This window comes from Canis lupus, chromosome 3, assembly GCF_003254725.2.
Source record: "Canis lupus dingo isolate Sandy chromosome 3, ASM325472v2, whole genome shotgun sequence".
NCBI lineage: Eukaryota > Metazoa > Chordata > Mammalia > Carnivora > Canidae > Canis > Canis lupus.
Genome location: NC_064245.1, coordinates 11,137,921 through 11,282,099, shown reverse-complemented (window position 1 = coordinate 11,282,099; position 144,179 = coordinate 11,137,921). Strand labels below are relative to the sequence as shown.

General features: G+C 36.9%; 1 protein-coding gene across 3 annotated transcripts; it reads right to left on the bottom strand.

The window, feature by feature from the left end:
* Positions 1-37,459: 37,459 nt before the first annotated feature.
* CHD1 (chromodomain helicase DNA binding protein 1) lies at positions 37,460-110,939 on the bottom strand. Of its 3 annotated transcripts, XM_025437063.3 has the most exons (37): positions 110,493-110,939; positions 108,354-108,544; positions 84,263-84,464; positions 83,166-83,273; positions 82,103-82,167; positions 80,028-80,180; positions 79,617-79,888; positions 77,826-78,051; positions 77,347-77,447; positions 76,928-77,106; positions 75,949-76,076; positions 75,288-75,504; positions 74,526-74,615; positions 73,323-73,513; positions 72,222-72,410; positions 70,711-70,873; positions 69,705-69,857; positions 67,226-67,297; positions 66,623-66,772; positions 63,503-63,651; positions 62,815-62,911; positions 62,607-62,702; positions 60,629-60,805; positions 57,839-57,999; positions 56,506-56,547; positions 55,143-55,273; positions 54,270-54,408; positions 53,892-54,042; positions 52,593-52,715; positions 51,629-51,757; positions 50,924-51,187; positions 50,430-50,570; positions 45,231-45,409; positions 42,539-42,635; positions 41,551-41,602; positions 40,814-41,024; positions 37,460-39,019 (listed from the first exon to the last, which is right to left on the bottom strand). In XM_025437063.3, the coding sequence occupies exons 2-37, from the start codon at positions 108,404-108,406 to the stop codon at positions 38,674-38,676; spliced, it is 5,397 nt and encodes a 1,798-aa protein (XP_025292848.1). In that variant the 5' UTR covers positions 108,407-108,544; positions 110,493-110,939; the 3' UTR covers positions 37,460-38,673. The 3 variants fall into 3 exon arrangements, with proteins under 3 accessions (XP_025292848.1, XP_048964115.1, XP_025292850.1); XM_049108158.1 differs by lacking the exon at positions 84,263-84,464 and having other exon boundaries at positions 110,493-110,938; XM_025437065.3 differs by lacking the exon at positions 50,924-51,187 and having other exon boundaries at positions 110,493-110,937.
* Positions 110,940-144,179: the final 33,240 nt, after the last annotated feature.

Here is a 144,179-nt window from a genome sequence, read left to right as displayed (position 1 = left end):
GAAGGTGAACAATCCATTGCTAACAAAAAATATAAAAATAAAAAAAGCAAAGAATCTCATTTATAATGGCATCAAAACAACAACAACCTAGGACCAAATTTAACCATGAAGGTGAAAAACCTCTATGCTTCAAAAACTCTAAGACACTGACAAAAGAAATTGAACAATGACCCGAATATATGGAAAGATAGTCTGTGCTCATGGATTGGAAGGATATTGCTAAACGTTCATCATATCCAAAGCCATCTACAGATTCAATGCAATTGAATGGCAATATATCGATGGTATTTTTCACTGAACTAGAATAATCTGAAAATTCATGTGGAACCACAAAACACCCCAACTAGCCAAAGCAATACTATGGAAGAACAAAGTTGGAGGTACCACAGTCCCTGATTTCAAACTATAGTACAGAGCTACAGTGATCAAAACAGTATGGCTCTGGCATGAAAACAGACTAACAGGGCAGCCCCGGTGGCTCGGTGGTTCGGAGCCGCCTTCAGCCCTGATCCTGGAGACCCGGGATCGTGTCCCACATTGGGCTTCCTGCATGGAGCCTCCTTCTCCCTCTACCTGTGTCTCTGCCTCTCTCTCTCGGTGTGTCTCTCATGAATAAATAAAAGTCTTTAAAAAAAAAAAAAAGGAAAATAAAAAAAGAAAACAGATACACAGATCAACGGAACAAAATAGCCCAAAAACAAACCCATGCATTACATGGTCAATTTATCTATGACAAAAGCAGCAAGAATATACAATGGGGGAAAACGTCTCTCCATTAAATAGTGTTGGGAAAACTGGACAGCTACATGCAAAACAATGAATTGGGACCACTATCTTAAAGCATATAGAAACATAATTTCAAAATAGATTAAAGATTTCAATATAAGACCTGAAATCATAACATTCCTAAAGAAAATAGACAATAAACTCTTTGACACCAGTCTTAGCAGTGTTTTATTTTTTTGGACCAGTATCCTCAGGCCAGGGCCACCAAAGCTAAAATAAACAAATGGACGTACATCAAACTAAAAAGCTTTTGCACAGCAAAGGAAACCACGAACAAAAAGGCAACTCCCTAAGTGGGAAAATGTATTTGCAAACCAAACACATGATAAGGAGTCAGTATCCAAAATACACAAAGAACACACTCAACTCAATATGGAACAAAAAAAGATCTTATAATGGGCAGAGAACTTTTCCACAGCAGACATGCAGAGGACCAACAGGTACATGAAAAGTACTCAACTTCATCGAGCATCAGGAAAATGTAAATCAAAACCACAGGGAGAGGACACCTGGGTGGCTCAGTGGTTGAGCATCTGCCTTTGGCCCAGAGTGTGATCCTGGAGTCCCAGGATCGAGTCCCACATCGGTCTCCCTCCATGGAGCCTCCTTCCCCCTCTGGCTATGTCTCTGTGTCTCTCATGAATAAATAAACTTCAAAAAAAAATTAAAAAAAAAAAAAACACAGGGAGGTACAGCATCACAACTATCAAAGTGGCTATTACCAAAAAGACAAAAGCGTTGACAAGGATGTGCAGAAAAGGGAACCTCATCCTCTGTTGGTGGGAATGTAAGCTGGTGCAACCACTCTGGAAAACAATGTGAAAGGTTCCTCCCAAAAATTAAAAACAGAACCACTGTAAGATTCAGAAATCCCACTTCTGGGTGTTTATCTGGGAAAAAAAAAAAAAAAAAAAAACACAAATTCGAGGACACATATGCATGCCTGTATTCACTGCACTATTGTTTACAATAGCCAAGATGTGGAAGTGGAAGCAACCCAAGTGCTGCTCAAGAGATGAGGGGATAAGGGATCCCTGGGTGGCTCAGCGGTTTAACACCTGCCTTCGGCCCAGGGCATGATCCTGGAGACCTGGGATCGAGTCCCACGTCGGGCTCCCTGCATGGAGCCTGCTTCTCCCTCTGCCTGTGGATCTGCCTCTCTCTCTCTCTCTCTCATGAATAAATAAAATCTTAAAAAAAAAAAAAAGAGAGAGAGAGAGAGAGAGAGATAAGGGGATAGAGGACAGTGGGGTGCATACATACCAAGGGGGATTATTCAGTCATACCAAGAATGAGGGCCTGTCACTTGGAACACCAGCTACAGACCTAGTACACAGCTGGTGGGTATTATGCTAAAGGAAACAAGTCAGAGAAAGACAAATACCATGAGATTTCTCTCCTATATAGAATCTCAAAAACAAAGCAAAGATGGACTTACAGATACAGGAAACTGTTGGTTACCAGAGAGGGGAAGGGACTGGGAGTCCGGCAAAGCAGGTGAGGGCAGTCGAGAAGCGCAAAGCCCCCGTCACCAAGTAAAGGGGTCACAGAGCAGAGGGAACAAAGTCAATAATATTGTAATAGGTTTGTATGGCTGGTATGAGGCGGTAGGTAGACGTGTCCCAGGGATCATTTCATCATGTGAAACTATCAGATCACGCTCACGAATACCTGAAACTAGTACGATATCCAATGTCAATTATATAAGCAATAAAAATAAAGTATTTGGCACTGCCAAGGGCAATAGTGCTACTTGATGGCACAAAGGGCTTTCAAAGCCTTCACACAGGATAAAGTTAGGTGGTGATCCCTGAACAGGACAACAAATTTATTTTCTAGCAAGATCTTTGTCCGAGCTGCCCAAGAGCAGTGCCGTTAATATATTGTTGGTCATGGGTGCAGTGAGGACTGTGGAGCGAGCCCTTCGTTTGCTCACTCTAAGGGCAAGGGATAAATTCTGAGCCAGAGTCACCATCATCCTTCTTGGGAAGGAGGAAGAAAAGGGAGTCAAGTAACTGAGGATGGCACGAAATAAAGACTGTGTTCTGTCGGATTGGGAATTTGATTGTCATGTAGAGGTTGGTAAAGAAGTAAAAGTTTGGGAGCCCAGGTGCCTCAGTGGTTGAGTGTCTGCCTTTGGCTCAGGGCGTGATCCTGGAGACCTGGGATCAAGTCCTGCATCGGGCTCCCCACCTGGAGCCTGCTTCTCCCTCTGCCTGTGTCTCTGCTTCTCTGTGTCTCTCATGAATAAAAAAATAAAATCTTTAAAAAAAAAAAAAGAAAAAATTTATTTGGGGAGCTGGGAAGTACATGAAGAGCTCACAAACCAGGGGATCCCTGGGTGGCGCAGCGGTTTGGCGCCTGCCTTTGGCCCAGGGCGCGATCCTGGAGACCCAGGATCGAATCCCACGTCGGGCTCCCGGTGCATGGAGCCTGCTTCTCCCTCTGCCTGTGTCTCTGCCTCTCTCTCTCTCTCTCTGTGACTATCATAAATAAATAAAAATTAAAAAAAAAAAAAAAAAAAAAAAACAAGAGCTCACAAACCAGAATGATAAATTTGGCAAGTATACTAATTACATTTTAGGCTGCAGGCCTGTTATTAAGGGCTCATTTGTGTGGAAATATTTATTTTATACACCCAACATAAAGGTAGAGTTAAAGCAGGCAGCACAGCATAGCAGTCAAGATTATAGGCTGTGGTTCTGAGTTCAAATCCACCAACTTCCCTGGATACACGGCTTTAGATAATGCCAAACTATATCCTTCTCCTTAAAATGGAGATCCTATCAGAACTTTGCACCTCAAACATTCATTTATGAGGCTTAAAGTGTTACCACATCTAAATTTCTTAGCACATTACCTAGCACAGATCTGGCACGTTACTCAAAAACATACCTGAGATGAAGAAATGGGTGTTCACTTTTGGGAACTGCAAACCCTTGAGTTCTTCCTAGATTTAAGTTGGCATTTATGCCCCTGGGAACATTCCAGAATCCCATAAGGGAGGCCAGCTCTGCACCAGGCCTCCTAGAGGAAGGAGTGAGACCAAATGCAAAGGGTGGAGACACCAGGGGCCTTGGCCTTGCCTCCTCACCGTGCTGCCCCAGGAATCTCAAGGCCCCGATTGAGAGAGTAATCCTGACTTGCAAGCAACCATTTGCCCCAGACAGAACTGCAGGGCTTAAGAAAGGCCTAGAAGGCCCCAATGGGACAGGACAACTCTCAAGAGAAGCTGCTACCAGTGAAATTCCTGCTACAGATTTCCGGTCATATGTCCTACCCCTCAGCGAACAAGAGTCCCAGGGGGGTACCCAACTTGGGGGAAGGACCCTCTAAAAGGTCTTCATCGACGGGGCTGCACGTAGAAGGTTTGGAGACGGGGCCCCCGATGTTGGCATCACAGCCTTAGCTCTTGGCCATAGATCTCTTCCAGTTGCTCCCCCTCGGCCAGTTGGAGCATTCTTGACTTTCCAGAATGCCTCGTGGTAGAGCGGAGCCCAAGGGGAGAGGCCCACCAGTGTCAGCACGTCCTTCTGCTCCCTCATCTTAGATTTTTTTCAAATGTAGCCAGTGAGACGAGAGAGGCATTGTAGCCGCTGTGTGTAGACTCGGTGAGGAGACAACACAGAAAGTTAAGGGAAACATGCTGACAAGAACTAAAAGGTAATAGGACCAGGGAGGAGAAGTGGTGAAGGGGGGACAACTGAAAAGACTGTCCCACTGCTAGTGGGAGCACGGAATGAAGACCCAAAATGCAGACAAAGCCAGAGGTATTTATGAAGAAAAGCAGTGGCGTGGAGTCATCAGAGATCCTCCCTTATCAGCCAGGGTTCTTCCTGAAATAGAACCGATGGCGTATTTATAGACCCACAGGTACGTATGGAAATACAGAGATTTGGCCGTCCTGTATGCATGACCATGTGTGTGCGTATGTATCTACCTAAATGCATACAGTTGACCCTCGAACAACACAGCTCTAAACGGCAGGAGTCCATTTGGGACTTTCATTCTCTCTAAGCTTAAGAAAACGTCTGACGTACAAAAGACCTGTTCACCCACAGCTTATGTTATCAGTGAAGCTTTCAGTCAACAAACAGTAGGCTGTTAGTAGTTGACTTGTGGGGCAAAGTTATATGTGGATTTTTCACTGTGTGGGGAGTTGGGCCCCTCAGGCCCTGTGTTGTTCAAATGTCGCAGTGGGGTGAGGTGGGATGCAGGGAATCTGTTATAGAAATTGGTTCATGTGAGGGGATCCCTGGGTGGCTCAGAGGTTTGGTGCCCGCCTTCGGCCCAGGGTGTGACCCTGGAGACCTGGGATCGAGGCCCACGTTGGACTCCCTGCATGGAGCCTGCTTCTCCCTCTGCCTGTGTCTCTGCCTCTCTCTCCCTCTCTTTCTTCCTCTCTCTCTCTCATAAATACATAAATAAAATCTTAAAAAAATAATTAACTCAAGTGGTTATGGAGGTTGAAAGGTCCTGCCATCTACAGGCTAGAACACTGGGAAAACCAGTGATGGAATTTAGTCTGAGCCCAAATGCCTGAGAACCAGGGAACAGCTGGTGTTAAGTCCCAGACCCTGAGGGCCTAAGAACCAGCAGCTCCAGTATCCAAGGGCAGGAGATGATGGATGCCCCAGCTCGTGAAGAGAGAGAGAGAACTCACCCTCCCTCCCTATTTTTGTTTTATTCAGATCCCCAATGGATCCCATGATGCCTACCCACATTGGTGAGGACGGCTCTCTTCACCATTTCTACTGAATCAAACACTATCTCTTCCAAATATACTCACACAGGCACATCCAGAAATAGTGTTATACAACTCTCTGGACATCTTTTGGTCCACTCAAGGTGACATATGAAGTTCAATGTCATATCCTCCTTTTACTTACTTACTTTTAAAACTTATTATACATTGCCTCATGCATTGGAAGGGGGGATAAGCGGTCAGGATTCCACTGATTTCCTCAACAAAATCCAGCTGGAGCTACTCTGAGCACAAAGGGAGGAGGGTGGGATTTATTTAAAGGCTTCAGAGATATCTTATGGAACCCCAAAGGCAGGAATGGAGTCAGGCTCCCAAGGCTGGAAAGTTCCTGGAAAGCCATTTGGGTCTCATCTCTGCTTTTGATTCTGCAAGTCCTTTTTTCCCCTCTCCTTCCTCTGCAAGCCACTTTCTCTACTTCATAGGAACTCTTAGTGGAACATGGCCACCTCACCAAGTTGTAGTTCCAACTACCTGCAGAGAGTTTACATTCCTAGAAGCCATCTCTTTGGCCCAGCCTAGGACAGATGGGTAAACAGAACACATAATGGGCAGTGGGCCTCTCCCTCACTTCACCACAGACCTCCATTTGGTACTTTAAAGCCCTAGGACATTCGTGTTGCCCATTTTATTCAGGCTCTGAAAGGGAAGGAGGAAGGCAGAAAAGGAAAGGAGGGAGGAAAAAAATGGAGAGAGGAAGACAAGGTAAAAGTCAACTTCATGGTGCCACAAGAGTAGACCTAGGATTGAAATTAGAAGAAACAAAGAAGGAAGGAGTGAAGAATAAGCTGACAGATGTAACTGGTATCATCATGAAAACTCCAGGCTCATGGTAACCACTTTTGCTGACACTCACCTATCAGGAATACCAAGATGGAGGCTGTGGCAAAGAGCCGAAGTTAATACTAGAACTGGACTGATCCTGCACCCAAAATAGGGGAAGCAAAGGGATTTGTCGATCATTTATTACGTCAGTGTGGGCACCTTGCAAACTAGGTGGTTTGAGGAAAACGAGCAGAGAGACTGACTAGAGTGTGATCACCACGCAGTGGGGGGTGGAGCTCACATTAGCATCCAGGCTCACCGAGATGGCACAGCCCATGCCGGCCATGGGAAACCATGCTCCAGTCCAATTATGTTTTACTGTTGCTATATGATTTAAACTATAGCACCTACTTGAAAGAAAGTGCTAAGTCTAGATAAATAGCCTATTGAAAATCATTCCTTTATGAATAAATACTACAAATTAACATTTTGTAATACTACAAATTAATACTACAAATTAACATAACACATCTAAAATATTTGAGGATGTCGTCCTAAGAAGGTAAATCACATATCTATAATCCTAAGTACTTGGTTTAGGGACTATAAAAATGAACTTTACCATCCCTGTTTGAATCAGCAGGGTCAAAATTTAAAAATATTTAGGCTATTCTCCTTGTTATTTCTCTAGATATAAACATGTCTACGTGTAGAACATCAATAAAAACTTATTAAAGCAGCACCAGGGTGGCTCAGTCAGTTAAGCAACTGCCTTCGGCTCAGGTCATGATCTTGGGGTCTTGGGATTGAGCCGCAACTTGGTCTCCATGCTCAGCTGGGAGTCTGTCCCTCTCCCTCTGCCCCTCCCCCATTAGTTCATTTTCTCTAATAAAATCTTTACAAGTAAATAAAATCTTATATGAATATCAATATGACTAATCACAAAAACAGGCTGAACCTTGTCAACTCATCAGAACCACTATTCTTTGGCAATCATGGGATAGGACTATAAATTCACTTCATAAAATAACTCCCAGCAGTTGAAGAGGGATCTTAATGAGTAGAGGAATTGGGTGGAGTGGAATATTAAAGGAGAGTTACTCAATTAACAAATGTTTCTTGAGTACCTACTAACTATAAAACACTGTTGAGTGCTACAGAGTGAAAGCTAAATAGTCTTATTCCCCTACCTATAGAGAAAGTCTAGCAAACCTCAGTGCTCAGTTTTAGAAAGAAAAGGTTTTTAAATTGGCTAACATGGTTTTCATATAGCAACATTTCATTTCTATACTGCCTATCCACAGTTTCAATAAAATACTTTCTCTTGTGGTCATATCAGTTAGCTGGGCTGCAGGGGAAGTGGGGGGCTGGGTTTCTTCCTTGGGCTCTCTCATGCAGTGGGGGTTAGAGGTCACCTGGGGATACAGTAATCTAAATGCCCACTTGGGCTGGACATCCAAGATGGCACACTCAAATGGCTGACCGTCAGTGGTGACTGTTCACTAGGGGATCAGCTGGAGCTGTGAACTAGAGTACCTGCATGTGCTTTTCCATGTGACTTTGCCTTGGGCTTCCCTACATAGCATGGCAGCCCTAAGAGGGAGATTAAGAGTGAGCAGAGAACAAAAGCAGTTTCCTAATGCCCAGAGAGGATCAAACAGAGTTAAGGTCTATACCAGAAACTAGCAGTGTCCCTTATTTCCACTATATTCTGTAAGTCAGAGCCATCACAGGTCTTATCCAAAGACAAGAAAATAGAGAAATAGAGACACCTGGGTGACTCAGTGGTTGGGTGTCTGCCTCCGGCTCAGGGTGTGATCCCTGAGTCCTGGGATCGAGTCACACAACAGGCTCCCTGCAGGGAGCAGGGAGCCTGCTTCTCCCTCTGCCTATGTCTCTGCCTCTCTCTGTGTCTCTCATGAATAAATACATAAAATTAAGAAAAAGAAAATCGAGAAATAAATCATCTCTTGATAAAGTAGCATCAAAGTCATATGTAGAAGACAATGTGGGATTAGTGTTATCTTTGGAAAACACCATCTGACACATATATAAAAGCATTGTTTTGACCAATATTGTACTTCAGATTATTTTAACTATTAAAACTTTAAATGCAATAAATTATCATCTATCCAGCAAATAAAGTTATCCTATCTAGACTTTCCTAAGGGAAAGAAAGAAATGCCTCATTTGGGGAAAGAACTCCCTTCAAATAGTAAGATAAGTACTAGTTTATGCCTAATATGTACATCACACACACCCACGCTACACATAGAACAGACAGAAGTCTTTAATATGAAAGGCAAGATCATAAATCCAAACACAAACCTCATTGATAATAAATCTAAATGCTTATCTTAGAGTGTCGTATCTTCTCAGCTCTTTATCAACTCAAACTGAGATTAATTCACTTAAATCATCTATATGATACTGTTAAGTGTTTCAGACTATATAATCGTGTCTTCTTGGATTTTACGACCTATATCAAGGGGGAGAAAAATATTACCTCCTCTTCATGATGAGTCTTAACAATGGTTGATGTGTCCCTTATTACTGTTTGTTCTTGGGCTTTTTCTTCCCCAAATGGCTACCAAAATAAATTGCACAAAATATAGAGTTGACTGGACTGCCTTTTAACCTGTGCTAATTTACTAACCGTTTCAAGCATTTGTTGTTGCTCATCAGTAGAGACAAGATTACTGTAAAAGTCTCAACACTTTTTAGTGCTCTGTATAAAATGGAAATGTAAATTCCTTTTATAGTAACTAACACAGATTAACTTTGATGAAACTGATATCAACTCTTCATTTTTTAATAGGGTCATCAGGTAGACTTGGAAAAGCCCAAAATACTCTCCTGATGCTTAAAAATTTCTAGGTCTCGTATATGTTAGTCTTCTTACAAAGACTACTTTCTTAAGTGGGGACTTAGAAAATTCCAGATGGTAAAAATGTAGGCTCTTCCAAGGCCAGAAAAGAGAAAAGCATTTTAGAAGACTGCAGTTTTTCCTGAGAACTTCCTCCTGCCTCGCCTTTTGGTGCAATGGAGAGGAGTCCTTTCACCTCTTGTTCTCCATGAGCAAAGATTCAGTCCTCTTTCCTAGCTCCCATCCCCAGTGTAAGCCTTGCTGCCATTTACCAGTATAGACAGTCCTGAGAGCTCCCAAGCTCTCTGAATGATGAGGTTAGGGAAAAAGTAGCAGGAGGCTGGTTCACTGGAGGGCACTTTGAATCGATTGTTAACATGTGTTGGGAATGCAGGTCAATGCATTCTGGGATTGGGCTCAGGTGGCTCACTGAAGGAGGTTACTTCCTTGGGCTACCTTTGACCTCAATTTAAGCAATGTATTTATAGTTGGGATAATGTAGTGATAGCATGACCTTATAGTAAATTGAACGAGCCCATTAACGATGCAATGATCACCCATTATGAAGCCCTTTTTTACAGGAATGATGCATTTAGGTCTTGGATAGAACTTGATAGGGACCAAGGTGGTAGAAGCGTGGGAAGAAACTTCAGAAACAAAGATAAACGGTTTGTTTTCTGGTGAATAAATAGGTCACTGTTCCCAACACTCCATTTCATTAATCAAGTTGGCAGGATAATCAACAAGCTTAATTGCTAGCAAATGATTAAAATGGGAAAAAATAACATGTCCAAATAGCTGGAAAGTATGGTCAAAATTTTATAAGATTTTAATATAGTCTTGTCATCCAACATATCACTGGCACAGTCAGAAGAGAATCTATTAAGAATTTTTTTGGCCAGAAAAAAAAAAAACCCTCAAGGATTTACTTCTCCATTACAGGCTATGTATCCCTTATTTTCTTGAGAATCTTATTCCAATTCTCAAGTTTACTGGAACTACCTTGATGCACTTATAAAACTAAGCGGATCTCCATTATTCTTGTTCATGATGCTAAAAACAAATTCCTTAAGGTCGTTATTGTATTCTGTTATCTACACATTTTGTTGTGCCATTACCAAAAACCTCTAGGAAATTGAAAATGATGATGGTAAACAATGAAATCGCTACATGAAAATCAGATGTAATATACCAAAAATGTAGAGAATAAAGGAGTGTTCTTTTAACTGTCCTCATAGGTTATGAAAATGATAAAGAGAGGCAATGACTAACGCCAAACTCTTGTTCCAAAGACAGACAAGCGATATTTCAGATGGGTACAGATGGGTATCTAGAACATTCAATTTCCAAGCCCTGAGCCTTCAACACCTCTGTCTCCTACATTGGATGACTCAGTGCTACAGTCTGGTTTATCTAGTCCCCACACACCTGGAGCTCTTGCTTAACTAATCTATTATGTCTGTCTGACAAGAGGACTTTCCCAGAAATACTTCTGAACCTCCTTCTCATGAATTATTTTACAAGCAAGCTCTCCCTTTGACACCTTACTCAGCATAATACTGTATCCTGTGTAGATGGATCTTTGAAGAGATAAACAAAACTGATATACCTCTAGCCAGACTCCTTAAGAAAAAAAAAAAAAAGTCAAAATAATTAAATAGGAAATAAAAGAAGTTGCAAACATACAACGGATATACGGAAGACCATACAAGAATGCTACAAACAATCCTATGCCAATAAATGGGACAATCTAGAAGAAATGGATAAATTGCTAGAAACATACAGTATTCCAACATTGAGTCAGGAAGAAATGCAAAATCTAAACAAATTGATTACTGAGTTGAATCAGTAATCAAAAAATTCCCCCCCCCAAAAAAAAACCAACAAACAAAAGTCAATGCCCAAACGGATTCAACGGTCAATTCTACTGAACATTTAAAGAGGAGTTAGTATCTATTCTTCTCAAACTCTTCCAAAAAAATAGAAGAGGAAGGAAAGTTTCCAAAGTCATTCTATGAAACCAGCATTATCTCTGTACCAAAACCAGAAAAAGATATCACATAAAAGAAAATTACAAGCCAATATCCTTGATGAACAATAATATAAATATCTGTAACAAGATGTAAACTGAATTTAACAATACATTTAAAGGATCATACACCATGACTAAGTGCTATTTATTCTAGATATGCTAGGATATTTCAATACCCACAAATTAATCAAATCACATTAGCAAAAAGGATAAAAATTCCATGGGGGATCCAACACGGGAGAAATCAACAGAATCCCAAAACGAAATGAAGGAAGATCCTAGGTCCACGTCTGTGCTGCAAGCTAGAGGCACACCCATTCCAAACAGGAAACACCAGTAGGCTTGGAAGAGACTTCCAAAAGAAGTTAAATTAGGGCAGCCCAGGGGGCTCAGCAGTTTAGAGCCACTTTAGCCCAGAGTGTGGTCCTGGAGATCCAGGATTGAGTCCCACGTTGGGCTCCCTGCATGGAGCCTGCTTCTCCCTCTGCCTGTGTCTCTCCTTCTCTGTCTCTCTCATGAAAAAATTTTAAAAAAAAATTTTTTTAAAGAAATAAAATTAGCAGAGTACCGAATGTGTTTGAATATATTAAGGATTTATATAATTCGGAGGGAGTTTTCAACTGAATTGAGTACGTAAAGCCATGTAAATGATGGACAAGATGCTTAACAATCCCAAGGAAAACAAAATGTGTAGATGAAACAGAGAAATCACGACATACTGCAGGAATCAGCAGCAGATGGGGTTTACTCCGGCAGCATAACATCTGAAAACCAAACATAGTTTCTATTACACATATCTGTACAGGAAAGATCAGCATGGGAACTCAGATGGAGGTAAAAAATCAAACTAAACCCTCTTCTTTCAAAATAAAAAGGTCCTAGTTAGTGCCTGAAACTGTAAGATTGAGAAGTAGCCATACACTCGCTGTCTTTAGGTATATGTTCATTACATATACATAAAATCAGGCTGGAGAGTTAAAAAAATAAAAATAAAAAAAAGAGCCAAACAATGGCTCAGAGGGCTACTCTTTTCCATAAGAGGTTTGTGGAGGTATCTAAGGTCTTTGTAGTATGTGTATCTTTAATCCCAATAAAAGTTAAAAAGTGTATTTCAATTAGTTGAAGTACAGAATACAAAATCTTACCTATTGTAACATAAGCAAGAATTAAAAGAAGGTACGAGCTGGCAAAGACATTGATATGGAGAAAGAAAGGTCTTCCTTGGGTTTTAAATGATATACTTTCATAAAAATGAAATTTGGGGTTTGCATACTTTTCAGTGTTTATCACAGATTTCAAAGGTCCAGAGATGAGAAAAGCCCCATATGTTTCTATTAGGTTGTTAGGACAATGATATCACAACTGGTTGACATGAAGGCTTTCCACAGGGCACACGATTTCCAGGTTCTTAGTTCATATGTGGTATTTCCTAAAATAGTTGTCCCTGAAGACATTCTTGGGGCTGAAGACGATGCTGGTTTCCCTTGCCCACGTCCTCTACATAATCGCCTTTCTCCCAATTTTCAAATGAAATGCAGATCCCTCCCTCATCCCTAGTCTTAGCGTGGGACAAAGCCACGACTCCAAAAACCTCTGGAGCATCAAGCCAGGAGACAAGTCAAAAATGAATGACTGGCGTAAGCAAATGAATGACTTTGATGAAGGGGTGATACTCATTTTACAAATTGCGTAGTTTTTTATTCTTTCTTCCCACAATACAGGAGTATCTAAGCCAATTTGTCAACTACTAGGCCATTAAAATATTTCTGATGATCACTGTGACTGTCAGCATGTGACAGGGCAGGAGTTGAAGGAATTTTGCTACTCCCTCAACAAAACACTCTCCGTTTCTATATACAAATGTGGTTGTTAGAGCAGAAGAAATAAAATCGATGCTGAATCCTGTATCACTCTAAAATGTATCCTGGTCCATCTCATCAATATCCACATTTTGAGTACCATTTTACTTTTTAGGTTTAATAATTATCAACACTTGTATTTATGCTATGATTATATATTAGTAATAACTAATAATTATGGTCACTTGAAGTTTTTTTTTTTTTACAACTCTTCCAATTCATATTTTTGCAGGAAAAGCTTGAGAAGGCAATCTAGAAAACCCTACAAATATGTATGTTGTGACAGAAGTGGAATTTATGTATGAGAAGAATGAAAAGCAAATTTTCCAATTTCTAAAGCAAGGCTTTCCTCATAATCCCTTTAGGGATTACGAAGGGGTTTTGTTTTTTTACTTAGTTAACGACAAGGATGAGGGGCACCCGGGTGACTCAGTGGGTTAAGCATCTGCCTTGGCCCTGGGTCATGATCTCTGGGTCCTTGTTCAGGTCCTGTGTCAGGTTCCCTGCTCAGTGGGTAGTCTGCTTTTCCCTCTCCTCTCCCTCTGCCCCTGCTCATTTTCTCTCTCTCTCTCCTCTCTCTCTTGCCCCGCCCCCCTCAAAAAAATAAATAAAATCTTCAAAAAAAAAAAAATACAAGGATGAGGCCAGGCAGGGCAGTAGAGACATACCACCCATAGAAAGCCCAAGTTCCTTGGGCCCTCCCTCCTCTGTTCCCCACCATCTACGTTTTAAATGGATGGTGATGACTACCAAATTGTCATGTATTTATATTTCTTTGACTATATGGAAAAGGTGACAGTTTTTTTCATTTGAAAATTTTTCTTTATTTTCAAGTGTCAATATTTAAAATATGCCAGAGATCATCTTTTGTTACATAACAATCATGCCTTTCTCTTGAAATAATTTAGGTACCAACTTCAGTGAAGATATTTAATTTTTAATACCTTAAACTTAGTTACCAATTCTACAAAGGGATGCATAATTTTTGAAATTATTTTTACAAGTCTGAGAGCAAAAATTTTGCAGTACACCTGCCCAGTTTAACGGGTGGGTTCACATCGCCCTCTTGTGGTGGTTATGATGGAAGGACACATAATTTAGACATGGTTTTTTTTTTCCCCTCAAATTACATTCTTCCTTGTTGCAATGAATAAATAGCAACTTGTTGTAGAGATGAGTACATCTCACATCTTCTTACTAGTTTTATAAAATTTGGATACAGTAAAAGGATCTTGAAAGTTAGAATATGACAACGCTTGGGGCATCTGAGGGGCTCAGTTCCTGATCCCAGGGTCCTGGATGGAGCCCAAGTCGGGCTTCCTGCTCAGCGGGGAGCCTGCTTCTCTCTACCCTTCCCCCGCTTGTGCTCTTGGTCTCTTGGTCTCATTCTCTGAAATAAATTAAAAAAAAAAAAAAAAAGAATAGGACAACCCAATAGATAAAAAAAAAAAAAAAATCAGCTTATTTGCCTTCAATAATTGGGATTCGGCATTGACCAAATAAGACTTTTGCTCTCCACATATGTCCAGACCGTGCACAGAGTCCAGAGACACAACGGAGGCACTCCATCAGCTGAATGAAAAACTCATCCTATCGTTTCAGGTTGTTCTCAGGGTAACTGTGGAGCTTTGCCTAGGAAGGCAAAGCCTCTGCACAGTTTTCTCCCTACTTCCCCCTTCCTCCTACCCTGCCCCACGGAACTCCATGCCCTGGTGCTGTCAGCAATGAGGATATCCATTGTGGACAAAGGGTGGCACAGTAGACACCAGGCGATAATGAAATATCAAACAACAGGATGTGAATTTTGCACACACACACTCCCCTCCCCCGCCAAGCTCCTTGCTAGCTGTGACCTTGGTTGACATAACAGAATTCTCATGGTCAGTTTCTACAACAGTGCAATGCAGGCCTCACAGATGCCACGTGCAACTGCCAAAACACATTGGAAAGGTGCTCAATAATGGCAGCCAACAGCAACGATGGCTCTTTTACACATGCGAAGGATGAGCGGGTCTGCGCACATGGAGGATACAGTCCCAGCGAGACACTTCAGGTAGCTTTAGTCACTTTCATTTGTTCAGTCACAGCAGTGCCATCACATACATCTTCCGAAGTGTTTTCTTTCCTGTTCTGAGACAAAAATTTCACCCTTATTACACTTGCTCGCTCTTCTCGCTTCCTCAGGTGACTGAAGTTGGTTTATGATGAGCACAGATGCCGGCCCCACAAATATGATCCTGTCAGCGACCCCAGCCTGACAGCAATGCCCCACTCGCTTCCTTCACTACGGAGAAGGCCAGCTTCTCCCTGTGTGCTCAAACCCTACCCGTCTCACCTTCGCAGAGGCTTGACCGTTGCTTGATCATGTTTTCCTTTTTAGTGAGAAATATCCTCAAGTATTTGCTTCTCTTTCAACCAACCTTACCTCCACCTCCTAAATAAAAATTGTCTTTGTATGCCACGTGATCCTGTAGATGACGATTTATTGCTCTGTCCCCCTTCATCATTAAACATCTTGAAAGAGTGGTCTATAGTCAGAGTTCTGTTTCCTCACCTCATGCTTTTTTCACTCTACTCCATGTGGAATGATGAATGTTCTTCCCCTTGACTGAAACTGGTCAAGGTCAAAAATTTAATTCTGATACCAATTCCAATAAAATGGGTTCTGCTCTTAACAGATTCCTTAGCAGCTTCTGACGGTTGACCACTCAAATGAGAAAAAATATATATATGGTATGTGTCGATGGTGTCTTAGGGATGACTTGGTGGTAAAGAATATAAATTCACAGGAACTTAAATAGACAAACAAACATTCATTTGGGGGAAAAAAGTCTCTATTATCTCAGGAAATCTCAGCAGGAAATTCAGCCAAGTGCTGTAAGATCATTCACTGGGTCACTCTGGGTATGCACTCTGGGAACTCTTGTTCCTCCTCCTCCTCTCCACATGTCGGCTTCATACCCATGTTTCTTTGAAGATTTCCAATATATAACTTTCTAGGTCAAGGGATCAGCAAAGACCTCTAAGAGTAACTAAGTCTCTCACAATAAATTTCCACGAGAGAAACCTGATTAGTCCAAGCTTGAAGTATGAATCTTTTCCCAATTAGCTACGGTCCGTGACGGTTAATTTTTACATCAACTTGCCTAGGCTACGGTGCCCAGTTACTTGATCAAATGTTAATTAAATGTTCGTATGGTATCAATGTTGCTGTGAATTTTTAGATGTGATTAATATTTAAATGAGTAGACTTTGAATAATGTGGATTAACTCCCTCCCTCTAAATTTGAGTGAGCCTCATTCAATTAGTTATTAACCTTGAGAGCAAAGACAGATTTCCCAAAGAGAAGAAACTTTGCCTCAAGTCTGCAAAATAGAAACCCTAACTTTCCAGCCTTCTGACTTGTCAAAAGGATTTTGGACTCCCCAGCCACTACAATCATGTGATCCAGGGCCTTAAAATTAATCTTTCCCTCTCTTCCCTCTTCTTCTATCTCCTCCCCTTCTCTCTGTATCAATACAGATAAGTAGATAGGGAGGGAGAGAGGAGGGAGAGAGGTATAGATAGACCAGAAACAGGTATTGTTTCTCTAGAAAACCATAATAATACAGTCACAAAGAACAAGCTTAATCACAGCAGTCTCTCCTGTTATTGAAAAGCAGGTTTAGGGTACTGGATATGAGCAGAGTGGCCCCAGCTCTATTATGCATATGATTCCAGAGAATCTCAAACTTAATTATATTTATAGTTCATTGTGCTTGCTCAAGAAAAATTCGCCAATATATTAACATCTGTTCATTACTATTTAATCTAATATCAATTCAAATATTATTAGCTACCTAATTAAAATTTCAATCTTTTCTTTAAAGCATGCCTATTCATGTTGACATTTTATACCTTCAAAGTCTAGAATTAAAATAGAGAAGACTCTTTGGAACCCTCTGCATTCTTGGAGGGAGAGACAAGTTATGGTTGACAAAAATATCCTGTACATAATATGGGTTCCTGTGATGGGGGAAAGAGGTGGGAAGACCAAGGACAAGAGTGGGAAGGAACCCGATTCTCTTTATGACACCAGTAAACCTTCATTTTTGCCCCCTTCTTCCTAGAGGAGCAAAAGATGATCTTGGATTCCATCATAAATACAAAATATGTATTCATCCAAATGCTAAAATTACTGAAGAAATATAAATGGTGTTTTGTTTCTGTCCATGGGTCTTATTTTCAAATCATCTATATAGTTACAGTAAAACCATAATCAACTGGAATTCTACTTACCAGAAAATAAGCAATGGAGAATCTGAGGTGAGAAGCCTTTTTTTTTTTTTTTTTTTTTTTTTAAGATTTTATTTATTCATGAGAGCTGCAGAGACACAGGCAGAGGGAGAAGCAGGCTCCCTGCAGGGACCCCATGTGGGACTCGATCCCTGGTCTCCAGGGTCACGCCCTGGGCCAAAGGCAGACGCCCAACCACGGAGTCCCCCAAGCGCCCCAAGGAGAGATGGTTTGAGGAAGGAACATGGGTTGACTTAAGAGAGGGAGAATTCAAGGTGCTAGCAGACAACCAGCCCCTAAGAGCAACACTTCAGAGCTTAGGAGAAGTCACTGTTGGCAACAAGGTGGAAACCATCCACTGAAACAAAGTACTTCAAGTGGCAAAAGTTGATGGGCTTGCTAAGGGCGAACAAGTAAAGACAACAAGTAGAGTTTGGTACATGTTTAACGATTTCAAACAGAGAAAGTGGTCTGACACGAGGGAGATAAAACATCTGCTTGGAGCAAGCACCATGGTTTGCCTCTCAGAGGCGTTTTTCCTCTTTCACTCTTGCTAGGCAAGTCTTAGTTTGCCTCATTCCACTGGGGGGTGGAGGAGTTACTGCAGGCTCCAGGGTAAATCCTAACTGAGTTAAGCCCACCATTTGTCCTCCTTTCCTTTTGCCACAGGCTTGTTTAGGCATATGCACGTATACACACGTTTGTACAGCACTGGTGGCTGAATTATGAGAGGGAGAGTCTCCAGTGTGGAGACTTCTGAGAAAGATACCTTCACTAGGATAGAAAACACGGAAGAGAAGCCTCCCTTCGGCTACATATTGCTCCTGTTAGAACAATACAAGCAACGTGGCCCTGATGAAGGACACTATCTCAATAAAGGCAAAGTAAAAAAGGAAGGAATCCGTGTTGATTATAATCACTCAATTATTAATTATCCTCGATACTAAGTACTTCAGGACTATGGGAGGTGACTTCTCTTCCATGTTTAAATCAGTTGAATAAGATTTTCTGTTACTTTACTTGCTGTCCAAAGTACAAATTAATATCTAAAATACAGTCAGAGTCTTAAAATCAAGGCAAGTGAGAATCAGCAATGTCAAATGCTCTCAATAATTCAAGAAGAAGAAAAGTCATTGGTCTAGATCCCAACTGAAACGTGTGTGTGGGGGAGGAGGGGGAGAGTCAAAATCTTTAATTTTGTTTCTTATTTTATATATCTCTTTTCTTATTATACTAAGTGAAATAAATTTCAATTTCTCTTATTCTATACATATCAAAACTTAAAAATGTATCCATACACTTACCAATTTAATGCATGCAACTGAGAAGGACATTTTATTCACACTTGTATCAGTTAGGGTGTAGTCAGAGAAGAAGAATGACAGTGTGGGGATTTGGCACAAGGATTTGAACTTATTGATTGTAGGAGATGGTTAAGGAGTCTCTGAAAGGCTGTTGACCTTGCATCTGACGTTGGAGTTTGATACACACATGTTAAGACAGATGGGAAGGGAAGACAGATATGAAGTGAGGAAGAGAAGAACAATCCCAAATTCACAAGGAAGAGCTGGAGCCCACAGAACAGACTGAAAATATGTTCAGTTTTTGTTGCCTCTCACACTGATTGAGTGAGTATCCTGCAAGAAGTAGGGCCTTTGATCAAGCCAAGGGATCAGAGACAGGTGCAGTCCCGGCCGCTGCCTCATGCTAGGAGGTGAGCCAGCAGATAAATGACAAGATGCACAAATGGTGCCCATACCCTCATAAAGCCCCCTTTTGGTCCAGCCTTACTGGCAACATATAGAAAAGGGAATTCTGGGGAATGTAATGGAGACTAATAAGTTGGCACATTACAGTAATCCACATTTGCTAGTCTCATGAAAGAAAGGGTCTCTATTATCATGGTGATACTTTTTCCTTAATCTCATGGAATGGCCTTTGGAAAGGACATTTGATACTTGTCAGTATCAGACTACTAGTCTTTTAGTAGGACCCATTTTGTAAAATACTTGCACCTGCTCAGGCATCCTACTATTTCAGTTAGAAGTTACAAATAAGGGACCATTTATCACCACTGGACTATACCCTGAACTTGGTGCGTATACAGATAGTGAAAAGGTACATTCTGAAAGCAGTTGCTTTTAAAGACACATATTTCTTGCTATGAATTCAAGAGACTTCTACCAAGTTGGCATCCTCTACTCTCAATTTTGCCCAAATTTATCAAAAGTACTGTTGTCTCAACCTACAAAATTTAGACCCACAATAAGGGTCATCTAGAAACAAAATAACATGTAAAGACCCTGTTCTATTCTTGGAAAACTAGTTTTGCCAAACACGTTTTTCTTATGTTACAACTGAATGAAAGACTAAGCAGCATATAAACCATAGCTATGTTCAGAACTGTAAATAAAAGCCAAGTTAAGAAATATGTATTTACTATTGATTTCACCAGTAATTTACCTGTATCCACTTTGGTATGTCAGTTTACCTCTTTGTGCCTCTTTTTTCTTATTATACTAAGTGAAATAAAGTAAATTTCAATTTCTCCTATTCTATACAAACCAAAACTTCTAAGCGTATCCATATACTTAAGTCCAAAATATTTAAGACGTATAGAACAGAACAATTTAAAATATAAAAATATTTCCATTCATTCTGACTCTGGCATAAATATACTTTAAACATACCATTATAATGGAGTCATTAACTATTTTTTAATGATTTGGATAGACCAAGAAACAAATCCAACCAGAGAAATTTTGCATTAAATGTATCATACATTTTTCCTTGTACATTTTTAAAGTTGTACAAATTAATTAGAAACCTTAAGGCCAATATAAATAATGTACAAAAAAATACATTTGCCTAAAAACACATACTTGTGAGAACAGCAAAGAGGATAGATTCACCCTACCGTGTAGCAACACTCTTGTAATACTGTAATTAAGTGGTCAGACAACTGGATGACTGAAACAAAATAGCACAAAATTCCACTTATGTATACCCAACAATTTGATATAGGTCAAAAGTTACACCATGAATCAATGGGAATAGTAAGGACTAAAAGATAGTGTTATAGAAATTAGTTCACAATATGGAGGAAAATAAAACTATCTCCTTGCCTAAAACCTTGAACAAAGTAGATTCTAAATTAATTAAAAACTTAAAAGTAAAACCTAAAGCCATAAAAATGAAAAGAAGATAATGTAGAATAGTGTTTTGTGACTAATGTACAGATAAAGGACAGTCAAAATTCAAAAGTACAAAACACAAGGCAGGGAAGAGACAATGGATTTGATCATCAAGAAATTCTGTTTAATAATAGATTAGGAGGAGATATTTATAATATTTCAAACCAAAAAGGGACTAATTTTGCAGCACCCCCAAAAAATGATAATGATCTATCGATTTCTTGTTAGAAATCGACAATTAAGTAAGACAAGCAATAGGAAAATGGGCAAACTATATGAACAGGCAATGCACAGAAGAAACTCAAAGGAATGTGAAATATAGGAAAAGATGCTCAAACTTAATCTGGATGTGCAAGTAAAAATGAAAAAATTTTAAATAACATGTGAAAAGATGCTCAACATCCTACATTATTAGGAATATAGTTGCTCATTAAAGTAAGTGAGATACCCTTACACACCTATTAGAGTAGCCAAAATACAAAACACTTGACACCACCAAATGCTGGAGAGCATGTAGACAACATGTAGAACAGCATGCAGAACAACTCTCATACACTGCTGGTGAGAATGCACAATGGTAGAGTCTCTTTCAAAGCCAATTTGACAGTTTCTTACACAACTAAACATATTCTTACCATATGACCTCTTTCATATTTATCCAAATTAGTTGAAAACTTAGGTCCTCACTGAGGGGGGCACTTGATGGGATGAGCACTGGGTGTTATTCTATATGTCGGCAAATTGAACACCAATAAAAAATAAATTTATAAAAAGAAAAAAGAAAAAAAAAAGAAAGAAAACTTAGGTCCTTACTAAAACCTGTACACTAGTCTTTATATGATATCTTGACTCATAATTGCCCCAACTTTGAAGCAACCAAGATGTCCTTCAGTACATCAAGGGATAAGTGAACTATTATATCTAGACGCAGTGGATTATTCTTCAGCATTAAAAAGAAATTAGTTATTAAACCATGAAAATATAGGAAAAAATTAAATTGCACAGTATAAAATTAAAGAAGCCAATCAGAAAATGCTACATATTGCATTATTCCAACTGTATCACACTCTAGAAACAGCACAACTATGGATATAGTAAAACGATCAATGTTGCCAGGAGTTGGGGGAAAAGAGGAATGAAAAGACAGTGCACAGAGACTTTTTAGGTCAGTGAAACTATTGTGTAGGACATTATATTGGTGTATTACATATCATGCATCTGTCACAACCCATAGAATGTATACCTCTAAAATCAGGAACAAGACAAGGATGTCCACTCTCACCACTTTTATTCAACATAGTACTGGAAGCCATAGCAGCAATTAGACAAGAAAAAAAAGGCATCCAAATCAGCAGAGCAGAAGTAAAACTGTCACTATTTGTAGAGATGTGACACTACATAAAGAAAATGCTAACTACTCCATCCCAAGGCTATCAGAAATGATAAATGAATATCCATAGTTGTGCTGTTTCTTGGGTTTCATACAGTTGGAATCATACAATATGTAGCATTTTCTGATTGACTTCATTTTTATAAACCTGTAAATTTGCAGGTTACAAAAATAATACACTGTAATTACTTGCTTTTCTATACACTAATAATGGGCTACCAAAGAGAAATTAAGAAAACAACCACATTCAATTGTAACAAAAAGAATAAATACCCAGGAATAAATTTAATCCAGGAGATGAAAGACTCATACTCTGAAAACTGTAAGACAGTGATCAAAGAAATCGACCAATATTTAAATAAATCTTTAAATAAATGGAAAGATAGAACATGTTTATGGATTAGAAGAATATTGTTAAAATATCCATAGTGCCTAACACAATCAACAGATCTAATGCAATCCCTATTAAAATAATAGTATCTTCCACAGAACTAAAATAATCTTAAAATTTGTATGAAATTACAAAAGACCACGTATAGCCAAACAATATTGTCAACGATGAAAAAAGCTAGAAGTATCACAATCCCAGATTTCAAATTATACTACAAAATGATAGTAATCAAAGGAGCATGGTGCAGATACAGAAATAGATCAACAGAACAGAGTGCTCAGAAAGAAACCCACATGTACAAGTGCTCAATTAATCTATGACAAAAAAAAAAAAGGCAAGGAGAGTTTCTTCAATAAATGGTGTTGGGAAATGGGGCTGGGAAAACTGTAAAGCTACATGCCACATCCTGGATCACTTTATTGCACCATACACAAATACAAACTCAAGATATATTAAAAACCTGAAAACATAGACAGTGAACTCTTAGACATTAGCCTTAGCCATATTTTTCTGATCTGTCTCCCCAGGCAAAGTGAACAAAAGAAAAAAAAAAAAAAAAGGGAATTGAGACTATGTCAAACCAAAAAGCTTTCAAATAGTGAGGAAACAACAAAACTAAAGGGCAACCTAAAGAATGGTAGAGGGTATTTCCAAGTGATTTATCTGATAAGGGATTAATATTTAAAATATATGATGAATTCATACAACTCCAAAACAACAAATAATCCAATAAAAAAATAGGCAGATGACTTTAATACACATTTTTCCAAAGAAGACATTCAGATGGCCAACAGACACATGAAAAGATCCTAAGCATCAGTAATCATCAGGGAAATGCAAATCAAAAATCACAATTAGATATCGCTTTACATGAGTCAGAATGGCTAGTCAAAAAAGATGATTAATAACAAGTGTTGGCGAGGTCGTGGAGAAAAGGGAATCCTCGTGCAGTGCAAGTAGGAATGCAAACTGGTGCATATGGAAAACAGGACAAGGTTCGTCAAAAAATTAAAAACAGAAATGCAATATGATATGGTAATCCCACTACTCAATATTTACCCAAAGAAAAAGAAAATACTATTTTAAAGAGATAGATGCACTCCTATGTTAAGTGTAGCACCATTTATGATATGGAAGCAATTGAACTATCATGGAATGAATGGATAAAAATGTGGTATATATAAAGAGTGGAATCTCTCTCAGCCATAAAAAATGAAATTTTTTTTGTGACAACATGGATAGACTTAGAGGTTATTACGCTAAGTGAAATATGTCAGAAAAACACCAATACCATAGGTTTTCACTTACACCTGGAATCTAATCCAGAGAAAAAACTTCTTTCCCAGGGGGGAGGTTGATGGAGTGATGGGCAAAATAGGTGAAGGGGATAGAGAGATACAAACTTCCAATTTTAGAATAAGTAAGTCATAGGGATGAAAGATAAGGTATAGAGAATATAGTGAACAAAATTACACTAACATTGCATGGGGACAGATGGTAACCACACTTAAGGTGATGAGTAATGTATATAATTGTCAAATGAATATATTGTATTATAATTGTATGTCAAACTACACTTCAATAATTTTTTAAAATGTAATGACAAAAGAAAAGGAAAGAAGCGACGGAAGGAAAGAAGGACTGACACAGGCAAATAAACTACTGAGAAAAAATAAAAAGCCATCAGAGGCCTCTTTGTCTCCTCCACCCCCACACCATTGCTGTCCCCCTGTGGGCGCTTCCCTTGTACCCTTTTTTGTTCTAGGTCTTGCTGAACTTCTCTTTTTCTCAGAACCTCTCCCTAACCTCCTCCTCAGAGCCCATTAAGACCCGGCCCTTTAAAATTAAACCCTCTGAAAATCCTAATGTTAAATCCTTAATTTAACCTATCCCCTGGACTAAAAATTTCCCCAAAGTAAGTGAGGATTCCCACAAATTTGCTGAGGAATCTAACATAGTCGTTTGGACTTACCAACCTGGTTCCTCAGACTTAGACCGGCTAGTTCACATGATCGTTAGCAAAGGCCAAGCCCAACTCGGGATGAAAACAGCTAAGTAGGATGAGCCTGAAAAATCTAGAACCACAAAGGTGAGACCAACCCCCTGCCTTGTTATACTATCTGGTTTAAAATCACGAAGTGAATTCACCTGGCAATTCCTAGGGCTTTTCCCGAAACCTTCTGATGAGAATGAGATTCAGGCTTGCACTCAGAAACCCAGTGAACCTGTGCACAATTCTGACCCAAGTTGACTCCAAATGGTTTCTAAGGCAAATTCTGGCCTTCTGTTGATGTTGAATCCACTCAGGTGGATTCACTCAGCCTTTAACTCTGTGTTCATTAACAGGTTCAACTGAGATCTTTTCTTTCTAGTTAAAAGGACCAAGGTGGGGCAGCCCCGGCGGCACAGCGGTTTAGCTGCCGCCTGCAGCCCGGGGCATGATCCTGGGGACCCTGGATTGAGTCCCGCGTCGGGCTCCCTGCATGGAGCCTGCTTCTCCCTCTGCCTGTGTCTCTACCTCTCTCTCTGTCTCAATGAATGAATAAATGAATAAATAAATAAATCTTAAAAAGAAAAAAGAAAATAAATAAAAGGACCAAGGTGGAATGGAAAACCATGTCCACTCTAGCTTTGGTTAAGTTAGCACATCAGCTCGCCCCCACCCTAGGTGTTTCAACTAAAAGGAAGGCCACTAAAATCCTTAGTTTTCAACTCCAACAAACGGAAGCCTCTAAACAAAGCCAAACTTCATCTGATCTTTGTCACTACTGCAAAATCTGGGACACTGGAAGAAATACCAGTTTAAGCTCTCCAGGAGCCTTCAGCTCTCCAACCAATCCTTTCTGAATTACAGACTCTGAGGAACTACAGCAGCATTTCTCCATCTTTCTCCAGGTTGGAAATGAATCTCTTTCTGTACTTATTGACGCCGGAGCTACACTGTTGGAGCTCAACCCTGTTATTTTTTTGTAAGATTTTATTTACTCATGAGAGACAGGCAGAGACACAGGCAGAGGGAGAAGCAGGTGCCCTGCGGGGAGCCGGATGGGGGACCTGAGCCAAAGGCAGATGCTCAACCGCTGAGCCACCCAGGTGCCCCTCAACCCCACTATTATTAAACAGTCTCTGCCTTGAAGTATTCAAATGGCTCACATAGCAGGGGTTTCTAATAAAGCTCAACACATTCCTGTGTCTCTACCGATTCCATTTAAGCCCTCTGAGGGATACCCTCTTCTCCTTATTTCTTTCATCCCTATCCTTTTATTGGACCAAGATTTCATATAGAGATAATACACTAAAATCTCTTTCTCCAGAAAGGGAGAGATAATTCTCGAATTTGATAGCAGCAACCAAAATAGGCAACCAGATTGATCAAATAACCCTTCGGTATCTTTATTTGTTCCATCTCTGACAACACAAGATCTAATAGTAAGGATACTAACTATTGTTCCCTACTGGACGGGCTACAGGGCATCAAGCCCATAAAAAAAAGATTATAAGCTTGGGGGGGGCGGGGTGGGAGCGCGCGCATTACCGCTGGAGATAAGACCTGCTAATATCTCTTTATCTTTATTTAGGAAGGAAAAGATTACAACTGGACAGTAAGGCCCCAGGGATTTACCAAAAGTCCTTCCTACATCTCCCCAAATTTAAAAACCATTTTGGACGATACAGTCACCTGGAGGCTCTGCTTTGTGACAACATGCAGAAGACTTGCTTTCTCTGCTCCTCTTCTCAAGCCTCTTCGCATGGAAGACAGCATCCACCTGTTAAAACTTTTAGCCTTAAAGGGACACAGAGTCTTCAAGGAGAAATTGCAGTTTGCTCAAAGGAAATTCTGTTATTTGGGGCACCTAATTTTACAAAAAGGGCTACATTTGTAGATCAAAATAGGTTCCATGGCTTCTTGAGCTTGCCCCAAGTCAAAACTAAGTGCCATTTACAAGGTTTTCTTGGCTAGTGGAATCTAAAAAACAAATCTGACCCTATCACTTGGGAAGATCGGGATGATTTTGCCTTTAAAACCCTAATGAAAAGCTTAAAAAAAAAATCCTCCACCCTTGAACGTCCCAATGACTAATTTCCTATTTTCCTGTCCCTGCTAAACCCCATCCCACTTCCCTGCTCCTCACACAACTAATCATAAACCCCCCACCACCACCTCCTTGCCTCTTCTGGGAGTACTGGGAGTAGTCTTCAGGACCGGTTGTCTCTGGCAGGTCACCTCCTTGCCCCTCCCTGATGACTTACAGAGAGCTCCTTTGCTTAACATCAACTTTTTTGTCCTGACAGTTCTTTTTTAAAAGGATCAAAGTGGTAAATGTTATGCTGGGTATGCTGTTGCAGCTTCATTGGAAATCATCCAGGTATCTCTGCCCTTGGTTACCTCGGCCCGGCAGTCTCAACTGTCTTAGCTGAAGCCAAACTGCATATACCCATGTGACAATGGTGATGCCTCTGCAGTAGCTCATGACTTTGGAACGCCCCAAAGTTGCACTGCTCTCAAAGGAACCAACAACCAAACTTCAGTCATGGTCTGTGGAGATGTTCCTTCAAATGATAATCTAGAAAAATTGTAGATGCCCAGCAATTGGCCCTAGAAAAGGAAAAACAATATTGGAAATCTAATAATTGTTGGTTTGGTTAGAAAAAGAAAACTCCAGCTTAGGTCAAATAATAATCCAGTTGTAGGATACTGACCTTAGACGGGAAATGCCTCAGAGTTCTCCCTCATTCCCCTCCTTGTTACTCAAATGTAGCCTCGACAGTCTGCAATCTGTGCAGTTTCCCTCTGACGTGGAATAGGACAACCAGTAAATGTCTCTCTTTTGTTTTTAAAGATTTTATTTATTTATTCACGAGAGACACAGAGAGGCAGAGACACAGGCAGAGGGAGAAGCAGGCTCCACACAGGGAGCCCAATGCAGGACTTGATTCAGGGACTCCAGGATCACGCCCTGAACCAAAGGTAGACTCTCAACCACTGAGCCACCCAGGCGTCCCTAACCACGCTTTAGGACAGTATTTACTAGCATGCCCCAGGGGATGAAGACCTTAAACATCCCACCTTGCAGCCCAGAGATTTTGTTTATTGGAAAAAGCTATCCCCAGAAAGGCTTCATAGTGCAACTCTGTTAGAAAGGCCCCTCTCGGGATCCCTGGGTGGCGCAGCGGTTTGGCGCCTGCCTTTGGCCCAGGGCGCGATCCTGGAGACCCGGGATCGAATCCCACATCGGGCTCCTGGTGCATGGAGCCTGCTTCTCTCTCTGCCTGTGTCTCTGCCCCTCTCTCTCTCTGTCTGTGACATAAATAATAAATAAAATATTAAAAAAAAAAAAAAAAAAGAAAGGCCCCTCTCAGGTCCTGTTAACGGATCCTTATGGAGCCAAACTCCAAGGAATCGACCCTTGGATCCATGTGTTGCATCTAAAGAAAGCACCAAGCCTGGGGCACCTGGGTGACTTAGTCAACTAAACATTGGCCTTTGGCTCAGGTCATGATCCCAGGGTACTGGGGTCAAGCCCCATGTTGGGCTCCCTGCTCAGCGGGGAGTCAGCTTCTCTCTCTCCTCCCTGCTCATGCATTTGTGCTCTCCCTCTCTGAGGTAAATTAAAAAAAAAATCTTTAAAATAAATTTTATTTATTTATTTTTAAAAGATTTATTTATTTATTTATGATAGACACACAGAGAGATAGAAAGAGAGAGAAGCAGGCTCCATGCCGGGAGCCGGACGCGGGACTCGATCCCGGGACTCCAGGATCGTGCCCTGGACCAAAGGCAGGCGCCAAACCACTGAGCCACCCAGGGGTCCCTTTAAAATAAATTTTAAAAAGAAAGCACCAAACCCTGACTGGAACTGCATCCCCACTGGCAGCCTGGAAAATAAAGATTTCCAGGAATTAAAGCAGCTGAAGGAGATAGCTTTCCCCAGAAGACAGAACGGGTTTATTTACCTTTTCCTTGCTGTTGCTTTTTATCCTATTTCCTTCTTTACTTTTTTGACCCAATCTGTTGCTTAAAGAGGGAACTTCCCTGTTGGATCTGTTACCAGAAACTCCGATCTATCCACGATGTCAGGGATCCCTTGGTTTTCTCTGCAAGCAATTTGTTTGATCCCAAGACCTATCAGGATAGGCTGTTAGAGCTGGATGTTCACATACTGGTTTTAACCTCTAACCATAACCATACTCTTTAGCTGTTTGCCTTCAAGTTCGGCTCCTGGTTTAGAACGATTATACATACAACCCAGGGTCATTATTCTGCTACGTAAACATTTTGCACCTGTTGCCTGTCAAATCTCTATAGAAGTGACGCACCCAGTAGGTGGTGTTAGCTCGGCACTCACGGATGATCTCTGATGCTTACAACCGTGTAAGATACTGACCTTAGATGGGAAATGCCTCAAAGTTCTCCCTCATTCCCCTCCTTGTTACTCAAATGCAGCCTCGACAGTTTGCAATCTGTGCATTTTCTCTCTGACATGGAACAGGACAACCAGTAAATGTCCTTCTTGGCACTAAGGGATAAGACCACTAAATATCAAAAATCTAATCTTGGAGCAGCAAGGTTTTGAGGAAAGATCTTCATCAGAAGGGGGACATGGGGAAATGTGAAAATAAGTAAAAGAAACCTCATTTAAAATGGAATTGGGAAGCCCTAAACGGTGAGCTTTCATGTACCACCAGTCACCATAAGAAGCATTACCTTGCATTTCCCAACAGGAGACTTACTTGACATACTCCGGCAGCGGGAAGGAAGAATTTCTCTTTGTCCAGCAATAGCCCAGCCAATGAGAACTCCATGAAACAGCCCTTTCAGCTTCCTCCTTTCTTCTGTAAAAGCAAATCCCTCTCCTCTGTTCTCCAGACTTGCCTCTGCTTCACCATACTTTGCTTGTCCTGAAATGCAATTCCTCTGCTATTCTCCAATAAACTCATTTTGTTGGTAAAATAGCTGGCTCTTTTGTTTAAGGTCAACAGATAATGAAGGACTTAGAGTAGCCACAACAATTTGGAAAATGTACAGAGTTGAAGCACTCTCACTACCTGACTTCAAGAGTTATATATAGTTATCGAGATTATTTTAGCATAGGGTCAGTAGAATATTCAGAAATAGACACACATGTGGTCAACTGATTCTTTTTATAAAGGGGTCAAATAACCTAGGAAAATTATTCTTTTCTGGAAATGATGCTAAATAAACTGGATATCCACATGGAGGAAAAAATGAGCCCCAACTCTTAGCTCTCATCATACAAAAAAAATTAACTTGAAATGGAACGACCTAAATAACTCTTCTAGGAAAAAGAAAACACACACACACACACAAGAAAATCTTTTTGATTCTACGGTAGACCTAAGCTTCCTATATGGATGGGATACAAAATATAGTAAATATTACGGGGAAAAAATTAGAAAATGGACTTCATAAGAATTTGAAAGTTTTACTCTTTGAAAATTACTGTTAAGAAAAAAAAAGTAGGTCACATTTGGAGAAAGTATTTACAATACACATATCTGATAAAAGACTGGTATTTAAAATATATTTAAAATGCTTCCAGAGGAAGTTGATATTTTGAGACGATATGTATATGTTGGGGGCAAGGGACATTAACAAAATCTCTAGCTTCTCCATTTTGTTGTGAACCTAAAAACTGCTTTAACAAATATGAACTACTAAAAAAATAGGATAGAATAAATGCTTACAACTCAGTAACAAGAAAGCAAAGAATCCAACTACAAAATGGGCAAAAGATTTGATAGGTACTTCAAGTAAGACATATAAATAGCCAAAGCACATGAAGAGATCAATATCATTCGAAATCAATAACATGCAAATTAAAACCATGTGACTGCATTACAAAAGTATTACAATAGCTTTTTTTTAAAAAAGACACCATAGCTAGTGCTGGCAAGGATGCAAAACAAGTAGAAATTTCATACATTGTAAAACAGTACAGCTATGTTGCACGCATTTGGCAGCTTCTTTAAAAGTTCAGTGTTTACCGTATGATTTAGCAATTCTAAAGTATTTACTCGAGAAATGAAAACATATGCACAAAACAACTTGTAAAAGAATGTTAATACAAGTTTTATTCATATTAAAAGCTGGAAGCCCATGAAGTGAGCAGTATATCCATACAATGGAATATTATACACCAATAAAAAGGAATAAAAACATGAACTAACCTTAAAAACAATGTATTAAGCAAAAGAAGTCAGACAAATCTAATAGTAATTAAGCAAATCAGTACGTGGTTTCCTGGGCTACAGTTTAAGTATGGGGACTGACTGGGAAGGGCACACAATAAAAACTTCTGGGGTGATGGAAATATTTTGTATCATGATTATGTTAATGTATACATCTCTCAAACCTCAGCAAACTGCACATGTATAGTACATACAATTTACTGTAGATGTTTATCTCATGCCTCAATAAAGTTGACTTAATAAACACCCATTTAGAGTTTCTCTTCTTAAGACAGAACATTCCTCCTATCCTAACAAGAAAAAATAATCTAAAAAATCATAGTCTTATTTGAAATCATTAGAGAGTAGAGGTCACCAGGCAACAAAGAGAACTGAATTCTAAAAACATGACAAGATTCTCCAAGGGGAGCTGATACAAATGAACCATATATTTGACAAGAAGAAAGACTGCATAAAGCAGTTAAGAATAAATCAGTTAGGGGCACCTGGCAGGCTCAGTCAGAACATGTGACTCTTGATTTTGGGTCCTGAGTTTGAATGTCATGTTGGGTGTACAGAGATTACTTAAACATAAACCTAAGCAAGCAAGCAAGCAAGCAAGCAAGAAAGAAAGAAAGAAAGAAAGAAAGAAAGAGAAAGAAAGAAAGAAAGAAAGAAAGAAAGAAAGAGAAAGAAGAAAGAAAGAAAGAAAGAAAGAAAGAAAGAAAGAAAGAAAGAAAGAAAGAAAGAAAGAAAGAAAGAAAGAAAGAAAGAAAGAAAGAAAGAGAGAGAATAAACCAGTTAATGTTTAATGGATTCTTAAAGGATGACTGTGGGCTAGGCTAGTGCTGGGGTTTGCAAAAGCAGCATAAACACGAGGTGCTACAGGAAATTTAAAATTTTTGAAACACACTGATAATGTCCGTCTGTCCAAAATATTGACCACCAGCTTGAGATGATTCAATTTCATCATTAGATCCCACTACATTACAAAGTTTCATGGTTTTTTTTTTTTTTTGATAAAAATCAAGTGCTATAAGAAAATCCGTGCAGAACAGGTAATGAGGATGGCAGTCCCCAATTTGATTCCATGATTTAAGATGTTATACAACAGGTGCACATATCCCAAGAATAAGAACTTGTGGTTATTTTAATACAAAAAAAAATCACTTTTTTTCTTTTAATACTCAGAAAACTAAGATTAGAAGGGAACTTCTTTGACAAGATAAAGATCATATACAAAAGCGCTATGGCTAGTAACTTACACAGTGGTGGAAGAATGAATTCACCCCAAATGGGAATAAGGCAATTCTTGTAAGATGTCCATTCTTACCAACATCATAATAAAGGTCCTAGGAAGTAGATTAAGGCAAGAAAAAAAAAAGGCATAAAAGATTGTGAAGTTACAAAAAAAATTTTTTTCACAGACGATACAATAATCCATGTAGAAAATCTCAATGAATCTAGAAATTATAATTATGGAGTATACCAGGGTCACAGGAAAAAGGTTAAATACAAAAATCAATAAATACTTAAAAACTGAAATTAAATGGGTACCCGAGTGGTTCAATTAGTTTTGGATTCTTGGTTTCAGCTCAGGTTATTATCACAGGGTGGTGAAACCAAGCTCCCCCATCAGGTTCTTCACCCAGCTAGGAGTCTGCTTGGGATACCTTTCTCTTTCTTCCTTGTCCTCTGCTCCTCTCCTCACTCTCAAATAAATGAATCTTTTTAAAAATTGTAATTAAAAAGAGCATTTATAAGGAATAAACTAACAACATATATGCAAGATTCATTCATATAGTGAAAAACCACAATGATGGGAGACCTAAATAATTGAATATATACTGTGTGCTCTTAAGTCAGACATCTCAATCTTGTTAAACTGTCAATATTCTAATTGATTATAGGTTCATATAATTTAAATCAAAATCCCAGCAGGCTTTCAGTAGAAATTTACAATTTGATTCTAAAATGTTTGGGGAAAACCAAAGGAATTTAGAAAGCTCTAACAATTTTAAAAAAGAACAAAATTTAGAACTCACACCACCTGATTTCATAATTTACTATTTATTTAAAGATTTTATTACTGAGAAAGAGAATGAGCATGCATGAGTATAAGCAGGGGAGAGCAGAGGAAGACAGATCATCCTAAGCCGACTCCATGCTGGGCACAGAGCCTGACACGGCTCGATCCCAGGACCCTGAAATCATGACCTGAGCTGAAACCAAGAGTCCATCACTTAACCATAAACTGCGCTACCCAGGTGCTCCCATAATTTACCACTTAAAGTGTAGTAATCAAGACCGTGCGTTGTTGGCATAGGCAGAAATATAAAAATAGGACAAAATGGAAGCACAGAAACAGACTCACCTATATATGAACAATGGATTTTCAATAAGGTAAAACAGAAATACAGGGAAAAAGATAGTCTTTTCAATAAATGCTGGAAGAATTGGATATATACTCCCAAAAAGAAAACCAAAAACTAAAATCCTGCCTGCACACATACGCCTCTCATTCATATCTCACATTATATACAAAACTCAATTTGAGATGGATCATAAGACTTAAATGTAATTCCTAAAAGTATAATCCTTTTAAAAGAAAACATGGGAAAAATCTTTTGTGATCCTGAGTCTACCCAGAGACTTGCACGTGAAAGTTTATTGCATCTTTATTCATAATGGCCAAATGACTGGAAACCCAGTTGGTAAATGGGTAAACAAACTGTAGAATATTCAATATAAAGAACAGCACTTAATAATAAAAAGTAATGAGCAGTTAATGCAAAGCACAGATGAACTGCAAAAATATTATACTAAGTGAAAGATTGGCTCAAAGCCTTTATTTTGTAGGATTCCTTTAAATAACATTATGGGAAAGGTAAGCTGATAGATAAATCAATGGTTGCCAGGGACTGGGTTTGGGGAAATTAGGATGGGATAACTTTTTTGGGGTGATGGAAAGATTTTTCTATCTTAAATACGTTGGTGGTCAAACAACTATATAATATACAAAGGTTATTACAATGTATACCTAAATACTCCTTAGGGGTAGAAAAAGATAGTCTATCTAAAAACATCAAAATATAGACAAATCGTTTTCCATTACATACCACATCTCTGAATATCTCTTCAAAGTATCATGATCTTTCCTAAGTAGCCATAAGTTACAAAACCCAATTTTTCATTTTTTATATATATAAGCATAGTGCTTTAAGTGGTTAATTAACCTCTGTATTGTTCAAGTCAATAAAATAAATATTAAAATTCCTAAAATTTACTTGAGACCTTTCTCTCTTAATTTCTAAACATGCAACTTAGGTGTTTATGTTTTAGGTGGTTTTTAAAAATTAGTTGAGTTAAAAAAACAAAAAGATAGTGAAAAGACTAGTAATAGAGATATTGATAAGGCAAATAAATGTTTCCAAAAATACTAACGGATCAGGTAACAATGTTAAGACAAAAAGCTTAATAATGCTGGCCAACTTATGGAACATAGCATTTCTGGGAAAGAATCAAAATAATGAAAAAAAAAATACAATTGATATGTGAGGCACAGTTTTAAGTGCTAGGGTTACAGCAGTGAACAAGATAAAGTCCTTCCCCTAATGGAACTCACATATTCATGAAAGGGCAGTCAATGACAAGTGAAAAAGAAAAAAAAAAAAGTCAAGTAATACTCTAGGTAAGTGCTAGAAGGAAAAGGTAAGGGATTAAAAAATGATTGATAGGGGCAGGGTACCAGTTTAGAGACTTGACATGTGAGCAGGGACTTGACTTGATTATTCAAGCGAGGGAACAACAATGCAAAGACCTAGAAGTTCTTTGGGGTATTCTAAGCAATGGGAGTAGTGTGAGATAGAAAGAACAGAAAAGCTAGGGGTAAAGTGCCACAGATTATCAAGTTGTGAATGCCGAGTCCACCCATTTATCAAAAATTATAGACATTGGCAGTTTTTATTTGATGAAAGGCTGAGTCTGGCTTTCCATATTTAAGATTAGATGCCTCTTAGATATTTAAGTGCAGATGAGTTCAGGGGAGTAGTTGAAGCTGAAGATACTCCGCACAGCAATGAAAAGGAAAAAAAAAGTAAAGCAGGTGAAACAGAGGACACAAATAAAAAATATTATGACAGTAACACCACAGGTTTCCAGAAAGCAGAAAGAACTGGTCAAGAGGCAAGACCTGATCTAAAATATCAAATAAACAAAGAATATAACACCTAGACACAGTACAGTGAAAAGAACACCAGAGACAAAACAAAGTTTGGAAAGGACAAAGAGGGAAAAAACCGTGAATGCCAGGTCAAATTCCACAGCTCATCTACAGATTGGATACCTAATAGTAGTCTACAATAATAAAATTACAGCACAATCCACATTTCTGCCAGATAATATAGATGATCAATGCAATCAAGATGTTAACTCATTTAAAGAGAAGCATTATGACTTCAGGTTTTGAGACTATTTATATGTTCCCAATTAATATTTAGATCAAGACTCAAATGTAGACTGGGACAAAGAATTAAAATAATCTTACTCATTTGGGAGTTTGAATTACCAATCTTGTTTCAAGTAAGAGCTAATTTTTTTTTTTTTAAAAGGACAGGTGGCTAATGGCCTTTTAGGATAGAAAATATGGCACATGAAGCTTCACCAAAGAATTTATATAGATATTTGGGAAAAAACCTGGAATTATTTTTTAATCATACTTTACCAAATAATCTTATCTTTCATTCTTTAACATAGTTAATATTTCCTATCCTTAAGTCTTTATAAAGAATCCAAAGATTTCCTGTAATAAAACCAATCTACTAGGTTCTTAAAAAAGAAGAAAGAAGTTAGCCTAAATAAGGCATCTATTAAATTACTTACTATAGTCATTCTCCAGAGAAAATTTCAATTGTTTTGTTTTAAATGTCTACATTTAGAAGATTTAAGAATTTTAACAAAGAAGTTTTGACATTTTGTCTCAAGATTTTTGTACTATTGCCTAGTTGCCTGTCCTTAAATATGTTCATCATAAATCTTGCACTATATATAATAGTTTCATATTTTTGAGTCTTAACTAATGTGTTCGATAGTTGTTCATATTAACATGTTTAAATATCAATTTAGACACAGTTAAAAATATTTTTTGCATTACTTGCTGAGCAATGAACTACTCAAAATTTTAACAAGCCACATTTATGAGTTCACATTACAATTTCAAATGAAGCTGGTTGTCTAAAAGAATCTGATATTTAAAAATTGCTTTTCCATCCCCCACCATCCCCCAAATCGCTACACCCCTTGTAAAGAAACATCACAACTGTAAAACTACATTATTTACAGCCCAAAGACTATTTTCCAGTCAGAAACAGTAACGAAGGTAGGAATTACGGCGTTTACCCTAGTGCATATTCTTTAAATCTCATGGAAATGAAATCAGTATATTTATATAATCCTTTCATTACTTAACTACAAAAATGGATTACAGAAATTATATAACGTACTGTTTTATGCAAATACAAAGGTTTGTTTTATTAAGCCACTCACTCTGAAATTAATGAACGAAATCATTCACACTCCAGTTTTCCACAGCTTTCCAATCTAAAATTACTTTCTAACGTATCCTGAACAAAGAATATTTTCTTTATAAGCAAACAGGCCATTGCTTTTAATAAGAATCATTTATTGTATATTATTAAAGTGGAGGGTTAATTGGTACAGTACTGTGCATAATCTCTCACCCTTGAAAATTTAAACACAAATGGATAAAAATAGCAAAGCAGAATGAGCATGTAAAAGACAAAATTTATGCATATCTTATAGAGAATGTTCCCTGTTATATTTATGTACTAATGTTCTCCATTGTGTCTTAATAAGTTTATGGCTTGTTCCTCTTCTACAGGATTGCTGACTTCTTACAAATAGTGAACATATTTTCCATCAATTAATGTTACATACAGTTTTAGGTTTTTCATTCAAGTCAACTAATTAGGTGACTGAAATATTTAACTAAATGTTAAATCAGAGCCCATTCCATTGCCTCAAAATATGTAATACTGTTCTATGAAATCTGTACAATAGGATATAATACAAATATCCCAACTACAAAGTGATGATTAAAAATGCCAACCCTGATCTGTTTACTGTATTAATATAACTTCATTAAGTATTATATTTTTTCGTTAAATGCAATCTTCTACTAAATGTGGGAAAAAGTGGAAAAGCTTAAAAATGTATACTGGCACTAAATTGTTTTTATCACTTTTATATTTATATAAATTAATGTTTAAAAATTGAGTTATTCTTCATATGTTATCTGATACACCAGAAAAAAATAGATTATCATTTTTCATGGTAACTAAAAGAGGGATCAATACTTTAAAAAAAAAAAAAAAGGAAGGAAAGCTTTGTTTTGTACACATAAGATTTTAGACCTAAATGGATAAAAGGAAAATATTTAAAAAATAAATCCATCTATGGATAAATTTCTGTAGACTGCTCCCACAGTTAATCAACAGGGACACATTTTAGAATATTACAGGCATATACCAATATATTTATATTTGTCAAAGTTAAGATTCAAATTTGTTACATCACAGCACACACCCAAAATGTATGCCAACATGATTCAAAAATCCCCACTGAATATAACAAAATAAAAATCTGTGAATAAATATAAGGCATTCTAAAATAAAATCTGCAGAAAACCAACAAGAGTCCAACAAAGATTTCTATGATCTAAATTTTACTTCATAGATTCATATAGTCTTCAAAATAGATTTAGTTGTAGTGCCACATATTAGCAAGAATCAACTGCTTACCAAAATACCTTTTTCCTGGTAGCTAAATGTTACTACTAAAAACAAAACGAAACAAAACAAAAAACAAATAAAAAAAAGTTAAGTGCTTAAGGGAATAAGAATGCAGCAGAAAATTACAGGAGCCCGCATATCCTTTTTCTTAAATTTAATTTGTCATATATAAGGTTTTTATATACAATCAGTGTGCATTGTAACAGTTTATATTAAAAGTCAATCAAGTTTATCTAAAATGTTACCTGGCTGCATAGCACATTTGACATTATTGCCCACATGAAAAGGGAAAACAAATGGATTTACAATAACTTTTGGCCATTTTGGATTCTGTAAAGTGTTCATACACCTACCCTTTTAAACCAAATGCATCTGAAAAAAATGTTTCCAGAGCATGCAGTTTAGATTTTACATATTATCTCACCATTTTGTTACTACAAACACAATATTTACTAAAAAAGAAAAAAAAAAAAAGAAAGAAATAACATGTATCTAATAAAATAGTCAATATAAAAAAGAGGACTAATGGAATTAAGTGGCCCCTTTCCCCATTTTTTACATTCTAAACAATGATTCCATCAAGACAAATCATTAAAAAGTGTTATTACACTGATAAATTTTTTTAAATGATAAGAAGGCCTGAGTTGGTAGGGAAAGGAACAGTCAAAAAAAGCCTGAGAAGGGAAAGGAAGTAAGGAAAGCTCATTTAATCCATTTACAATAATTTACAGCCATTTTTATGTGTGTATGTATGTGTGTGTAAAAAGGCATAATAATAGATCACAAACAGGAAATTCCTGGCTATTTTACAGATATAAGTACAGAATTTAAATATTCAAGCTTGTGATGAAAAGCGGCAAGGTGGTCGCAGTGTACAATGTAAACAAGTAGCTTTGGAAAGTGAACAAAGTCCTTGAGTGTTTTTTCTTTATTAAGAAAAGAACTCTCTTTCATTCCTTCCTGAAACATGATCACAGGTCAGAGTAAAGTTCATATACAAACATAATTTAAATGGAGGTCAGTCTAAAATCACTGACTTAAAAACAGTTTTATCCAGCCTATATGGAAGGGCAGTGTTGAGGTCCCTGTAATAGTAAACATTTTCCATTTCTTTAAAAAAGAAAAAAAAAAAAAAGTACTACAGTATTTGTAGTACAGTGCAGCATAATCCTTAAATATAAAAATATTTTCTCTTCTGTTGGGATAATAGACCTTGCATCCTGGAAAGAAGTAACAATACTGCTACTGATAGAAGATCTGTTTATATCTTTCAAGTCATGTAAGGCAATTACTGTGTTGGTTTATGATATATGGCTAAAAGAAAAGTCCAGAAAGACAAAGTATCAGTTTTTGTTATGTTTTCCGACTACTCCAGGTATGCTCAGGTGTACTTTTGTGTTCAATTGAATGTTCAAATGGAGATCTGGAGCCATAAGGAGATCTCTGATCTAGTGGTGATCTGGGGCCACTACTGGAAGCTCTGTGGTCCATTTGCCAATCTGAGTGATACCTATAATCCCTGGAAGATTTATGGTGTGTATACTCAGAACTTGCCCGATGGTCTGAATGTAACCGATGATCTGAATGAGAACGATGATCAGAATGAGATCTATCCTTTATACTTCCTTCCAAATTTGACCTGTGATCTCTACTCCTGTGATCGTCCAGTTTTCTGTGTTTCTCTCTATCACTGTAATACCTAATAAAAGATAAATTAGAATTAAATTGATACTCCAAATTAATTGTTTCCAGATAAAAACAATTAAAAAATAAAACACAAAAATACTTTAAGGCATCCTTTTAATTGTATATTAAGCTCTGTGTTTTACTATAAAAACTTCCTAAGTGAGCTTCAGTCATTGGACCTATCTCTGCATGCCTCTCTGGAAAAATCATTCAACTCACAAAATTAAAGTGAACCATACAGAATACCCCAGACAGCATCTAAGTTTACACGCCCATTTTATTTTTTAATTATTTTTTAACTATTTAATACTTAATATTTATTTTTAATTAAAGCATAATTGACATACATTATCATACTAGTTTCAGGTATACAACATAGAGATTTGAAATTATACACATTATGAAATGTTCACCATGGTTAAGTGCAGTTACCATCTGTCATTATACAAAATTATTACAATACTGACTATATTCCTAAACTGTACTTTATATCCCCGTGACTTATATAACAGTATAAATGGAAGCCTGTACTTAATCCTCTATACCTATTTCACCTATCCCCCCCCCAACCCTCCAGACAACCATCAGTTTGTTCTCTGTATTTAGGAGTCTTGTTTGTATTTTGGTTTGTTCATGGTTTTATTTTAAGATTCCAGACACACTGAAATCATATGGTATTTGTCTTTCTCTGCCTTATTTCACTTAGCTCACATGCCCATTTTTCAATTGGTTACTTTTTACTCTACATAACAATTACATTAATGCATCTTAATTATCCGGAAGTGGGGATTAAGATAATGGTCTAGAATATCCTTGCAATCAGAGCCTTTTATGAACCTCCAAACAGAAAAAAAAAAACAAAAAAAAAAAAACAAAAAAAAAACAAACTCTAAAATGCAGTCTGTGAACTAATTTGCAGAAGAGAATTTTCACTAGTTGGGGAAAGGTCATTGTTATAAATTATATAAATTATGTTCTATAAGCCTGTAAAATTATAAATATTTACTACTACAAACAAGGCTTTTCATTTTGTGCCTTTTTCTAAGAGCTAATCTACAATTGACATAATTATAATGTGACAGTGCTTCCACTACAGAGAAGAAATTATTGCAGTGAGCACAAAATGCAAAATGCAAAAAAAAAAAAAAAATCTATTAATTTCTTTACCTCTGACCTTTTATTCTCAAGTTTTTTTCTTTTGCTTTCATAGTTATCATTAACTGATGAAAATATTCCTTTACCAAGTAAAATGTATTTTGTTGTTATTATATTCAGGTTGTTTACTACTCAAAGGCTTCAAAAACCAATAAACTGAGAAAACTTCCTGATTTCAGGACTTCCCAGATTGCTGTGATGAAGTTTAACCTCAATAAAGTGTCTTCACATTTTTTCCCCTTTGTGTTTTGTTTTAATGGAATGGAACATAAAACCCGCTCACTGAATTTCAGTCATATTCCATTGAGCTTTTATTTGACTCTATTATTGTTGAAGAGTATTTGAGCCAATATTCTAAAACCAACCAACAAAAATGAATCCCTATGACTTACCAATTATAGAACTCCCTACACTTTCATCTCTCACTGTACTTTCATATTTATAATTAAAAAAATATTTTATAGAAATTCAGTTCTCAGTATTAACAAAAAGTATTATGTATCAGTTTTTTTATTTGTAAACAAACATCTTTATTTCACTTAATATTTGCTATTATTACCTGAATACTGAATTGGATGAAAATGTCAAATATTATAAATTAAAAAAAAAAGTCATGAATAGGCAAACTTTCAAAACTAATTGTACAGTTTACCTGCTTTCTTGCTTGTAATGATCCCAGTCACGATGATCTTTACCATTACTAAAAGAAGAATAGGGTCTTTTCCTAGAGTCACTCTTTTTGTAAGAATCTCCCTGATGCCGGTCTTTATGATGATCATGATACTGAGATAAGTGTCTATCAGATGAATAACTGTCCCTGCTACTATCATCGTGATTTGTATTCTCTTTTAATCTTTCCACATCTGTTAGATAAAGAATACAGCTTTTGTTAATGATGTAAAAAAAAAAAAGAAGAAGAAAAGAAAAGAAATACATGGTATACAAACTTTGCTGCTAGATTATAAGAACTCCTTTCTCAACTCCAGCAAAAAATCAGTTGTCCAACAAAGAGACTTTAGAGATGGTCTATAAAAGTAGTAGAGTAAGGCCTACAAAGGGGTTACTGTATTCTGAAATGTGAAAAAAAAAAACAACTAAAAAATATAAGGCCCACTCTTCTCAGACCATACTTTTGTGAGTCTTGCACCTACAGAATACATTATTCTAAATAATATTTTTAAAAATTACATTCATTTTAACAATTATTCTGTAAGTTCTAGAAACAAAAGGTTGATTTACGAAAGGTTAATTTAACAAGCTAATAAAAAGGATTACTGTTTAAGATAACAGATTTAACTTAAAAATGTGAGTATATATATTACGTAAAGCAAACCTGAAAGAAGAAAATAATTTTTAAATTTACTCTCTAAAACAAGTGGTAGCACTTACCTGGATTTCTAATCACTTGAGCATTCAAGTTGCTGTTCTGGTCATTATTTTGCTAAAATAAATACACATATGTAAGAATCTTTTAAGTGGCTTCAAATACCTTTATAAAATAAGATAAACAAAACAAAACACCCTAAAAAGAAATCATGATGCTGAAAGAAGTCCTCCTATATTAGGATGTATAAATGTATCATTTGCAGACATCTTTTTTTAAAGCATAGACTATCCCACAACTTTCTTAAAAATTTGACTTTGAAAGAATTCTAGATTTAGAGAAAAGCTGCAAAAATAATACCTAGAGTTCCCATATGTCTTTTACTCAGCTTCTCCTAATGTTAATATCTTATATAACACCACAGTATAATCGTAACTGAATAACACTGGTACAGTACTATGAAGGGAACTAGAAACCACATTCAAATTTTACATTTTTCTACTAAGATCTTTTTTCAGCTCCAGGATCCAATCTGGTACTCCATATTACACTGAGTCTTTATGTTTTCTTAATGTCCTCCAATTTAGGACAGCCTTTTAGTTTTTTTCTTGTCTTCAATGACCTTAACACTTTTATAGAGTACTAGACAGCTCTTTTGTAGAACTCTCAATTAAAGTTCGTCTGATATTTTTCTCAGGATCAAAATAAGGTTATGCACTTTTGTCAAGAATTCCATAGAAGTGCTATAACCTTTCTTAGTGCTATATTATACTGAGGGTTCATGATGTTAATCTTGGTCAAATGTTTAAGGTAGGTATTAAACATCTTGGAGGAGATACTCTGAGACTATCCCAATATCTTGTTTTCTTGCCCACTAATTTTAGCTTCTTTCACAAGATCCTATGGGCAAAAAACTTTAATCGTGCTCTAACAGTGATTTTATAATTCCTTCATTCCTTCTACATTTATTAAAGGAATTCTTCTATAAAGAAGAATATCTCTCAGTTTTAATAACAAATTAAAGGAAAAAATATGATGGATGCATTAATTTACCTGAGATTCCTGCCGTTTTTTAATAGCATGTTTATATAATTTATGTAATTTTCTGGCATCAAACTCTGTAAACTTAGATACAAAAATCCACAGGTTTCTAGGAGAAGAATAGGTAAATTAGTCTAGTGGAAAATATTTAAGCTTTTTCATGGAACCCTTAACCTCTAGATATAAACACACACACACACACACACACACACACACACAGCCTTCTACAGAACAAAGTCTAGGAGATTATTTCTAGTATTTTTAAAAACTTTATATGGCTAAGACTCCAATCTATTTTAAGTAATCTCTACATGCAACATGGCGCTCAAACTCACAACCCTAAGGTCAAGAGTCACATGCTCCACTGACTGAGCCAGCCAGATGTCCTCATATGGTAAAATTCCAAATGAAATTAAACATTAAGGGACGCAGGAGTGGTTCAGTGGTTGAGTGCCTGCCTTCAGGGCATGATCCCAGGTCCTGGGATCAAATTCTGTATCAGGATCCCTGCAGGGAGCCTGCTTCTCCCCTCTGCCTGTGTCTCTGTCTCTCATGAATAAATAAAATCTTTAAAAAAAAAAAACAAAAACAAAAAAAAAGAAATTAAACTTTAAGTTTTACTTTTCTTCCAAATCCCTTCATTTTATAATCTTTTAGAGTGAAAGGAGTAATCTATCCTAATTTGAAACCAAAAAAGATGTAAACTTACAAATCAGGAAGGGACTCCTAAGAAACAAGCTATGTTAGTAGTCTGACTAAAGATAGCATCAGATAATGTGGATTAAGTATTTAAGAAGGGTCCTAAAGAATTTGTTAAAAAAAAGTAACTGTATGGGGGTGCCTGGGTGGCTCAGAAGGTGAGTGCCTGCCTTCCATCTTATGCTCCGGTCATAATCCCAGAGTTCTGGGATTGAGTCCCACATTGGGCTCCCTGCTTAGTAGGTAGTCTGCTTCTCCCCCTGCTTGTGCTCTGTCAAAAAAAAAAAAAAAAAAAAAAAAGCAACTGCATGGAAGTTATCAACAGAGAAACTTTGATTCTGGTTCTTGAAAATAAAAAGAGAATTTGGCTTTATCCATTTAAGCTACACACACACACACACAAAACTGAAATTTACTGTACCCCTGTTCTATGGTTCTGTGGTTTGGGGGTATAATAATTTCGTTTGAGAATAATTCTGTTTTATAGTATTTACGGAAAGCATTAAAACTCCAGTATATATATTCCAACTATAAATGAAAGATTAAGGCAGATAATATAGTACTTTAGGATTATTTCCTCTCCTTCCTCATAATTTATCTTTTTAAAAAAATATTTCAGAGAGAGAGAGAGAGAGAGAGAGAGAGAGAATGCACATCTGAGAGCAAGAGAGCAAGCAGGGGAAGGGGCAGAAAGGAAGGGCTTGATCCTAGGACCCTGAGGTCACAATTTGAGCTGAAATCCAGTCAGATGCTTCCCCGACTGAGTCACAAAGGCGCTCCTCCTATCTTATCATTATCATCCAATTGAAAAATATGCAGTGCCTTATATACAGTTTATAAAGGGTTTGCAGATGATTACTAGTAGGCTCAGAGATATTCTCTAACTGTTCAAGGTCACAAAGCCAGGAATTAGCCAAGATGGGGACCAAGCACATCTGATGCCAACTCCAGGAATCATCCCATGGCATTAGGGGCACATGACTTCAGGCTATTATCATGCATGGCTTCAGTGTCATCAGACAGGATAGCTCAGTTTCATCTGTTTTTAAAAGCCTAGTGATCATAATCAACTTCCTGTCTCTATAACAACATGGGTTCTGGTTAAAGGGCACAAGGATAGTACTTTTTTCATTTAGTGTAATCACTCCTTCTGAAATATGTCATTAGTTTTTTGCTTTGATGTGCAGCTGCGCTGCAAAGAGCAAGGAAATCAGCAGACTAATAAATTGATATGACTGGTTTGTGGTTATTTTATAGTATTCCTAAATTGTTTAATAGTTTGGTTTTAACACTTATCTGGATCTGGTAATCATTAAGTGATTTGTACAGGATTATGGCAGTTCAGATTTACAATTTTAAGATCAACTGTGCTGCTGCTGCTTCGAAAATAAAGCAGAAAATAAAATTCATTTTACACTGCCTGAGAATATTAATTTTTACAAGGCTATTTATTCATACCTGAGTATGAACTGCTAAATTTACATGATAATACATTTTTGTGTCTGGTACTACAAATTCTAAAGATATTACTAAGAAGAATTTGGTGAAGTAGATATTTCTAAAAATCAAATGCAATCTGAATTCTAGTGAAACAGTTTTCTTTTTTTTTTTTAAGATTTTATTTTTTGGAGAGAACACAAGCACACACGTGAGCACTGGCAGGTAGAGCGGCAAAGGGAGAGAGGGAGGGACAGGGAGACTCAAACTGAGCTCTAAGCCCAACGCAGGGCTCAATCCCAGAATTCTGGCAACAATGACCTGAGCTGAAGTCAGATGCTTAACCAATTGCACCACCCAGGTACCCTTCCACCGTTTTGTGTTTAAAGGCAGAGGTGACACCAGTGGTTTATCGTGATGTATAATTAAGCAACTGTTCACTAATAAAAAGCTTTAAAGTTAAAGGAAAAAATGAAAACAATCAGAATAAGAAAAATTGAAATGTAAGACACAAAAAGATGGCTACATAATTATAAATTTAACATTTCCTGTAAAGTACATTACTTACTTTCTCCACTGCTTGATTTGTTCAGGATTTGTATACTCTTTTAGACATTCTGTGATATGGTCTCCAATTTTTATTAAACACTGTCTAGTATGCTCCAGTTGTTCTCTTTCTGAAAGGCCTTTTTCAGGCCTATCAAGTTGTTTCAAAGCTGCTTTGACAGGCCTCATTCTTTCCTTACACTTTAAAAGGGAAAATAACATGTGTTAAAAAGAAGACTTCAAGAAAGATCTACTTCCTTCAATGATATCTTATATGAGTAAATATAGCACTGTTTGATGCTAAAATTAGCATTAAAGCTTGCCTCACAGCTCTTAAACATCAGGGTTTTTTTCCCTCATATTTTCTTCAGAAAGTAAGGTTTTCCATTATCATTTAAATTAGATCTTTGTGTATGTAAAAGCTTTGGATTTACTTACCTTCTGTAAAAATAGTTACTTTTTACCCTGTAACACATCATTATGCAGCCTTAAACACAGAATGTTAAGAAATAATATGTCTCAAAACATAATATCCTAGAGATCCATTCTTTTTTTTTTTTTTTAAAGATTTTATTTATTTATTCAGAGAGAGAGAGAGAGAGAGAGAGAGAGAGAGGGAGAAGCAGGCTCCACGCAGGGAGCCCAAAGTGAGACTCGATCCTGGGTCTCCAGGATCACACCCTGGGCTGCAGGCAGCGCCAAACTACTGTGCCACTGGGACTGCCCCTAGAGATCCATTCTAATAAAGAATATAATATAAAAAAAATAAGAATCTCCATAAAATAGGCTGGCAAAGCTATTAAAATCAATATAGCTATAAGTATAAATGTCTACTCTTCTAAATCTTTGGGATCAAAAAAAGCTGCTAATGAAATTTTACTCTTATATTTTGACTGGTCAGAGAATTGGAGATGCTTGATAAGAACCAACCTTTTCCTTGGCCCATGTTATCACTGATATGCTAATAAAAGAATGATATATCAAAAAAATTGTATGATTCAGTTAAAGTTTATAAGTGCAATAAAAGTAATTTTTAACCAAAACTAAAATAAAAATATTACTAAAAAAGCAAACTATACATAAATTTTACTTATATATACAAATGCAAAACAAATTTAAAATGAACAATAATTAAATTCTCAAGCAGCAAAATTGGGATAGTTCCAGGAAAGTTAAAGATGGATCAACTACAGACGATATATTTAGCTGATCCAACGCCATTACATTTTAAAAAGAAATCCTTACACTGCTGCTGTAGAAGGGCCATTCTTATTTAAGGGTCACACTTATTAAATTAAGTGTCTATGTATGTGTGGAATTGTTTGAGTATTTTATTCTATTTTATTTACCTATTTGTCCAAATCACTTAGAAGTTTTCCATCTTTTGTCAGGAATAATTTAAATAATATTAGAATTACATGTTTTTTTAGTTAAAATTGGAACTCAGCCAGGCCTGATGTCTTTTTTTTAAAAAAAGCAAACCCTTTTCCTTTCTAACTTTTATTTTATTTTATTTTTTAGAGATTTTGTTTATTTATTCATGAAAGACAGACAGAGAGAGAGAGAGAGGCAGAGACACAGGCAGAGGGAGGAGCAGGCTCCATGCAGGGAGCCCAGTGTGGAACTTGATTCCAGGATCACACCCTGGGCTGAAGGCAGGCGCTAAACCGCTGAGCCACCCAGGCATCCCCCCTTTCTAATTATTAGCATTACTCCTACCTGTTCTCTACATTTCCTGTTTCTTGTTCAATTTTGGTAGTTTATATTCTGATAGAAAAGGATTCATTCAGCATACGTAATTTGAGTGCATACCATGTTCTAAGCATTGTCCCAGACCCAGGAAATAAAGCAGTAAATAAAAGAGAACTTTTCTTTGTGGAACCTACACTCTAGTAGGAGAAAGCAGGCAATAAATAAACAGGATGCAGTGTGTTGGATGGTGACAACTGTGATAAAGAAAAATTAAAAAAAAGTAGAGAACTTTCTACCTCATATAAGATTTCAGAGAAGAGTAATGTTTGAGCATACACCTAAAGATAATGAAGGAGTAAGCTATTTTGAATAGAGGAAAGAACAAGCACCTATGTTCTAAAACTTGTATGTTCAAAGGAATAGTATAAATGCCAGTGTGGCTGGAGTCTACTAAATGAGGGAAATACAAAGCAAAAGATGATAAGAGTTAATAAATGAGATGTAGTTTCTTTTATCCTATTATTATGAAACTTTCATCCTGAGTGAGGGAAAGCCACTCAAAAGTCTGAAGCAAAAAAATAAGAGGAGGTGAGTTTCTTCTCTCTGTAACAGTCATTATTACTCTGGTTGCCATGTGGAGTATGCACTGAGGAATGAAAGGGGTATAAGTACAAGAGTGGGAGCCATGAGAAACAGCTATGAAGCTACTGAAATAATCGAGGGCAGAGATGGCTGTAGCTTGATGCAGTATGGTAGAGCCAATACGATTTACTCATTGACTGATAGCAATAAAGAAAAAAAAGAGGAATTCATGACTAATATCTATGCTAAGCCAAGGCTAAAGTTGGGAATTGGAACAACGATAAATATTTATAAAGCACTTATTAGATATCAGAAGCTATGTGCTGTGTAAAGACACCTCGTTTGATTCTGATGGTAGACCTTTGCAACACTATTTTATTGAAGAAACTAAAGCTTAGAGTGAAATGACATCTGTCAAACCCAGGTCTGACCTCAAATGCTGTACTCTTTTCCTTGACTGTTAAATTTTGAATGACATTTAGGAGACAAATCAGTAAGACACAAAGAAAATCAAGAGGTGTCAAATTAGGCAAAAGATGTAAAGGAAAATGACCAAGAAAAGGCCTCTGAATTAATAATCAGAGCTATCTCCAAGTAAAATTTATATAGCAATAAAATCCTAATCATGCAAGCTCAGAAAGTCTGGCTCCAGAGTCCATGTTTAAAATTATAGGAGATTTTTAGGATCAATCATGAAGGTTAATGGAGAAGAAATTCATGCATTGGGCACAACAGGAAATTTTCCATTTCAGCTGTTATATGAACAAGTTAGAAGGCTAAGGAGGAAATTGGGCAAAAAAAGGTGGCAAGAGGTACAAAGGTACAATTTCACCTAACTCAGTAATGAACAGGGAGAGTAAGGGAAGCACTTCAAAAGACTTCAGTTTTCATTTCAGAAAAGCAAAATCTCACCACCACCTCTCTATTCCCACCCAATAGAGAGTGTTAAAAAAAAAATCAACAGAAAATGGATAGAAATGCTAGATTAAGAACTTGGTCAAAAACAGAAGGTTAACCTTAAAAAGATGGGAAGGAACCCCAGCGTGTAAACATGAAGAGATAAAAATGAAAAGTCCAGAGAAAGGTTCAAATAAGTAAGATGGAAGACAGGAACAAAAGTAACTTAATTCTGACTGTCTCCAATATTCTTAGGGATTGAAGGGATATAAAAAGCCAAAAATTAGGAGGGGAAAAAAAAAAACTGTCATAGGAACTATTAAACTCAAAGAACATGAAAAATATTTGAAGCTGTATTAGGGCATGCCATGGAATTAACAGGAACAAATAAATGGATTCATTGATCAACATTCTCTAGTTAGGGTACAAAGTAGAAGAAATGGGACAAGAAGGTAACCTGGGCATTTATAATGGTTTCAGAGGTAAAACAAAAACATGGTTTTCGAAGTGAGAAGTTCCATCTTTCAAGTATAGTATTTATTACTAGCAATAAAACTGACAAGACGACACCCAAACGGCACAAATGATTCAGAGTCTAGAGATCCTAAAGAAGAAATGTTCCCCCCCCCCCTTTTTTTTTTTTTAAAAGATTTTGTTTATTTTTTGAGAGTGAGCTAGCAGGCATACACTCCTGAGCACAGAGGTGGGGGTGGGAGGCACAGAGGGGAAGGGAGATGATCTAAAGCAGACTCCATGCTGAGCCCTGACACAGGGGCTCCATCTAATGACCCTGAGATCATGACCTGAGCCAAATTCAGAGTAAGACGCTTAACTGACTGAGCTCACCCAGGCAGCCCAAAGAGGAAAATTCTTATATGAATGTAGATCTACATTTGTGCACATTGTAACTGCATATGTAAGACCCAGACTGTATGTTGTTCCTTTAGGTGCTACCAATAATAATGTATCTCTTATTCAAGGATAATATGTACCTGTCTTGTATCATAAGGCTTTTTCTTTAACACTGTTACTCCTTCCTGATTTTGCTCTATATCTGGATTTTTTTAGTCCTTTATCAATCTGCTGGCATGTCTATATTCAATAACAACATCCACTACAACCACTATCAATTTTTTGAGCAAAGAACTACCTGAAAACTTCTCATGTATCAACCATCTGATCATATTTAATTTCCTAACAGCAGCACTCTGGCTCTAGAGGCAGTACATTCAATTACTATGCATAATTATTTCCCCACACTGCAACCTCACTATAAAGGTTTCCTCAAAATGTGTATCAAAATTAATTTCACAGGTGAAACTATTCTGGGCTCCTGACTGTATCCAGTAAATAATTCATTTGGGAAAAGGCCAAGATAGATACTCCCTGACTTTGATGAACAAAAAAACATGACAGCGTGTAAAACCAGTGTTTTTAGACCTGTGTTACTCAAAGTGGTCTATGAACCTGTATTAGTCCAAAAGAGGGAAGAAGTACAGAAATTTTAGAAAACTTTGTATCATTTTGACAGTGCAATTTTTTATCTACTGAATCTAGTAATATAACATTGGAGCTTTACATTTTGCCTTTTTTTTTCTCTCATTTTCACTTTTCTAATGAAAAATTTTTTTTTTTAAAAAAAGAAATGTTTTCATTTGTTTTTATTATACTTTCTAAGAATACTGGTCTATAAAAGATTGGGGGAAAAAAAGAAACTAGTCCTTCACTGTAGATAAGAAGCACTATTACATAGATAAAAGGTTCAGGATCTGAGAAGTTTAAAATTCTAAAGCTGAAGGGAAAAAAGTTTGCTTCAAGGATTCTCTAAATGCCTCTCTTTAAACTCTTTAATTTATTAAAAAGTTCTTCAAAGTTAATTCTAATTTTAAAATGACTTTTAAAATTTAAATCTATTGCCTTTATAAATCTGAACTGTAGTACTACCCAATTCAAATACATTTTTAAAGTGAAAGCTCCAAAAGATAAAATTGCCAATTAAAATAAAATGTTATATGAATTCTTATTAATAACCAGCAAGTCTACTACTTACAATGCTGAATGTCTTCTGATCTAGCTCTTCAGATTCTTCAGATATGGGAACTGGTTCACCACTTGCAGTGATATGAACCGGAGCATCTGACACTGAAGATTTCTTGGATCTTTCCTTGCTCTCAGACTTGGATTCGTTCAACTAAAGAAAAAGAGAAAATAAAAACAAAAATCCAACAAAAACAAAGGCAAAATAACACTTGCAGAAAACAATGTCTCACTTTCTATTATTGTTTGTTCTCATTTCATACTGTTTAATCTTCCTAGGAAACCAAAAATAATTCTACTCCGTACTATTACCCTATAGGTAAAGCATTAAAAAAAAAAAAGAAAAAAAAAGATTCAAACCTATTTTTCTCCTTTTCTAGATATCCACATGTATTCTTAAAGAACTTAGTTATTTAGGCTAATTTGAGCTGATAGGCAATTTATTTTCCTAAAATGTAAATAGGCTGATTGTGTCACTTTCTAAGTTTTACATTATGATTTGCATACCTTTTCTTCCTTTATGTCTTTTTCTTTCTGTATAGCTTCTTTTACTTTGTTTTCTCTTTTCTCTTTAAAATCTTTTTCTTTTATATCTTTCTTATCCTCTTTTTCTTTTATCTCCCTTTTAAGTTCTCTTTTATTCTCTTTTTCTTTTGCTTCCCTCTTTTCTTCTGATTCCTTCTTTATAAAAACATCTGGCTCAGGTCTTTCTTCACTGTCTCTTTCTGTTTTAATTTTTTTATTTGGATGTTTCACAGAAGTGATCTCATCCTGAAAAGTGCAAGTATGGCCAATGTATTACTAACCAAATCTTGACAAAGACTAATTCCTTTTCTTTGCAAGACTATAGATTGCATGTATGTGGATTCAGAAAGAAATAACCCAGAATCCCATTAATAATGATACATGCAATGTTCACCTTCCTATAAAAACTAAAGTAAGCCAACCCCATTTGAAATTCAAAATAAAATTAAAGGAAACAGAATCTCATTTTAAAAAATGGCAAATGTTTGAAAAGGAAGGTCCTTTGCTCTATCCCTCTTAGTGCTATCCTGTTAGAGGAGACTATGTAATGAACTTTATAAAAAAGGAACTTCAGTACCTAAAAGTAGAATTTCAGGTCTTAGTTCAAATTTTAAATGTCACGTATACTAAAACATGCTATGTCTCTTTCTAATATAAAAGTCTGTTTTTTCTAAAACACGTTCTTACCTTATCATCATCTTCATCGGACTTCTCTGAAGGCAGGGGTGAAGAATCACTCTTCATTTCTTCTTTCACTTTTATAGACTTCATTGCTTTATTCTTCTTAGCTCTTGCTTTTCTCCTCTTTGACCCTCCCTAAAAATAATTATTTTTATTCTAAACAACTCCACAGATTAAGTAAAAAACAATTTCTTAAAATACTAAATCTAAAAAGTTAAAAGAACACATATTCCTACCCAATCCTTAGTCTAATGGTAATGAGCTACACCAATCTTAGGAAGTCAACAAGAGTGACATAACTTAATAATATGAAATCAAATGCATAGTATTATGAATAATAGATATTAACTATAATTAATAATTCCTTTAAAAATTAGAGAAAAATGGAAGTTGAAAGAAGTTTTTTCAGCTTCCTAAATTAGTATTATCTTCAACTAAATTTGATCCCACCAGAGATAGCATCAGAGACATTTTTATTAAAAAAAGAAAAATATTTTTATTGGTACATAGGTATTTATGGACATTGTGGTTATAATGCAAATGGTGAAGGCTATTAGTGTCTAATCACCTCTCCTTCAGTGTATTTTTCCTACTTTTTTGTACCCGCCTCATAAATAAGCTCAGTGATCTTTAATGCTGTTTTTCCAAGACCACCAAATAAAATAATAATAGAGGCTTGAGCTCTTAAAAGTACACCACTCTAAGCAAACTGCCCCTAGTACCTATCCAAACACTAGGGGAAAAAAAAACAAAAAACAGGATCCTATTTCTGAAAGATAAGACTTGCCAGTTTTAACAGGAATGCAGAGATAACTTAAAGCAAAGTATCAGCATTTGCAATTAAAGCTACCAAATTACAGAAAAATATACTTATAAGGTCATATTAGCCTCAGATATCTAGGGCTATCAGTAAACCAAATTAATCTTACTAAAAAGTAAATTGCTCTTAAGCATCTAAATCTTAACTTACTGCACCAGAAAGTCTCTGAGCTTCTTTTTTTGCAAGATCTCTACTAAGTAATTTGATGAGGTAGTCTGCACGTGTCTGCAACTGCTTTGCTTGTGGTTTTTTATCAGGATCATCTGGAAGAATCTGAAAAGAAATTATTTTTTTCTAGTTGTCTTTAATAAATAATACGAGAAACCTATTGTCTAAAAAAAATGCTTACTCATTTAAAGAAATAATGTAAAATTTACTGGCAAGTTACAATCGTTAAAATTTGTAGGAATAAACAACTAAGAATGCAAAATACATTTTTCTTATACCTATAACCACAGCAAAGATTTCGTTTCCCTGGGATGAGTTCTAAATAAATACACGAAAAAAAATCCCTCCAATCAGGTAATAATACAAAGTATGAGGTTAAAAATTTCTTTCAAATATACGTGTATTGCTCCCGTGTTATTAAACATCATAATATTCTTAGATTTCTTTCCTCTCTCATTTAACAGTATATCTAACCACAAAGTATACAAAAATTCCTCAAAAACAATCTATCAGCTATTTAGGTGACCCAAAGCATGCACCATGAAGAAATTTTTACAGTGGAAATTTCAACTACTCAAGTTTGGCTTCATACGTAGCAAATGACATAGTACCAATATCAAAAGGTTCCTCTCCTCTGTGAAGTAGTAAAATATAAAAAGATAACTTAAATGATAATAAGGCAATGTTTCCAGTGTTTTCTAGTCTAAGCAAAGAAATGATTTTAGCTACTGTGGTAGTATCAGAAGACTAAAACCCGTAAACATTGTTTGATAGTAACAAAAAAAAAAATCAAAATATTTTTTGCTCTTGAGTAATATGACAGAATGAGAATTTTACTTTAAACCTAGTACTAGGAAGAAAAATACACCTATACCTTAATAGTAAAGATATAATTTCAGAAGTAAAGCAAAATCTCAAAGATCATTTAAATTAACTCTCTCATGAAAACCAGGGGACCGTGGTCATACAGCTAGAGCCTTGGTTTCCTATCGAGTTTGTTTGTTTCTTTCTTTTTTTTTTTTTTAAGATTTTATTTATTTATTCATGAGAGAAACAGAGAGAGAGGCAGAGACACAGGCAGAGGGAGAAGCAGGCTCCCTGTGGGGAGCCTGATGCAGGGACTCATCCCAGGACCCCGTGATCACATCCTGGGCCAAAGGCAGATGCTCAGTCGCTAAGCCACCACCCATGCATCCCAATCAAGTTTATTTCTAACATAATTTAGAAGCAAAAATCTAATTCAGTATCAGTAGTCAACAGAAACAAGAAATATATAGGTACCTTGTGTGTTAAACTGAGGTCAGGATCCATTTTAATCATTTCCCAGCTTCCATATCCATATTCGTAGATACCAATTAACAAATTGGAATCATCTTCTTTGCCCCAGTCTATATCAAAATGAGCTGCCTTTGTGTGGCATGGGATAGTATACCTGTATCAAAGTTAATAACCACTGAGAAGTTTAGAACTGCCATATTAAAAATTAATTTTGAAGAACATATGTGAATTATTGAAACTTCAAAAATACTATGTTTTATTTTCTTTTTAAAAACATTTCATTCAAACTAGTCAATGACATAATACATTTTATACCATATATACATATCCGACTTATTGAATAACAACAAGTTTTTACAACGGATAAATTAAGCAACTCACTGCTTTCTTTCTTCTGGATCTGAAGGAATGGATTTGTGCAATGGTATTAATTCTTCTTCATGGGAGATGACGAGCTTGGCATTCACTTGTACTCCAGATATTCGGAACGTTGGACCCTTTACTTTTCCAAGTCGACCACCTTAATTATTTTCAAGATAAAAAAAAAGTGTGAAATATGCAATTCTATAAAATACGAAGCAAGATAGATTATTACTTATATTAATATGCATTACTTATTTAGCTGTATTAGTAAGTATTACTTGTTTGTATTACTGAGGGGTGGCGCTTGCTGGGAAACCTTATACTTCACTAGAAGATTTTTTAGTACGTACTAGAGTGATTATAATATAGCAGACGTGGATTCACAGAAAGCATCTCTTAGAAAGCATTTCAAAAAAAAAAAAAAAGAAAGCATTTCCATAAACGTTTTATCAACTGCACAAGATACATCAATCTATTAATAATGTCACCTTCTAAATAAGTATCCTAGTATATCTTTTTCAGGATTATTAAATCTTATCTAAATATTTTCATTTAGGTAGGTAAATTACGAAATAAGCTTAACGAAGTATCTATGCCCAAAGCCAGTATCACATGTGTACACTACATTTTCCCAGCCATCTATACTAAAAATACAGTAATTTCTAATGTTATCAACCAGCTACAATATACCAGACAGACTCCCTTGCTTTCTATAATACAACTCTGTTACCCATTTCTTATTACCCCAAAACAGTCCTGCTTTATTTTTTAAAGCATCTTTTAAGAGCGACGAATAGGTAACTGAGATGTAATACCTACATAACTCGTTAAAAGTTATTTGAAACTTCCATTTACCTCTCTTTAAATCACTCTCACTTTAATTTTTATTACCTGTTCGCTCTGTTCCTGAAGAATTATCCTTTAAAGCTTTAATGCAACCATTATGCACCAATTCTCCTAGTCGTCTGAGGTCTGTTTCTGACTTATCAACTAATTCAGCATCCCGAGCAATTGCATCTAATCTGTTAATGAAGTGATATAATTTTGAGTTAAACATTTAAGACAGAATAAGTTTTACTCTACCTCAAGCTCTACAAGTCACTCTACATGCCGTACAAATTCTAGTTCACATAAATGGCACAAGACATATAAAAAGAAATTTTTAAAATGTTAAAATATTTGCCAGGAAAACAATTCATTTATATAAGCAAGAAAAATAAAGTAAACCAATTCATTTTATAGAACAAATGGTATGCTTCAAACTTGAAGATTATGTAATAATTCTATAAAAGCTTTTCAAAACCAATTAAATCTTAAATTCAAAAATGATTAAGCATTGTAATACAGATGACCCTTGAGCAACACAAGCATGAACTGGACAGGTCCAGTTACATGTGGATGTTCTTCGATAAATATAGTAATTCTAAATATTCAAAATAAAACAAAATTACTTTAAGAGGGAGTTTTGGAGAGAAAAAAATAGAATTAAGCCAATTTGAGTCTTTGACACTGTATATTCAGACAGTGGGTATGCCATAACAAAGGACAAAGAATATTCAAATCAGCAATTATTGAAATTAATCATTAACTTAAAAACAAATTTTTCTGATAATTTCTTTTTTAATAGTTTATATAAAAAGGAACTATAATTAGGATAACGTAAGAAAACTTCCGTAGTAAGGGAAAACATAACTGGTCTTTAAGTCAAAAGACTGTATTAGCAGGATGCCTGGGTGGCTCAGAGAGTATCTGCCTTTTACTCAGGGCATGATCCCAGGGTTCTGGGAACGAGTCCTGCATCAGGCTCTCCAGGGAGGAGCCTGCTTCTTCCTCTTCCTATGTCTCTGCCTCTCTCTCTGCATCTCTCATGAATGAATAAGTAAATAAAATCTTAAAAAAAAAAAGACTAAGTTAGCAACTGACCTTCTCTAAAGGATAAATCTGCTATTTTATGTTTGTGATGAAAAAGATCAGATAAAAGCACAATTATAAAAATGCTGAATATTTTACAGACATGTGTATTTCACAGGAAACTTCATTTGTAGGTAAAATTTTAGAGCCTAGAAAGAATTATGAATATGAAATCCTTTAAAAAAGTCTATTTGAAATCTGCTTTCTACAGACTAACTTTGTGAATGATTTTCAAGGCAAATTTAGCAAAGTAGCTAAACTGAATAGTGGTATATATAAATAAAGCTGACAGCATGAAACACACATTCTATAATTCTATGCAATTATAGACAAATGTATTTACCTTTCCAGAGGGCCACCAAATTTCTTGTAACTCTTGATAAACCTAATAGAAAATAATTGTTTGGTTTAAATGTGGGCTTCACTATCTATTAAAAAATAGATTTATAAACATACAGAAATAAGAAAACAGTTGTTAGTGCAAAAGTTAAATGAATAAACTATGCTAAAAGCAAAAATGTTAAAACGTTAAGATATACTAAGTAAAACAAGACATATTTTAACACCCAGGATGATGTTTAGAAACCAATATAAATAAAACAATAGAAGCTAAATTTTATTTTAGAAATTACTTTATTATTTTCACAAGACAAGTTCAAGGCTACCACAGGAAGTGTATCCAGAATTATCAATCAATCATACTACACCTCCTCAACATTCCAAGTATTGATAAAAGTTTACTGAATAATAGCTTTAATTCAGATGTATGGTATTATACCAACAGTGGAAAATAAAAATTTTACTTAAGAACAAAGCTACCCAAATGGTTGATGGATGAGGGGAAATATCCAGGAAAAGTAGAAGTTGAAATGTTCTTCAACTAAAGACAGAAAGTCCAGCAAATCAGGTGGCCATAAAAGTACCCTTAATAAAATCTAACAATGTATTTAGTTTTCTGGTAGAAAGAATGAGGAAGAACTTTATCGGTCAGGTCTATGATTTAAAAGAAAAGAGTTACAATGGCTTGAAAGAAACAACAGACTCTCAAAATACAACAGTGAGCAAACCTTTTTACAAATTTCATAAGCAAAAATATTACATAAACAAAAGTAGGCTGTTATCCCATTCCCCTTATTATAAATGTGTATAAAGAAACAAACATACTTTGAAAGAAAAGTAGAATTTATACTTCATAACTATCTTACCTCAATTACTATTTGGACATATCAGAAATGCTTTTAACATTGTTCTTTCAAAAAGCAAATCTCAGTGTTAAAAAACTAGAAAAATATGGAACTAAAGTATTCCCACATAAAAACAGTAATATCGGGACTCATAAATGCAGTGAGAAATTTTAATAAATAAATCTAACATACTAAAATATTTATTATTCAGAAGGGCCACTATTCTGAACCTCATTAATAAAACCAAAAAATTTTAGCAGTCTAATAGACTAACAATAAATAAATAACATGCAGAGATTAGATACCAAACTCTTATTTTTCATAGCTATCATGAACACCCCAAAATAGAACCATACAATCCCTACACAATTATCATATATTTGCCTCCTCTAAAACTTTCATCTTAATCTTTGAAAATTATGGGATTTGTGTATTTTAGTTTCACCTCCTAACAAAAGCAAGTTGAAGTAAAATAGTCTGATGTCATCTTACCGCCGAATTTCTGCATCACTAAATCCTTTGATATTCTCTCGAGGAATAGTCCGTGGTCTTCCACGTTTCTTTGGCCTTTTCCTTTCTGAGATTGAGTCACTATCAGATCCAGAATATCTCCTACTTCTACTGCGCCTCCCTTCACTTCCATTAAAACTAATCTGGAATTGGAAAACAAAAATGCATCTAACCTTAGACTTACAGAAGGCTTCTACTGTAAGAGCAAAGAAAACATTACAAAAGACTGAGAGAACTAACAAATTCAAATGTCTGGATATCAAAAAATATTCTATAAATAAAATTTAAAAGCAATTAAAAATAAAATTAAAAACAGAGAAAAACATGGCAGGTTAATGACAAAGAGTTATTAATGGTCCTAACATCTTTAAAAACAATCTTAAAAGTCAGAAGGAAAATACAAAATTGCCTTTCTTTTTTTAAAGATTTATTGAGAGAGGGAGAGAGAGAGAGAGAGAGAGAGAGAGAGAGAGAGAGAGAGAGAAAATGCATGTGAGATGAAGAGAGGGAGAAAGAAAAATCTCCAATAGATTCACCACTGAACAAGGAGTCCGATGCTCGATCTCACAACCCCTGCCATCATGACCTGAGCAAAAACCAAGAGTTGAACACCTAACCAAGTGAGCCCACCAGGTGCCCCCAAAATTGTCCTTTTGTAACAATATGAGAAAAATTAACAAGCAATTAATCAAATAGAATAAACAAAGAATTAACCTCAATGGTAAATGTCTTTTAAATGAAAATTAAAGTAACAATATTTATTTATAACACCCATTACTTAACAGAAACATCAAAACACTTTCTGTAAGTCTCTGGAATTTTTCCAAACTCATGATGCATTTTCTGAACCCCTAATATGCTGAGACCTAACTGAAAGTCAAAGATAGTATTCAGTTCTTACTCATTCTAACCTCCTCCCATCCTTTCACAAGAAGTAATATGGTGCTGTGCTTACCACGTACTATAAAAGGAAATCATTATGGGGCTGGCCAGAAATAAACACTAACAAGAAACTACATACATGGTCACTTTCAGACCAAATACACATTATTTAGCTCCATTTCTGCCAATGATGTAAAAAGATGATAGGATGCCACCACGATCCTAACAACAAATCTCATCTATAAAACCCTAACTTCTCTTACACATCAAAATCATTAGGCAACCTAATAGTCTAGAATATATGAGATACAGTAGAGCTTGTAAGAAAAGACAGAACTTGAACACTGGCTCACCTGTGAAAAGCAAAAATGGTAGACAGCAAATAACATATAGGCAGACAAAAGGAAGTTGGCTAAAACTTGCTAAAGGCTGAGTTTGGGTAACTATGAGAGCATAGGATCCCTGGAAATGAAAAACATGGAGAAAAAAAAAAAAAAAGAAAAACATGGAGAACAGAGCTTGTACCCTCTCTCAGACACTCCTCTGCAAAACAGGTGCTCATGAGTGAAGACTGGAATCAGGGCAGGAGATCAGAAAAAACTTTCCTTCCAGATACTGGCCTGGAGAAAAGGAACAGTTTTCTACTGCACTAAGAGCACCCAGAGGAAACATAATACAGTAGCAGGAAAAGAAAAAGAAAACAAAAAAACTACCCTAGGGGAAGGATAGCGGAAGGATGACTAAGCAATTGCCTTACTTGCCTCATACTCAAAATTTAAGGAGGCACCAAAAAAGCTCAGTAATCAACACAAATAATCTTCTAACACAATGTTCTAAAAAACAAAACTTAATTCAAACAAAAAAATCTAGTATTAAAGTTTCTTTCCTTTTGCTGTAGGATCTGATGTAGCCTGGCACGGCACTGTTGCCATTATTTAAAAGTCTCCTCTATTTTCTTCATTTGGGTTAGAAAATAAACAGCAGTAAGTTTTTAAAAATTCATATCACAAAAGGTATGCTCTCTAATGATGATAGAATTGAACTGGAAATCAAAAACAAAGACACTTAGAATATCTACCAAATATTTGGAAATTAAACACGCATCATAACAACAACAACAACAACAAAAACAAACCAACAAAAAATATCTAAGGGTCAAAGTATGTCATAAGGCAAATCAGGAAATGAATGAAAATGAAAACACAACCAGGTACCAAAATTTACAAGATTCAAAAAAGGCAGTGCTTAGAGGGAAACTCATAGCATTAAATGATAGTAATATTAGAAAAGAAAGATCTTGATTCAATTGTCTAAAGCATATATCTTAAGACACTAAAAAAAAGTAGAGCAAATTAAAGCAAAGCAAAAAAAAAAAAAAAGGGTAATAATGAATAGAAATCAATGAGTTTGAAATAGAAAAATAAACAAAACCAGAGATGATTTTTTGGGGGATATTATTAATAACTTTATGCTCATAAATTCAATAACTTAGATAAAACGGACAAATTCCTTAAAAGAAACAAACTACTAAACTCAATCAAAAAAAGAAATATTCTGAATAGCTCTTTATTTATAAAAGAAATTAGAGTTAACTTTTTTTAAGAATTAAAAATTCTAACAAAGAAAACACCAAGCCTAGATGGTTTCCCTGACAAACAGTGACAAACATTTAATGAAGAATACCTAATTCTATACAAACTCTTCCCAAGAGCAGTAGTAAACACTTTCTAATTGATTTTATGAGGCAAGAATTATTAAATTAGATGAAAACATTACAAAAGAAGGAAACCATAGGAAACCATAGACCAGTATACCTTATAAACAAAGCCAATCAGTCCAAGTATAAATACCCTTACAACAACAGACCTATCTTTTAAATGAAAAGGTCACCTGTTTTGCACAGTTTCTCATTCTCGGGAGCATATAAATTTCTTCAAGTTCCTTTTGCCTTTCTTCCTCTTCTAATCGTCTTCTTTGATCTTCTGGAATTATTTCCTCCCAATTCTTTGAATTTCTTTCTGGTTCCAACTCAATGTCATCCTCATCCATATTTGAAAAGTTGGCAACCTTAAATTCCAGAATTTTAACAGAGTAAGTATTAAAGAAGAATTCATCCTTAAGTTACATTTTGTGGGACAAGAAGTGACATATTCAGAATAAGGCAACAGAAGTTAAATATCCTCAGGATAATGAATATGACTATGGATTTGGTCAAAGTAGAATAAACCAAAAGACTTCTAAGAATGATTCTCTTTTGTCCTGCTGCTCAAGGAAATTAGTTGACAGAACAAAATAATTTATAGTAACGTGTTAAATCATCTTCTGCCAAAAATACCACACTAGTCCATTAACTACAAAGTGCTGTAGAACAACCCAATATTCTCATTTTTATAATCATAAAAAGTAGTATTAGAGCTACTGACAAGACAAAAAGAGCTCTGGGTCCTTAGGTTCCTAGCTTCTTCGTCACTTAAAAAAGAGGATAGAAAGAGCTAACTTTTGTGAAGATTAAATAGGACAATACATTTAAAGAACTATGACGACTCTGGTACACTGAAGGGATTCATTAAAGCTAATCACAGAAACTGGATGATAAAAACCTATGCTTATCCTGTGTAAGGAATAAGACTGCAAATGGTATTCATTCTCTCATGTCTATTATTTAGTTGTTTATTTACCTTAAAGATTTATTTATTTGACAATGTATGTGTATGTGCGGGGAGGGGGGAACAGAGGGAGAGAATCTTCAAGCAGGCTCCCTGCTGAGTGTGGAGCCCTACATGTGGCTCAACCCCTGGACCCATGAGATTATGACCTAAAATTAAACCAAGAGTCAGATGCTTCACCAACTAAGTCACACAGGAACCCCATATTTATTACTTACATGTGATGGAAGTCCTAAAGCCAGCAGAATAGGAGTATCAACTCACTGATATAAAAGCAATCTGTATTTACTTTACTTACCTTATCAATGACATTTTTTTAAACTGCCAATTAGTCAAATTAAAACCAAATAGTATAACTTAAAATAAAATTAATCACAGCATACTCAGAATAAGTACCAGTTACAGAAGCCTTAATTTTTCCTTAAGATTAAATAGTCGTCTGACTTATCTCCCTGCTTTTAATTCTTACTCCATTACACTATATCCTCCACATTGCAAAGTGATTCACTAAAGTTACAGAAGTTTTTATTCACTGCTGTGTCCCTGTGCATGGCACACTCGAGGGGCTCAATCAACATTTGCTGGATGAACAAATGACACAAACCGAACTGTGGAAAATGGCCAGAGGAACCTACCTCTTTATACGAAACAACTGACATACAACTTACTCCATGAGGCTGGCTGACTTATGATGCTTTAGGACTTCTTCCAACCTTTTCGCCCTCATTTATAAGTACTAATTAATAGGCATTCGTTGCTTACATGAACTGATTAACTTGAATTTTCTTAGGTGTGATAATGCTTAATTTAATCCTTTGTCAAAAATTGCTCCAACAAACATTAAAAGCCTTCCATCATAACTATCTACATAAGAGATAACATTCATTAATTTACCCATATATTTGAGGATGTGCTATTTGCCAAGCACTTTTTTAGATGCTAATCAGAATAACAGCTGTCCTCATTCCACTAAATGTACCTATTCATAAATGATTTGGTCCTTTTCAAAACAAGTTGCTACTGGTTTGTCAGAATAAGGGAGAAAAATTTTCATAGACTATAGCAAATTTTAAGACAAAAATGTTAATAAATTATGTGGATTGTGGTTAAAGAAATTAATAAAACATGAAATGACAAAAAAAATCAATCCCTTTCAATTTTAATAATTTTAAGGAAAAAAAATAAAAAGAAAGGAAATCTACCTTGAACTGGGAAAGCAATTCATCTCCTACAGTTAAAGGGCCTGGTTCATTTTCATGAGTTTCAGCTCTCTTCAAGATTTCATCTATATCCATTTCCTATAATTAGAAAAAAATCTTTAAGTATACTTTAATATATTTTGAAGTAAATATACCTTATACTTAAAAGTCTACAGAAATGACACATTTTGAGGCAATTTTTTTTTTTTACCTGGGGCTCTTGTTCTTCTCCTTCAGGTTCCTTAAAAAGTTCTTCAGCACCAAACTTTAAAATGGCTGATAATTCCTCTTTATTGAAAGGAGTGGAACTAAATCAAGAAAAACAAAAATGCTTAATACTAACAGTTAACAACTTAATATTTACATTGCTGTTTTATTCACTATTGATACAGTCAACTTTATATAAGTAAGTTATATGACAGAGTCAGACAGGTGAATTATTAGTTCACTTATTTTAAAAGTAAAGAACTTGAAACCTGGAAGTTAAAGGAACTTCTCCCAAGACTTATAAAACTTGAGTCGTGAATTCAGCACTGAACGTATGCCTCTGACTAGAAATTACTCTGGTGCTTTAAAAAATTTAAAAAATTACAATACTAAATATGATGCTTCAAAGATCTATTTATAGCATGTAATACTTCAGGAGAATGATTGTAGAAGCATTCTAAAATTATTTTTTTAAAAATATTAAAGTAACTACCAGGGCACCTGGGTGGCTCAGGCAGGTAAGCAATCTGCCTCCGGCTCCGACCGTGATCCGAGGGTCCTGGGATAGAGCCCTCGTCAGGCTCTGCTCAGCAGGAAGGCTGCTTCGCCCTCTCCCTCTACTTTTCCCTCACTGCCCGTGGTTCATGTTCTCTCTCTCTCAAATAAAAAAATCTTAAAAAACAATGAACTACCTTGAGGGAGCAGAACCTGTATGTAGTACTGTCTTCCCCGTCGTGTCCATTCTCTGAATCACAAGATGATCTAAAACCATCTTCTTTTTGGCCCTTTCAAGTATATCCTCTTCAACTGATCCCTTTGTAACCAGACGATAAATATTCACCTGTGAAGATACGTATGATAAAACATAAAATGTAGTAAGAAGGCTCTGTTTTGCTAATCTGAAATACCCAAATACTGTATAGAGCGGGAAGCTCATGCTACATGAAATTTTAATAGGTCAAAATAAAAATTTAAAAATATATACCTATACATATATAAAAGCTAAATTTCTTCAATTTGAAGATGATTTTGAGGTTGTCCCTCTTACATTTTGGTTACAAGATTTTACTGGCTTATTTTCATTTTCTAAAAGCAATGATAGTAATTTTTAAATTATCTTTTAGCTGAGAAAAAAGGTAGAAAAAGTAGAAAATATATGATAATTTACACTAGGTTCCCTTAATTCTGATTAATGTTTCATACTCCACAGAATCAAAAATTCTGTGAACCATCCCCCCAGGGTAATGATGAAACCCTGCCATAAACAATGCTTTCTAAAATAGACAAAAACTGATGTGTAGAAATTTGGCCCTATTTCTCAAGGTCAGCAGTTCCATATCAAACAGTACCACCATATAGGGATATTTTGGAAATTTACGGGTACATTTTTATAGTTTTTGTAATCATTAATTAGGTGAGCTTACGAGCACTTATAGAGCATAGGGACCTAGGACACTAGACATTCTGCATTAAAATGGATATTGAGGCACAAAGACAAACTATCCCAAGTCTTACAAATGATTTTTTAAAACTTTTTAAATTATTTGGAATCAAATTTCGAATTCTATTTTAATGTAAACAAGAAGAGTTTTAATGAAGTTATAATATATACAATTTTTCAGCATTGCAACTATTCCATAGAGCAGATAACTGAGTGTCTTTTTATTTAATCTCTGTCAAAGCTATCATTTCCAAATGTGTTTAGTATTGGTGTCACCAATAAAACTCATCTGGATTACTCATCTACACTCATTTTGTAGTCATTGCATGTAAATATTTAAAAATAGATATGAAATACCTTTGTGTCAGATTTAAAACCAAATACTAGTAAAACAGCAGGTACATGCATAATTTCACTCATGTGGAATTTGAAAAAACTAAACAAATAATGATAGAGGAAAAAAGAGAAAAAGAGAAGCCAACCAGGAAACAGCCTCTTACCTATACAGAACAAACTGATGGTTAACTTGAGGAGGTGGGGGAAGGAGGGGGGGTTAAATAGGTGATGGGGATTAAGGTGTGCATTTGTTGTCATGAGCACCAGGTGTGGTATGGAAGTGCTGAAGCACTATATTGTACACCTGAAACTAGTATTGTACTGTATGAAAACTGGAATTTAAATAAAAACTTAAAAAACAAAGAAAAACCAGCCAGGTACATGAAGCACAGGATTCTTACTATAGTACATCAATAATGAAACAATAAAAAAATGTATCTCAATAACCATTAATAAAAAAAATATATATGCACACTTATATATTTTAAATTAAATGATAATGTACTTAATAAATGTATTATATTTTAAAGTATATTCATATTTATATCACATTTATTTTTTTAAGTTTTGTAACATAACAATAAGAAATCTATGTTACCATTATTTTGTGAGCTTATTCAGATATTCTTCCCAGAGGTCTACCATGTAACTTTCTAGGATATCTAACTGGTTCTTCTAATATATCCTCTATTTTCTATCATCTATTAGAAAATGTGGTGCCCTTTAAGTAGTCTTTAAGCAATATAAATGGAATGTGAACCCAGCCAGGTGTTGAGGATTTCAATATAGGAAGTGTCTGTTTAGTGCAATTAACCACTATCCCCCATCTCATTCATAAAACAGGGCTCTTTTGACTATTCACATATAGATTAGGCCCAGCTCATTTGTGAGATTATCTTATTTCCTGATCATCTATTCTTTGACAGTCTACAATTTATTGTTATGTTATTATCCATACTTCAAGATTTGCCTCTCTTTATAATGTGCAAGTGTTGTTATCTAATTTTAATACTAATTTTTACTCTCTTATGCACCAATATACCCCTGCTCTTTCCTTCCTTTGTACTTTCTATGGAGAAAGAGTCTTGCTCTTATTTCCCCAACTCTTAAATTTATTCTTTATATTCTCGTGTAGTACTATAGGTTAAAATATGTATTTTTTAAAAAGAGGCTCTTTTAAACCTAAATTGATATTAGGAGATTCAAATCAGTTTCAAATTCATGTATCCAATTCAAGGAAAATGTGGTGCTAAAAATAGCTGTTGTAAAATGGGACCATTGCTATAAATACAAGCTTTCACTTAGGGGTATGCAACATTGTTCCAGAGTATAAAAAATTACAGAAATAATAATGTATTTCTGATGACAGTTTTGAGAATTATTTGGGTAAAATATCTTTTCAGTTTAAAATTATGGGCATATTTTTCAGTAGAAAATATGAAATTTTAAAAAGGTAATAAGATGTGGTAAGTCTTTCTGTGCTACTTGCTCATATCTCCACTCTAGAGAAGTTTGAGCAGCACTATTCTAGGTAGAGTGAATTAAAATACAAAGACCAAGGCATCAGAATGACGACAGATGGTTTTTTCTCAAGGCCTATTACAACAGTGCCAGATAGCTGTACAAAAACTGTAACGAGAATGGCTTTTTTTGTGTAAAAAAATCTTATAGGCAAATGGATAAAATACAGGTAAACACAAAGGTAGCAATATACTAAGCAAAATCTCTTAATAGTCAAAGTAAATAAAGACATTATAAAGTTTATGTTTTGAATGAAAAACATTGGTTTTCTACAGCAGTAAACAGAATATGACTTAAAGAGGGTGCATAATCCTATTTTGGCATAGTTACTTCAATTCTGCCAGACTGACAGGTGATTTTGAGAAATGAGTTCCCATGTACCTTACCTGTTAAAGAGTAACATGACTGTGTTCCGATGATATGACCAGGAGGATAAACCAAAATCACTTCCAAACACTGATGATCATAAAAAAAAAGAAACTTTAACAGTAAAATAAATGGAAAAAAATAATACCTGTTTCTTCTGCCCAATTCGATGAGCTCTAGCCTGTGCCTGAAGATCATTTTGTGGATTCCAATCAGAATCAAATATAACAACAGTGTCAGCAGAGGCTAAATTAATTCCTAGGCCTCCAGCTCTTGTGGAAAGCAAAAAGCAGAAATCCTGTAAAAAATCATAAATAGGCTCAATTTTAAGTTATTCTGAATTGTGACTGTAAATAATAAATAGGAGAATTTTACAATTGATATTCTGATTTTTAAGGTATTTTACCAATAAAACTAAAAGGTAGTTTTAAAAAATACTAATAAAATACAAAAACCTTTGGCAAAACCAGGCAACAAGACTCCAAAATACAAATATACATTGGGATAATGTAGACCAAGTTTAAAAAATTCTAAATAAAATTGGGCTAATTTATTTTGAAGCAAATTAACTGTCCTATGCTGAAATAGTATTGATAGGAAAGGGTAAAATTCTTCAGATTTAACACAGAATACTGATTTTTAACTCTCATGTACAAAACAAAGTTGGCTAACAAGATTTTTTTAAATAAAAAACAAGCACATGATTAAAATAATGATTAAAATAATTTGCAATTTTAAAAAGCACTCATACCTCTGATCCTTCAGCATTAAAATGATCTAGAGCTTGTTTTCTCAGCTCCCCCTTTATTGATCCATCTAATCTCTAGAATAAAACACATTAAAATACTGCATATAACAGAATCAAATATTTAAAAATATTATAATCAATTATAGAATTAAGTTAGTAGAAAAGGCAGCATTGCTTTTGCTAAGACTGTAAGAGTAGAAGGTACTTCTTAGGCAAGAAGACCATGCCCAGCCATTCTATCTCTCAAGTTTGTGCTCTTAATTACTAAAGCTATTTCCCTAGTAAATAATGGCAATGGCAATCATTCTGCCTGAGTCTCACTATAAGAAATACATTTTAGATGTGAATGAGTACACAAAGCAAGTTACGTGACACAATGTACCATGATAAACTCTAATGCATTAAAATCTACTGCATTTTTTGAAAATGTTAGTACAACGCATTGATTCCCAGTTCCATTAACAGGTTACAGACCAACAACCATCAGTGTCACCTGAGAACTTGGAAATGCAAAATTTTGAGCCCCATCCCAGATCTACTGAATCAGAAACTCTGTGAAAGGGGTCCAGCAAAAGCCGCTGATTAAGTCTGAAAGTCACGGATTTGGGCACCATGGGTTCTAGTCAAACAGCCTGCATTTGAGTGTCTTCAGTATTCATGGGTGCCTGGGCAAGAGATCTCGACTTTTCACCTTGTCCCTTTCTGAGGTAATGGACATGATAGTAGTACTTCCTTCAGAAAATTCAGAGGATTCAGTGAATTAACACAGTAAAACACTTAGCACAGTGTCTGACATATATTGAGTGCTTACTAAACACTAGCTGATATCCACCCCCCCGCAAAAAAAGAAATTGAGCTATTTTTTATTAAAAATCATAATTAGTATAAACTTAAAAAACTAAGCATATCATTTATTGAGGTATGATCTAAACCAAAAGAATGTTAAAAATAATTTTCTCTGGAAATTAATCTGGGAATGAGAAGGGATTAAAGCCAGAGAACCACTGATTACAAGCACTTGTTTACTATTTGCTTTGTTTGACCACATACATGTAATAGTTTATCTAAAAACAAACCAACATAAGGTTGAGGCGGGATAGAGAGGTGGAATGGAAAAACAGGGTAATAGCTAAAGGGTAGTTTCTTTTTGAGGGGATGAAAACATTTTAAAATTGTGTTGATGGCAGCCCAAGTCTGTGAATATATTAAAAATTACTTAATTGTGCACTTCAAGTGGATGAATTCCATGGGATGGAAATTACATCTCAATAAAGTTGTTAAGGAAATCAAACAATGATACTTTTTCCTAGCTTGAATGACTATATATTTCTCAATCATGTTCATAGCACCAAAAACCTGTCCTTCAAAGCAGACATTAATTACCACAGCTGTAACATTCTATTTATTTGTAATTATCTGCTTAATGTCTATCTTCCAGATTAGGATATAAGCTCCAACAGAGCAGGGATTATATTTGCTGAGGTTCATCATTATAATTCTGCTTCTATTTTACTGCCTGCACTAAATATGTATCATTTACTAGTTATGGGAGTGTTTACTAGGTTCTAATCACTGTTCATGGAAGGATTAAATATGGATTAAATAAATTATTAGAAAGTACTGAGACTAGCACCTGACTCTAAACATCACTCATTCCTATTAGCTTTAATTACACTGAATGGATTTCAAAATAAATACTGAATAGATGGAATATACACCATTTTGGTCGTTAGTACCTTCGTTAGAGTAGTCTACAGTTTTATTCAGCAAACTGTATCAGAATAATTATGAGAATATTATTCTTCAGAATCTGTAAGTCCTGGTAACATTCACAAGGAATGCTCTTTCTCTTCCACAAACTAAAGCCTAATACATAAAGCTGCCCATTTAGATTTGAGCACAGAAGAGGAATATATAATTAAAACAGAAATCAGAGAAAAGGAAAAACTGCTTTGCTGCTAAAATGCAAGGTCAAGAAGAAACAAATAATGCCAAACAGAAGTTTTAATTTTTTAGAGAGGAAGATGGGGAGGAGGAGAGGAAGAGAGACAATCTTCAGCAGGCTCCACACCCAGTGCAGAGCCTGATGCGGAGCCAATCTCACAACCACAAGATGACCTGAGCCAAAATCAAGAGTCAGGCGCTAAACTGACTGAGCTAATAGGCACCCCACGGATAATTTTTTTAAAGATTTATTTGAGAGAGGGAGACAGAGAGAGAACACGGTGGGGGGGAGGGCAGAGGGAGAGAAAAATCTCAAGGAGACTCCCCACTCAGACCCTGAGATCATGACCTGAGCCACAATCAAGAGCTAGACGCTTAACCAACTGAGCCCCCAGGAGCCCCCACAAATAGAAATTTTTAAAACAAATATATTATCTTAAGAATAAGTTTATATAGAAATCTATACACAGTTAATTTTATAGAACACCTTCAAGAATCAAATGAAATTTAAGTCAAAAACAAAAAACGAAATGCTTACTTGAAAGGGGAATTGACGGTATTTCAAATATTCTGCAAGTATATCTAACATCCGCACCATTTGGGAAAAAATAAGAACTCTATTGCCTCGTTCTCTTAGGCGAATTAACAGTTTGTCAAGAAGAATCAATTTTCCGCTACTACGGATTAAGTGCTAGGAAACAATAAATTACAACTGTTATAGCATGTAAAAAGAATCAATCAAATGAAACAAATGCTCCACTTAACAGTTCACCTTTAACTATTTAAAACTGAAATACTATATTTTTATAATATTGGAAAATAGTTTATTTCAGTTGTGAAAGTTTCCTAGGACCCTTCTAGGATCATCTTGATCTACGACAAGCTAAAATTTTCATTGCCATTTAGCACCTAAGCTCTCGTCATGTTTAGGGGGCGAAGGGGTCAGTTTTACTTTATTTGCTAGTTATTACACTACTTCTCCAAAAACCTTAGCTGAAAAACAATACACTAAAAGCAGCAGCAACTAAGCAACTAAAGGTTTTAAAACAGTTAAGAAAACGTTTTAATTTATACCTATCAGTCACTGAACCTACAACTATAAAGCAGTACTGCGGCTGGATGGCAGCTGTGCCTTCTTCACACTTCTCATTTGTCTTCCAGAAGTGATAAAAAGGGTAAAATCTGAGGTCAAGAGATTTTTCTCAAGATTACCATTTGCCATATCACAAATTCAGCATATTCACTGACATTAATTCTTGTCGATTAAGAATATACAAAGGGATTTCTGCTGGATAAATCTTAGTAGTCCCTTCAAATCCATTTTTAGAAAAATTATTAAAATAATTAATTGGATAAAATTATAATTTTGAAGGCTTTCTTATAAAGACTTAAAAAAAAAAAAAACCAACACCACTATTTATACCATAACCAAAGAGAATTCATAACCAGTATATTAAAGCCATGTGCCATTTTCAGTTATAACTGACATAAGCATTTCTAGAATTTCGTTTTACCATAAGGTAACAATATTTTAAAATCCTTACTTGTAAGGCCTCCTGTTTATTATAGAATTCATTATTATCTGGTGGTTTAATGAGGTAGCAATGGTTACAACATTTCTTTAGCTCCATCATAATGTTCAAAAAGCCTGAGGTACTGCCCTTGGAACCTTTGCTGAGGGCTTTATAATTCCTAGTTAATATCCATCTGTTTAAAGAAAAAGAAAAAAAAAAAACACAAAAATGAGGCTTAGCAGAGTATTTATCAGAATAAATTCTAAAACCATAAAAAAACAATTAAGCACCAAAGCAAAACTGCACTATTATGACGTTCACAACTGGATATACAGTGGACCAAACCTTATTCATAAGATTGATGAAGTTCTTTCATAACATTGAGAACACAACAAATAATTTATTATCTGTGCAATACACAATAAAAAGGCTTAATGTAACACAGTGAATACCATGTATTAATCCTTCCCCCCACCCGCCAAAGTTACTTCAAAAATTACCAACTGTTATCTATGTTAACCTTCCTACAAATTTTATTAGATTAGGAAACCAAAACCCAATTTCTTATAGACCTACAAGAAATCTCATAAACATACCTGGTTTACTCACAATGCCTTCTAATTTAATTACAATAACACAATACATATTACTTGTAGAAAATTTTGGGTGGTTATTTTATTACTCTAAAATACTTAATAACTATGTAACATTTCCCCTCATCATAATGTACTTTGTCTTCTACCACCTTTAATTTTCTTCTTTTTTATGAGGAAGTCTTAGAGGGATTTGAAACAATTTCACCTCTGATTTGCCTCAAAATGATAGGAGGTGGGGGAAATGGGAATGGTTAGAGATAAAATAAGACTGGCTACGAGTTGAAAACAATGCTGAGTGTTGGGAATTTATTATATGACCCTCTTTTTTGTATATGTTTGAAATTTTCCACAATACAAACCTAAAATTTATGCAATAAATGTATTTCTTTCAATGTATGGCACTTATAGACTTTATCATGAAATAAATTTCTGAGAATCTAAGTGCATGTAGCAGTGTTTTTTATGCAACTAAATGTTTTAAAAAGACATTAGGACAAATATTCCCTTTTGATTCTTTGAAGTACTACTGCACAGATTTTACATATATAAATTATCTAAGGTATGATTAATATTCAATGGGGAAGTCTAAAATTTTGTTTCTTTTTCTGGCCTCTAACTCTGTCAATTAAGTAATTATCATAATTACAAAATAATGCCTTAGTAGTACTAATACTTTAGTACTTACACTGAACAGAACCTTCTATATGGTAACAAAGCATAAAACAAACTCAAATTAATTACGAATTAATCTTAGGTTAGCCAAGAACTTGAACATGCCATTCAAGCTCTCTTTGTTCAATGGCCCAGAGAGTAAATCTATTCTAAAATTCAAGAACTGTTACGGCTCTACAAACCTACTGTGCTGTGGGACACCTTGATGAGACAAGGTTACAGGAGGTTATTTAGAATTAAATGTCTAAAACATGTGCTCTGTTTACTGCTTACTTGTAATACTGTTTCTGTAAAGCACTCATTTCCATTCTTAAAATCTGCTCAACTTTGGCAGGAAGAGATTTTTCCACATCTTTTTTAACTCTGCGTAACAGAAACGGCTCAAGCTCCTTGTGGAGGCTTGCATAACCATATTCTCTGCCTTTCCCATGTTCTTCTTCAAAATCTTCCCAGGAAGAAAACCTTAAAAATTTAAGAAAATGGAAGAATCATTGAAAAAAGTCATACAACGTGAGTTTTTTTTTTTTTTAAGATTTATTCATTTGAAAGATAAGAGTGAGCGCTCAACGCCAAAGAGACAGCACCAGCAGAGAAGAGGGGCAAAGGCAGAGCAGACTCCCCACTAAGGAGGGAACCCGATGCAGGGCTCCATCCCAGGGCTCTGGGACCTTGACCTGAGTGGAGGGCAGCCACCTGGGCGCCCCTGCATATGAGATTTTTGAGAGTAGTCATATATAAGCAAAATACAGACTTTCAGGAAAAAAGATTTGCTAATATTAGCCACTTCTAAGAATTATCCTTCCCAAGAAATCCACCATGTATCCATATAAAGGTGAAACATGAATTGTTTTATATAAATTATGATTCTCCTTGAGTAAAAGATGTTAAATAAAATTAAATATTTTCAAATACAGAATTATCACTAAAATATTTTTCAAAAAATGCAATTTTAAAGTTCTGAATCTATTGAAAAAGAATGTGATCTTAAACAAGTTATCTAGCCCTTATTTAATCTAGTTTTCCTCATAAAGAAAAGGGCATTACCAGTACCTTATTATTGTTACTGCTACTGTTAAATACCAGGAAGGACACTATTTGTTTTTCAAGTGAATTTTATTTTGAACATGGGCAAAATTAACTGTCATAATTTATTATACATGACTCAAACTTATTTACAAAACTGAAAACTTAAAATATTATTAGAAATATGAAATGCTGTATCCCATGTCCTTTATTTTCCTTCTTATAAATCTGTGGTCTAATGTTCTAGGGCAATAAAACTTCTTGTGGACCTTATTACCAACACTAATAATTTTCTAGCTAAACTAAAGATACAGAACTAATATTAAAACCATATATCCCAATTTATCTTACTTTTCTGGCATAATGAAATGTAGCAAAGACCAGAGCTCTTTGAGGGAGTTTTGTAGAGGAGTTCCAGTAATAAGGAGACGGTGATTGGACTTAAAGTCTATTAAAGTTTTATACAGAAGAGAGTCATCATTCTTCAATCGATGCGCTTCATCTACACCTATAAACGCCCAGTTTAGACCTCCAAGGAATGCCTTAGAATGAACAGAAGAACAAAGTTAAATCCTTAAGAGAATTTAAATTCAAATTACTAAACTGAGGTATAAAAATTAAGAGCAAACTTCTGTCTTTTTTCAAATAAAAATTATATTATTTCAAGATTTACTGAAATCCTCAAATCAAGTAACTCAACATGCAAAACAAAGTTCCTTCCATGACTAATTCACCCACTGGAAAACAGAGAATAGCAAATGAAAGGTTTTACTAGCTTACACATTCATTAAAAAAAACAAAAAACAGTATCATTAAAATAGTATCATTTAAAAATTTTTACAGAAGACTTTTAGCTGAAGGCCAGCAAAAGCCTCTACTAATTTAGAGAAAACATGATATAAGTTTGGAGGTGTCTTACGCCAAGTATAGAAATAATTCACTGTACGATTTTTATGAACTGTGGATCTCTAATATATAAATGTTAAGTCTCTGACTTAAAACAGAAACAGCCTGATTCTGCGATTTAACAGTTCTGTGTTCTGGGAGACAAGCTCATTAACCTCTTGTGAGACTGGATTTTTCTTTCCAAAAAAGTAGAAATAGCAGTATCTTATAAAATAGATGGGAATTACTTGAGATATGAACTACAAAGAATTAACATCTATAAAGCATTTAGCATAGTGCTTCACCCAGCAGTAATTAATTCTTTTACCAATTTTCCTCCTCTTTAGAGACCTTACAAATCAACATATTATGCCGAATTAGCTTTACGTAAGTCAACAGTTGGCAAACTTCTCCTATGAAGACCCAGATGGTAAATATTTTAGCTTTTTGCAGACAATGTGTAGTAGTCTCTGTCACATAACTCTTTGGTTGTTTTTATACCGTCAAAAAATGTAAAAACCATTCTTAGTTCAAAGGTCATAAAAAAACAAGCCATATGTGACCCACAGGATGTAGTTTGCTGACCCATGATTTATCTTCTCATCCTATCCACAATACATAAAGGAAAAAGGGATATACACCAAACAGAAAAGCATAGGTAATACATACCTTATCCTTCAGTAAAATTTCATAAGTTGTTAAAAGTATATTAAATTTTAACCGTTTGGTCTGGGGATGCATCCATTCATGAGTCCGTATCTATCAAGAAATTTTAAAGATAGTTTTAAGGAAAACATTAAGTATACTTTTATTTGAGTATCTAAAAAAAAAAAAAACCTTCAAAATACATAAAAAACTATGTATATGTTTATGTAAGAAAATCATTTTAATTCTTAAAACAGTCCAACAAGCTAGTCATCTTATTTATAAATGAAATATAAGTACCACAGTACATCAAAACCTGTAAAAAATAAAGCGGACGCATTTTTAATACACACTTTCCACTGATGGAAGTTCTCATTTAACAAAACACAAGAGATTAATTCTTTTAATAACACAGCAATTATGGATGAAATATGATATCCGAGTCTGCCTCACAATATTTGGGAGGAAAGTACTCTGTAGAGGTACAAATGAAACAAAACTGGCAATGCATTGAAACTCTGAAGATGGAGATGGGCACACAGAGGTTTATTATATTCTTCTGTCTGCTATCCTGTATATTTGAAACTCTCCATAAGAAGTTTAAAAACATTTATCATATAAAGTAATACTCAACTGAAAATAGTCTTTTATTACAGCCAATTAAACATGTATTGAACACTTACTTTGTGGCAGGTTTTACACTAGAAATTAAGACTATGAAGACAAAATACCTGTCCTCAAAGACAAGTATGTCTATATTTTTAAATTTGTGGAGAAACAACTTACCATATTTCTGCTGTTAATGTCACCTAAATAAACCACAGCATTCATTTGAGAAGCCCATGTCTGAATTTCTCTTTGCCAGGAAGTAAGGGTGGAGAGTGGTACTACTAACAGAAAAGGTCCATATAATTGATGTTCGTGAAACAAATAGTTCAGAAATGAGATCGTCTGTATTGTTTTTCCAAGGCCCATTTCATCAGCAAGTATACAACTATTTCCTCTACAAAATTAAAAGCAAAAATTATGTATGCAATTAGGTTCAGAATTTTACAAAGATATCTTTTACATAACCCATATACACAAATTTAAATAGTTAAAATTAATCGGACATACAAACAAAAGACCACTTTTATTGGCTATAAGTAAGAAATTTTAGTAAAGGCCTCTGTAATAGTTTAAGTGGACAAAGTTTACCATTTTAGTCCAAAGGAAGCTTAAAGATTAAAAGTAATAGGAAGCAGTGTGGCAATTAAATAGATTAAACTCAAACCCCACTGGATTTTCTTCTTAATATGTAGTATTACTTACATACTAAGGAAATTTAAAAACCTGCATATAAACGCCAAAATCTTTATCCTTGATATTGATGGAAATATTTTCCAAATCCTGGATTTGTGAAATTCATATGCCCTCAAATTAAACAGACAATTCAAAATATACTTACTTGCACCAAGAGTGAGCAAGCCAATTTAAACCATTCAGTTGATAATCTCTTAATTCTAAACTTTCATGTCCTCCAATATAGGACGGCTGCTTCTTTAGGGCTACAAATCTTGGCCTTTGTTTTAATACCTTTAGTAGAAATAAATGTTAATAAGAACTATTAAATGTGAGAATTTTAGAAGATCAAAATCTCAGCTTTTACTGTAAAATTTGAAATTTTATCTCCAATTATCAAGCTCAGACATTCCATGGGTCAAAATATATCTCAGGATTCATTCAAAGAAGATTGTTATGTCTTACTGTAACAGCCATGTACAGTGATAAATATTTTGTCTTCTTTTTTTGAACAGAAAATGATAGAAATAAGTTCCTGCTGAAATACTTGAGTCTTACACAGTTCACAAGCAAGAGCTTTGTTAAAGTCTTTCAGTAAGCTTGTGCAGCCCTGATCTAAGAAATAAGCCACTCAACCGGCTTAACTTTCTGATTTCTAAATTACCATTACCAGTTTAACTCAATCTTGTAATAAGAAAACAAATTCTAATAGTATACTGATCCTCAAAACTATAGCTAATAATTTCTGTAAGTATAAAAATCTTATATTAGGCAAAGTAGTCCTGAGTACCACCTCTTTTCTTATGGATATATCCCTTTTTCTTTCCTACCTTAAAAGAAAATATTCACTAACTTTTAAAGCAAGCATATATTTTCCAAGGAATTTACCCTATTTTGTCTCCCCTCACAACTACTACCACCAATTAATCATGTTCTTGACAGTTTCACTCACCAAGGCTAGAAGACAGCACCACATCTAAGACCACACAGCAATTACAGGAACACCATTTCCTCTAAGACCTATCAACCAAGTAGCTCTCTCTTAGCCTATCTGAAATCAGAATCCAACTCTCTATTTGGGCTTGTAGTATTTACGATACATAAATACTATTTTCAATTATTTAAAAATTTCAAACAATACTCACTTTGCAATCTTTAAAAGGAGTGGTTTTTGATTGATTCCTGCTAAAATACTCATCTATGCAGGCTTGAAACTTTTTGGAAATTAGAGCTCCATCTTCCCAGCTGCATTCTGAGTATGGAAGGCCCTGCCATTTGCAATAATAATCAGGATAACCAGCTGCTGACTTCTGATTGGAATGAGCTGTGAGATAAATCAGGTATTTATTTATTTGTTTTCACACTGAATCTTACCTGAGGACTAATTTTTGGTAAAAAAAAAAAAAAAAAAAACCTACACAAGCAAAAATTAGTCAACTGGTTTACAATACCCTATTACAGTAAGACTACTACCGTATTTGATGTGTAAGCAGTAAATTTGCAATTTTTTTTTCGGGTCAAGCATGGAAAGATACAAGTTTAGTTAAAATCACTTATTACTAACCAATTATTCGTTCCACTATTTGATACTGTTTATGTAGATCATCTGTAAGTTCTTGCTGGCAATTGTAATATTCCACATCTTCTGGAGAAGCATTTTTCAACCTGAAAGATTATTAATCCAGAAATAGACTTCAAAATCTCCCCTAAATAACCATTTCCCCCAAATACTATCTATAGCATAAAATCTCCCATTTGCCACTTATCATGTGAGTCAGCTGAATAATGAAGAAACTGAAATAGAAAATAAAGTGAAGAATCATTAATTTTTAATTTTATATATGTATAACTTATATGGGATACATTCTACATGACTGTTATTAAGAAGTTTAGATATGGCTATTTTCAAAAAGTTTTACTTTCAAATACAATTAAGTCTATAAATAATTATTACTGGATTCTTGACTATGTATTCCTTATTAACAAAAAAAGCTTAGTAATGATCTCTGAACTGTTAAAAAATTAAATCTAAAACATATTTACCATCTTTTTGTTTCCTGATCTTTTTTCTTATAATTATCCAATTTTTTCATTCCTCTAACATTCTGCTGCTTAAGGGTTTCTTCTGTCTCCCAAGTATTGTGGATATGGGACCATCCTTTCCATTTAATTAAATACTGGATCTCTCCTGGTTCCTTGTTTTTCTCAAATCCTGCATTTGGGTCACCATCTGCTTCAACTGCATAGATGGTTGTAGTAGCACCAGTAGCTGAAAAAGAAAACACAATAATGTAATTCTGTTATAAGATTGTTTCCTTCAACTCAAAAATTCAAGAATATGAATAGAAAAATGTATGCACTTTTAAATAAGTATCAGGGTACAAGAATTTAATTTAATTTGGTACTACCCATTACATAAAACAAACTCCGAATTTTAGAATGGATAGATTATCCAATTTAATCCCTCAGTTTTAGAATAAAAAAAAAACACGGTCAAAAGACAGAGTGGCACACCTTAGATCACACAGCAATTTATAGTAACTGATGACTGGCTGCCTCATAACTAGAAACAAAATAATGACAATGAAATGAAAAAATGAAAAATCATCTTTAAAAGCTGCATGTCCAAAACCATTATGTAGGAGGTATATGTACCCCTGTGCTCAATGCAGCATTATTTACAACAGCCAAGACATGGAAACAACCTAAGTTATCCATCAACAGATAAAGAAAATGTAGTAACACACGTATAATGGAATACTACTTGGCCACAAAAAGAAGGAAATCCTGCCATTTGCAACAACATGGATGAATACTGACGGCATTAGAAATGAAATAAGTGAGACAGAGAAAGGCAAATACCATATGATCTCACTTCCATATGGAATCTAAAACAAACAAACAAAAACCTTATAGAAAAAGAGATAGATCTGTAGCTACCACAGACAGCTAAGCAGGTATGTGTGCGTGGGGAAGTGAGGGGGAGATAATAATGCAGATGTATACAAACTTTCAGTTGTCAAATAAAGTATTAGGGATGTAATGTACAGCATAATGACCATAGTTAACACTGCTGTACAGTATATTTGAAAGCTACTCAGAGAGTAGGTTCTAAAAGTTATTACAAGGAAAAATTTTTTTTTTCTTTTTATTCTATCTATAAGAGATGATGGATAAATATAAACTAAACTTGTTGTGGTAATCATTTTTGCAATATATGTAATCACTATGCTATCTACCTTAAATTTTATACAACACTGTATGTCATATCTTGACAAAAACGGAAAAAAGTACATGTCACGATAACTAAAAATGACCTACATATTTGAGATGAAAGAAAAAAATTTAAAAAGCAAACTATTTGTGAAATTTAAAGTACCTAAATAATAAACGTTATTCAGGCATGACAACAGAAAAGCTCAAATACATAGGTTAAAAATGTTTTGGGTAGCCCTGGTGGCGCAGCGGTTTAGCGCTGCCTGCAGCCTGGGGTGTGATCCTGGAGACCCGGGATCGAGTCCCACATCCAGCTTCCTGCATGGAGCCTGCTTCTCCCTCTGCCTGTGTGTGTCTCTCTCTCTCTCTCTCTCTGTATGAATGAATAAATAAATCTTTAAAAACAAATTTTTTTCTAATTATCTGCAAAATAAATGAAGTGAGGCTAAGTGAATTATTCTGTGAGAAGAAAATACTCTGGCTAAGGAAAGTATATAACAAATAAACAAAATAGATGATAAGCCACCCTCTTAACTTTCAAAACTGAAATAACTTCAAGAAATTACTCTACTAAATATGAAACAACCAAACAATAAATATGTTTTTTTAAGAAAATACCTCCTTTTCTCCCAATCCGACAATCCATAAAACGTTCTATTGTTTCAAATTCCTCTTCCTCAGGTTGAGGAACATCCTCTCCACAGACTTCCAATAGATCATCAGAATCTGTTTTCATTTCTTCATCTTCTTTATAGCTAACATTGACAGTTGCTTGGCGACGAGAACTTCTTTTATCATTATCATAATCTTCTTCATCATCTTCCTCCTCAGATGAATCAATCTGTCTCTTTTTTTGTCCAAGAATTTTCTTCCCATTTTTTGCCTTAGATCTAGGTAGGGAAGACCAGAGGATAGAGGTGTTTTACAAAAGCACTAGCATAAAACAAGATGCGAGACACTATACACAAAAAGAATACCTTCTGTAACCAACAATTTTCAGCATCAAATAAAGAGCATACTAGAGCTTACCTATTTTGAGGTTTTCTGCTTTTAACTTTGTTTTTTGGCTCATAATCAGATTCTGTTTCATCACAACTGCTTTTATCTCTTTCTTCTTCTTCAGATTCTGAATCTGAACCAGACTGAGATGGAGATCCTGACCCAGACATTTGCCAATCTTCACTGCATATAGAATATATAAAGTATGTTTAATTACCCTTATGCTGTAAATTTTATCTCTAATAAAAATACAAAAAAAAATCAAAATGAACTACATTTCAGTTACTATAAAAAAAAATGTTACTTTTACCCACACCAACAACATATTAAAATGTGTCTAGAATAAAAGAAATGCTTGAAAATATTCTTCACAGATTTCTCCTAGAACTCCAGCATTTGGTTAATCATTTAGTTATATACTTCAGTGAACGGCAAATAAGGAAATGTTATTCTGATTATCACTGTGGATGAAAACATAGTATGCTATTTAAAGAATCATAGGGTTTAATTTTGAAAATCTTGTATAATTATACTGGCCCTCTCAAAAAAAAAAAGATATTAATCCCTTTCATTTTACTTTTCAAGAGACTGTGACTTTTAAAAAAAACACTCTGGCACTGATTTTTAAAGTAGTGTACAATATTAAGAAGCCTAAAATACAGCACAGAAAAATGTATTTTAAAAAATCAGTTCATTTTAACCAAGAGTCAATGATTACTTGCTATTTTTAGTCTATTCAGTCTATTTAATTCCAATAAACATGTAGAGAAAAATTACTGGAAGCACATGTTAACATTCTGCTATAACATAAACTTCAAATGGAAGATACACATTAAATTCTTATATATATGCCATATCCTGTCTCACAGCTACTGCTTCTACTCCATTCCTCTGTATCTCTTGCATCAATTATGACTACGTTAAGAGTTACATAAGCAGCACATATGCTAAAATCTGGTTTATGATAAAAACATGAGAAGCAATTTTTTTGAGATCTTTCTAGAGTTTGCATGTTAGAAGTAGCAACAGGTAGAATATATGAAAGTATCTCCACTTATTTCTTATAATACAAATTATAATGATTGTAATATCTAACCAAGACTACCCATCATCTTAAATCACCGTTTTTTAAAAATATTATTTGGCTCTACCTATGCTAAGTTTAGAAATTACTAACTGAGTGGAAGAGTTTGGAGAGCTGATGAGACACAGTAGTTGAAAATGTACTTGGTAAACTAGAAGACAGATCTGAGGAAATCAGCCAGAATGTAGCATAACAATAAAGGGATAAAAAAAACATGATACAGTAAGATCTTTGAAGATGATGATGGATGATCCAGTAGAAATTTATAACAGATAGAATCCAACATGACTAATATATGTTAATAGTAGTACCAGAGATATTTACAGGATAAGAGATACAAGAGAGATGCAGAAATACAATGACTTGAATTTCCAGAAACTAAAATCTTCACATATAAAATGAGTGAATACAGTGGAATAAAAAAAAAAAAAAAATCCAAAGCTATACACACCAAAGCAAAACTGCAGAATATACAAGTAGAAAAGACCGAAGACAATGGAATATTATTTTTGACAAAATGAAAAAAGAACTTAGACCATCTGAATAACTGAACCAAGAATCTGAAGTACTCTTAAACACTTTCTGGGTCAAGATCTTTAGGAAATTATAGTCAGTTTCTAAATGAGTTCTACAGAGAAAGTAAATTTCAAGTACAGATGAATAAGATAGCCATTAACATAAACTAAAAAATACTCAAAATCCTTCATCCACTAATCCCTACACTTCTATGTTAAGTTCCCCAAGTTACTAAGATTTTCTGATATGACCAAGTAGATCTCTGGAGTTAAAAATACATAGGAGAAATGCATTAATAGAGGATATAAATAAGTGCCACAAGAACCTCAAGTCCTCATGGAAAGACAAATGTTAAAGAATACTGGTTTAAATTAACCTAATAAGATGCCATAAACCAAGAATTTACAAAAGTCTACTTTTGACAATAATTTTTCATCAAAGAAGAAACACAAAATCAATAAAGTCTTCCTGATATGAAAATGATTGGTTAAACAAAATGACATACTCTTTATGCTTTTTCCTTTTGACCTCATTCGATGAGTCATCAGAATCTTCACTGCTGGAGGAATCCTATAGGAGAAGAAAAAAACTAATGTTATTAACGATGAGAATTTGACCACTGATGTCAAATTTTTGCTTGTCATACTATTTAATATCCACCTTGCTAATAACACTGTTAAAGCTTTATTCTGATGTTACATTTGTACCATTAGCACACAAAGTAATAACATCTTTATTATGAATTTATAACATAGCCATTGAAATTAAGTAAATATCACAATGTCAGCATTTTGTACAATACCTTAAAATCTACCATCTCTAAAAACTATTACTGTTGCCTAAGATGGTCTCAAAAAAGAATTGTAATTGTTGGTATGTCAAATTTTGACTTAGTATTTTTCTGCCCCATTAGACAGTTTTTTTACACAGTTCTTGACTATTTCTGTACAAATATACATGCTGGTGTACTTATGTGTGCACAGGAACTATATGTTTTAAAGCCATAGCCTACTCTTTTAAAAAGATGTTGTAAATTCTGTTATTCATATTCTCTACAAGTATGGTTTAATAGGCACATTTGTCTATTTTCATAGTATTCATATTTAGTTTATTTCTAGTTTTGCTGTGATGAGCAAATGTACACACCTGTCCACTGCTCATTTTGGATTAATCCCTAAAAGTATAATTACTGGATAACTGAATATGGATATTTCAAGGCTCCTGATACACATAAACAGTTATTTCCTCATCCTTTCACAACATTTACTGTGTAATAATTTCATAAATAACCCCACCTAGTTAAATGATTCAGCATCGTGTCTACTTTTTAAGAATTTACTTATTTATTTATTATGAAAGACAGAGAGAGAGAGAGAGAGAGAGAGAGAGAGAGAGAGAGAGAGAAAGGCAGAGATCCAGGCAGAGGGAGAAGCAGGCTCCACGCAAGGAGCCCGACGTGGGACTCGATCCCCGGTCTCCAGGATCACAGCCCGGGCTGCAGGTGGCGCTAAACCGCTGAACCACCGGGCTGCCCTAAAAGTAATAGCTTTTTCATAATGAAAACTCACCTCCTCTGATCCACTATTGGATGAAGCTGGATGCTGCTGCTGCTGCTGCTGCTTCTTGAGCATTGCTGACCTCTGAACAGCCAGAATACTGGGGCTAGATTTCCAAAACTATCAGAGAAATACAAATCACAGAAGGATGAACTTTTGAAAAAACTGAAAAAAGGTTAATTTACTGAACAGCAGTACCAACATTATCACTGCCTCGAGTAAGAAGACTCTTGTCTATACTCCCAGTAGGAGTAATACAATATTATGGCAATTAAAATTCTGAGCTTTAGTTGCACATACAACAGTTATAGTGCGCTGATAACAATATTAATCAATATATTCTTTGACACTGAATATTATTTTCAAAAAATAAAGTGTCATTACAGGACACCAGCGCTACTCAAGAAGTGGCTGCCTAGTTTAATTGAGGTGAGGTAAAGATGAAGAGCTTGAGTCAGAATGCAAATCAACTATATCAACTAAATACAGTTTCAGTTCAACTGACTTATATTACTTATATTTGTATTTATTTATTAGACAGCGAGATTTTTCTCTTATTGAAAGAAGCTTGTGTTGATGTATATTCTGGCCCAAGGATCTTACCATGGATTGGTACTCTAAGAAACACTACTGTATTCTATTATGAGGTATACATAGGTTTAGTAAATCTTGCAGTAGCTTTTTTTCCAAACAGAATGACCCTTAGCCTACTCTACCAAGTATCTTCAAGGAAGCAAGTTCTGTTAGATTCTCCTGCTATTAACAATAAAGTATCTCCTTTGAAGATCTTGAAAGTAGAGATCAGACACTGGAAGATTAACAGAAAGAAGTCACAAAGCCTTTAATTTTTATCCATGAGACAATGAATATTTATGAAACTCAGTTTCTGCCTTAGAAAGTTTTATTTGTTTATTTTGTACTTGCTTGACTGCTTCTCTTCCAAGTCAATTAAGTCCACAGATATTTAACTACAAGTTTGAGAAAGCAAATTCTAACGTTTAAAATTAAATGTTTTCTAAAAGCTAGATTAAGAATGCTATAAAACCAGTGTTGTAAATTTTTCCAAAGTAGTACAAGAAATCTATCTTTCAGGATACTTTATTTATTACCTCAGCTCCATCAACTTTCGGTGGTTTTGCTTGGACTTTGTTTTCTCGGGAAGTGTCTGACTCAGACTCTGACTGACTGCCGGATTCAGATCCAGAGTCAGAGTCACTGCTACCTGACTGGCTACTGCTTCCATCACTACTGCTTCCAGAACTTGAACCAGATCCCGAGCCTGAAGCTGACCCAGAATCATCATCCGACTGGCTACAATTTGAAAATAAAGAGATTTCAAACAAAATTTATTAGGAACTTAATTTTCCTTTTAAAAGTCAGCAGAAAGCCCCAAATCATTAAACCTTATTTATGTCATATTTCCACATTCAATAGCCAAACAAACAGAAAAAAAGAATTAATGTTAATCTGTAGTAACTGACATACTTGTTAGATTTGGTACAGTTTTGGCAAAAACATAAACAACCAGGTTACAATCTTCCTCTAAGATAATGAGCAAAATCTATCAAACACAAAATCCTGGGCTTGAAACCTGGGAAGCCATAGTCCCTCATCCTTAAAAGGCCATTTAACTATAGGAAATCTAATGTAGAAATTATGTGAAGAAAAGGATAAATGTGCTGAAAATCTTCACAGTCACAGGTAGAAAAAAAAAAATGTAGTTTTTTACCTGTTTTTAAGTTTATATCTGTGTTCTCTCATTCTGGGGGAAAGTAATTTGTTAAAATTAAACTAAGATAAGATGTAATTTACTAAAAGAAAATCGGTAAATTGCTTCTCTGACAATATCACTGCATCCATCATGGTACCACAGTGATAAAATCTGAAGTAATACTAAGTTCTCACACTCTTTCCTAACCTCTGTATATCACATGTGAAAGCAATTAACAGTTCACTGAGAAACGACCTTTTTTCCCATTACTATTTTTCAGCCCAAAGTAACCTAGAAATGGTCTGGCCTAAACAGGTGATTTTGTAAATTACTATTACTCCCAAGACCATTTATTCACATGGTGTTTACATCTGAAATGTTGAAAACTAGGGCATTCAATTCTTTATACACACAACAGACTCAACTTTTGATGTAATTTCATCTAGCTTTATGACAAACAACAGGTAATGCAGTTTATGTATACACAGCTAAACTCGAGCTTCATGTCCTCTGCTGTAATTTTCCGAAATACCACCAGATGGAGGTATTACTCTAAGGAAATAGACTGCAGTATTAAAAGTAATTCATTTTTAAGATTTCTCCTTTTCTAGAACAAGGAGTTTAGTATGCACATGGAAACAGACATAAAAGTTTGAAAGACTTTTGATTCCAAAAGTTAGATATAAATTAAAATGCTTAAAATGCAAACATATCTTTTTAAAATGTGGGAACCTAGCAGAATCATTTTTTTTTTTCACAGAAACAGCAAAAATCTGCCTTTTAAAGTCTATGATATCGAGAGCATTTTTTTTAAAAAGACTTATTTATTTTAGAGAGAGAAAGAGAGAAAGAAAGAGCACATGCATGTGAGGAGGAGGGGCAGAGGAAGAAGAAAGAATCTTTAAGCAAAATCCCCACTGAAAGCTGAGTGTCGAATCTAAAGGACTCAATCCCAGGACCCTGACTGAGATGACCTGAGCCAAAATCAAGAGTCAGACGCTTAACCAACTGAGCCACCTATGCGCCCAATATCAGTTTTGTCACAATTTCTAAAAATCGGTCACATGGTTTAGAGGTCCAAAAAGAGCACAGTGTCTTGTAATAAATAAATAAACAAACCCCACTTACATCTTTTACTTGGGTCCCTTCAGAGAAATTTTGGCAAGAATATTGAAAAGATATTTTTCCTGACATACAATTTTATTTCTCCTTTAACCCACTAGGTCTTCCATTTACTCAATCAACTTTACTGAGAGGTATCATGTATTAGGTAATAGGCAAGACAGAAAGCAGAAAGAATCCTTACCATTAAAAACCCTCTAACCTGGTATGGAGAGACAGTCATATCAACCAATAAATGTTGTTCTATACTATTTTTAAGATCTAGGTGTATGGGGAGCACTGCAAATACAAACAAGTCTAACAGAGTAATTAAGGAACACTAAGAAAAAAGTATGATTGACAGAAAAGGAGAATGGGACAACTGGGTGGTGGCTTAGTGGTTGAGCATCTGCCTTCGGCTCAGGACATGATCCCAGGGTCCTGGGATCGAGTCCAACATCAGGCTCCCCACGGGGAGCCTGCTTCTCCCTCTACCTATGTCTCTGCCTCTCTATGTCTCTCATGAACAAATAAATAAAATCTTAAAAAAAAAAAAAACGAAAAAGAAAAGGATAATTAAGCTGAGAAGTATCACTTTAATGCTTGTAAGCTTCTCGAGGATACCATTTATTTTTTCCAAAGTACCTACACCAAAAATGTTTACACAGGTGAGGGTGCTCAACAGATATTCGAAAAGTAGACTGATGAGAACTACTGAATTTGTGGGCTATCATGGGCCTATATTCTTGATTATGTCTTGATTAGTCATTCCAGATAAATGGCTAGTCAAAATTCTCTGTTAATAAATTAAAATTCTAGGTGAAAGGAGGAATCTTTCCCTGTACCTTCTTCAGGTCATAGTAGTTCTGGCAAACGGCCTGAATCTAGGTTACTCTAATGGCATAGACCTATTCCAGAATGTCTTTAGCTTATTTATTTGAAGCATAAAGTATTTAGTTGTTCTTAGTAAGATTAAGAATATACAAAGATTAAGTAAGAAATACCTTAGGCATTGCCACAATCTCCAGGATACAGTTAAGTAAAAAACAAAAACAAAAAACAAGATACAAAACAATGTTTATAGTATGCTTCCTTTGTAGAAGGGAAAAAAAATATACATACTTGCCTATACTTTTACAAAAGCAATAATGCCAGCATAAACCAACAATTAAGTTAAAAATGGTATCTATGGAGGGAGGGACAGCAGGAAGAGAGTTGAGGAAATAAGGTTTGAAATGAGTCCTCAGATTCAAAACATGTAAATGTTTTATATAATTATTTTTAAAAATCCTAAAAATTTTAAGGAAAACACACAGGTTCACGGGGGAAGGGGGCAGAATCTATATTCAGACAAAATTGTGAGTTAAAATTGGTGAAAAACCTCTCCTTATTAATTGTTTCAGCCTACTTCTGTAAATGCTCTTTCCAGAATAAAAAATATGGGCAAGGCCTAGCTTTCTTTTATAAATCATCAGTGTTTCTATAACAAAGTGCAAACACTTATGAGGTCTTTCAGGAATTTGTCTTTGCCAACCTATTGCCAGCCAGTTTCCCACTTAAACCTTTTAGTTCTAGCAATGGCAAACTACTAGTAATTCTGAGAGCCAGTTTCTCTTTCCAGTTCCTGCTTTTGCTCAAGTACTTCTCTTATTTTTCCCCACTTTAGAATTCCTACTTGAGTCTCATCTCAGAGTCATTTTATTTTATTTGAAAGAAAGAGCACAAGCAGTGGGGAGGCACTGAGGGAGAGAGAGAGAGAAGCAGACTCCCCACTGAGCAGGGAGCCCGAGGCAGGACGATCCCAGGACCCTGAGATCATGACCTGACCCAAAGGCAGATGCTTTTTGTTTTTTTGTTTTTTTTTTTTTTTTATGATAGTCACAGAGAGAGAGAGAGAGGCAGAGACATAGGCAGAGGGAGAAGCAGGCTCCATGCACCGGGAGCCCGACGTGGGACTCGATCCCGGGTCTCCAGGATCGCACCCTGGGCCAAAGGCAGGCGCCAAACCGCTGCGCCACCCAGGGATCCAGATGCTTAACTGACTGAGCCACCCACGTGCCCCTCAGAGATGTTTCTCTGACAAATCTCTTCTGACTCCATTATTCTCAATCCAACTTTCAATTAGAAGTATCCTTCCTCAAGACTTCCAAAACATTATGTACATACCACTATCTTGGCTCTGAGTACACTACGTAAGCATCACTGTGATAGTGTTTTTGGTATCCTAATTTTCATATTTTACTCTATGTTTCTAGAGTGTTGGGATCAACTTGTTGCCTGCCCTTTGTATGCCAAACACCAAACGAAGAGCTCAGTATCTCAATGGGTGGATGGACGTATACAACAACAAAAAAGTCAAGGACAGATATGGGTTCAAATTCTTATTTAAAATTCACAAATATAATCTGCCTACAAGAAATATTGCTGAGCTCCAGCTAATGTTTACTTATTTAGGTAATAACCAATACATATGAACTTTTATACAATAAGTCACTTAAAGAGTTAATTACCCTTATTATTTATATTAAATCCCACTAGCACATTAACAGTGCTAGATTAAAAGAAACACTGTATTCTTTTCCTCACCTTTCTCAATTTACAAAATAAAACCCACCATAAGTTTATGGGCACTTTGATAAAATTGTTTTCTGAGGGTAAATTAAATAGAAATACAACATTTAAAAAATAAAATAGTAATTCAAATTAAAGTCTCTATTCAGGCTTATTTTTACATTCCACTTCAAATATAAACAAGAGAGCAATATAATGAATTACCATATACCTAAAAACCGGCTTCACAATTACTCTTACCAGTCTTGTTTCAAATAACCTAGCTTCCCAAACACAATCTCAGGCATTTTAAAATTTTACCCATAAATACTTAAGTAGGACAAATAAAAAGAAACCAACACTATTTTTAAATATCCACAATATCAGTATCATACCTTTAAAATATCACCTACTCATGAATTTTAATATGAAATTAAATAATATTAAATATCTAGTTCAGTCTGTTTAGTCATGATTTCATTCCTTCCACTAACTGCACTTCAACCTAATTTTTTAAAGTCTCTTTCATTTTTTAAAGTTATTTAAATTCCAGTTAGTTAATATACAATATAATATTAGTTTTAGGTGTATACTATAATGATTCAACACTTCTAAACATCACTAAGGGCTCATCACAAGTGTCCTCCTTAATCCTCATTATCACCTGTTTTACCCATCCCCCCCCCACACACACACAGCCTTTCTGGGAACCATCAATTTGTTCTCGATGTTAAAAGTCTGTTTCTTGGTTTGCCTTTTTTCCTTTGCTTGTTTTCTTAAATTCCACATATGAGTGAAATCATATGGTATTTGTTTTTCTCTGACTCTTTAAGTTGGCTTCATTATTTTGACAGTTCCCTCTTCCTGTTTTCTCTTGCAATTTATTTTGTGGAAGTTTTGTGGTAGTTTTTCCTGCTTTCTTAGATTTAACTTACGAAAACCCTGTAGTATTAACATTATTTTTGTGGCCCTTGTATTTCTGGTAAACTCTTAGACCAAGAGACTCAGAGTAAAATTCAGCTTTTCTGAGCAAGAATATTTTTTGAGTTGTGGACTTCTATCAGAAGAAACTTTCAAGTCTGGTTGTCTCTTTCCAAGTGAGGCTGGTTGAGCTGCGGCATTTTCTGCCTTATCTATTCACTACACAGTTCCCTACAAGCTCTCAAGTTTTAACAGCCACTGATCATGATGGCTTTATCGCCTATTGTTTAGAGACAGTAAAATGGTGATATTATATCATTCTTCATTTACCCATTATATAATTTCTTCATTATTAATAGATGGAATACTTTTATAATGATAAATTTTCTCTCGTATTTGTTATTCTTGAGATACAGTTCATACACGAAAGCCATTTCCATTTCTTTTCCTTGTCAGTTTTGTCAAATTGCTGGCATCCTTTCAAACTTGATCAATAATTTTTATGTCTCACTAATGCATAGATTTGAATTATCTGATGAGTTTTAATCCACTGTGTCACTATTGATGTTCAAATTGTCCCATCTTTAGCCAAAATGAAACTCTTTATTAGTTCCGGAGTCCTTCTGACAAGAACTGAAGTGGTCTTTGACAGCTTCCTCACTTTCTGGTTTGACCAGAAGAACCAGGCTCATCCAGTATATTTCTTGTTTCAGTATGTAACTTGGGCATTTCATCAAAAACCCCTGCTTCTGTTTAGATTAGAACTTAAATTGCAATCTGAGTACTAGGTGAGCCGATTACTATGGGATCTGACACTGTTTTTAATGGAATGGTGTAGAATAAATACTTTGAGAGACAATGCATTAAGAATTTATACTACCAATTCCAATTTAATGGCAAACCAATTTAACTGGTTTTTATTTCTTTGGTTTTATGTTTATAGTATCACTTTGATTGAGTTTTTTTTATTCCAAATGACTTTAACAAAATTACTGCTTATCTTAGAATTATGTAATAGTTTCAAAATAATACCAATATTATTAACAATATGATTATCAAATGTTAAGATTTCTTTACAATTCTTTTTGTCCTTCAGGAATACTCACTCCTAGAATCAAATTATTGCTCTAAAGTCAATGAAATAATTTATTTCTATATAGCCACCAATTTGGTATACTTAGCATCATTTGTTTTTCTTAAACAAAGTGCTTTTCTAAAAAAGCATTTTAGAAACTGCTTTTTATTCATTTCTATTTAATCTTGGTTTATTATTTACTTGGATCCAACTTGAGGGCTATAGAAGTTATAGTCAAAACCTACTTTCCATCCTTGTCTCCTCTACACTATATCCTCTCTCCCCTATAGTTTTTTTTTTTTAAGTTTTACATTTATTTTCCCTTTTCTCAATATAAGAAAATTATGAGGGACGCCTGGGTGGTTCAGCGGTTGAGCACCTGCCTTTGGCTCAGGGCATGCATGCTCCTGCGGTCCCAGGATCAAGACCCATATCCCACATCAGGCTCCCTGCATGGAGCCGCTCCTCCCTCTGCCTACGTCTCTGTCTCTCTCTTTATGTCTCTCATTAATAAATAAATAAATTTTAAAAAATTATGAACAAAGATAAATGCTTGTATCCTATTTCATAAATAATCACTAACATTTACACACTATTAAATGTTATATATATTGTATTCTGAAGATTATTTCACAGCAGCAGGTATGTTCCCCCTTCCTTTATGCAGCTGTACATATTTCATTTCGTAGATACATCACAGTTTTAACCTGTCCCTCAATGATGAATATGCTTTGTTTCCATTCCTATGATACCACAGTGATACAAAAATATGGCCCCTTTGCATGTATCTATCTATGGCAGCATATCTTGGGCTGCTATTTATCAACCAATATGGCAGCATATCTTGGGCTGCTATTTATCAACCAATATAAACATATCTGCTGGAGCACCTAGGTGGCTCAGTTGAGCATCTACCTTTGGCTCAGGTCGTAATCTTAGGGGGGTCCTAGATTGAGTCCCGCCATCTGCTCCACACAGGGAGCCTGCTTTTCCTTTTCCCTCTGCCTATGTCTCCGTCTTTCTACGTCCCTCATGAATAAGTAAGTAAATAAAATCTTTAAAAAAACAAAACAAAAACATATCTGCTTTGAAGTGTTAAATTTATAATCATGTAGGACCCAGATCTTGATAGCTAAGTATTATTCCATACTTAAATGAACTCAGTCTTTTGAGAAATGGCAGACTCTAGGGACAGAGAAAGTACAAGATAAACCTAAATTATCTTGCCATACCAAAAAGCAAAATACAGGAAGGAAGGGAGGGAGGGAGAATATCAAAAGAACAGGGGGGAAAAAAATAAAAAAGGACACAGGAGCCAACCTGAAGAAGCTTTCACTGGCCAAATCTGATCTGAGCATCAAAACAGACCATAAAAGGTTATTACCCAGTAAATAAAACAAGAATCCTTGAGTCCATGCTGATGGCAGGTAGGTAGACAGGGAGAAAGACAGGGGAGGATTCTGATAGGACTCTGAATGCCAAGTGATTAATGTGACCAGGAGAGCAGTGTTAGAAAATTACCATTTTGCAATCACCATAGAAAACACTGGTTTGGGCAAGGATCATCAGGACATGCTAAATCTGAGAGTCTGATGAGTAAGATACTTGCACAGTCTCAAGGCATCTTCTCAGAAATTCCTTTTTAGTGTACTAGATAAATGTGAAACCAGTTAAAAAACCAGATACCACCTTGTCCTGGTAATCAAAACTCACGCATCAATAGGGATGGACAGGAAGACAATATGAGCCTCTAGATATACCTTTGAGAAAGACACATCACCATTTACACAGTATTCCAGCCAGGACACAACCTTTGAGAAAGACACATCACCATTTACACAGTATTCCAGCCAGGGATACATATGGTAGGAGATGCATAACTTGGATCTAATTGTAAATGAACATAAGTCCAAATTGAGAAACATAACCTATAAAATAAGTAGCCTACCATCTTCAGAACACTAATGTCACGAAAAACAGAGGAAGTGTTCCAGATTAAAGGAGATTCTTCAGAGGGGACCTGGGTGGCTCAGTTGGTTAAGCGTCTGCCTTAAGTGTCTGCCTTGGTTAAGCATCTGCCTTTGGTTCAGGTCATGATCCCAGAGTCCCGGGATGAAGCCCCAAGGTGAGCCCTGAGTTGGGTTCCCTCTCCCTCTGCTGCTCCCCTGCTTGTGCTCTTTTCACTCTCTAAGAAATAAAATCTTTAAAAGGAGATTAAAGAGACATGATATGTGATCTTTGACTGGACCCTATACTGAAAATTGATTAATTAGGATGACTGACTACACTAAAATAATGATTGAAAGATTAAAGTACTATTATCAATGTAAATTTTCCTGAATTTAATAACTATACGTGGCTTACGTAAAGGAGCATCTTTGTTCTTAGAAAATATATACTGAAGTGTTAATATGTAAAGGGGTATGATATCTGTAAAATGCTCTTGAAAATTTCAGGAAAAATAAATATGTATTACATATGAATCATGTATATAGATATACATGTATAAAGGCAAAAAGTTAACAAATAGTGAATCTGGGCAAAAGATACACAAAGACTTCCATGGTACTATTTTTGCAAATTTTCTGTATTCTTCACGAGTACCCCTCCTCTATTCATCCTTTCCTTCTCCATTTGAGTTTTTCTAGATCTCCACCCTGAGATCACATAAGACACCCACCAGGATTATCTGGTACTTAGTACATGCTTAACGTAAGCTAGTTGTATTGTAGAAGTGTTATTACTTAAGTCTATCCCTACTCTCTAGAACTCTGACAGACTTTAAAAACATGTGAATTAATAAACAGTTAATACTCCCATTTCTCTACTTTTCATTCAAAATATCATAAGCCTAAATCTTTCACAAATTTTCTTGTGCTTTCTTCCCAGTTTCTCTGCCTCTACTTTTCTTCTTTCAATTTTTTTCTTCTTTTCTCTGCCTCTACTTTTCTTCTTTCAATTTTTTTCTCTAAATCGTCTAACTTAAAATTGTTACGGGAAAAATAATTTTGAAGAATCAGAATATCTAGAACACTCAACACTAGGTCCATTTCTGATATGGTAACAATTATCCACATCCAAGCAGCACTGGTTCCTTCCAATGATACATATAATCACCAAATCTCTAAATAATCTTTACTCGTCACCGCCCCCCCAAAAAAATATCTTATACCCAGACAGCTTCATTCATTCATGTTATCTCTGCTTGACCCTTATGGCCCATTCTCTCTCTCATTTATGGTCTGGTTTAGACAAAATTTAAAATTGTTCTTCAGAGATTTCAAAATCTCTTCCTAACTATATTCTAATTTATCCTCACATCAACAACAAAAGTGTCCTTGAAGGCACATAGAGGAAGTTTTTCTCGAGTCTTTCTAAAGGAGGAAATCTTCTGGGGTCTCAACTTTAAGGAGACTTAATTCCCTAGTCAAATACTTAATTCCAACCTCAGCCTCCTGTCCAGAAACCCTGTATCCCTCCGAATATCCCCTGTCCTGCCATGTTTGCTCAGAGCTTACTGTTCCTTACCGCTGGCTTCAAGGTCCCTTCTGTTCCTGGCACATAAAAGTTTTTTTCTGAAGTTCAGCAATGGATCTATTTTTTGCCCATTTGCACTATTTTATTAAGGATTTTCATGGTTTGCGGGTAGGAAGTACTTTACAAGAGTTCATGTTAGCTCAGCCTTGCAGGATAAAATAGCAACATCTCCTTGCTCTGCACTCAACTCTCTGCTCAAATTAGTTCTCTAAAGAAAACACCAAGACTTACAATGGGTATGTGAGAACATATTCTCAAGTGAATAAACAAAGATTCTTCTATATTACAAGAAAATAATGTTCAAGTACTTTTTCCTTTGTTATCACAGGAATTGGAAACTATGTCTACAACGGGACATAAAGGAAGAATGAATAAAATAGTGAATGATCTAAGAAAACGGTAACAATGAGTAGCTGCTTTCCTTGCCATCAGATCAGTGAGAGAAGAAACTGGCCCTGATAAAGGGACAGGAATAGACTAAAAAAGCCAAGACAGTGTTATTGGAAGGGGAAAAAAAGAGAAAGTATTATAGGAGTGGGCGTGAAAGTACCAAGGAGTAATGAAAAGAACCTCTCAAAACAACACTAAGGAAGAAGACAAAGACTGTGTATTCAAACATTATATATAAATTAGACTGCCTGTATCAAAGGCTTACATCAATGATTTCTCATTTTAATTCTATTAAATAATGTATTTACTTTTGTCCCTAAGACATCAAGACTTTCTTTCCAGTTTATCCCATTTCCCTACTTTATCACTTTCAAATTGTTTTTAAACCGGTAGTAGGAAGGATTAGACTCGGAGGTAGGGGAGGAAGGCTATTGGACACACTAATAAAAGGTAAACTGATTTCCCACAGAAATATTAATAGAAGGTTGACAAACTTGACAAACACAGTAATATATAAACAAACAAATGTGTTTACTATTCTAAGGAACAAATATATTGCACTAAATTCTCACGTCATGCCTTGTTCCCTCCCCCTGATTACTGTTTAAGAGTCAGTATCATTCAAAAGGACTTCTTTGGAGTTGTGAAAGAATTTTTAACAGACACTCATGGGGGAAATTCAGGGCTAAACTGATGAGTGCTCTGAAGTTCAACCCTAACTTATTTTTCCCTGGCTTTCTAGCTCCTTCTTCTCATTGTTATTATATTTATGTAGGTACACCCCATTAGGCCTCAGGCTTCTGCGACATGGGAATAAACATACTTAAGGATTATTATCAAGATTTAAAGCATACAATCTGGCATATTATAGAAATTCAATACCGACAGCTATTAGAAATTTTTTTAAAAAGGTCTTTTTACTGAGTTTAAGATCAGAATCATTACATCAAGGTCTATTCTAGTGGTTCTTTGGACTGTCATAACTGTAAGTATAAATATATAAAATGCCTATGAACAAAACCTACAGATAAATTTTTTAATACAAATTGCTTAATTAAAAAGGAGAAGATATGGTGGTTACTAATTGGTGCTTTCTGCCAGATCCTGAGTTCTCATTTAATTCTTTCAATTTCATTTAATAAATAAACAGGCTTAAAGAAGGTTTAAGTGAAGAAACCAAATACTAATACTATGATTTAAAAAAAAGTGTACAAATTTTGAATACCTATGAAGAAATAAAAGAAAATATAGAAAAATGAAAGCCACTAAATTTTTACCATGATAGGTGTGATTTAAATATAACATTTCTTTATATTTGTGCCATATGTTTGTTATCTACTTGCTCCTCCCCCCCCTCACCCAGTATCCATTTTGTTTGCCCTTTAGTAGTACAGAACTGTCCTCCAGCTTTCACTGGTATATGTCCATCCAGCTGAAGATTAGATTTCTCAGTCTAGCTTTCAGCTAGATGTGGCCATGAGAAGAAGTTCCAACCAAAGGGATATGGCTAGAAGTGATAAGGGATTTTAATATCACAGCTTAAATAAAGTGGTTTGCCTTAAATCCTCCCCGTTTTCTTCCTGCTGGCTGAAAATGACAACTAGCAGACCAAGAGAAACCATGTATTAAGATTAAGAAGAGCAAAGCTGTCCCACTAGTCCCAGTACCTAAATAACCTCAGGGGGTACAGCTCACTTATCTGAGAGTGAAAAAGAAGTTAAACTATTTGAGTCTCTGTGTTTTGAGGTTTCCAGTATATAAAACACTCTACCTGGTTCTCTAACATATTATAACAATGTTTATGCAATTAGCATTTTTGAAAGAATAAGTTCGGGCAGCCCGGGTGGCTCGGCGGTTTAGCACCGTCTTCAGCCCAGGGCATGATCCTGGAGACCCAGGATTGAGTCCCACATCAGGCTTCCTGCATGGAGCCTGCTTCTCCCTCTGCCTGTGTCTCTGCCTCTCTCTCTGTCTCTCATGAATAAATAAAAAAAAATCTTAAAAAAAAAAAAAAAAAGAGTAAGTTCTGTACATGGATAACACGAATTCACTGGCTCATCTCTTCAACAAACAAAAAAGTACCGAGCAAGAATCTCTAAGCAGAGACAAAATATCATGGGAAAAAGTGAAAGTGATGAGAATCAAAGATATAAAGATAGACTGATACCTGATTAAAGAACTAGAGATTAAGGAAATGGAATCAGGGGCAAGGCCATTTATGGAGGGAGTGATTTTTAGAACTCAGCACTGATAGTATTCCCTATGCTTGTCATTCTGGAGAATGATTCCTCTCTGAAGCAACTGATAAAACTTTCCACTCTAAGATTACTCAAAAATATCATATTCTTTATGTGACCTTCTCCAATTTCTCCAGGTGCATCACTGTTCCAACCTACACGTTCACAATATTTTGCTCATGTTCTTAGAAATGCCTCCACAACACTACAATTATTTGGTATATGTACCTCTCTTCTAACTACATCCTGGAATTCATTAAGTCAGGGGCTTCATTTTAGTTGTTTTTATAGACCATTATTCACTTTAACAGGACTAGAGAAACAATATGGAAATTTGTAGGTATTGAGAAAATACTTAAAACTAAAAAAATGAACTAGTGGCCAAAGGCCAAAAACTTTTCGGACTATGGCAAATATTACATTTTATATCATAAAGCTGTATAGACATACACACACATGCACACATAGGCATAAAAGTTTGATGAACCAGTATTCTCAAAAAGACATATTGTATTTTTTATCGTAGTTTACACTACTGTCTTAAAGAGGAGCTGATCGTAATCCTTTAACATTCTGCAACTATTTAAAATGTATTACCCTAGAATAGTCATTTAAAAAGTGAGAAGAGGGACGCCTGGTTGGCTTAGTGGTTGAGTATCTGCCTTTGGCTCAGGTCGTGATCCCAGGGTTCTGGGATCCAGTCCCACATCAGGCTTCCCATAAGGAGCCTGCTTCTCCTTCTGCCTATGTGTCTGCCTCTCTCTGTGTCTCTCATGAATGAATGAATGAATGAATGAATGAATGAATAAAATCTTTTAAAAATAAATAAATAAAAATAAAAAATGAGAAGAGCTCAGCTAGATGATAATAAAATCAGACTACCTGTAAATTCTGTAAAATTACATTGTATTAAAATGTTATCCACCTTATCTTTTATTATAAACCATTAAATAAATATCAAAGGTTTGAGAAAACCTAGAATGTATCCATCCATCTGTATGTATGGTTCTGAAAACCAACTAACGCCAAAACAGCAACCCAACAGTTCCTTTTAGCATTCTAAATTACCAATCCAAGTCAATATTCTACTATAAACTCAAAGTACAGTATGCTTCTACCACCTTAAAGCCTCCAACTGAAATTGAGAATAAAACTGCTCTGACTAGATGCTAAAAAACGGTCACATTTAGCATGACTAATTTCAAAGATGACTGGGTTTAGTCGTGTTTAAGAGGTGAAGACAGTAAACTCAAAAGTTTCTCTAGTAAACATTCAGGGAATCAGATGAGAAATAAAGGCTACTAAATATACATTTGAAAGGCATTAAACAATAGTTTCATAAAATAGATATAACATTTGTTGTAATATCAAGAACAATACAAATCTCTAAGCCGATAATTTTGTTTCTTTTGTTTCTTTTTTTTTTCTTTTTTTTTTTTTTTTAGATAGGGGAGGGGGGTAACAGGGGGAAGGGGACAGGGGGAGAGAGGGGGAAGGAAAGGGGGAAAGAGAGAGAGAGATGGGGAAGGAGTAGAGGGAAAGGAAGAGAGAGAATCATAAGCAGAATCCATGCCCAGTGAGGAGCCCAACTCCCGGCTTGATCTCACAACCCTGAGATCATGACCTGAGCCAATACTGGAGTCAGACATTTAGCGGTCTGAGCCACCCAGGTGGCTCCTCTAATTCTATAATTTTTAGTTGTAACACATAGACAAAGCTTAACTGATGACATTTATGTTTTCCCCATTACATTACCTATCATGCAAAAGTTTAACTTATCTAGAAACTTTATTTCTTTTTTTAAGATTTTATTTATTTATTCATGAGAAACACAGAAAAAGAGAGGCAGAGACATAGGCAGAGGGAGAAGCAGGCTCCACGCAGGGAGCCCGATGTGGGACTCAATCCCGGGACTCCAGGATCATGCCCTGAGCTGAAGGTAAATGCTCAACCACTGAGCCACCCAGGTGTCCCAAGAAACTGAATTTCAAAATAATCTTCAAAATAATTGAGTGGAAAAAATAAGAATAATAATTGAGTGGGAGGATTTAGAGACTAAACTAGACTGGCCGTGAGATAAAACATGAAGTTAGATGATGTGTACGTGGGGGTTCATTTTACTGCTCTCACTACTTTTGCACATGCTTGAAATTATCATCCACAACTTAAACACTAATAATAAAATAAATGTCTATCTTTAAAAAGTTCCGTTTAAAAAATTTGATTAATTTGTTTTAAAAAAAGATGTTTGAAATATGTATACTTTTTATTATTTTAATGAATACAGTTGCAAAACAACCAAGTTCCCAACACTGTATGCTTTACTTTCTAACAAAGTTATATGTGACTTGATATTTCATCAGTCCGCAGTATGCATGGGAGTGTGCTGCTACACATAACAACCACCTCCATTTACTGTGAGCCATTCGATTAAAAAAAAAAAAAAAAAAGCAAAATCATCAATGTAGTATAATATGACTAACATAAGCTACTGAACACTGAACACTAGGGTCAATCTTTTGTTATAAAGTACAGGCTAAAAATGGAATAAAGACATTATTTACATTTTTTGTACCCATATACAACTGTAAGTCTTATAAAGTTTCCTTTCAGATTAAACTTCTCCCCTTTATTAATGCAACATTTACTCAACTAGAAATGGAAATACTGTAACGGTTGCATCAAATGGCAATAATCATACTATAATTAACTTCAAGCACAAAAAGAATAGTCTCTTTTCAGAGAATTTAGACTGCAACTACACTCTTGTCTAGTGGCCCCATTCCTCCACATAATAACTCTTTAGCACAGTATTTACTGCCATCTAACATCATTTTCCCGGGTATAAAAGTTACTCTTTGCTTTTTTGCCTAAGCCTGTCAAAATACCTTACCATCAAAAAAGTCACATTATCAGAACTTTTAACATGCATAAAATCTAAGATCACCCAGGTTTTACGTACCTCTTTTAAAAACACCACCAAATTTCATTCTGACATTGGGCTTGATATAGAAACTGTTTACCTTATGATCAGTGACTCCCACTTTTCAACTGCTGCACACTATTACTTCTTTGTATTAACTATAATTTGGTATTTTTCTTCACTGTAAGTCTAATAGGAAAACCTCCAATTTTAATATCTCATGCAATCTACTACAAAGTAGTTGCTCAATCATCTAAATTAAGCATCTGAGGACAGAGAACTGTACCTCTGAAAGCAGCAATGAGAGATGTGAAATAGCTAATATGAATGGTTCTCATTTAAGAAAAGAGCTCCCCCCCACAAAAAAAAGAAAAGAGCTCCCCACTTTTTTTTTTTAAGATTTTATTTTATTTATTCATGACAGAGAGAGAGAGAGAGAGGAGAGAGGCAGAGACACAGGCAGAGGGAGAAGCAGGCTCCATGCAGGGAGTCCGACGTGGGACTCGATCCCAGTCTCCAGGATCATACCGCAGGCCGAAGGCAGCACCAAACCGCTGGGCCATCGGGGCTGCCCCCCACTATTTTTATGGTTTATGTCTCATCTCTGAGATACTGGAGACACTGGATGCCAGAAGCCAGTACGGTTTAGCCAGAACTTTTCATGTTTCCGTACTTTATTCTCAATGATAACTTTTTTTTTTTTTTTTTTTAAGATTTTACCTATTTATTCATGAGAGACACACAGAGAGAGGCAGAGACAAGGCAGAGGAAGAAGCAGGCTCCCTGCGGGGAGCCTGATGCAGGACTCGATCTCAGGACCTCAGGATCACGACCTGAGCCAAAGGCAGATGCTTAACCACTGAGCCACTTAGGTGCCCCTCAATGATAACTTAGAACTCAATCTATCCACAACAAAGAACTCTCAAACGCAGTTTAACATTTACTTAAAGTTGACTTTTGACTAAGGAATCACCTCATATCACAGTGACTGATAATATACCTTTAACAGCAATGTTCTCAGTCATTCATACATAAGAACTTGATTCTGGTACAATAAATTTCTAGAGTATCTCTCTCTTTAAACGTGTGGTTCTGACCAGTAGTCCATTCACATGAGTAATATTCTCTCAATGAATGTTGCATTTAGTTAGCTATCCTTCCTTACCTCTCCTTCCTTCACTTGGGACCAAACCGTACACTGACTTCAGCATAACACTGAGTAACGTCAGACTGAAGAACTGCAAAGCGAGCATGTCCAACACATTCTTTATTAGGAAACTTGCACTTCTTCACTGGGGGAACTATGACCTCTGTAAAAACCTTCCTTTCCAACCCACGTCTGAATATATGCTATTTGTTCTTCCTTTCTTTCCAAACTACATCATTTCTTACTATTAAGGTTACAAAAATTAAAGAGCTCCATGAAAACTTTCCAATAGCCCATTACATTACTCCAGTACTTTGCCCAATTCTATTTTCTTTCACCTCATTTGTATACCTATACGCTTCCATGAATTTGAATATGCTTACTCGATTGTGTGTTAAAACCAAGCTATTGCACTGTCACCTCTAAATCATAATAATCTTTTTTTTAAAGACTTTATTTATTGATTCTTGAGAGACGAGAGAAAGGCAGAGACATAGGCAGGAGAAGCAGGCTTCCTGCAAGGACCCCAGGATCACACCCTGAGCCGAAGGCAGACACTCAACCGCTGAGCCACCCAGGTGTTTCCATAATAATCTTTCTTCGTTAACATGGCAAAATACTGAATGGTTCCAGGCAAAAAGCTTCTCCTACATGCATATGAATTTAATATACATACAAATCTGGGAATCTAGTTAAAATGAAAATTCTGATTCAACAGATCTGGGAAAAAGAGGGGAACTTTTAGGGTGAAGGAATCACTCTGCACAGTAATGGAGTAGAGGACAACTGATTCTGTGCATTTGTCAAAACACATAAAACTGTACATCAGAGAGTAAATGTAATATATGCAACTTTAAAAAACCAACTCATGTGACTGAGGAACACAGAATGGAATGCAAATTGTGCCAAATGAATCTAACTTTATTACAAATTTATGACAACCGCATTGAAGAGGGTGGGAGGAAGAAGCTAACTTTAGTAACTTTTTAGAAAACAGTGTTTTGACTGGAAACTAAAAGTCTAAATATAATATGAACTGTATACTGTACATAAACACTATATTCTAGTTGACAAATATGTTTCTTCTGGGAGCATGGCCTAAAAATTCTCAAACTGCTTTACCTGTATCTGACCTTGTGGTGCATGATGGGATGGTGGATAGCAGGTGCCAAGTTTCTCTTTGAAGGAGACTGAAGTTATAAAGGAGAAGGAAGGTTATCATGAATCCTGCAGTACAGAATTAGAGTTGGAGACATCAGTATGAACTCATGTCTACCTCAACATGCATAATGATAGATACCGAAAACTAGAGATATGTAGATATGTTTAGTATAGATACATATACTACCTAAGCTCTGTCTGGTTTTTCCACTAAGAGAACCTAGAAGTGATACTTGGGTAGCAACAAGTATACCCAGCACCCAAACCTTGGTTTCTAATACCCTTTTCTCCAATAAAAGGATCCAGGGCTCTTTAGAGAAATGGCTGATTCTAGGGCAAAAAGATAAGGAGTATATAAAAAGGATACAGAGGCCAACGTGAAAGACAACACCTGATGGGCAAGGCTAGAACAATCTGAGCAACAAAATACATAATGTACTGGATTATAACCCAAAGTAAACATATTCATAAACATAAGTCCAGGCTTATACAAATGAACGATTGAATGAATGAAGAAAAGACTTCTTTACAAAAGAATTCCTCTTAATATACATAGATACTCCCTCACAGCAGGAGATAGAACTTAATTCCAACCTTCCCCCCAACCATTTGAGAGAGGGCTAGACACAGTGACTTGCTTCCAAAGAATACAGTATGAAAAGAAAACAAGAGTAACTCAAAGTGGAGACCCCTGGCAAATATTATGTTAGCTAAGTGATGAAGATTAACATCAGTAATATCATGTGGATATTACCCTCCCCATACTACGTGACTACGTAAAAGAGCACTTTATCTCTGTGATATTCTAAACTGATAACCCCAGTTTATCCTAATTTAATCTTTTTTAAAAAAGATTTTATTTATTTATTGAGACAGAGAGAGAGAGAGAGAGAGGCGGGCAGAGACACAGGTAGAGGGAGAAGCAGGCTCCATGTTGGGAACCAATGTGGGACTCAATCCTGGGACTCCAGGATCACACCCTGGGCTGCAGGCGGCGCTAAACCGCTGCACCACGGGGGCTGCCCTATCCTAATTTAAAAACCTCAGAAAACATCCCAAATGGGGAATATTCTATAGGACACCTGGCCAGTACTTCTTAAGACTTAAGGAAATCAAGGAAAAACGGAAACTCTCACAGAACCAGAGGATACTGCACAGAGCTGACAACTTAAGGCAACATGGTACCCTGGATTGAATCCTGGAACATAAGTGGCATTAATGGAAAAACCAATGAAATCCAAGTAAAGTGTGGAATTTAGTTAGTAGTTTTTTTAAAAAAGATTTTTAAAAATGGCTATAAATCTGGTTTCCCCTTCTGGAGAGTAGGAATCATAATACTGCATACATCACGGGAGTTTTAAGGATGAACTGTGATAAATTCATGTAATACTCTGTGCACTATGTGTACCATGCCTGGCTCAGAGTAAGAGCTCAATCATCATCGCATGCCACATTATTTTTGTTTCAAGAGAAATGAAATGTACTCAACCTCTTGCTGGAATGGGCCAGGAGACCATCCTCTGGGGGTTCCCAGGGAAAAAAATAACAACAATAACAACAACAACAAAAAGTGGCAAGACAGTGAATGACTCCAGCCAAACAAGTTCATATACACACACACACACACACACACGAATTTCACATGAACACATATCACATTTTGGAATCTTGTTAAAATGAGATTCTGATTCAGGCGGACTGAGGTGGGGCCCAAGGTTGTACATTTCCAACAAGCTCCAGGTGATGCCAATACCACTGGTCCCAGGGCCACAACTGCAGCTTGAACTTTTCAGTTTATGTATTTTTTTTAATTTTCTATAAAAAAGATAAAGTTTTTCCATCTATTCTTTATCTCTTCCCTGCAAAGAAATTTCCTTATTTTTAAATACAGAACTGTTACCAACTGTAACCAAGCAGTCACCAAGATCTTAAATAGCAACTACTTAAACAGTATAAAAAGGGGCAATTACACATTAACATTTGCCTCCACATTATCTCATGCCTATGTAGATAAAGTAATGTATCTGAAAGTCGAATCACATACAATTCTTTTACCCTTACCAGTCAGAAGTCTAAACACTTTCCAGTCACTAAATTAATCACAATCCTAAGAAATAGTATGAAAATTTTAGTTGAGTAAATTGTATTTGGAGAGTGTAACGTATTGCTAAAGCTCCTGCTCAATACCCTATTGAATTTCTAAAATGTTAAGATTCTAGATGATCTGAGATTATCACATACAGCATATTTGAGGGAAAAAAAAAAAACCTTAATAGGAATAGATGAAGTACATACAGAGCTGAAAAACAGGGATTAACAGCAAATGGTGTAAATGAGACATACTTTTCTGCAAATAATGACATCATGGGAAAATTTTAGAAACCAGTTTCCTTAACTCAATGATGTCTAGCCATTTTGGTTTTATGATTTCATGTTTTCCTGCCTTTCTTAAAATGCTTCTTAGCATAAACTTTTGAAATTTAAGAATAAACTGACTTTTTTTAAAAAACTCTGAGATAACTGCAAAGTAAGCTTAGAAAAATACCATTTTAACTGGCACTGCCTTTAAAAATTATTCAAATTTACTTAGGGAGAAAAACTGATTTTGATGACAACAAATCTTTCTGGTATGCGTGTACATAAATGCAACATTTCCAAAAATGGCATACCATAGTTTTCAACAAGACACTAACAAATAAATATATGGTAAAGAAACATGGCCTGTGTTCGAATTAACTTCGACTTGGTGTTCCTTAAACTTAACAGGTCCTTTAGACTAAGGGGCTTCTCAAAGCCTTTTAAAGACCCTTAAGTTTTGGGATCCCTGGGTGGCGCAGCGGTTTGGCGCCTGCCTTTGGCCCAGGACGCGATCCTGGAGACCCGAGATCGAATCCCACGTCGGGCTCCCGGTGCATGGAGCCTGCTTCTCCCTCTGCCTGTGTCTCTGCCCCTCTCTCTCTCTCTCTCTCTGTGTGACTATCATAAATAAATAAAAATTTATTAAAAAAAAAAAAAAAGACCCTGAAGTTTTATAAAAGGAAATTTTCATTTAGAACATTTCCACTGATTATATTTCCTACTCACTGCTTAAGCAAAAACACTTTTAAAAAGTTCAGATCCAAAGAACTGTGAAGTATAAAAGGCCAACAAAGGTATCTTCTATAAGCCAAGAAAATTTGTGTGACATATAAAGTTCTTCTAAGTAAATATAAAAATTACACACATGTATATTTAAAACGTATTATAAATATATTAAATCAAGCACTGTTAACACTATGAAAAGCTACAAAGAAACAGAAGAATTCTAAGAATCAGGTCAATAAAGCCCAATTGCCAGCCACAGATTAACTATAAATGGTTAACTATAAATGGTTAAGACCATTGTGGCACATCACCAACAATTTCCCTCACTCTGTAAAAATTTTTCAAAGGCACTATATGTAGACGTTAATTAAAGTGATTCAAATAAATGATCAAATTCACAATTTTAGATTATCAAAAACCTAATCTATAGGCAAGAAGAGAAACTTTTCCAAGCATGAAGCATGTACTAATCCAAAAATTAGCAAAATGTGACTATGTAGTTCTGGTCTTCATCCACAAATCTATTCCTGGATTAAATCATCATTCAAGGGAACTTTATAATAAAAAGTCTAACCAGGATTTGGAAAGCTTATTTTTTTTTGTTTGTTTTTTCCTCAAATCCACACAGCCAGGAATCAGTACTTTGAAATCTTCCAACGGAATCTTTAGAAAGCTTTACTTCAGTTGTATAATAAACTCTGTGCTGAGTTTAAACTGATGTGCAGGTGCATCCTGACCCACATTTCTTAGTAAATAAGTTTCAAAATTGTCAGTTATAAGCCAAAGAGACATCTTCCTGTGTATTCTTTCTCCTTTCAGAGAATAGTCATAGACCATCTTTCCACACGGAAAAACATTTTTTAGTAGAAAGCTAATTATACCAACCAAAAATGTCAGACGACTTCTTAATTTTACTTCATTTCATAATGGAATTTCCACAAAGGGAAAAAAAAAAATCTAAAGCAAAAATACATTTAAAAATTCTACCCAACAGAAATCAACTTTTACTTTAAAAACTATTTATGTCATTTAAAAGCAGAATATATTTTCCCTCCCTTCCTTCTATATTAATATTCATAGTTACTATAAGCTTTTTTTGTGGTGTGTTTTGTTTTTGTTTTGCAAGAAAATACCCCTATGTATAAGTTCACATCCTCAAGCACCATCTCCCTTCTCTATACTGCCCGAGTGTGAAAGCTCTGCCTGGGGGGCGGAAGGGTGGGGGTGAATGAGGGCTTAGGATTGGTAACAATGACAGTAGAGCAAAAGAAAAGGACAGTGTAAGAGCAATAAGGAAGAAAATGAAAGCAAATTAGAAGCACGCCTCCCTTCTGATAAACACCAAGGCAGTTGCAAGAACAAGATAACTTGACAACCACACTTCTCAAAAGCACATAAAAACCTATATAGTAGAAATAACTCAGAATAATTAGAGAATATAATTTGCAATTATTTTAAGTATGCACTGTAAAAGATTCCTTTAAGTAAATGTGATTTCACAGAGTTTAACTTTTTTCACTTATACTACCAAATCTAACTTACTACTCCCCTTTAGATATGGCAGCAAAATGCATAAAACAGTATTGGAACCAGTAAGGGCTCAGAATGTAACAGTTGAATACTCAAGTAGAAGATTTAGTCTCAAGAGTCTTATTTCCTATTTTTGAGAGTTTAGGTCCTGTGTTTCCTCTAGATATGTCTATTAACCATTTTGTTGCTCACTGACAAATAAATAAAAGAATGTGGACAACGTGACTCTTAATCACTTACTAGAGTCAATATGCCTGTAGAGATTTGAATCAAAGATGAGATTCAAAACTCTTCTAATTAGACTCTCAACTCTGGTGATTCTTGAACAACTGTATTATCCGAAACCTTATTATACTTTGTCAATTAAGTAACTGAATGTTTCAGTTCAATTCTTTTTTTTTTTTTTTTTAAGTAGAGACCTCGTTCAGAGAACTAGTTAACACAGAGCTGTCAACTCAGATTTTGTATGTAACGTATAGACCAATACCTGTTCAGCTAAATAATGCTGCTTTCTATAACTGCTCCTATGTTATCTAAACAGTCTGCCCACAAAAGTTTATAAACTAAAGTACACCTAACAAGACCAGAAAAATACCAAGTTTAAAGTCAAATACTTATACCAATGTTTCCTTTTCTAGCCAGCATTTTTTCTGAAGTGCTCCCAAATGCCTGTATTTTCCTTTTTCTTGCCCATCTCATTTCTCTACCACTGTAATTAATGTTCCAGTTACACAGTATCCTATGGTATGTAAAACATGATGCTAATTGTAATAAACAAAATATTGAATGCTCATATCAGGAACTATTTTAAGCCCTTTACACATAACATATTCTCAACTTTAAATAAGATAAAAATACTGTAATTCCTATTCTGTAAGTGAAAAAAAAATCAAAACCTCAGAAGTAAAATAATTTGCCCAAATTTACACAAGTAATAAAAAGTAGAACTGGGAAAAGTAATCACGCAGTCTAACTCCGATGCTCACATTCCTGATCTCTACTGATTAAGTATATACAACTGCATGGACTCCATCAATGCGCAGATAACTCAAAATCTGGGGGTTACATAAAAATTTAAAGAGTCTTTGTGAAGAGGTTTCTTACATGTTAAAATAGCTTCATATGGCTTATTCTCATTAACTGTATCTTCTCTGCAAAGACATAGCCCAGGTAACTCATTCATATATAATGAAAACTCTACTTTAAAAAGAAAATTGGGGGAAAAAGGGTTGCAGTTATATTTTAACAAACATCCAGATTAGTGTTGTCCAAAAGTACTTTTGGAGGGAGAGCAATGTTTTCTATCTGTGCTACACATCATGGTAGCCATTAATCACATGTGGGTTTCCGCACTTGACATGCGTCAAGTATGACTAACTGCGCTCTGAATATTTTGTAATCTTAAATAGTTTAAATAGCCACATGTGGCTAGTGGCTACTATATTGGACAGGACAGGTATAGAAGACAAAACGCCAGAAAAAAGGTGAGTTAAGAACTCCTTACTGTCTTTATTTGAAGAGTGCTCTAACAAAGTTATTTAAATGTCTCGTTTTACTTGCTCTATTTTCAATTAACTGACCCAAACAATAAAAACCAACAAAGAGACTTCAGAAACCTAAACTTTCTATATTTAAATTCTTCTTTGCGTATTTCAATGAAAAAAATAAAACCTGTATTATCAACAAAACTTCAGGTATCAGAAACGTTTTACTGTTTGGATAACTAAGAGGAAGAATCTGATCTGAAAACTCTGCCACCTACTAGGAAAACTAAAGAGTCATGTTAAGTTTTACATTCTCTTCCTAATAAATACTTGATAATAAAGTGCTTACCTTGATTCTCCACTACTGTTTCTAACACTTTCTTCATCACTGTGTCCATTCATTGTAAATATCAAGAAGTTTTAAAATATAAATCTTCTCAGTTTAAAAGATGAATACAAAAACGAACTCCTTTAACATCAAAAATTCACGGATGAATTTTCTCCAACATTCACAGGCTTCCTGGGCCCTTTCTGATTCACCTAAAAAAAAAAAAAAATTGAGAAAGTAAGAAAATTTCTTGTAGAGAAAAAGATTAGTCAATCTATTTAGAACTTACAAAAATCTGCCTCAGTCAGTTAGAGATGGTAAGGAAGGAGTCCTTCCCTCGAAATACTTAGGCTTCTATTAACTACAATCCTGAGTAGGGACTAGAATTTAGCACCACGGCTTATTTCTGACAGAAGAAATTAAAAGTCTGTGGAGTGATAAAACTTTTAGAGTGACTGCAACTGTGTATCAATACACACATATACACATTACAGATAAATAGACAAGCACAGTCAAGTGGTAGTATGTAACCTGCATCCCAAGAACGGAACATGTTCTACCAAATGAAGTCTTATTGGTTACTTGGTCCAACAAATGAATGGAGCGGGGGGGGGGGGGGGGGGGCATTACCTTTAATCAAGCGCTAATTCCTCTTACCAACAACTTCATACACTTAAGGGAGGGAAAGTTTCGGAAATGATCACGTAAGAACAGAGTAAAAGGTACCCTATACTTTCGGCGAAAAACGTACAGGTCAAAACAAACGTGTTCTCTCACAGGTAAACCGAGACCGGAGTGATAACATTTAAATAGCATTCATCCAGTCTGGTCTTGCAGAGGTTCCATTTATAAAAAAAGAAAGAAAGAAAGAAAAAGAAAGAAAGGCAATAGAACATACAGTAGGATTCATCAAGAGGTGGGCTTGGGGTGGGTAGAAATCCCGAGCCAAGCAAGACACGGGCATCTGCACCTCTGGAGACAGCGGCGCACTGGAGAGTCACCTACGAGCCACCCGCGAATAAACAAAGGAGATCTCTGGCAGGGGAGGGAGAGGAAGACGCGGGGGAAGGAGACGTCAGATCCTTCCCCGGCCCCGAAGTACCGGGGCGGGCGGCGGGGCGCGGGCGCGGGGCTGTCCGCCGGCCTCCCGCTCCCACGGGCCCTTCCGGGGCCCGCGGGGCGGGGGGCGGGCAGCGGGGAGCTGGCGCTGCCGGGCCGGCCGCCGCGAGTCCGCCTCGGAGCCCTCGGGGGAGCCCGGCGCGGGGGAGCCCGGCGCGGGGGACCCCGCGACACACGGCCACAGCCACAGCCACAGCCACAAAGTGGCCCCCGCTCGCTCCGCGCGCCCAGGGCCCGGGTCCCCGCGGCCGACGGGCTTGGCCGCCGAACAATGACGCCGCCCGGAGCCGGGACCTCGGCCGCCCGGAGTCTGTCCCCGCCGACAAAGTTCGCAACTCCGCCCGCTCTCCCCGGCGGACTCCTCCTCGCCCTTCAAAATGGCTTTCCCCGCGCGTCGCGACTTCCCTTTCCCCCCGTCATCCTGCTCCCGCGGCCAGCGCCGAGCGCCGAGCGCCGCCGGGCCCCGGGCGGACGCGGCCGAACAATGACTCCCGCGGCCCCAAGTCGCTCGACCTCCCCGACCCTCCTCTCCGCGCCCGTCGCGCACCGGCCGCTCCGCCGCCGCTAAGTTTTCCGAGCGGCCCCGGCCCGGGCCCCGGCCCCGGACCCGGCCCCGGCCCCGGCCCCGGGGGCGGCCGCAAGCCTGCCCCGCCGCCCCCGCCGCCCGCCCGCCCGGGGCCTGCAGCCCGGTCCCAGGGGCGCGCTTCCCGCCTCAAAGTTCCCGCAGACCCGCCCCGCGCCCTCCCGGGCTCGCCCGGCCTCCCCCCGCCCGCCCGCCGCTCCCCACGTGCTGGGAGTCCGCGTCGCGGCGGGACCGAAGCCCCGGGCCGCCAGCCGCAGGCGGGAGGCGGGGAGGCCGAGGGGCCGAGGGGCCGAGGGGCCGAGGGGCCGGGAGGCCGGAGCTCCGCCGCCCCCGCCCGCCCGTCCGGCGCCGGGATGCGCCCGCCGCTCACACGCCCCCCGCGCGCCGAGCCCGTCAGCCCGGCCTCGCCCGCCGCCCGCCCCGCCACATCGCGACCCGCCCGCCGCCCCCTTTCTTACCGGCGGGCGTGCACGGCTCCGCGGGCGGAGGGAGCCGACCGGGCTCCGCGGCCTCCCCCGCGCCCGGGCCCGCGGTCTCCGCCGCCGAGCGAGTCCCCGCGGCTCCGGGCGTCTCGGGGTGAGCAGGAGTCCGTGAGGAGCAGGAGGAGGCGCAGGAGCAGCAGGAGGAGGAGGAGGGGGAGGAAGAAGGGGAAGGACAAGCCCCGGGCCGCCGCCGCCGCCGCCGCCGCCGCACCAACGCGCGATCCCCCCGCGGAGCGGATCCAACAATCAATTCATTATTGAAGCACCAACGGCGAGGAAGGCAGCACAGGCGACAAGTAACGAGCCGTCGTCGTCGCCGCCGCCGCCGCGGCCACGCGCGCGCTCCCGCTCCCGCCGCTTATCGGCTCCCGGCAGCCGCCATGACGCCGAGAGAGCGAGCGCAACCGCCGCCGCCGCCGCCGCCGCCGCCGCCGCCGCCGCCGAGGTCGCCGTCGCCTCCGCCTCCCGCGCGACGTCAGCTCCTCGGCTCGCTCCCCGGCTCCACTGGGCGCGAGGCGGGCGGGCGCGCGCACGCCGGGCTCCTCGGGCGCGCGCGCGCGGGCGGGGGGCGGGGCCACGCCGCGGGGGCCGTCGGAGCGGGGGGGGCGGGAGGGAGGCTATTGGCGGGGGGGGCGCGCACGCGCGAGGGGCGGGGGCGCGCACGCGCGGAGGGCGGGGGCGCGCACGCCGGCCGCGCGGGGGCCGCCGGACTCTGGCCGCCGGGGCTCGCTCGGGCGCCCTCGCTTAGCGGCGGGGATTCGGTTCCGGGAAGCGGGAGCTGCGGGCTCGCTCCGCGCGGGTAGGGACGCAGCTGTCCCTCGGAACGGTTGCGCAAGGACGTCGCGGCGGAGGGACTGAGAGGCTCCCGTGGGAGCGGCGGGCTGCGGGGGCGGGGAGGGGGATGCTCAAAACGACGCGGGGGCTCGGGGCGCCCCGGGAGGGCCAGGCCGGGGTCCTGTGCGCGGTCTGGGGGCCTAGGCCTCGAACCCTGCTCCCGGGGGTCCCGACGGGGTGGGGGGCGGTGTGCATCCCACCAGGCGGCCTGGGAACGCGGCTGTCGGGCAACTGCGCTCCGCCCCCCCCGCCCCCGCCGCCTGCCCCGTTTCGGCGCCGGTGGCACCGGCTCCCGGCGGGGCCGCCCAGGAGCGGAGAGAGAGACCGGGCTGCTGCTGCCGTGACACCTCCTGCTCTGTGGAAAGGCTTTCACGGCCCTTGTAGGCGCCTGCCCGCAGGCGGGGAGGAGGGCGCGGTGCAGGCTCGCTGCACAAAAGCAGCTCCCGGGACGCTGCTGACTGTCCAGCTGGCCCGCTGCTACTTAGTTGGCGGTTTCTTGCATAACTGTGACTGCGGGTCTCAGTTACAACCCTTTTAAGGGTCGGAGGAAACACCCTTTCCAGCGTGGCGCTGCTGTCCGGCTTCACTCGTGTTGAGCGCATTCCAAGATTTTATTTATTTATTCATAGAAACACAAAACACAGGCAGAGGGAGAAGCAGGCTCCACGCGGGGAGCCCGACGGTGGGTGGGACTGGATCCCGGGACTCCAGGATCAGGTCCTGGGCTGAAGGCAGGTGCTAAACCGGTAGGCCACCCGGGCTGCCCGAAAGCATTTCTTTAAATCCAAATTCTTGTAGACTTTCTTCACCTGGCCCCCTGCCCCCCCCCTGCCCCCCCCCCCCCCCCCCGCAGTCCTTTGACTCAGGCCAGGTTAATGATCAAACTCTCTAATCGTTTTCTCCAGATTTGGTGCCAAGGCCCACCTTCCGAGGCAGAGGAGCGTGAATGTGGTAGCTGCGTTCTCAAAACGATCCTTTTCATCTCTTCGGAAATAACTCCTGTTTTAGTCCACCAGCTGCTGGAACAGTTTGGTTTAGAGGCCTCAGAGAGATCTCAAAACGTCATCCCAAGTATGTGGAAGGAAGTAGGGAAAGGCAAACAAGTACACATGGTCTGCTAAAATACATGTATATATATGTACATGTTTATCAATAAGTAGTAAAACAAAATGTAGCACTGCCCTCATTTGTAAAACGAGCTGTGCTCAGCCTCTTTTTCTTGTATCTTTTTTTTTTCCTAATTACTAAATCACCGTAATGCTGGGTTGTGAAGAAGATTGTAACAAGTAATCCATTTTTGAAGTCCCGAAACGTAGAGACGAACTGCCAGTGTCTAATATTAAAGGTGATATTAATTCAAAATTAATGATGAAGGTGCCTTAACGATTGGGGCTTCCTGTGCCTCACACCAGTTTCTTTATTGGATTACTAGAGTGGTAAGTAAAAGGGAAAAGCCCCAAGAACACAGTAACCATGGCAGTTAAAGAATTCTGGAATCAGAAGAAGGATGCGGATGATAAAGTTGAATTATATCTGTACTACATTTTATCATCTCACAAAAAAAAGGATTGTACGAGTTACATGTGTGTTTTCTGAAAGCACATCACAAGCTTCTTAAACTGCCATTTGGATGTAATACACTACACGTAAACGCTTTTCTTGCAAAATAAGTCTTAGTAAATTTGTAATAAAATATTGAACCTTGGATATTTATATTTCCGTTAATATCATAATATTCCTTATGACTGCACAGAATTTTATAATTGCCGTTGAGAACGTGGAGAACTACAAGGTAAGTGGAAAATGGGAACAATCTTGCCAGTTTTTTAAAAGCTATTTTATTTATTTTTTTAATTTTATTTATTTATGATAGTCACACAGAGAGAGAGAGAGAGAGGCAGAGACACAGGCAGAGGGAGAAGCAGGCTCCATGCACCAGGAGCCTAACGTGGGATTTGATCCCGGGTCTCCAGGATCGCACCCTGGGCCAAAGGCAGGCGCCAAACCACTGCGCCACCCAGGGATCCCCTAAAAGCTATTTTAAAATGAATAAGGCAAGAGTTATTTTTTTGACCATTTGTTATCTGAACGGTTAAGTTTTTAGTTTCACTCTGTATGAACAGACTGTCCTTATCTCTATTGGTACTAAAAACAATAGACAAACAGTTGATAATCTCAGCACATGACTGGCAAAAATCCCTGGAAATTAATGGCAACCAGGAAGTCTTTATTATTTCCCATTTGAGAAATTTCATATTCTTTGGAAAACATACTATTTTTACAAAATCTAGGACAGCACTTTGTGGGTCCTTGATTCTGTTACACTCTTCTAGGACTAGTTAACTGACGGGCATCCATAGATGGAGATAGATTAAGAACCACTTATCCAGAATTGTGAGATGTTCAACATAAAGGCAACGATAACTCTTGCTTTTCTCATGAATATTTTGGATGCCAAGATAGGATTTTAATTGCATGATTATGTTCTTTTTGCCTAGAGGATTTGTGTATGAGAAGCTGCTAAAACAATCAGAACAATATTAAAATAGCCTAGAATCTAAAACAATGTCATCATCCCCAGATCCTTGCCAAACAGTGGAATAACTTTCCAAATATACTTAAATTTACAAAGTTCTTTATAAATAGAATCCATGAAATCCTAAGTCACCTTATAGTGAAAATTTACATTTTTCTATGTTTTTAATTATTAAAATTATATGACAGGAGCTGTGGTTCCCAGTGTTGGCAAGGGGGGGCGGCAGGAGTCAGAAACTGGGGAAATTTTTTCCTAAGAATGCTGGACACTCCTATTCCTTCCCTCTTCTGATATGCAGAATTTCTAGGTTCTAGATAGTGTTTAGAATTTTTTTTTTGGATTTTTCTGATATCTACCAATTGCTCATTCACTTTTGGCCATCATATTTGGGAATTTTTACTGATAAATTATTGAATCGCAAGTTTCAAATGGAAGGTTCTTAAAGGTGATGCTGAAAGACAACTATATAAAATCTAACCATTGGGGACTCCTGGGTGGCTCAGTGGTTGAGCGTCTGCCTTCGGCTCAGGGCGTTACCCCCGGAGTCCTGGGATGGAGTCCTACATCGGGCTTTCCACAGGGATCCTGCTTATGTCTCTGCCTCTCTGTGTCTCTCATGAATAAATAAATCTTAATAATAATCTTTGAACTATATATATTCTACTTTCTCTAATTTCAAAGTGTGCCCACAGAGTAAGAAAAAAATTAGCTGACTGGTAGCAAATTGGTGCATTAATGCTGTATCAGATCCTTTATTTACTGTTCATTTTACCTCGGGTATGCTGTCTTTACCCTTTATCCCCTCTACTTTTATTATATAGGCCCCACTTTCTCTGTGTCTTTCCCTGTAGCTCAACCTGTGGCTTCCTTCAGACTTGAAACCTAATGAAATCACTCCTCTGCTTTAAATACATATTTTTAAATATACCACAAATCTGCATACATAATGTTTTAGTCTTTTCACAGTCTGACCCCAGCATTGCCTCCCATCATTCCTAGGAGACACAAGATACTCTAGCCACATATTTCTTCAGATCATTAGAAAGTTACCTTTAAATGTAAGTGGATATAGTTCATCTGTCTTATGAATTAGCCTCTTACGGGTTTAAGCAATTCATCAAGGATTGTTACGTATCCTCTTGCAATTGTACAGACACTGTAAGAGGCATGTCAGGGGCAGCCCAGTGGCTCAGCAGTTTAGCGCTGCCATCGGCCCAGGGCGTGATCTTGGGGACCCGGGATTGGGTCCCATGTCAGGCTCCCTGCATGGAGCCGGCTCCTCCCTCTGCCTGTGTCTCTGCCTCTCTCTCTCTCTCTCTCTCTCATGAATAAATAAATAAATTCTTTTTAAAAAAGAGGCATGTCAGGCAGCTCTCCACCTCCCTTTTAGGACATCAAATTGTGTATTATGTAAGTGCAGCATATCTTTGTATCCTATTAAAGTACTTGTTTCCATATGACATTGTGAGCTTCTTGAGTGGATGGAGACTCTGTTCCCAGTGCATTATTGTTGACATTTATTCAATAAATTGCATACCAGACATTCTGCCAGGGTGAGGGGTCCCTGTGGGTAGGTTGTATTAGAGCAAAAACATACTTTCAAGAGTTAAAGTCTAATAGAGGAAACAATCATACTGCAAAATCATAACAAAAATGGTATGAAGAACCAATCGTGAGAATTCATAATGGAGGACCCTAGTCAGAAGAGTCTCCAAGGGAAGTGATGTGGTCTGAGAACTGAAGAATTAATATGGAATAGATAAGCAAAAGAGAAGTAAAGAGCTTTCCAGGTAAAAAAAATAAATAAGATGAGCAAAAATCTTGGACCAGAGAGATGAGGTCGATTTATAATCCAGTTGGCCAAGGATGGGCATTTTTTACTTTCCGAAGTGCTCTGGTTTGGACTACAAGGAGGGTAGTACTGCTAGAGCAGATAGAACAAAGGAAGATGAAGCTACATAGGAGCCAGGCTATACAGGGTCCAAAGCCAGGTAAAGAAGTGGGTTCTGGGCACCTGGGTGGCTCAGTTAAGCGTCCAACTCTTAATTTCAGCTCAGGTTATAATTTCAGGGTTGTGAGATGGAACCCTTCATCAGGGCATGGAGCCTGCTTAAGATTCTCCCTCTCCTCTTTTCTCCCCCTAAAATCAGTAATAAAAAATAAGTGGGTTCTTTTCTTGGAACAAAGGGAAACCTTTGAAAGATATTAAACTGTGGTAATGAAGGATTTGCAAATTGGAAATTTTACTCTAGCCTTAAAAAATTAGTGGTATGTCAAAGAAAACACAATATCCTTTAGTGAATTAGGCTAAAAGATAAGAAATACCTTGATGGGCCAGGGTAGTGTTATGGAAGAGAGAGTAGATTTGGAAGGAAATGTCCACAGAATTTGTTGATGCCGTTGGATTCAGGGTTGGGAGGAGGAGAGAAGCTGTACATAAAATGGAATGGCATGGAACTGAATAGTAATAGCATTCACTTCAATGGTAATATATTTGGAGATGGGTAGGTGTGGAGATCATAAATTTGGATCATAACTGAGTTTCTGATACCTTTGAGTCAGGATTCTTTGGGATAGAGGTCTGGAGCTGAGAAGGGAGATCTGGACTGAATAAAAACTGAAGTGTGTGGGGAGAAATTAACGTCTTGAGTATACATGAAATAAACTTGGAAGACAGCCTAGGAGCATACAGTCAAGAACTTCAGTTAATTTTTGGCTAGGTGGAGGAAGATGAGCTGGATAAGGAGTTGCAGATGTCAAGGATGTTGTGCAGTGGATAACAAAGGCATAAGTACTTCAAGGAAGGAGTGGTGAATGGTATATAATGCTATTGAGAATCATATGAAATAACATCAGCATATCCATTGGATTTAGTAACATGAGCTTTTGTTACCTTAGAATTATTTTGCTGGAATAATAAATAGGGCCAGAGCCAGGTTGGAGTGGAATGTGATAAATGAAGAAATTGAATCATGGAGTCTAAAATCAATGACTGACTTGAGAGGGAATATTCTCTTTGCTTTTGGGGAGCAGGGTTGTGTAGATTTTTGTTTAGGTAAAGACAAGGTATTTCAAAGACAACAAGAAATGTCCTTTTGAGAGAGAGGTTGATTAGAGACGAGTTAACGATAATGAGCTAGAAGGATTAACAAGCATTCAGAAATGGATATACCTTAAAAGTCTGATTTGGGGAAAAATTTTTTTTTCAACCAGGAGCTAAATACTAGATACCACTATTTATAGTTATGGGGTCCAGGTGATGACTTGATGTGATTTAAAGTTTCTGTGAGTCTTCTATTCCCCAAATATATGCACACCTCATATTCTACTAATGTTTGAAAAATTGTTGGTAGAAATCTATTTTCAAGCATATACTCCTGGGAAGACTAATATGCTAAGACATTAATTCTTGACTGTGCCCAAATTAAATTTTGGGTAGCCTTGCAATAAAAATGCTCAAGCCTTACCTCAAGAGATTACATTCCATTGTTTTTAGGTGGGGCCTTGGCTTAAGCATTCTTAAAAGCTCACCTTTTTAATTCTTTGTTTTTTTTTTTATTTTTTGAGGGACAGGTGACAGTCCTTTTTTTTTTTTTTTTTTTTTTTTTTTAAGATTTATTCATTCATGAGAGACAGGCAGAGGGAGAAGCAGGGAACCTGATGGGAGACTCAATCCCAGATGTCCTAGCCGAAGACAGATGCTCAACCGCTGAGCCGCTCAGGTGTTCCAAAAGTTCACTGTTTTTAAAAGATGATTCTACTGTGCTACAGCACTGGGAAACTATGGACATTGTTGTATTAACACTGCATTGACTCAAAACAGTTTGGATGAAGTATGGAGAGGCCGGGACACTTATTTTGTTAATAGTGGTTATTAATGGGGCAAGGGGAGATTTTGCCCCACAGGTGACATTTGGCAATATCTGGATACATTTTTGGTTGTCACAATGAAGGTCAGGTGCTGCTGACATGTAGTGGGTAGAGGCCAAGGATCCTGCCTAAAGATCCTACAGTGCATCGGACACCCCAACAACAAATAGTTATCTGGTCCCAAATGACAATAGTGCCATTGTTGAGAAACCATGCTATAAAGGATGACAAACTTAAGTATTTTTTAGTGAAATCTTAGTAGGTAGAGTGGTGGTTTGATAAGGGTACTAATGAAGGAGGAGGATCTGCACACTACCTAACAAGGTAGTCTAAACTCAACCTTGCTTATAATTAGCAACAAAAGAACCTCAAAAACAAAAAAACAAAAAACAGAACCTCAAAACACATTTGTAGAACAGAGAAATATAATTAGCACAATAGACTGATAATGTTACTTTCCTTGTTTAAAAAAAATACGGTGTAACAAACTCATTGTTGGTGTAAGTGTAAATTGGATTGGAAAATTGATGGCACATCAGGCTCCCTGCATGGAGCCTGCTTCTCCCTCTGCCCGTGTCTCTGCCTCTTTCTCTCTGTGTGTCTTTCATGAATTAATAAATAAAATCTGGGATCCCTGGGTGGCGCAGCTGTTTGGCGCCTGCCTTTGGCCCAGGGCGCGATCCTGGAGACCCGGGCTCAAATCCCACATCGGGCTCCCGGAGCATGGAGCCTGCTTCTCCCTCTGCCTGTGTCTCTGCCTCTCTCTCTCTCTCTCTCTCTCTCTGTGACTATCATAAATAAAAAATAAATAAATAAATAAATTTTTAAAAAATAGAAAATAATAAATAAAATCTTAACAAAGATTCACATTGTGAACAACTCTAATGCATTGTTTAGTGAAAGAAAACTTTGAATTTGAAGTCAGATCTAGTTTTGAACCATTAACCTCATCCATTATTGTTTACATGACATTGGACGAATCACTTATATTGGGATTTTTTTGTGACTATAGAACAGAAGATTGATGATTTAAGAGAAGTATAGAAAAATCTAGTTTGTTCTGATTTTAGCTTTATTTCATGATCCTCCACCACTGAGAAATACAGACATTCAGGGATGGGTCTCAGCAGCTATATTTGTATTAGGTAACTCAATGCCTCTGTCTTTAGCTAGGATTAACAACTATACCCTACCTGGACCAATCAAGTTATCTTGAGTATTTAAAATTGAGGTCGAGAAAGTTTGTCAACTAATCTTTCTGAGAAAGAAAGGTCAAGGCTACCAGACTTAGGAGCAGCATGTGGAGAATCTTAGTTGTGTTGCAGAGTAAGAATCTCTCACATTACTGTGTCATTCAGTGTTCTGTTATAGTTGTGTGAGGTTGATACCTTTCTCCCCACTTTATTTTATGACTAAGGAAACTCAGAAGCCTGACTAAAGTAAATATGTGCTGAGCTAAAATAGAACTCAGGCAGTCTGACTCCAGAGTCTGTGCTTTCATGAAACCGTGCTGACATACCAGACACAGCTATAAGAGCTGCCTTGGTTCCTGATAGGTTTCCATTTCTTGATCTCAGTCCCTTGAGAAGGTTGAGTTTGCTTCCTATCTTTGAATTATTTATCATAATTTATCCTTATAATAAAATTTCATGTCTTTGCTTAAACTAGCTGAAGTGGGTTTCTGCCAATTGCAACTGAAGAGTATTTCTCCAGTTTGACTGTGAATGGGGTTGAAAACAACAAACCACAGAGAAACTGAAGCTGGATGAATCAAGGTGGAATAGCAGGCAATAAAGATTTTCCTGCCCTAAATTGGGAACTTGTTAGCTCATGCTATACAATTGTGAATCTTTTACCCCCACTTTCCCCAATAGTATCTTAGAACTCAGAGTATATATGCACTGAGGTAAGGCATTAGAGAATTAGCTGTATGTATATATGTATATATATGTCATGTGCACTAGTTACTGTATGTGGAGGGTTTTATATAGTACATTTAAAAGTACAAAAGAGACAAGTTCTAAACAAAGTTCCCAGATGAAAGTCAATTGCACCAAATTTGGCTATTTATGTCAAATTTAGCAGCTTTGGCAATTATTGGAAGCCAATTTGCCTTTGGTCTGAGATTATATAAACAGATCAAGGAATTAGTCAAGGGAGGGGGATCTGAATGACTCACTTGGTTAAGCATCTCACTCTTGATTTTGCCTCAGGTCATGATCTCAAAATTATAAGATGGAGACCTGCTGGGTGTGGAGCCTGCTTAAGATTCTCTCTCTCCTTCTCCCTCTCTTAAAAAAAAAAAAAAAAAAGAAAGAAAGAAAGAAAAAGAGAGAGAGAAAGAAAAGAAAAGGGAAAAGAAATTAGTCAAAGGGTTTATTGAATTGCAACATTTTTTTTGCAACCTTGCTTCTAATACTGAAGCTTTTACATTTGCATTCCAGAAAGTGAAATTTTAGTAATAGCAATAGAACTCTCAAGAAGGAGCAAATGATATTAAGTGGTCCAATTTCTCAGTTCCCTCCAAAATATTTTCACTGCCCATCTCCTTCACAAAAGTGTGATGATCCTTTACAATTTCTATCAATAGCTGCTAAGATTGGAATGCACTATGTGTCTGGGAATATTACTAAATGCCAAATGCAAGCTGCCGTGCACACTTTTTCTCTTGTTTGCTTTGAGGCTAACGTAGAGAACAATGAGGATGGACAGAGTCTCAGCTGTTGCTAAGAAACAGAAGTTCAGAAGAATCGACAACTTAAGGAGAAACCTGACCCACTAAGGTCTTCAGCATTAGCTAGATACAAAACAAAACTCCCTAAAAGAAAATTGACAGGCAGTTCTCCACAGTAAAGCAGTAGCATATGATAAACCCCAAAGTAGACCCAGAGCACAGACTGTCTCAACCCCTCAAACACCTCTCATTGTCTAGTACAAAAGAATCTGCACCAGCCAGAAGTGGGTACCGTTGCCCCAAATGACAAATTTAGTGTCCTTTGTCAGGAGTGGCCCTGGAAGACTCTGTAAGAGAATCGAAATTGGTTGCAGCCAAATTTCCTAATAACTGACTAGGAAGTGGGTCCATTAGCTCATGCCTTGTAAGATTTCAAGAGCCTATTATTAATATCCTGTTTCTGCTGGACATAATGTGTGATTTGGTTGAACTAGTTGAATTTAAATTTAGTCCACATATTGCAGAATTAATTCACGTATTTCTTGGGTGCTTTTTATATGCCTATCTTTGGGGTAGGGACATGGAAAACAGTGTTAAGATGGACGAGGGTTTTTCTCACTTGGAGTTGCCATTCTACTTTGGGGGAAGGAAGAAGAGAGACCGACCCATCATTAAAGGAAGTAAGGTTACAAGTTGGGATGGGTTCTGTAGGGGGAAGGTGAAGTTATGCCAGAGAAAATAAAAAAGAGACAAATGGAAAGAGCAGTGGAGTAGTCAGAGAAGGCTTCTTTGAGTTGTAACTGGTAGAATGAGGTCCTGTCTATTGTAGGAAGAACCATGGGAAGGGCAGGAAGAAAAGTGCAAAGACCCTAAGGTAAGAAGGGGTTTGTTTTATGTAAAGAACTGAAGGAGGCAAGTTTAGCTGAAGTATCACGTATGAGAAGTTAAGCGGATATTGGACTCGAGATATTCAAGGAACCTCCTTTGGATCCAGAGGCTTGTGGTTTATGGAAGACACTTGGGTTTGATTCCAAACACGAGAAGATGCTATTGGAAAATTTTACACCAAAGCATAGTAAAATCTGATTTACTTTCTATAAGAGTGTTGTAGCTGCTATGTAGAAAATGGATAATAGTAGCAAAGTGAAAGTGGGTCTTTCTAGTTCTCCGCTTAAAAAGCTATTCTAATATATAATAGCTGTTAATATAATTAGAGGAGTAGCTTTGAAATGTACGGAAGATGGAATCAAAATTAATTTGGGTTGTAAAAGTAACAACATTTGAGTTGAGGTCCTCATTTTCTATGTACTAGTATCTAAATATATCAATAAGCAGCAAACAAGTATATTGTTTGGAAATGTGGAGATAAATATCAAAGAGCTAGAAACGTTGAATGTATTTGAGAGTGGAGAGGGCTGAGAGAGGGAAATGCTGTTTTTTCCCCATAAATATTCAATATCATTTTAAAAATATAAATGTGTGTGTGTGTGTATGTGTATAAAACCTTTACAATGAAAAGGTTAGAAAGGTGTGTGGTAATAGATGGAGTAAGTCAAAGAAGCGTTCCTTTTTAGTTGAAAATACTGATGTATGTTGGTAGACTGGCATGAATAATAAGAATATGAAAATTTGATGATATGTAATAGACAAATGGAATAACTGAAGAAGCAAAACTGAGAAGAAGCGAAAATACAGGTGTCAAGAGTTAAAATTGCCCATGATAGGGAAAATGACACTATTTCGATTTTAACAGGAAAGAAAGCTGAGAAGGTGAGTACAGATGCAGAGAGGTTTGATTATCTGTTGGAATGAAAATGAAGTAAATCCTCTCTGACAGTTTCTATATTCACAATGAATTATAGACGGAGTAGGATCATCACCTGAAAATGAGGAGAGTGAAGGAGTCTGGGGTTACACACACACACACAAAAATGACACTTCTACATCAAAGAATGTAAAGATGAGCTTCCTAGGGAAGCATAGTAGGACTGCCAGATTGACTTGGGTGTTCATCTGTGGTCTGTGGTCATGAATTCAAGGAGAAATGAGTCAGCTAATTATATTTTCTTTATTAAGTTTCTTGGGTCTCTGCACAAAGAACCAAATACTTGAATTCAAGGAGGTTTGAGATTTTGTGAAATGAGTTCAACAGAGAGAGATGGAGGCCAAGGCAATTAACTGATTGTGCTTCAAAAGGAATATGATGAAACAAGAAATCCAAGCTGGGTAAATGTGGGAGTGAATACAGATAATTAAAAAGTAGTAGGAGTAGTGAAGGGTGTCAATGAACTTGAGGTCTATAAGAAGCTAAAGACTTAATGCCAAGTTAATGTGAGCTGGACGGATAGGAGGTGGTGGACCAAACAGGATGTTCAAAATGGATTATTTCACAGGCAGTACAGTTATCAGTGCTTACATGGCCCAGTGTTAGGATAGGATAGGATATGAATTGAGTTTAGTGATGATCTTTGGAGATGATGAAGGCTAAGGAATTGTCGTGTCCAGTTCCACGGTAAGGAGCTTGGAAGTCTCTACCCTATGCTAGCAGACGGTAAAATCAGCAACTCTTCTTGGAAGAGAAGGGACAAGACAGGACAGACCTCTGCCCCCACAATTGGTGAGACAAACAAATACACAGAGTCCTCATGGTTTACCTGAGCAGAGACAAGCAGCAACTACTGTGGGAACAAGACCAGGTGAGGAAAATCTGAACTGTAATTGATTAATTTCTGGAGGCTTCGTGTAGGTAACTCTGAGAGTTAAAAAACTCAGGGGACCCAGTCATAGGTCGCCCCAAATATTACAAGATTTACCTCCAAGAGCTTGCCTAGGTTTCACAATAAATATCTTACAAAAATCCCCTTGTGCTCTCTGCAAGGGGAGGGGAAAAGAACCATTCAGAAATATCCAGACCATTCTGCTCTTCTAAACAAAGCCTGCCTGAAACAAAGCCTAGTTTCAGGGGAAAGTAGTTAGCCAGGGCCTAACCTGCTGGGCTATTTTCAAAGCCTAATTGACCTAGGGGAAGGGAAATACCTAACTCCTTCCCACTCTAACTACTCTATCCCCACCTCAGGGGGGACACAAAAAAACTGAGAGACACTTGTGAGGCTCACAATCCAGAGACACAGGCTCACAAAAAGACTGACATCTAATCATAGAACTCTCAAAGGCTTCTCCTCCACCAACACCTCAACACCACATCACTAAAGGCCTATTTAGAGCAACTCCTTTTATCCAGGACATTAGGTGCAACTATCCAGAAAAAAATTTCCAAGTATATCAGGAGGCAAAAACCTCACAGTTTGAAGAAACAGAGTAAGCGTCAGAACCAGACATGGCAAAGCTATTGGAAATTATCAGTCAAGGAGTTTAAAGTAATTATATGATTAATATATTCCAAACTATAATGGATAAAAGGCAGCATGCAAGAACAGATGGGCAGTGTAAACAAAGAGACAGAAATCCAAAGAAAGAAACAGAAAGAAATGATACAGATTAAGAAACAAATAAAAACAAAAACACAGAAATAGAAAAGAACTAAGATTATGCTATTGGCTGGGTCATCTGCATAATATTTTGAAAGTCACTGAGAATGACCATGTATAGTGTTGGAAAGGGGAAAATGATAGTAAACCAGAAAATAAAGTTGTCAATAGATAAAAGAATGACTAGAAGTGAACAGCTGTAAAGGACTGACTAGTGATCAAGATGATCGCATCAGCTTCAAAGAAGCTTATATTCTTGGAGACAAGAAGGACATGTCCCAGATCCTAACCCTGAGATTCACTATGTAGGGGCACAAAAAGTCTTCAGTTGAGGAGCGCCTGGGTGGTTCAGCGGTTGAGCATCTGCCTTTGGCTCAGGTGGCGATCCCAGAGTCCTGAAATTGAATCCCACATCGGGTTCCCTGTGGGGAGCCTGCTTCTCCCTCCGCCTGTGTCTCTGCCTCTCTCTCTGTGTGTCTCAGGGATAAATAAAATCTTTTAAAAAAGAAAAAGAAAGTCTTCAGTTGAAAAGAATATAGCCAAGTCATTAAGACAGCCTAGACCCATTTATTTTTTTTTATTTTTTTTTTTAGCCTAGACCCATTTAATTCTAAGAATATAGATCCTAATTTGATAAGGACACATTCTATTCAACAACTATATGTGAAACATCTATGTATTATGCTATTTTTTCGGTGTTAGAGATATAACAATCAAAAAAGAAAGCCAAATGTCTGCACTTTTTGAAATTCATATTCCTGTGTGGGGAGCCAGAAAGTAAACATATGTTATATCTGGTAGTGGTAAGCACTACGAAGAAAAAAAAAATATGTATTTTGAGAGGGATAGAAGGTGATGGGGATGGTATTTTAAACAAGGTCACTGGGAGCTTTACTAATAAAGGTCACAGACATGTGAGCCAAAAACTGAATAAAGAAGAGACTTGCAGATATTTGGCAGGGGCAGGAGCATTCTATGTAGAAGGAAGAGTGAGGACAAAAGCCATAAGGCCAGAGAGTACTTATTATGTTTACGACACAGCAAAGAATCTAATTTGAGTTCAGTAGAGTGAGCACTCACTAATTATTTGTTTGTTTATACTAATTTTTGTATTAACACTGAGGAAGTAAAAGTGTTCATTTAGCTAGAAGCTTCTCTGTCTCTTTTTATATTTTAAATTCTCCATAGGTCATTATTTTTTAACCTGAAATGTGAAGTATTTACATATTTGGCACAATATAATAAGTAATAAATGCTTTATTAGTAAAAAATTAAAAATCAATTTGATTTTATGATTTCTTAACATTAGTTATTATTGTGGATCACCTGTTTTTTTTCCTCTGACTAGTTAAGACCACTTTAATAAGAGAAATGTAAGCAAAAATTACACAAAACTATCATTTTATATATGTCACTAACAAAACTTCCAGAGGGGATGGTAGGTGAGCCTACATGATTCATCTGAAATAAGTGAATAAGAGAAATAAGTATGCATACTTTGTCTAAATCTGGTGTCCTATGGGTCTTCATAGTTAAATTAACATCTAATCATTAATAAAGCTGTTTGAACATTTTCAAATCAGTCCAAACTCCTTTTTTTTTAAAAAAAAAAAAAACATAGGATGAAGAGTGTGGTCCAGTGGAACTGCTATGAGGAAGAATGTGGCAGCCAGTATCCTGCCTATTATTATATTTCCATTTTGGCTCCATCCCTACCACCTCCTAAATCTACTCTTAACAAAGAATCTGGGGGGTTGGGGGTGTCTTTAAAAACAAAAAGCAAATCCTATTGCTCCACTGTTTCGCACCCTTTAAGAAAAATCCAACCTTCTTTCCATCGTATTCCAAGAGCCTGTATAACCTGACTCCAGTCTAGCTCTGCAGTCTTAACCCATCATTCTCCCCCTACTCATTCTGACCCAGCCATTTGGCCTCCTTTCTGTCCCCAAGCCTGCCAAATTCTTTTCCACTCACAGACTTTTGCTCGCGTTGTTTCTAGGCCTGGAATGCTTCTCTCAGCTCTTCTCATGCAGGCTATTTGTCATCCTTTAGGTCTCAGGTCAGATGTCACTTCCTCAGAGAGGCCCTCTAAACAGCATTCTCTAAGGAGGCTTTTCTCAGTTACTTTTTCTAATTCCCTTGTTTATTTTCCTCATAAAAATAGCAATTAGGATTTACCTTCACCTCATTTTACTTGTCTAATTTGCCTATTGTTTTCTTCCTACTAGAGGATAAGCTCCCTGATAAATTGATATGATGAAAAAAACACTTGGAAAAATTTAAGGATATATTCAAAGTAAATTCTGTAGGATTTTTAAAAGCAATTAAAAATTATAGGTAAACCATAAGTGCTCTATAGAAAGGAAATAAAAATATAGTATCCTATTGCTGTCTTTTTCATGGTTATCATGAAGTTAAATATGATTTAACTAAATATGGTGATGTAATTGTCTTGGAGTGGTAGGGGTAGATACGGTATATGAATGACAGATGCCTATAGTGGAAGTTGGCATTGTTGGTCCAGCATCCATTCCACATTTTTCCCTATTGCATAGTGGCCCTATAGACCTCTTTAGATGTCAACTTAATTAAATTGTGGGTGTTATCTGATTGCCCTTGCCAATCTAATAAATCTTTGGATGGGAAGTTCTGAGCCAATAAATCCATGGCATTCCCCAGGTTATAGGGAATGAACATATGACCCAGTTTGTAGTAAAGATCTATAAGGGATTCATCTAGATATTCAGGAAAAAGAGATTTTCTTTATTCTAATGTGAAAAATCAGAGAATGAACCTCTCTCTTCCTTTGGATATCAGCTGTGCTAGTGTGAAACCAGAAACTGCTATCATTCACTTGTCCCCCACAAGAGAGACGGTCTAAGGATGGTGACATCATAGAATAATAGATAATAGAACTGAGGGAACCGCAGAAAGTGGAGCTAGTGCCATTGAATGAAGCTGACAGAATAAACTCACAATAAACTCTGGGCTTCCAATTGTGGAAACCAGTGCAGTTCTTATTTCTTAAATGAGGTGGGATTGGCATTACTAGAAGTTGAGGCCTCTTACCTGACAAAATCCTACTTTCTCTTAATAACAAGTGAAGAGACATTATCTAAAATATGTAAATAAAGGGGATCCCTGGGTGGCGCAGTGGTTTGGCGCCTGCCTTTGGCCCAGGGCGCGATCCTGGAGACCTGGGATCAAATCCCACATCAGGCTCCTGGTGCATGGAGCCTGCTTCTCCCTCTGCCTGTGTCTCTGCCTCTCTCTCTCTGTGTGTGTGACTATCATAAATAAATAAAAAAATTTAAAAAAAAAATATGTAAATAAAGAAAACACTTTAAATATATATTCTTTAGAAAAACAGAGCTTGCTAGCTGAAGAAACTGCTTTAAATACCTGAAAAGTATCTACCTCAGGGCCCAGAGATGGAGAGAAGAGAGATGAGCTATAAGCTATTCTTTTTAGTTGTTAGTCTGTCAAAACTATTTCACTTGCTAACCATGTACTTTATTTAGACTTTTCCAAAAAGAACCAATGAAGTTTAGAATTTTAAATTGAGTCCATTTTAAAATATGATTTCTCTAATTACTATTTAATATGGGCAATTTAAAAATCAAAGTATTTGGTGTTCTAGATGTAGAGAATGGTAATAGAAGAGTGGGACGTAGAATGGACATAGAAAGAAAAGTGGGGTCTTAAAGGATAAGAAGTTTGAAGTTTCATCTTTTTTAAAAAAAATTGAGAGAGAGGAGGCAGGAGGGGTAGGTAGGGGCAGAGGCAGATGGAAAGGCCAACTTTCTCTAAGCGGGGATCTGGACAGGAGGCTTGATCCCAGGACCCCAAGATCATGACCGGAGCAGAGGTTTAACGGACTGGGCCACCCAGCACCCCTCATCTTCTTATTAAGGTGCCCAATGAGTGATATCTTTAAATGTATACACTATTTTAGAGAGGTACTGAACAACCAAAAAAAAAAAAATACTGAATGTTTCTTTGTTAAGATAGATTTCTTAAAATACGGTTGTCATAGCCCATTTCTGAACACTAAGAATACCAGCTTTTCTTTTTCTTAGATTGATAGTATGCTTTCTGTAAGTAATATTATGGCCCCATGTTCCACTTGTAAAATCTTTTTCTGTTTCAATGTAAAGCAAATTTATTGCTCCCCAATAGATTTTCACAGCGCTCATGTTCACTCTGCATAAAATTCTAGATAAATATTTGATACTTTCCTCCTCTTACTACAAATTCACTTTGCATCTTTTCTCATCTCAGATTTCAAATGTCATCTGACATATATTTCAGTGGAGTGTTTCAGTATCTTCCACAACCACTTAATTTTTATACAGATAAATAGCTAGAGACACATCGAGTAATTTTTTCACTACAGAAAAATGCCCATGTGACAGGAAAGTAGTAACTGAAATCCAGCCTATATCCGCTTGCTATGTACCCTGGAATTTGCTGCCAATGAGAAAGGGCATGTTTTATAATTCATCCAAAGTTTCTACATATATTAGTGGTGACCAGAGTTGCAGAAGGAAATAAAAACAGCAATAGGAGAGGGTTATAGGATATATAATCCATTGCAACCAAGATTTTTGGAGCATTCTCTGAGCATTAGGCACTGAGATCACAGAAATGAGGAAGTCAGTCACCAATGGGGTGATCACAGGTCTATTGAGTGCCTACATTTGCGTATTTTTGCCATTGTCTCATTTGGCTAGAGTCCTCTTTTGCTCTTAAATATGTACCAGTATGGATAGTAAATTATACAGTCACCCTAAAAAGGAAGGAAAAATCCATTCTAGACTGAGTGGCATTACAGGAGGGAAGTGGCACAGGGCAGAAATACGGCTGCAAACAGGGACTCTGAGCTGGTGAAGGGACGTTAGTCCCACCACTCTTAAGGAGTTTTAATTTGTCTTGAGAGCAGTGAGAATTAATAATGGTTTGGGAATAGGCAAATGATAAGATCAGATTGGTTCAGCATTAGAAAGATCAAAAGTACATTTCCCTACCACTGCCTTTCAACCCCCTCGCCCCCACCTCTCACCATATACACATACATGGGGCTAGGAAGGAAGAGAGGAGAATCTTGTCCTTTCTAAGTATGAACACACTCATAACTGAGCTCCACTTAATCTTAAATCCACTATAACTCCTTGGAATCACCCTCTCCATTCCCTCTGTAAAACACACTGCTGGGGATCCCTGGGTGGCGCAGTGGTTTAGCGCTGGCCTTTGGCCCAGGGTGCGATCCTGGAGACCCGGGATCCAATCCCACGTCGGGCTCCCAGTGCATGGAGCCTGCTTCTCCCTCTGCCTATGTCTCTGCCTCTCTCTCTCTCTCTCTGTGTGACTATCATAAATAAATAAAAATTAAAAAAAAAAACACACTGCTGTTGTTGGCACGCTGAACTTTTCAATGCTTATATGTGGTAAGCTACTCTAGGGCAACACACATTTCTGCCCCTGTAAGTTGAATTGCATATTTTAAATCATGTATTTATTCTTTTTTTTTGTATTTATTCTTTTAAGCCTGTTGATGCCAGTTATACTAGTTACTACAGTTATGTAACTGAAAATTACATAAACCGATGAATGAAGAAGGCAAACTAGTTTCTATGATAATTTTGTGGAATGATTTTGAAAAAATGAAAGACAACTGACTAAGAATAATCAGATAAAAAATAATAGGTAAAATAGTATAATCATCCAGAAGATTCTGTGCTCAATTTGCTTTACCATATACTGTGTAACTGAAGCCATATTAATATGCTCTAGTAAAGAAAGGCTACGTCAGGCCTGCCATCGAGGCTACTATTTGGTTGAGCTTACAGTAGTATATGATCATTCTCCAGGATTCATCATTCAGTTTTTGCCAGGGGGCAGACAAATGAATTAAATGAATTTATGATAGGGACCATATATTAGGATTCTCCAAAAAAAAAAAAAAAAAAAAGGATTCTCCAGAGGAACAGACTAATAGGAGATAGGAGATATTATATATGTATAATATTAGTTAATATAATATAACATATTATAACATATTATAATATATATATAACATATTATAATATATATAATATATATAACAAATTTGTTATAAGGAATTGGCTCATGCTTTAGAAGTCCCAAGATAAGCACTGAGCAAGCTGGAGACCCAGGAGAGCTGAGACAGTTCTAGTTCTAGTCCTTGTCCAAATCCCTAGAACCAGGAAAACTGATGGTATGAGTTCCAGTCTGAGTCTGAATCCTAAGGCAGGAGAAGACTGATGTCCTAACTCTAAGACAGTCAGCAGAGAGAGAAAATTTTCCCTTACTCAGCCTTTTTGTTCTATTCAGGCCTTCAATGGATTGGATGAGTCTGACCCTCATTGGGGAAGGCAATCTGCTCAGTCCACCTATTCAAATGTAAATTTGAATCCAGAAACACTCTTACAGACATGCCCAGAATGTTTAACCAAATATCTGGGCACCATGTGGCCCAGTGAAGTTGACACAAAAGTTAACTGTCACAGACCACCACAAGGCATCCTCGTGATCTTTAAAAGTGACACTTGGGGATCCCTGGGTGGCTCAGTGGTTTAGTGCCTGCCTTCGGCCCAGGGCGTGATCCTGGGGTCCCGGGATTGAGTCCCACATTGGGCTCCCTGCATGGAGCCTGCTTCTCCCTCTGCCTGTGTCTCTGCCTCTCTCTCTGTCTCTATGTCTCTCATGAATAAATAAATAAAATCTTAAAAAAAAATAAAAGTGACATTCATTTCCACCATCCATACCCAAAATATGATATATTGTTTTGTTGTTATTGTTATTTGGTCAGAAGTAGACTGGGTATTAGTTTCCAAGACTTCTATTTAGCCTTCCCCACTTTAAACAGTTTTTACTTCAGAGCTAAAACCCATATGGGGATTACTCCAACTGCCTATGTCAATCACAATTTTAAACCATTAGGGATTAAAGAAATGAACACTAGTTGGCAGAAGGAACGGGTGTCCCAGTGTACTCTCTGTGAGTCCAGATTTGTCCAAGACTACATTTATTACCTTGCTTTTATATATTCCTATTCTTGATGGGAAGATCAAGATAATATTCTCTGTCTCAAAAGTATCAATTTCATTTCACACCCTGTATCTAACTTTCCCTGAAATGTCTGGATATTTCCTTTTACTCAGTGTTCAGTCACCTGAGAAAATGGCCTAAATCCCTTTGGGAGAAGGACTAGAAGAATCATTATAAAATATATTTGCCAGAGTGTTGTGGAGTCCTCTCCACTAAGGCATGACTGCCTCTATGGTCAATAGCTTCTGGGTCTGAAAAGTAGCTCACATGTGGGAACTGGGCAAGGAATCATGATACCTTTACTGTAGTGACCATGCTCAATCTCCTCATCCATTCTTCCTTACTTTGATCACATATATTAGGTAGTATCATTGTTGCGTGCTCATCAATTTTTTTCCCTTAGGGCCACTTAGTTCTGGAAAGCATCTCCACAGCTCTTTCCAGGTTGAACTCCCTTGGCTATTATGCTGATTTTACCAGTCATTAGGATAATTGTGACTATGTTGCCTTCTGGCATTAAGTTCTGTCTTCCGGATCTACTATGCATCTGGGCCCCACCATTCCCCACCATTATTGCTACTAATAAGTCAAGTTCTATGATAATATCACCTACAATGAGTCCTGGCCTTTAGAGGAGCTGTCACTGAACTTTTTCATGAGAATGTTGCCACTCTTATCAGGGCATGCCCATTGGTTTTGGTGAATGGTGTATCCTCTGGCCCTTCTCATGAAATGTAGTCTTCCTTGTGAGCTTCTGGCCTCATATAATGTACCTACTTCTCTGATCTTTTAAATCTTACCCTCTATTATCTGCCATGGCTCTTTAGGCATTTCAATATCTCTTAGCATAGGCCATTACTTTCTCCAGACTTCTAGGATTTCTAGGAACTATCCTAACAGGAGATGAGATTTGCACCATCTCCTGGGACCCTATCACGGTGTTAAATCCCATATCCCAAGAATTCCTCCAAGTCAATAAGCTCATCCTTATCTACTCTTACGTTCTAGCTTTCTTGATCACATTATTGGTGTGGCATCCATGAGAGAAGGTGGGGTAAGTTTCTTAGAGAGCCTTCTTTTATTCAGAAGCTCCTCCAAGTCAATAAGCTCATCCTTATCTACTCTTACGTTCTAGCTTTCTTGATCACATTATTGGTGTGGCATCCATGAGAGAAGGTGGGGTAAGTTTCTTAGAGAGCCTTCTTTTATTCAGAAGCACTCATTGTAGTGACTTTCTGCCTGGAGCTGGGGGGGGGGAGTGCTAGTTTTTAATCAGAAAGGTGGGCAACTTCTGTATTCTGAGTGTTCAGGGGAGTCTCGGGAGCCAGAATCTTTGGGGGCATCCACACAGCTATCCATATCCCATGTGTCATGGTCCCTAATTTTCCAACAAGTTACCTACCCTTGGCTTCAATTGCTTTTAAATATTTTTATTTATTTTTATTTATTTATGAGAGAGAGAGAGAGAGAGAGGCAGAGACACAGGCAGAGGGAGAAGCAGGCTCCATGCACCGGGAGCCCGAGGTGGGATTCGATCCCGGGTCTCCATGATCGCGCCCTGGGCCAAAGGCAGGCGCCAAACGCTGCGCCACCCAGGGATCTCGGCTTCAATTGCTTTTTAAAGCTTCTTGATTGATTAAGTTTTGAGTTTGGTGTTCAAGCTTTTTCTTTTTTTTTTTCCCAGGGCAGAAGGAATGGGTGTCTTTGGAAGCTCTTAGGGAAGTAGTGAGTTTTCACTAGGTTAACTGCTCTCTGGTTTTCATTAACCTTCTGTAGGCTTGAGTGCAACTTAATAATAGGTAGCTAATAATAGCTTGTATCTATTGTTCATACACATACACACACTTTTGAATTGCCTGCATTTTTGCCCCTGCCATGGCATTCCTCTGCTTCAGAATAATCTCCCTAGTGACAACTGGTGAATGTTTTCGTAATTGGGCCACCACATTGTACCAGAGACTGCCCATGCCCCAGATACCGTATGAGGTGAGCTTCATTGACAGTGGGACAGTTCTGATCCAGTTTCCTTTTATCAACTATGTTACTTCGGGGCGTTCCAAGAAACAAAATGACATGAAGTTAGTTGTATAGGAAGTCTTTTGGGAAAAAGATGAAGGGAGATAAAGCAGGATTGGGAAAGAAAGTTTCAGACTGTGGTGTAAATCTGACAAAAGCTCAGACAACACAATGTGGAGCTCGGGAGCAAATATTGACTGTTGGGAAATCCTATATTGGGCAAAATGGCTCAGGCCTAGTACCATCACTGTGCTCAGTCATTGGTTGAGGGCTGCCACAGAAGAGATTGTCTCAATTGGAATGCTGTATCACAGCTTGCAAATGCTGCAGGTAGAGGCAGTTACCTTCATGACATTAGTTGCACTTGAGTTGCCAAGTTTTATCTTGAAGGGAGACTGAAGTAGTGCACTTCCATGGCTGTCCTGCTGATTGAACCCGGAAAGGCTTATGGGTGCCAGCAACTAGCAGCTGAAGAATTTGATCAAGAAGAAGGGGAGGAAGGCTGAAACATGGAGGGCTGATTAAAAGCTGCTGAAGAAGCAATTATAACAGTAGATCTCCCCAAATCTGTATCACTAGGCAAAGGGCAACTTCAAAGTGAAGTTTTACCGGACAACAGCTATGCCCATCTGTTTACATGCTGCCCATGGCTTTTTTCTTGCTACCACACAAGAGTTGAGCAAATTGAAAATATTGACTACCTGGCACTATACGGAGAAGTTTGTCGACTTCTGATCTCTCGAGGTTATTTACATCTATATATTTCTATGGTAGAAATAATAATTTAAAAAATCGTATGCTGCGGCATAGCTCTTCCCAAATCTGCATCCAGAGGAATCACGCTGGTAGTTAGAAATTGTCTGTGGTGGGAGAGTTTTTACCATAGAAATAAGAAAGGGCTACAATTCAGGGCTTTTCCTTTTGGGAGAGCTGCTTGCTAAACATTTACCAGCAGCATTTATTGCTTCATGGTAAGTGCTGTGGACTGACTTGTGTCTTCCTGAAATACATATATTGAGGTCCTAACTCCCCGTCCCTCAAAATGTGACTGCTTTTGGGGATAAGGTTTTTAAAGGGGCAATGAAGCTAATCCAATATGACTGGTGTCCTCCTAAAAAGTTTGAAAACAGGTACAAAAGGAAGACCATGTCAGGACTGGGGGGAAAAAAACTGCTGTGAATAAGCCAAGGAGAGACGCTCCAGAAGAAATCAGCCCTTCTAACACTTTGATATTGGGTTGTTTTCTAAGCCACCCAATCTGTGGTACTTTGGGAAAACTGATACAGTAAGCGACTCAAGAAAGTGTCAGTTTACAGAGGAATATTTATTGGAATGATTTTCAAAGACCATTGATCTATTGAGTGTCTGCACTCCACTCTTTTTACCACCAAATTCTGTTGGCCACTCCCAGTGCCAGATCAGGCTTTTGTATTTCTGGAAGACCAGTTCCCTTAGGAAATAAATACTATATTATTAGTAATACTATACTGGTACTAGAGTGTGTATTTGAGTAGACTATTCGACACAGCATCTTTATTACTCTTTTAGGCATAATTAGACTTTAAAACCTTTACAGGGGGGATCCCTGGGTGGCGCAGCGGTTTGGCGCCTGCCTTTGGCCCAGGGCGCGATCCTGGAGACCCGGGATCGAATCCCACATCGGGCTCCCGGTGCATGGAGCCTGCTTCTCCCTCTGCCTGTGTCTCTGCCTCTCTCTCTCTCTGTGACTATCATAAATAAATTTTAAAAAAATTAAAAAAAAAATTTTTTTAAAAAGCTACTAAAAAAAAATAAAAAAATAAAAATAAAATAAAACCTTTACAGGTACTTTTAAAAATGAAGTGTTCTTGGGAAGATGCTAATCTATTTTAAATTTAGATTAATACTGCAGAAACTTAGAAATATTTTTTTGTTGTTGTAGATTTTTATTCTGTTCATAAATACAATCATCTACACATGTGTATATCTTTTCTGTAGTTTCAGTACCTGAATATGAGGTCAGTAAATGAAAAATGCTTTCCTTTTTAGGTTTTCAAATATGCACAATTTTTTTTTAAATTCTCTTAGCATGAAAAAGGAGCAGTTCCTAAAACACAGCATTTGCTAAGAAACCTCTTAAGTGTTTAGATGTTGTTGAGCAGTTTTCTACGTGACATATTTACACTCTGTGCAGTAATAAGTGCATACCTCCTCTAGCAATATGGAGTACTTCAGTCATTTCCAAAAGTTTTTTTTTTTGGTTAAGTTTTTATTTTAATTCCAGTTCATTAACATACGGTATTATATTAGTTTCAGGTGTATGATAATTTAATACTTCCATAGGTTACCCTGGGCTCATCACGAGTGCATTCCTAATCCCGATTGCCTATTTAACCCATCCCCCTACCCATCTGGTATCTGTCCATTTTTTCTCTATAGTTAAGAATCTGTCTCTTGGTTTGCCACTCTGTCTCTCTCTTTTTTTTTTTCCCTTGCTCATTTGTTTTGTTTCTTAAATTCCTGAAATCTTATGGTATTTGTCTTTCTCTGACTGCCTTAGAAAGGCATAGAAATAGCATAGAAAAGTATCTATTCATGTCTTCTGCTCATTTCATTTTTTAAAAAGATTTTATGTATTTATTCATGAGAGACAGAGAGAGAGGCAGAGACATAGGCGGAGGGAGAAGCAGGCCCCATGCAGGGAATCCAGGATCACGCCCTAAGCCCAAGCCAGATGCTCAATCGCTGAGCCACCCAGGCATCCCTCTTCTGCTCATTTCTTAACCAGATTATTCATTTTTTGGGTGTTGAGCATTTCCAAAATTTTAAATGTATTTATTTTTTAGCATTGATGCTATCTTTAATGCAAAGCTTGTTTAGAATGAGATATAGCAAGAAGTAAACGTAGAGATGCTAGAATTGAAGTTAGGGAGGGCTGCAGAGGCTCTTCAACACAGCCATTCCTCTGTCATCCCAGAAGTCCTGTGGGATCCTCCCAAGAATCCCGGGCCCCTGAGAGATACAGTTAGGATCTGTTACAGAGAAATAAACTCTAGGTATAAGTTTGAAAGTTTTGCTCTGAGTTTATGACTTTGAGCTGGCCATTAACCTTCTTTGGTCTTTGGTTCCCTGATCTGCATAGTGGAGATATAGACGACCTCTAAGGCAACTCTCAGCTCTAAAATTTTATGATCTCTAGTTCTACCTGGTTATAAACCATTTCACATCTATCCAGGTGATACCAGGGATTCAACTGATGTTTGTGAGCAAGCTAGACTATGACAAAGGGGAAACAATTCTTAACTGCACTCTGCATTGTCTTTAATTCTGGAAGCATATTTCATTTTTCTCATTGGCTAAATTCATCTCTGGTCAGTAATGAAGAATTATTACAACCTTGCCTGATTTATCTGGCATAGATAAGGAATGTTCATGTTGTAATTTGAAAACTCTGTTAGTACATGAATATCAAATTGACCAGAAACCTGGCATATACTAGGCATTCAATAAATAGTTGTGTCCCTTGTGACTTAGCTTAAAACCACTGCATTGTATACTTTAAAGGAGTGAGTTTTATGGTATGTGAGGTACATGTCAATTTAAAATGTTGTTGAGTGACTTAAATGTTGCGTTTTGAATGTAGAAAAGAGGGAATTTGTGTTGCAATTTTAAAATGTTGATTTCTGATGTTTGGAATAAAACAACAAGAACCAAAAAAATAAAGCAAAGCGCAATAAAAACAGGAAATTTAAATCAAATACCTAATAGCACCATTAGTTGTCAGGACACATTAAAAATATTTGGGATACAACCTTGAACTTTGAGATTTTGGCAGGCATGTACATAATAGAAATTGCCTTGCTGCTTTTTGGAGGCAAAATAATGACCAGATAAGCTGTGTTTCATTATGGCATTGAAACATGTTTTTATGCTTTGTAAGTATTACACTGACATTTAATGACATGAATTCATGATGCCTCATATGTTACATATTATTACCTTGCATCAATTTCTTAATGCAATGATAGTCATGGGCTTTTTTATTAACTATAAAAATTTACGATGTTTGATCAAACTCAACATGAATGCAGTATTTCAATATATTTCCTCCTTTCTGAGTAAATAGATATTTGCTGGGAGGGGTGTAATCTTAACTATAAGTTAGCTTAAAATAAAAATGCTTCATATTTGATCTATTTCATTTTTTCCTGTTTTATTGAAAAATAATTGACACATATCACTGTGTAAGTTCAAGGCATACAGAATGATGGTTTTATTTACATCTACTGTGAAATGGTAACAAAAATATATTCAGCTAATATCCATTTTCTCATATAGATACAATAAAAGGAAAAAATAGGAAAAATTTTTCTCCCTGTGATGATCTCTTAGGATTTACTGTAACAATTTTTCTATATATCATACAGCAGTATTAGCTATAATCATATTATATATTACATTCCTAATATGTATTTATCTTATAACTGGAAGTTTGTAGTTTTTGACCACCTTCCTCGAGTTCCCTCTCCCCCAGTCTCTCTGCCTCTCTTAATCACAAGTCTGATCTATTTCTATGAGTTTGGGTTTTTTGGTTTTGGGTTTGGATTTTTTCTTTACACATATAAATGAGATCATACAGTAGTTGTTTCTCTATTTGACTTATTTTACTTAGCATATTGCCTTCAAACTTCATTCATGTTGTCACAAAACAAATGCTAGAATTTCCTTAGTTTTTTTTTTTTCTTCTTCTTCTTTTTTTTTTTTTTTTTAATGGCTGAGTAATACTCAACTGTATGTGTTTGGGTGGGGGGATAACTGCTTTATCCACTCATCCATCGATGGACACTTAGATTGTTTCCATATCTTGGCTATTGTAAATAATGCTGCTGTGAACATAGAGGTGCACATATCTTTTCTAGTTTGTTTTCATTACCTTTGGATATAGACCCAAAAGTGGAATTGCTATATCATGTGGTAGTTCTATTATTTTTAATGTGTTGAGGATCCTCCATAATTGTTTTCCATAATGATTGTACCAATTTACAATCCTACCAGCAGTGCACAAGGATTCCCTTTTCTCCACATCCATGCCAGAATTTCTTTTCTCTCTCTCTCTCTTTCTCTCTCTCTCTTTTTATAATGGCCATGTTAACAGGCATGAGGTGATATCTCATTGTGATCATAATTTCATTTCTCAAATGGCTAGTGATATCGTGTATACTTTCATGTACCTGTTAGCACCTTTCACATTTCTTTTGGTTTATGTCTTATCTTCACCATATAATTAACAGGAGAGGGCAGGAATAGATTACTTTCAAGAATTCTACAGATTAACATATATTTCAAAGGCAAAATCCTATAATTCTGCTTCTAAACCGCTTCCTTTAGTATATGTGCTACGTGCTCTTTAAATTCATTACTAATGAATCATTTACACCTCACTTGTATCCCTTACTGCATGAAGGATCCTTAGAAATTGTCTAACCCACTCGTTTTATAGGTAAGAAAATTAAAGCTTAAAGGAGCTTATGTGATACATCTAAGACTACCGAACCACTTGATGGCACAATTTGTTTAATTTTGTCCTTAATACCACAACAAAACATTTCTTTAGTTTGTGTCCGTGAAGTGGAAACCAGTTATAAACTTTGCAGTGGATTCAGAAGACATCTGAAGGAATTCAGGCTTGAATAAGGTGAGGTTGACCTCCTCAGAATTACTTAATAGTTCAAAAAATAAGCCAAAAATTATTAATTTACATTATCTGAATTCACAAATAAATCTGATGCCTCTTCCTCATCCTGTTCCTCATTTTCAATGAATATATTTCTACTAGTATGTTAATATTTTCATAATCTGTATTATTAACAAAGAGGATTTGAGACAACACAGAAACATATTTTTACAAAGCATTCAAGTCTTGGACTTGCTTTGCACCATAGTATTAAGTTCAGATGATATATAAAAATCATCATATATTAAATCCCAGGTCTGTACTACTTTGCCTGACTAGATGCTTTTTTTTAATGCAGTGAGAACTCTGCATTGCCCTGCTTATGATGCCTCTGGGGCCTCCCCTTCTCTGGACTATCGTTCCCCCTCTTTCCCTCCAAAAACCTAAAACACTGGATAGGTTGTGTGCATATAACTTCCAAATATCAGAGTCCTGGCCAGAATCTGGTCCTCACCGTCTTGGGGTGCTGCTGAGAGGTCCGAGGGAGCCACAGCAGAAAGAGTGTAAGTCCTTTCCAAAAAAAAAAAAAATCATTACAGCACATTATATGTCTGTTAAAAATCATTCTTAGTAAGAACTTTGATAGGCTGAGGAAATTTCTGGCAAAAATTATATTTGTTTTCATATAGGCAGCTCTGAATAATATAACACAGTTCCCATTCTGATGCTACAATGTGAGCAAACGGTAAAGATCAGGGCAAAAAACAGACATTTTTATTGACTGTTTCTCTTAGGGAAGAGAGAAGCTCCCCCAGCCTTGGTTTTCCCACCCAGGTGTACGCTGTTTCTGCCTCTGGGGTATTGTTCTTACTAGTAGCTTTGCAACAACAGCAGGTGCGGTTAGTTTACCAACACATTTGCTATATCACCAAAATGCTTCTGTCATCAGTAGCCATTTTTTGTTATACACTCACTGATGAACCAGATAACCGCTAAATACACACACGCTCCTATAAAGATGTAAATAAGAATCTGTAGTGAATGTTGTGCTGTGACACCTAGATTTCAGCCCCATTAGGACTGAGACACCTATGCTTACATCCACCTAGAGTGTTGGCTGCTGACAGCTCAGAGCTACATTCTTCTCTTGAAATTCATCTTGACCTAAGTCAGATTCTGCATCAAATTTACACCATCTCTGTTGATGTGGGAAACTTCTCTGAGGGGGCTTTAGAGCTCCCATGGGTCAGCTGAGGCCTGTGTTACAACTGCATCATGGTTCAAATTCTTCCTCTGCCCAACCCTATTTCTCTTATGGCTCATAGATCTTGTTTCTGAGAGGACCCACCCCCACCCCCAACAAGCCTCCTACATGCAGATCTCAGAATCTTAGAGTCCCTCGCCTGGATCCCACCCTACAATATATGCATATAGGTATATATAGAAATAGGGGAGAGAAAGGAAGAAATCTGAATAGGGTGATTAATTGTAGTTATCACGTGGCATAATCATGAGCTAAGGACAAGAAAGCAAGGCTTGGATATCAAATTCATTTTCTTAAATACCACTGCTCCTATTTTATCTATATTCCTTTATTGGATGATCTTCCATTTATCCCTAAATGTTTAACTACCTCATCCTTCCATGCTTCACTCTCTTTTCTCTGTCTGATTCCATGAGCAATCTTCACATTCAGATTATTTCTATGAAATTCATTAGTAACTCACAAATGGATTCCTAAATCTTTAGTTCCAACTCTAATCTCTTTTCAGAGATCTACATGAGAATTTCCAAAGGACTTTTTGACATCTCAACTTGAATTTCCTACAGACACTTCAAATTCATTCTGTTCAAATTCATTCTGTTAAATTCATAAAGTGAACAAAACTGCTCCCCCATAGTCTCCATTCTTTTTTAATATGACCACTGTCTTCCCAGTTCCTCAAAGTAGATTACCCTAATCATTGTTATTCTTCCTTAAGAGCTTACTTATTAATGGGTCACCAAGTCTTGAAGACTAATAAAAAATGTGTCTAAAATCTACTTTTTCCTCTGCTTTATTTAAGCCTTCACTTTTTTCTTGCCCAAAAGCCCATCTATATATCCAATTTTACTTCTTTAGCCATCTGCCCTTTTCTCTTTCAACCCTGTCTGTATCTCTTAATCAGTCTAATTTACCACGTGTAACTTAGGCCTATAAAAGAGACTACCCAGGGGTGTTTGCAGAAACCATTCTAGACCCACTTACATGTTTGTTTTCTTTCTTTCTTTCTTTCTTTCTTTCTTTCTTTCTTTCTTTCTTTCTTTCTTTCTTTCTTTCTTTTCTTTCTTTCTTTCTTCTTTCTTTCCTTCCTTCCTTTCTTCCTTTCTTTCTTTCTTTCTTTCTTCTTTCTTTCTTTCTTTCTTTCTTTCTTCTTCTTTCTTTCTTTCTTTCTTTCAAGATTTTATTTATTTATTCATGAGAGAGACACACAGAGAGAGAGGCAGAGACACAAGCAGAGGGAGGAGCAGGCTCCATGCAGGGAGACTGACATGTGACTTGATCCCGGGACTCCAAGATTACGCCCTGGGCCCAAGGCAGGCGCCAAACCACTGAGCCACCCAGGGATCCCCTGGTTTAGTTCTTATACATACCCTGAGTCCTCATTCCATCTTTTCCACTTCCTAAATTTGGCATTTGTGTGTAAGTTCTGGCTCCTAATCTTGAATCTTGGGTTTCTGACTTGCCTTTTTTATTCTGGACCTCTGCAGGTAATGTAGTTACCATAGTCATTCTCATGCTTGGAGGTCGGCAGCCCAGGGTAGCTTAATCCCTGTGTGGGGGCAATGGACATTCTTCTGCTAACTGTTGATTCTAGGAACATACTTTTCCTAAAGATATGTGCAGAAACATACTTTAAATCAGCAGGGTTTTTTTTTTGGGGGGGGGGGGAATGCCTGGGTGGCTCAGCAGTTAAGCATCTGCCTTAGGCTCAGGCCATGATACTGCTGTCCAGGGATCAAGTCCCACATCGGGCTCCCTGCATGGAGCCTGCTTCTCCCTCTGCCTGTGTCTCTGCCCACCCCCCCACCCCCCGTCTCTCATGAATAAATAAATAAAATCTTAAAATAAATAAATAAAAAAGCATGTTTTTTTCAACACTTCCTTTCTTTCTTTCCTTCTTCTTCTTCTTCTTCTTCTTCTTCTTCTTCTTCTTCTTCTTCTTCTTCTTGTTAGCACACTATATGCTAGATGCTGTTCTGGCTACTAATGATATAGCAGTCAACAAAAATCCTTATATTTTAGTATTCTAGTGGGATAAGTGCATCTGTTGAAGCCCAAGGATAAAGGAGGGTAAGGGGAGGGCGGAATGCTGACCATAGTATTATACCTATCCACCTGGCTGAACTAGTTTGTCAAAAAGAGAAACTGCTTGTCCTGCAGGTACCAGCGTCTTCTCCCACAGCTGTCCAAGGGATCTGCAAGCCAACATTGCTTCATCTACTCAAACATGTCTTGAGGTCAATGAGAAAAAATGCCTTTCTTGCTTAAGCAGCTAAAAATCCACATGGAAGCCCAAGACTCATAATTGGCACGTTTAATAGGGTGATATTTTACAGTATAATGCTGATACAACTTAGTGCTTTTTTGCAGCCTTCTTCCTCTTGGGTTTGAGGCTTATTACACAAAAGGAGCTAGAGACTATTATACAAAAGAAGCTACACCAAAAAGGACATTGATGAGCTTTAGACTCAAAAGCTGACTTTCTTGACCTCTCTCTAGGAAGATAATTGTCTTGCAAACCTGGAGAGTGAAAAGGTTTTCCTAAATTCCTTTCACTGCATTTAACATATCAAAAGCTAGGCCTGATAGCTACTGGGCTTTCAAGGCACCTCTAACCACAATAGGAAACATTGTGTTAAGGCCCAGTTCATCTGTATGTATTATATTCATTCTATATATATGTGTGTGTGTGTGTGTGTGTGTGTGTGTGTGTGTGTATAGTATAAATATAACAGCTGAAAGAAAACTGTTACATTAAAAACTCTTACCGTTTGCAATATATCTTGATATACTTTATCCACTACAATTTCATTTCTTTTTAGTACGCTATTCAAACACACTGAACTGGGATCAGAGTTAAAAACAAACAAACAAAAAACTTGCCTAGTGGTTTTTCAAAAGGGAGGATTCAATTAGAAAAAGGAGAGAGGTTAAGTCAGCTTCTGTAGGGGATGGCAGAGGTTGTGGGCAATGCTTAAGGGAATCAGAAGGATTAGGGTATTCAAATTCTTGATGTTAAGTAGAATTGATCAGAAGGAAAATATCTTCTATTGGAGGATGGAATTACAGTGATGTAGGTTATAAAAGCAAACTGTATGAAGTCACTAAATTCAGTGGAAAGTGTAAGGTTACCAAGACATTTTGAAAAATAGATAAAGATGAAGCAAATGCTGAATGTTTACATTCTTAAGATGATAAGCATAGGATGAGCTAACAACCACAATTGGAGTTTGACCAAAGGTTAGGCTCTAACTAATGCTGTATGACGCCACACTCCTGATGTCCTCAACAATGGAATCCCTTTCTTGATGATCATGATATCTAAATAAAATACAATAAGAACACGAAATAATTGTTAAACAGTGGTAGAACAACCTGTGGTCTAGTTACTGTCACCTTGTGGAAAAACTAGGGAGCAATTGGAGGGTAACGGGGAGAGAAATTGTGGAAGAAAGATGAGAACATATAAATGATACTTGGTTCAGGCAAAAATAATGTACAGACGGGGATCCCTGGGTGGCTCAGCGGTTTGGCGCCTGCCTTCGGCCCAGGGCGTGATCCTGGAGACCTGGGATCGAGTCCAGGTCGGGCTCCCTACATGGAGCCTGCTTCTCCCTCTGCCTGTGTCTCTGCCTCTCTCTCTTTCTCTCTCTCTCTCTCTCTGTCTATCATAAATAAATAAATAAATAAATAAATAAATAAATCTTTATAAAAGAAATAAATAAAATAAAATAAAATAAAATATTAAAAAAAATAATGTGCAGACTTGCATGCATAGATTTAGACCTGTTACATTTAACTGAGAAGATCATGTTCACTATGGATAATAGAAGATTGTGTCTTCGCGTTGGCTCATTAGTGTGTCCTATCCTACAGCCTTTGTGGCAACAAGTAGATTAGGCTGAGATCTTCCTGGATGGGATTTAGTTTAGGGTTTGTTTTTTGTTTTTTGTTTTTGTTTTTTTCCCTTCCTGCTTCCCAAAAGCAAGTAGGGGTTCACAAGGAAGATCAGATAGGTTACAGAAAATGAAAAGAGCTCATTGTTATTGTATATTTGAGTATCGTGAATAAATGTGTGACCCTATCCCTATGATCTTTGCTCAGATGTCACGTTCTTTCAGGCCTTCTCTGAGCATTCTGTTTATAATTGTACCCCACCTACTTATTCTCCTGTTCTGCTTTACTTTTCTATATGGCACTTGTAAACAATTTGTGTATGTGCTGTGTGTATGTGTGAATGGTATAATGAATTGCCAT

Bases quoted from the DNA above. Each gene is read 5' to 3' on its own strand.
- CHD1 (XM_025437063.3), bottom strand. From the start codon at position 108,406: ATGAATGGACACAGTGATGAAGAAAGTGTTAGAAACAGTAGTGGAGAA. The intron at 73,514-74,525 runs GTATGTATTACC...GTTCATTCTAAG, and splicing joins AAATTTTACTGAAGGATAAG to GCATTCCTTGGAGGTCTAAA. The intron at 39,020-40,813 runs GTAAACTGTACA...ATCTTTTATTAG, and splicing joins CATTACAAGCAAGAAAGCAG to GTATTACAGTGATAGAGAGA.